The sequence below is a fragment of the Ursus arctos genome, unplaced genomic scaffold (assembly GCF_023065955.2).
Source record: "Ursus arctos isolate Adak ecotype North America unplaced genomic scaffold, UrsArc2.0 scaffold_1, whole genome shotgun sequence".
In the NCBI taxonomy this organism is placed as follows: domain Eukaryota; kingdom Metazoa; phylum Chordata; class Mammalia; order Carnivora; family Ursidae; genus Ursus; species Ursus arctos.
In genome coordinates, this window is record NW_026622763.1 from 59,114,168 (window position 1) to 59,258,346 (window position 144,179).

At 37.7% G+C, this 144,179-nt stretch overlaps 1 protein-coding gene and 1 pseudogene across 4 annotated transcripts; one reads left to right on the forward strand and one right to left on the reverse strand.

Moving 5' to 3' along the window:
* Positions 1-22,656: 22,656 nt before the first annotated feature.
* Positions 22,657-111,368, forward strand: UBE2E3 (ubiquitin conjugating enzyme E2 E3). 4 transcript variants are annotated; one of them, XM_044381358.3, is made up of 6 exons: positions 22,657-22,814; positions 24,279-24,497; positions 26,283-26,333; positions 105,518-105,650; positions 109,394-109,541; positions 110,736-111,368. In XM_044381358.3, the coding sequence occupies exons 2-6, from the start codon at positions 24,304-24,306 to the stop codon at positions 110,831-110,833; spliced, it is 624 nt and encodes a 207-aa protein (XP_044237293.1). In that variant the 5' UTR covers positions 22,657-22,814; positions 24,279-24,303; the 3' UTR covers positions 110,834-111,368. The 4 variants fall into 4 exon arrangements, with proteins under 4 accessions (XP_044237293.1, XP_048070153.1, XP_026348188.1 ...); XM_048214196.2 differs by lacking the exon at positions 22,657-22,814 and adding an exon at positions 22,868-23,240; XM_026492403.4 differs by lacking the exon at positions 22,657-22,814 and adding an exon at positions 23,454-23,647.
* A 28,465-nt stretch (positions 111,369-139,833) lies between these two features.
* Positions 139,834-140,231, reverse strand: LOC123000452 (60S ribosomal protein L27a-like; annotated as a pseudogene).
* Positions 140,232-144,179: the final 3,948 nt, after the last annotated feature.

A 144,179-nucleotide genomic window follows, 5' to 3' on the forward strand; every position in this document is an offset into this window, starting at 1 on the left:
GAAAGTCATTCTGGAGTAGGGTGGGCTCCTAATCCAAAAGGACTTGTATTCTTATAAAAGGGAAAATGTGGATTCAGGCATATGCACGCAGAGAGAGCGCCATGTAATTGCAGTTGTGTTGTCACAAGTCAAGGAACTACCAGAGCTATGAGACAGCCCTGCAACAAATCCTCTGCTAGCACTTCCAGAGGTAGCATGTCAGACTTCTGAACTCCATGTAAGGCAATAAATTTCTGTTGTTTAAGTCATTCCGTTTGTGATACTTTGTTACAGCAGTCCTAGCAAACTAGTACCGACTTTTCACTGTAAATTTTTCATTTGAGATAAATCGAACTGTTGTCCCCAGACACACAAGAGGACTACCACTTTTCTTGTTTTCCTTCTTTCCCGACTAAAATGATCTCCACTTCTCTCTGCTTATCTGTATCAGTTCTTCCTTTTAAAACCCACCCATGGGAACCCCCTTCTCTTCTGAAGCCTTATGTAATTATTTGTTAATGTCATATTCATGCAACTTTTGTAAGCTACCTTGAATAATTTAGGGACATGATGAAGTAAAATAAATGGGTAAAAAGATGGTGTGGTGCCGAATAGCAATACTGATCATTGTCTATTATATGATACTCTGTATTTGCCATTTTGTTATGAATTTGTCTCATCTCTCCAACTAGATTGTGTGCTTCATGACCTTTCTGTACTTTGAATCCCCTAAAGTAGTTCACCAAACCCTACTTGATTGCCTGAAAGAGGCATCCCTGACCGACCTCTGGTAAAGAGTGATCTAGTTGATTTCAGGGCAGTAGCCACCATGATGCTAACTTGACTTTGTGTCAGGGGCTCCAATCCTCACTCTCGGTATCCACCTCAACATCCTGGGACCATCACAGCACCTCTCTTCCAAGGGTCTTAGGGCTTTGGAGAACTAAAAATAGACCACTATCAAAACAGATAAGAAAATTTAGGCCTGAGATATACGTATGTTAAAGTGTGTTCAATTTAGAGATGATAATAAAAGAAAGAATACAACAAACAATGGATATGTCCTATTCTAGGGCTAGTTCCATTAAATATGAATGAAGAGCATGGAGCCAATAACATAAAATTGCTTTTAATCATGACTGGAAATTTTTGTTATGATTCAGACATGGGTGTCAGTTTATTTTTTGCTGCTTTTTCAAGGCATATGAAATTCAAAATTTTGTGTTCCTAACTACTTATTTGTTAAAGCGCATCAGAAATATAAGGTGATTAATACCTTATGGTAATATTACCTTAACTGAACTACCCAGAGACATATGTTAGTGTGTAAGTAGAATATGGTTAACCTGATATTTAAAAGAACGTTATTTCCCCTTCAGTTAAGAGAAAAAGTCAAATGATGCTAATGGTAATAGTTAAATACAATATCCATAGCAAATGATTGTTTTCATTTGTGGTAAGGAGCCTTTGGAGTATGTTTGGAACTAAGGCATTTACCTGACTCTAATTCCAAAATAGGCATAAACTCTAACAATTTTAATGACTGTTAGGTAGATTGTGCCCACGATATATTATCTCCAAAGCCACCTCTACATAACATACATCCATCTTAAACATTGAGTTTAGAAAGACAAACACTGTCTTCCTTCTATGTGGAATCTAAAAAAAACCAAACTCATAAAAAACAGAGATCAGATTTGTGATTGCCAGAGGTGGGGGTGGCAGGTGGGGGAATTAGGTGAAGGTGGTCAAAAGGTACAAGCTTCTAGTTATAAGATAAATGAGTTCTGAGGATGTACATCGTGACTATAGTTAACAATATTGTATATTTAAAAATTGTGAAAAGAGTCGATCTCATCACAGGGGAAAAGAAATGTAACTATATGAGGTGATGGTTGTTAACTAATCTTATTGCGGTGACCATTTTGCATGTGTATATATGTGCGTGTGTATATATATGCATACACACACACACACACACACGTATATATCAACTCATTATGTTGTACACCTTAAACTTATACAATGTTTACACTCTATTTTAAGGGTTTTCCTCTTTGCTATTTATTTTCACCACTAAAATTTTTGTGCATTTTAACCTGTAATATGCTGCTATTTCATTCTGTTTAAAATATATCTAAAATATAGAGAATATGCATTAGTTCCCAGCCTGTAAAATGGCCCCCAGTGATCCCCACATCCTGATATTCATACCCTGTATATTACCTCCCTTTGAATGTGCACCAGACTTGGTGACTCACTTCTAATATGTAATACAGTATGACAAAAGTGACATTATACCCCTTTTGATACTAGATTATAAAAAGACTTTGGCTCCTGTTTTGGGTACAAGATCTTGCTCATTCTGTCACTCTCTCTTGAATCTTGTTCTCTTTTGCATCACCTTGGGGAAGCCAACTGCCATAATGTGAGGCTGTCCCGTGAAAAGGTACATGGGAGTGACTTTGGAAATGGATCTTCTGAGGCTTACCAAGAGCCACATGAATGAGCTTAGAGGTGGATGCTCCTTCAGATGAGACTACTGCCCTGGCCGACAGCTGGATTGAAAGCTTAGGAGTGACCTTGAGCCAGAACCATCCAGCTAAGCTACTTCCAGATTCCTGATCCACAGAAACTGCTTGAACTGGTAAATGTTTGCTGTTTCCAAGCGCTGAGTTTTGGGATAATTTGTTACATAGCAATAATAACTAATACAGCATTACATTGTATGCTATGGAGTACATCAGTTTTCTTTCTGTCTTGAAATTTGCCCAGTCAGGTTTTGGGTGTTGGGAATGGGGCTGCTGACTATATTAAATTTGGTCTTCTGTGGATAAATATATCATTATATAGTCTAATTTTCAGTGATTGCCATAATTAACCTTAGTAGACTACAATGCCCTGTTGTGTTCTGTGGGTAAATTTATTTTAAAGATCTTGGTGAAATCTTAAAATGTCAAGAACCTCCATGTTTGGAATATATTATATGACTTGTTCACTCCTGCATTCATTCCCTTTATCATTAATTCAGTTAGAAAGCATCTGTTGAATCCCTGTTATAACCAGGCATTATACTAGGCAATTCAGATACCAAGTGGAATATAACTAATCCTGCCCCCTAGAAACTTAAGGTCTAATAGGGTAGCAAACCAATGGCAATGATAACGAAGAGTGATGATTGACAGAAATAGCAGTTGGTCCTGGGTACCGTTAGCACTGAGGAGGGGCATTAGGGGGATGAGAGAAAGCTTCCTTTAAGAAGTTATGACTGGGGCACCGGGGTTGCTCAATTGGTTAAGCGTCCAACTCTTGGTTTGGCTCAGGTCATGATCTCATGGGTCGTGAGACGGAGCCCTGCATTGGGCTCTGTGCTCAACAGGGTGACTACCTGAAGATTCTCTCCTGATGCCCTTCCCCCAACACATGCATGCACGTGCTCTCTCTCTCCCTAAATAAATCTTTTTAAAAAGTCATGACTGATTTTGAATGATAAATACGATTTAGCCAATTAAAAGAAAGCATAAAGGAAGTATTTCAAGCAGAAGAAAGATGTGTGTCACAGCACAGAGTAGAAACAGAGTTTATGACTTGAAGGGCACTTCAGGTTGTTTATTGTAGCTGTAAGGAAAAAGGTGTGTGGTGACGGTGAGAAGAAGCTAGAGGGGCTGGCAGGGGCAGATATTAATAGGATTTGTGAAACAATTTAAAAATTCAGATAAACCAATATTTTTCCCAGCAGACTAGCTACATTGGAATCACCTGGAACACTCATGAAAGTTATAGGTTCTCACATTCTCCCGAACACCCATTTAATCTGATTCTAGAAACTGAGAATTAAACATGTAGTAAACTCTCCTGGTCAACGTTTCTAAAATTAATGTAACCTGAGAACTGTTTTTATAGGGAAAACAAACTGGACCTGACCACTGGTATTTCCAAATGAAATACAAACAAAAAATTGTGAAACCAATACAATTTAAATCTAGCAACACCCATTTTAGTTGTGGGTTGGAGTTGTTTGTTGAGCTAAATCGGTGCTTCCTCAGTGACTATGACTCTGCCTCCTGTTGCAGCACTAGATCCTCAGGGTTTAGCATGTCGATATGATTATGCATCATGTAATGACGCCATTCATCCCACACTTTTTCCTATTTAAACTTCTATGGATTCTAATTTATACAGCCTACTTTGATGTCATCTGACCTTCCCTTAAGAATGCATTGAAAATTGAATCTATGTAATCATTAGGATTGTGTATTTACGAGTGACCAAAACCCAAATACTTAATTTAAACAGGATAGATGTTTATTACTCTTTCATATATGTCTGGGAAGGTGCTGTAGTTTGGTATAGTCTCTACGGCCTCAGAGACCCAGGCTTCTTTTGCACTATCATGTTGCTTGGCCCTAAATGGTCCTAAATATCTCACCAACTAAGAAGGGTACTCCAGCTTCTGGCATGAGAATATATTCTACTCAGAAGAATAGAGAAAAGTGAAGGAAAAGGACATGCTTTCTCTCTTTAAGGACATTCCCCAGAGGTTACATGTACCACCTTCAATTATAGCCTGTGGTCACACCTAGCTGCGAGGGATACTAGAAAACATAGGCTTTCTTAGAGGCTGCCTTGTGGTTCTGTTACTGAGGAAAGGGAAACAACTGATTATTGACAGATTATTGGTAGGCAACTTGCAATCTCTGATACACGTCATTATTGTTTTTGGCATTAGCCCACAACACAAGTAGTTATGCTATTTTTCATGCGTGCTATCGTAAACATAAAAATAGACAAGGACACTGAGTGAGGGAGTCATTGAAATCATCCAGAATATTTTCCATGTTTAAATTGTCTTAGATCATTATGAAAGTGAAAATACAAATGTAAAAATATTTTCAGTCATGAAATCCATGACAAAATAGGACCCAGCTTAAGCAAAACTACCAGTGTTATGAAAATCATGAATTTAAAAATCAATGCTTGATGATGTAGACCATTAAAGAATTTCAACTAAGTTTATGTTAACAACATTAGTTCTCAAAATGTGAGGTCTATGGAGAGCCAAGCCCAAATCTTGAGGGATTTGTGAGAGAGAAAATGTACCCCTGCGCCAGTGAACGTACACACACACACACACACACACACACACACACACACACACACACATGAGTTGGGAAGGGAGGGGCAGAGGGAGAGTGAGAGACAGAATCTTAAAATCTTAAGCAGGCTCCACGCCCAGCATGGGGCTTGATCTCACAACCCTGAGATCATGACCTGAACCTAAATCAAGAGTCAGTTGCTTAACTGACTGAGCCACCTAGGTGCCCCAGGGGATTTGCTTTTTAAAAAGCATATGAATTTATCTCCTGTTTTGTGATCTAAACAGCAGAAAGTAAAGTTTGATAAGATCTCTGTGGAACTGTATAGAAGGTAAAGGGAGAAAACATTTTAGAAGGCATAGGTTGCAAAAGTTGACAAATACTGCTTTAGAAAGACTACTCTGATATGAGTGTGAAAAATCATTTGAAGATCAAACTGGTAGGAAGGAGTCCAATAAAGAGGCTATCACAGTTATTCGAAGTAAAAAAATGAAGGACCTGAACTGTCACTGGAGTGGAAATGAAGAGCAAGTCTGTGTTGACTTTACATCTTCTGGCTTGGACCATGTGAATGGGGATGGTCTTGATATTTACCAAGTCATTGAACACAGAAGGAGATACAGGTATCCTTTACTCTTGTACCAAATGATTTTTGTTTGTTTCAACTATGAATCACACACTGTTCTACATACTGGGAATATTGTGTGAACAAAATGAATTTGATCCCTGCCCTCTTGGAACTAGCACTCTAGTGATGGAAAAAAACGTATGAGCAAAAAAATTATTGAATTACAAGTTGTGGTAAAAAGAATAAAGGGGAAAACTAGTGTGCTAAGAGATAGTGAGGGGATTTATATATAATAGTGTTACTGGGGAAAATGGTTTTTAGACGTTTATTTTTTAGATGATTATGGAATATCTTCTTAGAAAAGTCCCAATGCAATGTATACAGAGAATGGAACTAGGAAGAGAAGCTTGTCTTAGGGTTAAAGACTTGGGTTTCATCAGTAGACTGACATTAGTTAAAACCATGGATCTCAATTATGACCCAAGAGAAAATGTATAGGGTTATCAAACTGTCAAATACTTAAGAAGAGTGTTTGTTGAGGTAGATTTTCAAGGTATCTGATTAATTTTAATCTGAGAATGTTACTTTTTTCCATCAGATCAGTACAGGTTTAAAAATAATCCCAAAGAATTTTCAGTTAATTATAATATTAGCAACCACAAAAATGGTTACCAATGCAATGTGCTTTCAGAAGTTCCATTTGGTAAGTTTGTAAGACTGAGAGACAGTTAAGTTTAATGCTTAAAAAGTGCAGAATGTTGTGAGGGCTGCCTGGTTTCAAATGTAGGCTTCAGCACTTACTCTGACCAACTTAAAATTTTTCATCTTAGTTTGTCTCTCTGTGAAATGGTGATAAGCCTTGTACATTTATAGTGAGAAAAAAATGAGAAAATGCAGACCAAGTCTGTAGCACACTGTATGTGCTCAATTTAAAAGTGGTGGCAACTCCAAATATTATTTTTTAAAGATTTATTTATTTTAGAGAGATAGCACAAGTGGGAAGGGCAGGGAGAGGGAGAGAGAATCCCAAGCAGACTCCACACTGAGCATGGAGACCGAAGCAGGGCTAGATCTCACGACCCCGAGATCACGACTGAAGCTGAAACCAAGAGTCCAATGCTTAACCAACTGTGTCACCCAGGTGCCCTCAAATATTATTTTTAATGCTACACATATTACTACTTGTGGCAGTAGTAGTAGTTAGTAACAGTAGTAGTAAAAATTGTTCTGTGACAGCTTTCTGAGAATCTGTGGGGTATTTTGGGCTATAGAATTATCAATATTCTGATATTTTCCAGTTACTGCTTTAGTTTTTCATGTGACCACAAAGGAGATATGTGGGTTTTTTTTTCTGTTTGAGATAGGGAAAAGGGAAAAAGAAAGAGGATGGTGAAAACACTAAAAAAACAAGGTCAACCAACCAAACACATGCCTTCTGCCGAACTAAAAATCTTAGGATTTTTCAAGATTCCCTTTTGCTCCTGGAACTTCGGATGTTTGGTATTGCTAAGAAATGTGAAGATTTCTCACCCTGAATAAATGTGGAGATTATTTCTTTACTGCTCTTTCTTTACGGATGTGAGGGCGATCTGGCTGCGATTCTGTCACCCCATGATCACTAGGGTTGATTCGGCTGATCTGGCTGGCTAGGCGGGTGTCCCCTTCCTCCCTCACCGCTCCATGTGCGTCCCTCCTGAAAATTCAGGCTCGGTTGAAGAGGACGACTTTCCCCGATAGAGGAGGACCGTCTTTCAGTCAAGGGTATACGGGTAGCTGCGCTCCCCTGCTAGAACCCCCACACAAGCTCTCAAGGTGCACAACCTCACAACACTTGTCTTTTGTCTTTTGATAATAGCCATTCTAACAGGTGTGAGGTGATATCTCATTGTGGTTTTGATTTGCATTTTGCTGATGAGGAGGAATATTGAGCATCTTTTCATGTACCTGTTGGCCATTTGCATGTCTTCTTTTAAGACATGCCTATTCACATCCTTTTTCCATTTTTTAATTGGGTTATTTTCATACATATTTTATAATTCATATGTTGAAATCCTGACCCCTACTGTGATGTTACCAGGAGGTAAGGCCTTTGAGAGGTGATTCGGTCATGAGTGTGGAGCCCTCATGAACAGGATTTTGTTGTTTGTTGTGATGTCAATCTCTCTCTTCTTAGAGGACTCTAAAATCCTCACACTAAAATCAACAAAATGTAGCTAATACAGAGTTTCCCAGATGTTGGATCATAGAATAGCACTGATACGGGAATATTTTTATTGGAAGTGAGGAAAATAATGTTTTTTCTAAATTTAATTAAGTATTTGCTCCTATATGTTATATTTATCTTATTATTTCTTTTTAAAGTTATGTTGCAATATACTGATGTTATGATATAATTCTAAGCAGTAAGTTTAGAATAAGGCAGCAAAATTAAAAGCTGGCAATTGGCCCTAACATTTTTTTGGAACTTTTACTGGTCTATTAAATTTATAAGTCTAGGAACTATTTACCTAATGCAGATAAACAACCGGAAAAATTTTTCTACCTTATCAATGCTATTAGTTCCTTATTGCTGATGTAATAAATTGCCACAAACTTGGTGGCTTACACCAACAAACATTTATTATCTTGCTGTTCTATAGGTTAGAAGTCTGAGTCTCACTGGGCATCAACGTCAAGGTGTTGTGAGGGCAGCGTCCTCCTCTAGAGGCTCTAGGAGAGAAAAGGTCTCCTTGGCTTTGCTTTTACCTGACTTCCAGAGGTCTCCTGCGTTCTTTGGTTTGTAGCTCCTTCCTCCATCCTCCAAGTCACTAACAGTGGATTGAGTCTCCTGCCACGTCATATTACTACAAGCTCTTCCTTCTTTACATTTCTTTGTCAGACCCATTTCTTCTGCCTTGCTCTTTCACTTTTAATGGTCCTTGTGATTACATTGGGCCACCTAGATAATCCAGGGTAATCTCCCTGCTCTAAGATCCATTGATGAGCTACCTTAATTCATGCACAGCCTTCATTTTACATTGCCATATGACCTTACATATTCATAGGTTCCGAAGATTAAGGTATGGACGTCTTTTGTGTGTGTGTATGTGTGTGTGTGTGTGTGTGTGTGTGTGCAGGGGTTGGGGGCATTATTCTGTCTACCACATTAACGAACTTAGTCTAAACAGCAACTGAGAGAGAAGTATTAATGTGGTTTAATTTTGATTATTTCCCTAGGATGAATTATAAGCATTGAAATTGCTGGATATATGCATATTGTAGAAGTTTTGAAGCATATTTGGCAAATTGCTTTGCAAAAACCATTGCAAATTATTACACAAAATATTATATCAAATTAAATTTAGATTCTAAGAAGCATTATTATTTTATGTGCCATTAAGGAAGAAAAAGCACTGCCAGTTAAACTGTGACACTATTTTTTATCACTTAGAATTTTTTTTTATATTTATTTAAAGAATTTTCTTAAATTGACTTGGCCTTGGGTATTTATTACACATCGCGACAATATGAAAAGCTATGGCCAAGCTCACTCAGTCACAGGTAATGCCAACCCCGTCCGAAATCCTGCCTGCTGAGAGTGATTTAAGACATCATTGATTAGATGGTACATTTTGATTTCAGAGATGTTCAAATGTGCATGTTGGAATCAATGAAATGCAATATATATAGAATCAGGAGATCCTTATAACGTGGTGATTTAACATTCTTGATTCCCACTCTTCAGTACTAGCTGAGACAGTTTGTGATGGCAGGTGATTTCATCTTTGCTGAGACATATATTGCACGTTTCCTGTTTGGTCACAGACCCAGTACCTCAGCTTGTGAATGAGCGTGGTGAGGTATGCACTGAACTCACATAGCCGTGAACGCACCCATGCAGCAACTCACACTCTCCCTGCCACTCTGCACCTAAATTTAAGAATATGCAAAGATTTCCTGTAACCTTCAGAATGTCAAGTGTGTGGTGGGCAGTTAAGAAAAATAGTGTATATTACTTAGGGGGGAAATAGGCCTTCAAAAAACCTGCTTGAATGATTAAAAAATAGCTACCATTTATTTAGGGCTTATTATGTGCCAGGTAGTATGCTAAGGGCTCTGTCAATATTTCCCCATTTAATTTCTCACAACTAACAACCTTGCAGAGAAGATATAAATATGCCCCTTTTAGAGCTGAAAAAAGTGAGTCTTGGACTAGGTAAATGATATGTTCCCGGAAACATGGCCAGAAGGGCAGAGCTGGGCTTTGAACCCTGGTTTATTTGAATCCAATCACTGTACTATTCTACCTTCGATATTAATTATATTGATTGTTTCTAGGCAAATAAATCACTGTTTCCAACTTACTGAAATTACATTAAAGTTGGGGGAATTTTTCTGTCTCTACTGTAATTCATCTTTCTTACAGGATAATGCTTTTAAGATAACTCAGGAAAACATACTTTATGAAAATGAGAGCAAGCTTCAAGGAGTAACATCACAAAATACAGATTTATTGTTTTTTCCCTAAACTGAAAATGGCTAAAATCTACTTCCCAAGGACATCCCTGCTATCTCCAAGTACCATTTGGAAAACATCCATTCTACATCATGACTTACACAATAGTATGTATATTGTAAAGTTTTTTAGTCGATAGAATGTTTTTGCTAAGTATCTGTTCAAAACCACTTCTTTGAAAAAGAACTCCACAAATTAGAAATAGTTATTATATATTGAAATATAGAGGAAACTGATATTGGTGCTGTATTTAATCTTAATAAATAGGTGAACACTTCTAAACTCTAGAAATTTAACTTTCATATAATAAACTGAACTGAAGTTATGATTTTCAAAGAAATCTGAAAAAAACAGCCTGATAATCTCTTCCTACATATCATTGGTATACAGCATTCTGAACAATCACTAACATTTACTCTCTAATTTAGTAGGCAGACCTTCTTTTCTTTTTGTTTCTCCACCTCCCCAATTCTCAGCATCCTTACCACTAAGGAGTTCTCCATCTTGACCGTATATTGGAATCACATGGGGGAACTTTAAAAAAATACTAATGTCTGGGTCTCACCCCTGAAGCTTATGATTTAAGTAATTGGGAGTGTGACCCGTGCAGCAGGATTTTTAAGAGCTCCCCAACCATCAAAAGATGATTCTAATGTGCAGCCCAAGTTAAGAACCACTAACAAAAGGGTTAGATAATAGAAAACACATCTGTGAGTGTGTGAAAGAAGGCTGATTCTAATGGCTTAATAGTGATACTTTTGAATTAGTTACAGATTTTGACATATATATTACATCTGTTCCTAACACCATAGATAATTGAGATTTAGTTATGTTGCTAAATACTGTAGGCAGGTCATGGACCAAGAAATATAACCAGATCATTATCTCATTGTAACTCTGCTCCTAAAATTATCTTATTTGTTTCTGGAATTCTGTAACAAATTTGTGTTTGGATTATAGCACCAGGAAATTCAATGGTACTACTGTCTTGGGGGAGGGGAGTGGGAGTGTATAGTAATAAGATTTAAAATTTATAACTTACCATCTTGGGCAGAAATCACGGCCAATTTCCTTAAAAGGCAATTTGACACACTAATAAAACTTCTGCCAAAATAATCTTTTGCAGGGCCAAAGTAACTTTAGGTATGATAAACTGGCCCCAATACATGAATTTATGAAACAAACAATTGTAATAGGCTATCTGTCCTTCTGATACTGCTGTTTTCTCTAAAAACACACACAGGAGAAAGCAAGATTTTGTATAGCGAGTGGTAGAGATGCAGCGAGGCCCCGATTAATAATAATTTCCATTGATACAGAATTTTATAATTTTTTTAAAGCTTCTTCACAATAAAGTTCTTTATTTGGTTTCTATGGTGATTTAAAGTCACCTCACTTCATGGTAATATTCTTTCTTAAACAAATGTTTTTACAACTCAAGCAGTGTACTAATGAGGTAATTTAAAAGAAAATTCATGATTGGTTGATTAGAAGCTATCATGATGCTGTCGAGAAGCATAAGGTAAGTCACTATGATGTTTATATCTGGTGTTATCGCTGTTTCTAATTAGCATATTTACCTTTGGTTCAGACTCTACATCATTATACATCAATACTCCACTTTACATAGCTCCTTAGTGTTATGTCTTCTAAATAGACAATTGGCAACCGCAATAGCAAACACTCCGTAAGAGGAAAATATGACCTCTTAAGAGGAAAGTGTCATCTACTGGGATTTGATGTCAGCGAATGAATATTCATTCAAATAAACATCTGTTACTTCCACAAGCCACTGCAGTAAATCAGTTTAAAGAAGCTATACAGAGATGAATATCACATCACCTTCCCTCACCCCAAATCAATCTCTTTAAAATGGGATCTCTTTTGTTTGGATTTGACATCACACATACCACGCTAAAACTCATTGTAGCTACTTAGCTTAGGCAATAGCGAGCCTGTGCACGTGCTCCTGATGGCGGCCCCTGATAGTGGTTTTGCTTATTCCCTATCTACTGCACCCAAGTTATGCGGTTTATCGAGTTATGTGGTTGTGGATGCTGCAGTGTTGATCCTTATGTTTAGTCTTTAACAAACAAGTGCTTGCTTTTGTGGCAAATTGTGTGCAATGCTCTCTCTCTACACATATATGCACTGTTTTGCTAATTAGACTAAGTGTGTTCAGATTAAATCATTAATCCACACACTGTACCAGACTAGGCACAAATTGCCTGGTGATGGTGAGAATTTTCTCTAGACAACTCCTATTAATGACTCACTATTATTTTTATACATGTACATGGTTAAATGCACAAATGTAATTTATCAGTGTTTTAGTGTTTTTTTCAGAAACTGAGAAACTTCAGTGTTCTATAAACATTCCCTTTGCTGACATTAGGCACAAGTGAACTCTTTCTTATTCTAAAGTGAAGAGTCTAATTAATGTTAAAATTCTTAAATCTAAATTTGGAATTATTTTTTTTAATTTAAAAGAAAATGTTGAATTTCAACATGAAATGCTTTGTATTTAAGATCTGGCAGTCTCTTCTAATATTGAATTGATGGAGTGCCAAAATTTATTTTCATAATGTCTTACTTTTTAAGAATTAGTCCACTTTGGGAGACTTTGCTTCTATTAAGAGTCATTGTCCTGCATTTACCACACTAATAAAGGACAATTTTGAAATAACTTCAGTTGTTTTCCTTTCATGGAAGTGCAGAGAGAGAGTGGGATGATATATACATTTGCTTAATAAATACAATAATTTATTTTTAAAATATTTTTATTTATTTGAGATAGAGAGAGACACACAGAGGGAAAGAGAGCACGAGTGGGGTGAGGGGCAGAGGGAGAAGTAGACTCCCCACTGAGCAGGGAGCCTGATGCAGGGCTTGATCTAAGATCAATACCTGAGCCGAAGGCAGATGCTTAACCGACTGAGCCACCCAGGTGCCCCTAAATATAATAATTTAAAATTTAGGTCAACATTATAACAGGCTAAAAGGGATAGTAGGAAAAAAGAAAAAGGGACAAAGGAAGAGAATGGCATGAAGAAGGAGGATGAACTAGGGAGAGATTAGCAGAAGAAAAATTGCCCAGAAGGACCACAAATAATTTCTGATTGTTATAGAGCTTCGTACATGTCTCTTTCTCACTGGGCAGTCTTTGTCAACCCCACTATCAAAGCCATCCCCTCGGGATGCCGAAAATCACAGCACTTCCCCCATTCTTTACGGACTGTCAACATCTCCAGCCTGTCCCCAAGGTCCCAATCCTTACCCTTCTGACTGTGGGGCCAGTGACGTTATCGGTTCCTTCTCTCTTCCCTCCCATCTGATCCCTGGAAATGACAGTTATTTAGAAGTAGCATAGCATAGTGGTCAAGAGCATGGGTTTCCTGGCCAGGGTCCATCGTTTAGTAGTCAGATGACCTTGGGTAAGTTACTTTAATCTCTCTTGCCTCAGCTTCCTCATCTGTAACATTAATATATAATCATAGTACCTGCCTTAATGAGGCTATTGAGAATATTAAATGAGTCAGTGTATATAAAATACAGTGTAAAAGAGAATGCTTATTATTCAACAAATATTTTTTTGAGCTTCAAAAGAGTGCTAGGCACTGAGGATACCTTTGTGATGGCAGGAAGAGAAAGAAACCAATATCTTAAGTACCCTAGCTGGAAGATTAAACTCTGAACTCTCTTGTCCTAAAATAAATAGATAGATAGATAGATAGATAGATAGATAGATAGATAGATGATAGATAGATAGATAGATAGATGATAAATAAGAATAACTTGCTGCAATGCTAAAAAATAATTCAATTGCTGTTTTTTTAACCATGTAATTATCCTAAGATAGAACTTGTTTTCCAGCTGCTCGAGCGGTGCCCACTTCTTCAGCACCTGCTTTGTGCGTCTGTATGTGTCTGAAGGACGTCCTATCCACGTTCAGAAATACAGTTTTCTTATTTGTTGAATAGCTACTTAATGTTTGTTTGTGGAGTAAGCCTATAAATCCCTCTCCTACGTCCTCTGGCTTCTCCTCGAATGTTTTTGAAGGCAGTAAAAGCACAATTCTAAGGCATTGCTTATTACATGAAGAATAGGTGAATGAAATTCTGCCATTGTTTTTCAGGCAGGAAACTCCTGTTCTTGGACAGTGAAAGCCTCCCTCTTAAACCATTCTGCTAGATTATAAACCTGACAGCAAAGATGGTTTCATATCTTATTTGGCACATATCTTCTAACACTGTGCTTTGTCCTTTAAAAGTCATTTGTTATATTTGTTAAATGAGTAAATAAATTCTCAGCAATGCAAATAATTGTATTTCCTAAGTTCCATTTTCTGAGGGTTTTGGTGTGGGTGGCAAAATGGCCCTAGGTAAGTTATGGACCTTTTTTTTTTTTTTTTAATTTTTCTAGGGGAAAGAAAAAAGTAAGTTTAGAATTAATCTGACCAGGAAGTGGGAATCTCATCTGGTGTAAACAAACTTATTAAAAATAACATTGATTATTTTCTTCACAAAACTTCGAACAACTAGAATTTCTGGGGTGTATTTTCCCACTTAACTTAGTAGCTGGTTTGGATGCATATATATTCTTATAGCCAAAACAGCTGGGGGTGGGGTGAGGTGGATATGGAGCAGAGTGGCTGGTTACGGTAGCCTTTATTTAAGAAAGACGTTCAGATTTTTAAAAGCCAAATTGCATTTTAGCAGTTAATCAACTTGTGTGGATACATATGGCCTTAAATCATTGCTGGCATAAGTCTTGACATGAAGCACTGTTAGTGTTTTAAAAAGCACTACCAGCCATGTGAGTTTATTCAGTTTGTTCAACAGCATTTACTTATACGATAGCATAAATCATACAGATTCCAGAATTGGAAGGAATCTCTGGACTCTCTCATTTTGCTGATGAGGAAACTGGCATCCAGGCGGCTGAAGCAATGTAATCAGAACGAAAACCCCAAGATGCCAGATTTCTGGGTCAATGACCACAATGTTCTGATTAAGAGCTAGAGAAAGTTGAACCAAATATTTAACAGTTTTATTTTTCCATCAGTCCCTTTAAATATCTCTGCCAATGGGTCTGAGCTTGATTGAGATTGATTGATTTTAATCTTCATTGGTAACATTTAGCTTTATGGAGCACATAACTTGATCTCTTCTTTGTAGACATTGTATAAACAGGGAAAAAATGTTGCTGCCCTACTGTATTTGTAGAAAAGAATATAAGCCAATATTCATTCTCTGACCGTGGTTCTATTAGAAGTTTGGTGAGAAAATGTGGTCATTGTTTTCCTGACATGTATTTCAGAGGTTAGGGTCACATGCCAAACACCCTTGATTTATTTCAATGTATGGTCCTATTGTCCTTTGATTTATCTAAATACTTTTGGACTCCTCTATTGTCGGCATATACTACTTTTCATAAAAATCAGGCCCATAAGAATATTAGGCAGTGTAAAAAGATTGCTTCTTGTTGTTGTTGTTTTTCTATAACTTTCCCTTCAATTGACTTTGAGTGTGAAGGGAACTTGGCCATCCATCTATTCATTCATTTATTCATCCAGGAATTATTTACTGAATATTTTATGCTAGGCACTATATTGGATATAAAAATCAGATATAGTCCCTGTTCTCATTCAGAGAAAATGGAGAGAAAAATATTAAGGAAGTAATCACACAAATAAGTATTTATTTAGAAACTGTGGTATGTTAGAATATATATAGGGTATTAGGAGTGATTCTAATAGTATTACCAAATTTATATCCGTGTATCAGAGATCATTCTCATGCTCTCAAGGGTGAGAAAAGACTATTAAAAGAACTTTCTGATAACTTCCTTTTGACATCTTTACAAGAGCTGGTGATTTGGGAAATTGGACTATATGCCCTGGTGGATATGACAGTATTGTAGAATGGGGACAAAATTCCAACGTTCTGTATATAGTTCTGTCAAGAGCTACCTTTAAGTCTTCAGGGAAGTTATTTAGTATCTCTGAGTCCAAGCTGGTTATGCTATTTACCTCCACCACACAACTGAGTATATATTCTTTTTTTTTTTTTTTAAAGATTTTATTTATTTGACAGAGAGACAGCCAGCGAGAGAGGGAACACAAGCAGGGGGAGTGGGAGAGGAAGAAGCAGGCTCATAGCGGAGGAGCCTGATGTGGGGCTCGATCCCACAATGCCGGTATCATGCCCTGAGCCAAAGGCAGACGCTTAACTGCTGTGCCACCCAGGCGCCCCTGAGTATATATTCTTACTGAAAATTTTTTGTCACCTTTTTAAATCCACTCATATCACTCTGTAATGTTTATCTGAGTTATTTTGGGACATTATAATACAGAGAAGTTAAAATACGCACTCTGACATTTTACTAGGCATACCTTTGAGATCGTTTATAAACTATGACAAACTTCTAGAATTTGAACCTGAAAAAACTGAAGTATAACTCTCAACATATTTAGATAATATCCCCATTTTAAATATATTGTTTTACTTCTTCAGTTATAAAGACATTCAACTAAAATGTAAACTTGCTTATCATGTCAAAATTAAACTACATTCTTTGCAGCCCCACATTAAAGCATAGTGTTTCCTATTAAATCTCTTCCAGGTACGTAACTACTTGTATAATATAAAAGAGGTAGCCAGAATCACAAGTAAACAGGCCTTTAACCTGAAATGATTGTTTGCATATTTCTTCCAAATCTCTTTTATACATTTTCCAGACAATCATATTGCGCATTTTGTTTTCTGAAGCATAAAGCATACACTTAACCTGATTTTACACTTGAGATATACTGTAAAGCATCTCAGAAAAGTTTAAGTGACATAATGTTAAGTAAAAACATCAGTTAAAAAGATGACGCACAACATCTTTTGTTAGTCTTATTAACTAAGCAGGACATGAGCTGATTTCATAGAAAAGGATTACCATGAGAAGGAAATCATGGCCGAAATGATAGTTATAATACTCACTATTTTATATTCATGTATATTCCATCGAGTGAATGGACCATAATTTACTAAAGCATAGCCTTATGTTGGACAGTTTGAGTGGTTTCCATTTTTATATAGTATAAATTACACTGGGATAAACATTGTCAGGCATATGGCATTTTTTAATATTTTGGATTATTTCCTTAGGATAGATTCCCAGAAGTAGAATTACTAGGTTAAAGGGTATGCACATTTTTATGACTCTTGAAACACATTGCCAAATTGCTTTCCAAAAGAAGGTTGTATCAATTTACAATGCCACCAGCAATATAGGAAAGTGCTCTTCTCATAATATTCTCACAGGTATTTGGCATCATAGAATTTCCAGATTTGCAAATTTTGTGGACAAGAACGTAGTACCTCACTTTAATACATTTCTTAGTGCGGTTTTTTTTGTTTACTTTTTGTTTTTTTAAGGCAACGTACTGTTGAATAACTTTGAATTTCTGACATGTTCTTTAACTGTCTATGCTGATTTGATAATTTTATAAGCCTCTACAGAATTACGTGTGATCATATTAAAACTTATTCATAGTACAAACTTCTGTTTTGTTGTTTCGGCTTGGTGCGTGTAGGTTATGTCTGTCAGGAAGCAGCTGAGGGTTCAGTTTCTGTACCTGGTCAAATACTTTCTGGTGATTTTTTTTCCTTTTGGTTTTTAGCATAACATATCATAACTCCTTTTTATCTACATTAAGTATGTAAGTTATTCTAATTTTTCTAAGGAGTGACTTTTAAAAAACATAACTCTTGAATTCATCTGCAATTTATATTGATGTATGGTATAAGGCATGGATTCCAAGTGATCTTTTTTCTGTAGCAGTAACTAGTTATGTCAATATCATTAGTTGAATAAGTCTTCATTTTTCTGTGTTTTAGGTGAAGTCTCATTTGTTGCATATTAATTCATCTAATTCTTATTTACGTCTTCTGTTTCAGTGATCTATCTACCCTTGAGCCGGTGCTTTTTTTTTTTTTTTTTTTTAATGTAGAGTTCCCCCAAATGGCTTTCTAAGGATTTTAAAAAATGGTCTTGCCTTTTTTAAAAATATCAATGGGAAAATCTTGACAAATTCTAAAGCAGTCTGCTTGAATTTTCATTTCTTTTAATTTATAAATAACAATTTAAAAAAACCTGTTCATAAAATTTTTTTGAATTAAAAAAAAAGTTCTCTCAGAATTTTCACCAAATGTACGCCTCTGCAATTATTCACATCTCTTTTTTCATTATAAAATTAGTACCTGCCTATTTAAAAATCATTAGAAAAATACTGAATATAGAATGAAAAAGGTTATTCATAGTTGCTTGAAATATAAGCTTAGTCAACCTTTCGGAGAGTGTTCCTTTCAGATGGTTTTGTCTTGCTGGTTGTAACGATGTGGGGCATCGTGGAGAGATATTTATTGAGCACTTACTCTGTCCCAGATACCTTACCAGGCATTGGGTCAGGCTCTGACCTCACAAAATAGACAACTCCTGCCCTCATTAACATTTTATCATAATCCATTCTTGTATTTTGCATTCTCCTCATATATCTTATTTTAATAACTGCAAATTTCATTGTGTCGTATGAATTACTTTGAGTAATAATTTTCCTAGAATTGGACATTTCCAATTTTTCAATGTTATTTTTTCCACATTTAGAATGTTTCCTTAAGATCCGTTTCTTGAAATGGAGAAAGTTGGTTAAAGGGCGTGAACACATTTAAGGTTTTTGACACAAACTTCCAAATTGCTTTTTAAAAGGCACTTTCACTGCCACTGGAAATGGACAAAAGGAACTTTTTTAATCAATTTGCCTGCAGTGATTATAATCTCTAAAAGTTGTTTCTGTTGTTTTGATTAGTTTTAATTTTCCTTTTTTGATAACTAGCAAGGTTTGAGGTTTTTTTTTTTTTAAATAAGGTTAAACAAATGTAGTTCTTTGAAAATTTTTCTGATCATGTTTTCGCTCTATCTAAGATGCTTATGTTTTATTTTCATGCGTATGAGTTCTTTATGGAATAAAAGACATGAGCCTTTTTAGTCTCCTTCAGAGTTATCTCAAAGGAGAAAAGCAAAACAATCACTGAGTTTGGGGCCCTGAAGTACTTGAAGTCAAACAGAGGCTTACACACCTTTCCATTTCCAGGGCCCAGCCTAGAGTCAGGCAAACAGCAGGCTTTCCATCCATGGCCCAGTGGAGGAACACACAGGTGTCAAGCAGAGCATTGGATTCTGTGGGCCCAGAGACGCTGACAGTGACAATGGCAAACATGGCTTCTTAAACAAGCCTGGGCCAAGAAATGACTTCCTAGTAAACCAATCCATTTTTATGGGCAGAAAGAAAAAAAATTTATAGCCAGAGGGCAAAAGGATACAAGTAACTGGGTAGCATCTGAAACAGTCTGAGAAAAAGAAAGGGGTAAAATGAAGGGATAGTGAGTGGAAAGAAACAAACAAAAGCATTTGGAAATCAACAAAACAAATTAAGTGTTGATTCTATATCTATTATGTTGTGAGGTATGTTGCTATGGTGGGTTATTTAAAAAGACAAGGAGCCTCACCAAAGTTTATGTAATTCACCAATTCAGAAACTTCGTAGGCAGCTCAAATGATATATTCCTGTAAAATTCTTGGTTATATACACATATCCTTGAGGTACATATAGGACACTAAGACTCACTGGAAGGTTCAGGAGAAAGCATCTCCCAAACTAAGGAATTCTGGGGCCTGCCCTCTCTGCCCTTATAGCGACAGGTCCCTTTTGGTCACAAAATCTGGGGGGAAAGGGGAGAGAAGGTAATTATAGCACTATCTGCTGCCATTGGATCTAGAATCTTTCCTCTTACCCCTGCCTCTCTCAGGGTTGTGAGTGAGAAGCTGGCAGGACCCCATACCAACAATAAAATAACAGGAGACCGAGAGGGAACACACTTCTTGTAGCTGGTGTCTGCTTTGTGGTACTCTCTTGAGGGGTCATATAGGAAAATTTTTATTACATACTTTATGGAATAATTTGCATTAGGTCAAATTTTTATGCCTTCAAGAGTGCCTGTTAGACATGATCCCTGATTTCAGGGGTAGACATGGCAAAATGAGAAAGATAAAATAATTACCAAAAAAGGGGTGTCTTGTGAGGAAGAACTTCATGTTAGAAACAATTCATAAATTTACAAGTTGCTGCTGATCAAGATGGTGATGGGACCTTACCTTGGAGATATGTGGGCTGGAAAGAATCATTTGAATGACACCTTTAGTCAGGTGAGTAAAGGCAGCTGGGTACCTAATATTTTGGGGGCAGGCCACTACTCTCCCTAACCTGAAGGAGCCACTCCTTCTCTTTATGGTGACTTTAATATGGTAAGTACTGTTTATTGAACATGTATTACGTCAGGTGCTTTGCCAAGAGCATTATCTATACTACGACCTATTCATTCCTCCAGGCCCAGTTCACTGTTCTTTTACCCCACCCATGACTTATACCCCAAGCTGAATGAATAATGCCATTACTGATTAATTGATGATTAATAATGTTCTACTCATTCTGTTCACTCCTCCAACGCAGCACTTCTTTCCATAGCCAACATTTCTAACTGTCCCACTACCTACTAAGCTTGATAAGACCAGTGCCCGTGTTTTATTCCAATTTCCTAGCATCTGGTAGTTCTTAAGTACCATAGTCTGTTGAATGAATGTTGAGTGGAACTTCATGACTTCAAACTCATTGAAGAATCATGAAATTGTTGAGCAGGAGAGCACTTGGAACCTTTGCTAGTTACAAGCTTCTTCACATGAGAAAAATTAAGTTAGAACAAGTAACTTGCCTGAGGTCACATAAACCTGGTGGAATGAGATTAGAATCCAGTTCCCTTGCTTTTCAGCCCAGGATAGATGCTACCAAAACAACTAAATATCTTTATTTCCCAATCTCCTGGCCCCACCCAAGTCCTATCAGCAATTGGCCTTTGCACCTTCAGGCCATTTCCGTGATACACATTTTCTAAAAGACCCCACTTTTATGTATAGCTTTTCTTTTTTGTAGCTCCCCATTCCAAGCAAAGCCCAAACTCCAAATTGGCTGGCTTGCACTGTAGCATCAGTGTAAAAGTTGGGGTGGGGGGACTTCTGTCTATATTTTTACTAACAAGCTCTTTCCACAAGCACCCTTTGATCCACGCAAATCAAAAATGCTTGTCAACGCACACACCGTGCTCTTTCTTCACCATCTCTTGAGACACGATGTTCATTCTGACTAGAGTATCCTTCCTCCTTACCAACCTGACGAACTTCAATGATCTGTTCCCCCTCTGGACGGGGAGCTTCTGGCAGAGAACTGAGAGAACTGGCTTTAGTCTCACACAGCATTTGAATGAGTGGATTTTGTGACCAGCACCTAGCAGCATAGCCCTCAATAAAGTTCACTGTATAACTCTGTTTGGAAAATTACAGAAACGTAACTTACTCTTCAGGGTTGTAAGCAACCCTTAACCAAAACTTTTCTGTTTGGAGGAAAAACAAGTAAATATCTTGGCTCATTCAGTCTTGTTCTTTTTTTCCTTTTAGTCTGCTTCATCTGTTATGGCTGCCATGCTCACTCCCTCTGTGAACTGTACACTTCTCTCAGTACCCCTGCCCCTGGACACTTGTGGGAGAGGAATCCACAAATTCCTCTGGGGCTCCATCAGTGGAGCAAGTTCTCAGTAGCTGGAGGAGATCTGGGCTGCAAACAGGAAGTTTTTGTACTTCTGGCTACTTTGTGCCTGGGGCAAAAACTGCAGAGTCCACCTGGTCACTGTAAAAGAGAATGATAGAACAAAACTAACCTTCATTATACCCATCTGAAGTTTTTTCTGTGTAGACATTCTGACCCAGTATCACTCAAGGCTTCTTTTACCAGCACTGTTGTCTAGCCTGCACATCAGAATAGCCCCGCAAGAAAGTCCCGTTTGAGCCTCCCTAACACCCTTCCTTCACTTTAAAAAATCTTGAGCAGGACATTTAAATAATGTTTTGGATTTTTAAGTTTTTAAAGCATCTGAAGGACTGTTCCCTTTGGTAGGCTGACGGCCAAAGAGAAGCAGAGATTGGTCCCCTGGTCTCTAAATCCTTTTTTCCTCCTTCAACGCCCTAGACCTCATCTTGCCCCTTTGGCTCCAAGGGGGCAAGAGGCAGCTTTCCTCCGCGGGCGTGCCTGGCCTCGTCCACGACACCCATTAGTTTCTAGCCTTCCAGGGCAGAGGGGGGCTCCCGACCACGCGTCCAGGGCCCTTCCCCAGGCGTAGGTGCCTCGGGGTCCACGCAGGGCCCCAGCGCAGACAGATAGGACGTGGCCAGCCCTGGGGATGACCTCGGCGCGCCCGCCCCCAAAGCACCCCGGCCCCAGCCTGCGGGGCGGGTAGCCCAATGGGCAGCCTCGCTCCGGAGGCGGGCTCAGGCCGGAAGCCACCCCGCGGCACAGCGGCCCCACGAGACGGCGCCCGCGCCCCCGCCCTCTCCGGCACGGGCTCCACGGCCAAGGGCGGCAGGGGCCAGCCCGTTGGGTCCCCGCCGCGCTCTTTGTCCTGGCCGCGCGCGGGCGGACGCGTGCGCCCCCCGGGTGAAGGGAGGCGCGGAGAGAGCGCGCGGGAGCGCGCAGGAAGAGCTCGCGCCCGCCGGGCGCCGGGGGCGCGCGCCCCTCCGCCAGGCAAGCAGCGAGCACGCGCGCTGCCGCCGCGCCCGCCCCTCCCCCCGCGCTCGCCTCGGAACTTGCTGACTGCGCGGCCGGGAGGAGCCGAGCCGGGCGGCGGCGGCGGGAGGCCACAGCGCGCGGGGGTCTCCCGCGTCCCCTCCGCCTCGCCGGGAGCTCGCGCCCTCGCCCAGCCGAGCTCCTATCCCCCCTTTTTTCCGAAGGCGCTGGGCGGCGCCACCCTCCGGCCGGAGCCCGGCACTGCACAACCCCCTCCGACTTTCAATGTTCCACACTCCCCGGCCAGAGCCTCCTCGGCTTCTTTTTTTCCCTCCCCCCCCTTTCCCCCCCCCCAGCTGCCTCCATTTCCTTAAGGAAGGGTTTTTTTCTCTCTCCCTCCCCCACACCGTAGCGGCGCGCGAGCGGGCCGGGCGGGCGGCCGAGGTAAGGCGGCGGGGCCGGGGGGCCGCGTGGGGGGCGGCCGGGGCGGCGGCGGCGGCGGTGGGGGAGGGGGCGGGGGCGGGCAGCTTTGTTCGCGCCGGGCGCCCGCGCCGCCGGTGTCCGCGAGCCGCGGCGGGGCCGGCCGGGCTGCTCGCATCACTTGGCGCCCGGCGCGGTGAGCGCTGCCCGCGGCCCCCGCGCGGCCCTCCCCACAAAGGGCCGCGGAGCTGCGTGGCCGCCGCCGCCGGCCGCGGCTCGCCTCCGCGGGCGCGGAAATTTGTTGCACTTCTTGGGGCTTTGTTTGTTTGTTTTGCCTCTGATTTTTTTTTTTCGTTATTTTGGACAAAATGTCGGTCCGTGATGTAAAAATTGAGCGAGGAACCCTGATGGCATTGGGAGCTTTGCAGAAGGTGCAGTTTGGATTCTGCTTTTCCCAGGGTGGCAGCTCGGTCTTGGCCGGATGAATCTTCGCTGCTGGCCGTGGAAACGGCTAGAGCAGCTTGTTAGTTGATTTTTAAATTCCTAAGTGTTGTATTTAAAGGCTTACGTGCACAGAGGAGGAATCGCCACCTTAAATAAGCATATGGGCGATTAACAGGGTATGTTTTCCTCTCGGAAAGGGAATTTGGTAGCTTTGACCAATGTCAGTGTGTAAATATTTAGACGTTATTAGTGACTTTTTAACATTTTTCAGCGAGATCTGTTATTTACAGTGTGTCATATGTTATTAATGCTCGTTGCCTAAGTTCCCTGGCAAATCTGTTTCATGCCTTCTGAGAAAGTAGACAATTGATAGATTGTCCAAGGGATGGAAAAAAATGTGAGTGGGTTTTCTAACTTGAGTTCGGTAAATCCTTGAACGCTGGCGTTGTGAGACACATCACCTCCCCCTGTAACCTTGATGTGTGATGAGATAAGTGTGAACACTTTGAAGTGTTTTTCATTAAAATACGATTTTAGGTGAATATTGAGAGAAGAAAATGCTATTGGTTTATTTCTTAGACTTAACATTTCCTTTCTCCCCCCTTTTCTCTTTAAAAGTTTTCCAAGAAATAAGTTCACCAAGATGTCCAGTGATAGGCAAAGGTCCGATGATGAGAGCCCCAGCACCAGCAGTGGTAGTTCAGATGCGGACCAACGAGACCCAGCCGCTCCAGAGCCTGAAGAACAGGAAGAAAGAAAACCTTCTGCCACCCAGCAGAAGAAAAACACCAAACTCTCTAGCAAAACCACTGCTAAGTTATCCACTAGTGCTAAAAGGTAATGTGTGGAAGGATTAAGCACATTATCAGGTTGTCTTCCAAATGTTTTTTTTTTTTTTGGTTGTACATAAGTGGCATTGGTTCAAAAATATTTACTTCGTGATCACTTTTATTTGGACTTGAATGAGTTGTCATTCTTTAGGTGGTATATAAGCCACCTCCATAGAATTGTACTTTTAAGTGAACTTACTCTGTACTTTGGTAACTTCAGTAAGAGTGTCCTTGAGTAGAGCTTGGACTAACATTCTGACAGATTGTTTTAGGAGTTGGCAAGGAAAATTTGGTGAGCCCAAATTAGCTGGTACATTGAGGATGTTCCTTTTTATGAGTCATACTCTTCTTCATTGAAATTGACACTTCTAGAGATCAGTGTCTCTCCATGAAACTTAATGATTAGAAATGATTGTTTGCTACAAAATTTGTATAAATTCAAGGCCTTGGCTATATTTGAAAGCAGATTTAAAATTGTGCTCCAAATTTGCTTTCAGTTTTACAAACATGACTTTAAGTCATGCATCCAGGCACTACTTTTTTGTAGTTAATTTATGGTTATGCCTTATATTTCTTGTGAATGCAAATAAAACCTATAAGTAGCCATTTACAATTTTGGGTGGCACTTGGCTATTGAAAACTTTCATTGTGCTTGTGACTCTTCACTCTGAAACTTGTGGATATGCTTGACATGTTAATACTCAACAGCAGAAGAAACATATTTTGTTGGGTATATATGAAAGGTCATTTGTTTCCTGTTGATTTATGTTATCTTTGATGGCAAAAAAAAGATTGTAAAGGGGACTCCATTGGTAGTAGTAGGGGAATATCCATGAATTCTATTAATTATACATCAAATATGTCTATAGCATTAGCCAGTACTGACATTTTGTTGATTTTTACTGATCACAACTGAAGGGAAAAGAAGATATAAAAACTGTTCAAATATTGTGTTCTGTAGTGATTTAGAAGTAATCTTATTTTTCTGTGGACTTTTACCTCTATCAATAACCAAGTAATAATAACTTGGGAATATTTTATTAAATAACATCCTTTTAAATAATTTAGAGTCCTCCTCAATTTGCTGTAATCTTGTTGAGGAACGTGTTAAACACATCTTAAGTTTTGAAAGCATTTTAAATTCGAATAAAATCAGAGAACTGCTTATTTCCCCCTTAACTAGGCTATATATCTTATTATTCCTTTCCTCCCAAATTTATTCAATTTTAGTGCTGTACTTAAAATTAAGGAAAACAGAATTGGTTAAATAAGAATGTCAGAGTCCTTTAGAAGTTTTTCACTGGTAAAGATGTTTGTAAATTTTAAACTTTTTTTGACATAAAATATTGTCAAACTGTTAATGTACTCATGTAATAGCTTGTTAATTCTTACCTCTGTAAAAGTGACTTGAAGTCATTGTCAAATATTATAGTGCTTTCCCTCCTCCCTTCTTGTCTCATTTGCATATAAGCTTGAAAAGAGAATTTCTTTGGTAAAAAGTGTTTTAAAATAGATTTTATATCCTTTATTGAATACTAGTAGAGGACTATTTCTCAAATCAGGTGTGAATGTCATACTTATTTACAGTAGCAAGTGAGAAAAAAAGCTGCAAAGTTTCTGTTAAGGGATTTGGGTTATGCCTCTGAGAACAAAGAGGAAGCAGCCATGTTAGCATTACTGAAGGCAGAGCCAGCCTTGCATTTAACTGCATGGTGGTAGAGGGCAGTGTAATTCCCCGGTTATTCTGTAGACTATCTCAAATCCTTTTTGTCTGTTTTCATTTCACTAACAGAATTCAGAAGGAGCTAGCTGAAATAACTCTTGATCCTCCTCCTAACTGCAGGTAAGAAACAAATTTTGTTGTTTTGATTACAAAATGTGGGAAAATATCCTGAGATTAATGTATCGGCTTTGGATATGTGTGCTGCAGAAGAAGCTACATTTGCTTCTCTTCAGCTTTGCAAGTGGATTAAATAAAAATTGTCTAAGGTGAATTAAACAAGTTTGGGGGAAAATACTTTTAGCATGTATCCTACATTTTAGATTTCTGAATATACTGATTTTGTGCTTCTTACTGAGATTAGTGTGAATGGTGCTGATTTTTGTTCTCTTGTAACATTTCTGTAGAGTGTTTATTCAGAAGTACATTGCAGAAACTTCTAAAATTTTGCTAAGCTTTAAAGTTACTGCTTGTGTGCAATCTGAACTGACCTTCCAAATTTAGAAATTGCTGAATGTGGTGTTACAGAATGTAAATGCGGTAAACAAGAGTATAGTTTCTGTTTGATTTATTCCGTAACGTGCCTTAAGGACAAATTTTATGTGCTAAGCTAATGCTTTTAGTTGTTTTCTAGTGAATGCATTGTTGGAATTATTTACATTTTAATCAAATGTCTTAATTACTTGGGAAGATTCTTAGTAATTTTGGTCCTTGAAATATGTGTATGAAAAGGAGTAAATGAATTTGTAGGAGGAATTCATTTCAGTGAAACTCATGTAGAATAATTTAAAATTGTTGGTTGGTGTAAGGTGCATTAAAAGTAACTGGGTGATAATTTTGTTCATAAACGTTTTTTCAGTTTGTCTTACTTAGTGTTCTGTTTTCAGCAGTGACTGTATGGCTTCCAAAATTCATCAGACTTAGAAAAAACAGTTTTGTAGATAATTTGCGTACAGATATGTGCTCCAGAGTGAGAGTGGTGGCTAGATATAAGGCAGTGTTATGGTTTGTTATGAAAATGTTTTCTCGTCCTACTTGTGTTTTTGCTGTAAGTTGTGTTCACTTGCGATGATCAGACCTATCTCTGAAGTCTACTTGAGACACAATTGGGTTTAATTCAATTGCTTCTTGTGTGTATTAACCAGATTCTTAGATAAGGTGATCTGATCCTGATTTATTCAGTGAATTAACGGTTTTACTCATATTTATAATTCCCTATTTCAGTTCAAAAGGCAAACATGAATGTAACTAATTTTAAACAGGTAGTGGTGTGTCAGATCTCAAAGGATTAAGAGCTGTGCTGTCCAGTACTGCATCCACTAGCCACTTGTGGCTCTTGACCACTTTAGTTGTCCAAAATGTGATGTGCTCTAAGTGTAAAATACATGTCGTATTTTGAAAACTTAGTATGAAGAAAAGAATGTAAGATACCTTATTGATTTTTAAAAGTATCGATTACATGTTTAAATGATAATATGTTGGATATGTTGAGTTATATAAAATGTTTTAAAATTTTACTTTTTTACCATTTTACTGTGGTTATTAGAAAATTTAAAATTACATCTGTGGCTTATATTACATTTCTGTTGAACAGTGCTGCTTTAGAGAATAAATAAATCAGAGTATTCCTTCCAGCCTTCTCATTGGTGTGTCAAATCTGTAGTCAGTTAGTGAGGTCAAGTTAAATTTGCCCTCTGAAAGATCACTTAACTTGCAGAGTATATTCTAATATTTTCCTTTGTAGAAGATATAAAGATCTATCAATTCAAAACTCTTAAATGTTTTAAAATTGCATGTAAGGTCAAACATTTTTAAAGGTTTCTGTTGATCTTTTGCAAATAGCACAAACTAACGTATGTGCCTAAATCTAGAGAGCCCAGTAGATGTGTTGAATGCCCTTGGAGCGGTAGCGTAGCGTTGCAGTTGCTGAAGAAGGATGCTTTACATGTTTAACCCAGTAATGGTTCCACAAGGTCACTGAGGATTCTTGTACAGGAAGTAGAATGTTTCTAGGACGCAGAAAGTTTAACTTGTTTATTTTTCTGTTTATATGCTGTATTTCATTTCAGTCCATGAAGTAATGCTTCACACAGAGTGATCAGTGAAATAGCGACCTGTGGTCTTAGGAACAATATCATGGACTACATCATCTGTACTTTCCCTGGTCACAGCTTGTGATGATTGTAAACTATTGCAAATTACATATTTCAATTCTCTAGTTCTTTTAATATTTGAATTTCTTTGTGGCTGTGTGACTAAAGAAAAAACAAACAGAAAATTAAGTCTTAACAAGGAACTGGGAGAAGTTGTGTCTTACTAGTTTGGGGACCATCTTCTTCATATGCCTGACGTGTAAAATAGCCAGATACTTTTGTGTCTTTTATTTTAAGTGTCTAGTAATTTTTTGGGGTAGAAGATTATCTAGTTCTTGTCCTTGAGCAGGAATTGAGTGTTTAGTGGACGCATTTTAGCATTTTGACACCTAAGTCTGAATTTGTGTTGTATTTTTACTTTCATATCAGATACATGACAGATTGTGGTGTTTTGTAATTCACAGGTGCATGGGTGAGAATTTTAGCTTTACAGTGCTTGTACAGTTTAAATCTGAGGAAGGTGTAGGAGAATGTATGTTATAATTTAAAATGGGATTCTATATTAATAAATTCTAAAATGTGTGAATTCATATTGTTTGAAGTCTATGAAACCTAATACTTTTTTGACTTTGATATTTGACTTTCATGTGTAGCTAATTAATCAGAATTCCATTATGGTTTTGAAAATAATTTTTACAAGCTTGTCAAAGTATGTGACAGATTTAATTCTTCCTCAGGGAAGAAATGTAAAGTATATCTGTGTACATTCAGGAAAAAGTTGATTGAAATACAAGAAGACTCAGCAAAACTAAAATTACTCAGATGAGACTAAGAATTCTCTTAGATCCCTTCCTACTTCCTGTGTTTTATTAATAAAATATCCTTTTTCTTATATATTCCCTTATTATTATATAGAAGTGTCTAACATGTACACCGAGAGTGATCTTAGGATAGACGTAACTGTTGAATTAAGTGTGTCGCTTTAAAAAGGTTTGAATATATTTTGATAGTAATGATACTTCTTTTCCTGATAGTATAAAAGTTTGATAAACTGTTATTTCCAATGATTTGATGGCATTTAAGTTTTTAGGTATTGGAGTTCCTTAATTCTAAACATAGGGATTTAATATTTATGTAGTGGCTTTAATTTATATTGTTTACGTACTGTATTCTAAATTATGGTGTAAATAGTACATACATCAATGAGAATGAAGGGAAGTTGTGTTATGGGCATTTCCCTGTTTTGGGAGAAAGTGATTGACTAGAATTGTTGAGCAATGTGCTATTAAGACATTTATGTTCCCTCTGTTTCCCAAAGGGTGTCCTTGTCCTTTCACGGTAACCACTTATACAAGTGGCAAACATTTAGGAAGTTGCTGGATTTTTAACTTAACCTCTAGTTCTTTCCATATATGAGAAGGCACAAATATACACTGTTAAACTACTCTTCAATATGTTGAGATCGAATCTGTGTTAAAGTTAGATATTCAGGAGTATTTGTAAATAGTTTTTGGATGTGGGAAAGGCCTTTTTGGGAAGGAGATGTAATAGTATCAAGTTATTACAGTATTACTAATATGTGTGCTTGCAGAACTTGAAAGGTATATATAATACTTGTAAATTTTGCTAACATCCTTCTTTTAAAAACAAAATTAATACAAGAAGCAATTAAGTTCTAAACCAGAAGCCGGCAACTCTTCATTTCCTCATAAGCCTCTCATTGTCTAACTGTGGGTGAACTCTACCTCGTGCAGGTTACCACCACTTGCCGCCATTTTCTAGGGTAGACTAGAACTTTGCTGCGCATAGGGTGATCTTCAGATCAGCAGTGTCTGTCTCACAGGTAAGATTGTTAGAAATGCAGAATCTCACTTCCCCTACTGCAGAAGTACTGAATCAGAAACTGAATTTCAGCAAGATTCCCAGGTGAATTGTGTGTATATTAAGGTTTCAAAAACATTGGTCTGAGTTCAAATGCCTAGTCTGCCTCTTATTAGTTGTGTTACTTTACATCAGTTAGGATGTATTTCTGTCTTTTAGTTTTCTTAAATGTAAACTGGAAATTAAAATAATCCCCCCCATAGGGTTATTATGATGATTAAATGAGTTAGTATGTTTTAAAGTTTTGTAATGGTGTAAATTGGGTCAATAATGTGACCACCCATGCCCTCACTCTTGCTGGCATTTTCTCCACTGGGTCAACATCATACTATAGGAGTAATTTAATTTTAAGCAGTTTAGCGCCTATTTATTTGAGAACACATCAAGCAAAATTTTGTGTGTATATATATATACACACACACACATATACACACACATATATATACACACACACACATATATATATGGAAAGGAATTCCTTGGAACTTGACCAAAAAAGAAAATGAATCTAAGGACTTTGGGCAAAGATGAAGAAATAGTATATTCCTTTTTAAAAGAATATGCATAAGGTTAATGATACTTAATTCACTAAAGAATACCCTGATTCTATCTGCAGTAAATTATAATGAAAGATTTTAAAATAAGGGTGATAGTTATGTTTTCCCTTTTAAATACCCTGTTTAGATTCTGAACTGATATAGTTTGTCAGTTACCTAAACATAGCAATTTTTTCCTTGTCTATGATTTTGGAAGCTTTTTGTAATAATCAAAAGGTAATAATCAAAATAACGTGATGTTTACATAACTTAGTTGGTTGCTTATATAGCCCTTTATTTAATTTAATTTAATTTTATTTTGGTGGGGGGCAAAGGGAGATGGAGAGAGAGAATCTTAATAAGCAGGCTTCATGCCCAGGGCAGAGCCCAACTTGGGGCTTGAGCTCAAAACCCTGAGATCATGACCTGAGATGAAATCGCGAATTGGGAGGCTTAACCTACTGAGACACCGCAGTGCCCCTACAGTGCTTGATTTCAAAGCCTTCACATATGTAGATAGATTGCCCTTTTCTTTTCTATACATGTGATTGTTGTTATTGTTGATATTAGCAGTGTGTGCTGTGTGAAGGAGGATACCCTCTTTTGTATAACGAAATTGCATCTCTTTAGTCCTTTTATTTTTCAACTCTTCAAAAAAAAGTTAGAACTCCCTTTTTATGAAAATTAAATCTTAATTGGAAGCTCACTTTCTAAAACAGATAAATGTAGAACTACTCTGATTAAAGGTGTTTTCCATACCACCCCGCTGTGGTCATCTACTGATGGATAGTCCTTATTATTTTATTAATTAAATTTTGGCATCTGCACAGACTGTCAAAAATCATGAGAATTTTTTTTGAGACTTGGGCATTACTGATAATTTTAGGTGATGATTTATGTTTCGTTAAGCTAATATGAGCCTCAACACAGCTGTAATACGTAATACAGTATGTCGATGCGGTATACTGTAATTATTTACTTGTTTGTCTGCCTTCTGCAGTAGAAAGTGTCCCTTTGAAAGGAGGATGGTCTTACGTATTTCTGTAACTCTTGATTTTACACAGTGTTTTACATGTGAAGGATTGTTAAATTAATAGATAAATTTAAGTCTGTCAAATGGACAGGAATAGAAATTCCAGGCAAAACTGACTTTGGATTGGAGAAGATCTATTAAAAATCCCATATAGGGCACCTCGGTGGCTCAGTCAGTTAAGTGTCTGCCTTCGGCTCAGGTCATGATCCCAGGGTCCTGGGATCAAGCCCCACTTTGAGCTCCCTGCTCAGTGGAGAGCCTGCTTCTCCCTTCTCCCTCTGATCTCTCTCTCACATAAATAAATAAAATCTTAAAAAAAACCCTCATATATTCTTTACTTTTTTTCATAGTTATGATTTTTAGTGTGATTGTTCAAAGGCATTTAGCTCCTGTTTCTATTACAAAAGGAAATTGATAATTACAGTAAGTCTAATTATTTGTCTCATATGTGCCAGCGCAGCAGGAGGACCCAGTGCTGTTGTGACTAAAAACTTTTTCCAAACGAGTGACATGATTGTAAACAATATTTTTCCCCCCAAAGGTCACGTTTTTATTAGGGACCTATTATGTTCAAAGCAGATAATATAGTTAGAAAGTAGGTGAAAACTGTGTGTGTTTACTACCAATTGTTTTGTCACTTTCTGTAGTTAACCAATTGGTACCTTATTCCCTCCTTGAAAAGAGTTGCTGTAACAACAGATGGATGTGTTTAGTTACAAGAAAATCAACAAATCTTTCTTGCTTTGAGTGCAGGGGCATTCACATTGAGAATGGAGAGCTTGATCTGCCATTCTCATCTTCCTTACAAAATAAAGATTAAAAACATGATAAAACCACTTGTAGATTTAGAGAAATAGAAGTGATTTTTTTTCTTCCTATACTGCTTTTGACAGGGAAGTATATTTGGCATTTTATTGGAATCTGGAGAAGAAAGTCTCTTTAAACTTTTATTCTTTCTCTAGCCTCTAGATCAGTGGTTCTCAACTGGGGGTGATTTTTGCCTCCCTACTCCTCCCTACCAGCTCCACCTCCCTCAAAAAACAAAAGCCCTAAGGAACAGTTGTCAATGCCTGGAGACTTTTTTGGTTTCTCAACTGGGGGAAGGCGGGTTGCTACTGATGTTTAGTGAGTAGAGGTCCACGATGCTGCTAAATGCCCTGCAGTGTGTAGGATAACCCCTCTGCAACAGAGTCATCTGGACTAAAACGTCAGTAGTGCTCAGGTTGAGAAATCCTGCCGTAGATACTTACTCTGATAGCTTGCCGCCTGAGTTATTGCATAGTTTTCTTTTTACCATTTTCCTATCTTATTAGTGATGACTGCTAGTACATTCTCCTACACCTTCCTCAGAGCTCATGGCTCTACCTCCCACTACTCCCATGCTATGGTTTACATTTACTGTATATTTTTTGACATATGTGTATGTTGTTTTTTATGTCAAACCACAGGAATGGCTACCTTGAATACCTGTTAAATTATGGTCTGTTGAGGCCAGAAATGCTTTCGGCAGTATTTTCATTTCTTTTCTGTCTTCTACCAGTTAATTATACCCCTGAATGATCTACCTTTAGGCTGTTGTATCTGTGTTCTACCAGAAAAATTGAAGTACAATGCATTAAGGGGAAATACCATTGAAAAATCATCAAAATTCAGCTTTACATTGAATTACAAACAGGTTAGAAAGCCATGCTCTTGATTTGGTTTTAAGTTTTCATCATTAAGACAGTACAGAGATTATTCACTTCTGTTATTGTTCTAAGTCCACAATCTTTTATTTCCAACCCTTGGGGCCAGATGTGTTTTAGAGTACAGAAAATTTTAGATTTTAGAAAGGGAATACGATGTGTTTGCTGTATCCCAGTGGGATCTTTAAACACATAAGATTTCTCCACCAAAAATGTATGAATATTTATACTAAATGGATAAGTAGAGACTACAAGTAGTTTCAGGTTAGTTCATGTTTGCTGTTGCTGCCAAATTATTTCTCTCCAAACTTATTTTAAAAACCTTTGGTTTTTAGAGCTTTTGGGATTCCAGAATTGTGGATAAGCAATTGTGGTCCTGCGCTGCCTGTGTTAAAATGACAATGAACTGCAGCCACTTATATGAAAGAGTGGAAGTTGGTCTGCTTTCTTTTTTCTTTTTTTAATATTTTATTTATTTGACAGAGAGAGACACAGTGAGAGAGGAAACACAAGCAGAGGGAGAGGGAGAAGCCTGAACCACCCAGGCGCCCCTTCTTTCCTTTCTTTTACCTATTTCCTAATAGCAGTTTTCAGTTTCTCACTTTTTGTTTTTGGATAATTGCTTTTGTTGTTGTTGTTATATGACTTGTATGTTAATTAGAAAAAAAGTTAACTCTTGATTTTAGAATTCTTTCCGCCTAAGGTGAAACTATATATATCCATTTCTTTTTAAGTTCTGTATATTGGATTACTTTTCCACTTTGTTACTAAATATTGTCTTTTAATCATTCCATTTTTTCTAAATGTACAGAATTACACCGAAAGCAAGACATCCTTTAATACTTAAACACGGGACTTGCCATTTTTATGTATGTGTTTTGTCCTGCAGCCTTTGAGTACAATTGGGCAATAAAAGGATACATTAAATTTTGCTGTGTTGAGTTAACAAACCAACCTAGAAGGCTTATAACCGTAAACATACAAAGGTTTATTTCTCTTGCTCATATGAAGTCCACTGTGGGTCCAGGAGCTCTCCTGGGTAGCTAGCTCTTCCACGTGTGGACTCAGATCTATGCTTCTTGCATCTTGTAGCTCTGCCTTTTGAAACATGTGTCCACGCAAGAGAGTTGGAGGGTCTTCTGCCAGCTTTTAAGTGCTTTGGTCTGGAAGTAAGACCTGAATTAATCACATGGCCTCAGCTAACTGTAACTAACTTCCAACAAGGTGGCTGGAGAATGTGGGGGAGCATATGAGTATTCAGTGAGAAATCAGTTTTTCTGCCACAAAGGATGTATACTTCCATGAATAGATGACTTTCACTCTTACTTCAAAGAGGAAATAATTGAGCATCCAGCCTGACACTGTACTGGATTCCATAGTATAGTACATATTAATACACTAACTTGTTTAATTCCCAAAAGAACCCTCTAAAAAATCATTCTTGTTAAGATTTCAAAACTGAATCTTAGAATAGTTGAGAAAATTGCCAAATGTCACATATGTAGTGCATATATATAACAGATGTGGGGCAAAAATCTAGGTTTACATTTTGACATAAAAGTAAGCACTTCTGCTTTTGTACGCTGCTGCTTGAGAGATCTGGTAAAAACAGTTGATTATGGGTCTGTAGGTACATGCTTAGTGTAAGTATATCTCTTGTTTGTTTAGAGTTTCTTGAAGGGTCCAAAAATACTGTTCTTTGTAGGGTTTTAGGACCTGGCATGTAAGGTCCAGCTGGTGAGTTGGAGAAAGAAAAGAGTTTCTCCTTCTTTGGCTTAGGGGTGCTAAGCTTTCTTACCTTTTTTTTTTTTTCCTTAATAATCATTTAAGCTCCCCCCCCCACACACACACACCGGGAGCATTCCCCGGTTGTCACCTCTCTTGCCTTATTCTCTTCCCCTGTAAGAAAGAAGGTCAGGGACTGAGTATGATCATAACGGAAAAGGCAAATCTTTGTTCTCTGCCTTGTAGTTCTTTGTGTATGGCTTTCCTGTGGGCAAAGGAATATCTTTAAATCTACCTCTGCTTTTTTCTCTGGGGTATTGTGAAGCAGTCCATGTTTATGAATTGCTTTGAAGTTGGAAAAAATCCCTCTGCAGATAAGAATTCCTAGCTTTATGGAAAAATGTCCCAATCACAGGATTTTAGGAGAATTTGAATGTTGATTTCTCAGCAGCATGTGCACTTACTATTTTTTGATACTGGCACCAGCTCTCACTTTTTAACAAATTTGGCTTCATGTTAGAGTCCTCTTAATTTTGTCTTGTTTTTTATAGTTTCATAGTTCATTTAATCACTGTTTTTCCTAAATTTGTGAATTTATACAGAAATTATTCCCAGATAGTAGTATGGGGATTTGCTTTTTTCTTATGAGTGTCTTTGGGAAAGAAGCTGGTCCATGTAGCAAAACAGACCTACGAATGTTCTCAGAGTACCTGCTAGGTTTATATAGTTTGTTTTAGATTAATAAAACTAATGAGTTTAATGAATCAATCTGTGCCTTGCATTTTGTCTAAAGGCAGTCTTAAAGTTAAATTCTAAAGGTTTGACATTTTACTCTTTGTTGACATTTCATTGGTTTTATAAGGGTGTGTATACAGGTAAACAATATAAGCTTATATATAGCACCTGTTTTGGGTGTGATGGTCAGTAGGAAGCGATTAACCTCAAAAAGAATAGCAAGAGGGCAGATTTCTGGGATCATTACATTTAAAAAAAAATTTCAGTCCTTTTCTTGGTCCTGAGTGTATGTTATGATTAATTTAGTGGTTATTTGCGGCAAACAAAACTGAAAGGAATTGTGGCATTTCCATCTTCATTCATTGTCTGTGGTTTAGTCTGCCCGTTTTGGAGGGATTTGGACCAGTTATGCCCTTCCAAAGTTTCTTTGCTGCTTCACTGTCCCAGAGCAAATACACTTTGTCATTCTGTTTAACTTCTAGCTTGTCTGGGGAAAAATAAAGACATCTCTTGTCTGAAATTGCTTTTGGGAGTATAGCTCCACATGTTTCGGTCTGAATGAAAGGCCTAGGGAAACATGAATTTTGTTACCTTTTTATTTTATTTTTCTTTACTTATAAATCATCATGATGATCCTCCCTTTACATCCACGCCTCTCACTTTTTATAAACAACATTCATTCCCTTTCTGAGGGTGGTTATTTGTAGTTCGTTTTGCCATTTACAATCTTACAGGTCCTTTACAAATGGATCATTTTTTCACATTAAATTTTAGTAGGTCAAGAATCCATTTATTCAGGGTCCCCAAGAGACTCGATCTCAGAAGATTGTGGCTACATGTTTTTTTATGGCTTCCTATTGCTTTCTGTAGTCTTCTCAATTTAAACAGTAGCAACAACAAAATATAGGGGGTACCATAAGGCCTTGGCTTTATGGTTTTATTTTTGTTTCACACTTGTTTGTAAGGGTATTGGTAGTATTTGTTGGATTTGTGATATATATGCTTGTGGTAAATTTACCTGCTATTACAGTGAGGAAAAATCTGGCATTCGATGGGTTTGAACACAAACTTAGGTGCATGTGTTCCATGTGGAATTCAATGGCAGTTTTAACAAGTATACCTTTAGATTTTCTTTACTTTATTTACACCATTGTCTGTTTAAAATTTTAAAAGACATTTCTGTTATATCTTCCCAGATGCTTAATATCCCCATATCCATTAGAGGACTATGCCAAGCAGTCATTTTGTTCTTTTTTTAAAACTCTAAAATAAACATGTTGCAAATGATTGCTTTCCTCTCCTGCTGAGGTTTCTTAGTTTTTTTAAATTAACTTTTTATTATGGAAGATTTGAAACATATATGAAAGTAAACAGACTATTATGTTGAATCCCTGTGTAGCCTTCACCCAGTTTCAGTAGTTACCAACACTTGACCAGTCTTGTTTCATCTGTAATTCCATCCATTTCACCCTCTCATATTACACCTAAGCAAATCTCAGACATCATTTCATCTGCATTTTTAAAGAACAGATATTTTGCTGTGTATTTTCAAAAAATAGGGACTCTTTTTAGCTTAACTACAATGTCATTAACCCACCTACATTTTTTAAATCTAAGGTCCTTAATTGTTCAAATTTACAAATGTCTCATGGGTGTCCTAGACAATTTCCCCTCAACCCCCACTCCCCAAATTTATCTGAATCAGTATCCAAATAAAGTAGACACACAGATTGGTTGGTATGTTTTTATCACCAGTAAATTCTCTCTTTTTTTTTCCATTTTTGCAATTTAATGGAAGAACTGCGTGGTGTTTCTGAGAGTCTGGATTTTGCTTTATTGCACTCCTATGGTACAGTTTAATATCTTTCTTTGCGTTCAGTATTTCCTTTAAATTTGGAAGTTAGGTCAAGAGGCTTGATCAGATTCAGGTTTGATTTTCTTTCTTTTTCTTGACACGACTGCCTCATAGGTAGTGTGCTTTTCTATCTGGAGACTTGTAAGATCTGATTTACTTTTTGTGATGTTAGTAACCATTGGAATAGATCTCTAAAGAGAGACTTACTGCATCTTCCATTTGTTTACGCAGTTGGACAGGTTACCTAGTGAAGGCAGAGTAAGTGTTTTAATTCTTTTTCCTGTTTACCAGTTTTATTTTTAGTGCTTTTTCGAAAGAATAGTTGGTTTCCTAGTATCCTTTTTAGAATCATTGATAAGTCGTATCTGTTGTGTTTCAGTCCATTGCAGTACTTCTGTATATTGCCATTATAATCCTTATAGACCTTCTTAATTTTAAATAAACTTCAGCTTAAATTGCTTTGCCTTAGGGAACTTTAGATGTATAAACATTGCATGGACATATTTTGTGGTAAAAAATAATACAAATACATACGTTCAACTTAACCATCATCCTAGATATTGTTTCAAAAACTGAATACTTATTTAAGCTATTGTTTTAAACATGTAACATTCTCCTAGCCACCTCTTCATCACTTGTAAAGGGATAATTAGTAAGTCTTATCATTAGGATGACCGAAATACCTTTATTGGAACTACAGGTCTGTTTTTAAGTTCTGAATTAAAATAGACCAAGGTGAAATGCAAAGACCTTTATCAGAATCAAATTAATTTATCACCAGAAATGAATTAAAAAAAATCAACCCTGTTGTAATGTAAATATACGAGATAAGCAACCTTCCTTATCTATTGTGTTTCTCATTAGGGGCCACCTTCGCATTTTGGGTTGGATTGTTCTTTTCCTTGGAAGACCTTGAGCATCCTTGGATTCTGCTGCCTAAATGCTATTAGGGCGGGTCCCAGTATTATGGGCACCAGAAACTACCTTCTCCTCCCATTTCCAAATGTCTTAAGGAGGGAAAAAGGATTAATCACTTCCAGTTACAAATTACTAGTCTAGAGTCCACATTGTAATGATAGCAGATCATAATGTTGTAATAAAAAAATTGCTGCAAATAATGTATAATAATTTTTAGTAAATTTCTAACATAAAATCTGTCATGACCAAACGTGTGTGATTTTACTGCCCATGAAATTATCTTCTGTGCAAAAAAATAGATGTTTTCTTCCTCCAGCATTTTACTTTTTATACCTCCCGCAAATTCTGAGCTATCATACTAAATTTGAACTTTGTGCATGAGCTTAACATATGTATATACACACTCTCTTGCAAATATGTATCTTTGAATATTCTTTTGATCTTTTTATTTTGTAGTGAATTTTATTTTATTTAGAGGAAAACCTGTGTACCTGGTGGGATTTTTCTTCTGGCCTATTGCCTCAAACTGCATTGTTTCAATTTCTTTTATTTCTAATCTCTGTTAACCCTTCCTGTTTTTCAGAGATTATTTAAAAGCCTGTTTAATTCTGTCATCTTTTCTCTCCTTATCAGCTCGTCTCTGGCTTCTTATTTATTTTTATTGAGCCATGTATACAGTTACTTCTCCACTTTTCTGTCTTGTATTTCTTTCATCTTTTTGTAGTCTGGCTTTTTGTCTTCTATTTTATTTTAAAAATGTCATTTGATAATCTTAGCTGTCAGTGTTTTCTTCATATTACTTATCTGTAATTTCTTTTTTTGTTGTTTTAAGTGCTCACCTTGTTTTGTCTCTTTACTTTTAAACTTCTTTTCTGTTGTTCATGAAATGCTTCTTCTTTCTCCCAATTACTCTTTAGTATTTAGTATTTCTTCCTACACTTGATATCTATTCTTTCTTCACATGTGTGTCTTTTTTTTTAAGATGTATTTATTTATTAGAAAGAGAGAACACGGGCGAAGGGGAGGGGCAGAGACAGAGGGAGAAGCAGGCTCCCCACTGAGCAGGGAGCTCCATAAGGGGCTCGATCCCAGGACCCCGGGATCATGACCTGAGCTGAAGGCAGGCGCTTAACCAGCTGAGCCACCCAGGCGTCCCACATGTGTATCTTTTATCTCTTCCTATCTCTTCTGGGCACTCATGCCAAGCTGTGTCAGAGGGGCCTTTGATTACAGAATCTCCTTAGAAATCTCAGTGATTGTGGGGCACCTGGGTGGCTCAGTAGGTTAAGCATTGGACTTTTGGTTTCAGCTTAGGTCATGATCCTCAGGGTCCTCAGATTGAGCCCTGCCCCCCCCCCACATGGGGCTCCACAGTCAGCAGGGAGTATGCTTTAGATTCTCTCTCCTTCCTCAGCCCCTCCCCTCCCCCTGCTCCCATGCTAGTGTGCTCATTCTCTCTCTCTCTCTTTCTCTCTCTCTCAAATAAAATATTAGCGATCTCAGGGATCAAACTTTTCTGCATTTGGCTCCTGACTTTTTCCCCTCCCGTTAATGTATAAAAGCCCTATGCTGTCGTGAAAATAGGTCTGTTTCCCACCTTCTGGGCATAACATGGGTTTTCTAGGCTCTGCATCTTTGTTTACCTTCTCTCGTTGCCCAGATTGGCTTTCATCCAAGCAGTAGTGATCTTTTAAGGCCCATTTCAAATCCTACATCTTGTGAAGGCTTTCCTGCACATGTCTTTTTTGAGAGTCTTACGTATTATTTATTCTCTGATACTTACTGCCTCTTGTCATTTGCCCTTTCATCCCAACTAGACTGGGTACCAGACTTGGTTATGGGTCTCATGTTTCTTTATATTTTCATCTGTTAGTGTAATGTTCTTGCATTACATTTTAGAATAATTTTAATGAACTTCTTAGTTGAAAGTGCTTCTGAAGCTAGCCGAGTTCTCAGTGTGGAGCACACTAAAGGAACCCTTCTTTGACTATACATCCTGGCTTATAATTATTAATAGCATTTTTTTCACTTTCAGAAATTCCCCAGTCAGTGTGCTAAATCATCTTACCCTGGTGCTGTATGTGGGCAATGTTCTGGTTTGGCTTGGTGAATTATGGTTCTCATAATCAATTATTCAGAGTAGGGATTCTGATTTAGTAGTTGCGAGGGTGGCCTGAGAATGTGCATTTAAAGAAGTATGTCTTAGATTCAGGTCCTAGTGGTCCTCTAATCATTTTTTGAGAACCAGCGCTCTTGAGACTTAAGGTCTTAGTTGGGATGAGGATAGTGGGGACGGGGCAGAGGAGATAATAAAATACCACTTATTTTCAGTAGAGAAGTTAAGCTCATGTTTTTTACTTGATTTTAATGGCTAGCTATGTTCTTAAGTATCACCTATACTTTAAATGCCGGTGTCATAAGACAAAAGTATTGGTAAAAATGTGTGTGGGAGGAGTCTGCTAAACATTAAGGCTTTGTGTGTGTGTATGTAACTAATGACTTGAGGACATGAAATTTTAGTGCAAACAGCTGAAAATAGAAGTAAATCAGAACTTAGTAAGATCCAACTTTGGAGGAAGATGGCTGAGCCAGTAATTCCAGAGACATCTCTAAATCCCATTCATGTGTTTCTATTTAAAAAAGTAAAATAAAAAAAAATCAACAGCAGTCTCTTCAGGTAATAGAAGGTGATTCATTCGAAAACATGAATTAGATTATTTGTAAAATAACTTTAAAAATTTTATACTTTTGTTAAGTAGTTTTCTCTGTAGATTTGTGGATGTTTTAAACTTCTAAGTAATAGATATTTTCTTATCTTTTATTCTAGAGAGTAGATAGTTCCTTATCTTTTATTCTAGAAATGAAAAACTACCTTAAATATGTTTGCAAGTATAATCTAAATCCCCAAGCATGATCCCAGCACTGCCAAAATCACAGTTGTATAATCTCACTGAAGACCAGCAGTATTAAAATTGTAAAAACAAGTAGAATTCATTTATTAGACTATTACCCCGCAATCAAAAGAAATTTGTTGCAAGATTGTGAAGAGCGGCAGTTTCCAGTCCTGTGACATATTACTTACCATAGGTTACAGAAGAAAAATTATGGAGCATTTTGAAATGTAGAATACAAAATAAAAGCATTTGGTATATTTTATCCATTCATCAGTTATGGACATTTGGGTCATTTCCACCATTTGGTCACTGTGAATGGTGCTGCTGTGAACATTTGTGTAAAAGCATTTGTTTGAATACTTGTTTTCAGTTCTTTGGGGTGTATTTCTAGGGGTGAAATTGCTGTGTCATGTGATAGTTCTCCGTTTAACTTTTTGAGAAACTGCCAAAGTGCTTTGCACAATGCTGTGTGTAGTATTTTAGTTTCCCGCCAGCAATGTATGAGAGGTCCCATTTCTTTACATCCTTGTCACACCTGTTTTCTGGTTTTTTGACATAAGCATCCTAGTGGGTGTGAAGTGGCATCTCATTGTGGTTTGGATTTGCATTTCCCTAATCACTTGTGATATTGTGCTTCGTGTGCTATATTTTAACTGACTCCCAATTTAAATATTGAAGTAGAATTTATCCCTTAAAATAATAAAATATGCTTTTCATTGAAAAAGCCAATATTCTGCTTATTGAAAATACTGTTTACAGTTCTTTTAAATTTGAGGGGAGAAAAGCCAGGGATGCCCCCATTGTAGTTATGTAGTAACTGACTATAGTATAAAGCTTGGAAAAGAACAGAAACCAAAAATACAAATATTGGGAAGGCAGAGACAGATAGAACCTCCCCACCATCCCCCAAATGTCTTTTTTAATATATCCAGGAACTCCAACTGACTTAGACCAATACAAGTTCAAGTCCCAGCTCCACAAGGTAACTGTGAGATTTTGAGCAAGTTATTTAATTTCTCTCTCATAAATGGGGATAATAATTCTGTTTCATCTGTTTTTTAGTGTATTAGATATCGCATACCTGGTGTATGTTACACATACTGCTAAATAGCAGTTGTTATATGAAAAAATAAACCAGCATGTTTATGAAAGAGGATTTTGAAAAATGAGGTATTAGAGTCAATTATGTACAAAGAAGAAATATTTCTAATCCACAAATAGCAGTGATGAGTGGGATAGAATTTTTAAAAAATGACACACTGTGGTCATTGACTTCTGTGGTAAGACTGAGAATTTTGTGTTATGGAACCATCTTTTACATTTTTTATTGTCAGCATTTAGCACAGTTTCTGGCACACAGAAGATACATTATACATGTTTTAAAGTTTTGTTGAATAGAGGTTCGGATTGAGACTTAACATATTAAATACTTTTAAAAATACTCCGTTAAAGCAACTTTCCAAAACATGGAGTTAAGATTACTTATTATGTGAACTTGGAATAAACAGTGTTTTAAAAAATTGTTAATCACAACTTTTGTAATATAAGCTCCAGATGGATGAAAATCATAAGTATATTGTAAAAAGTCAAACTGTTGGAAAACTTTGGGAAATGGGCATTGTATTGTTGGTTGTTCCAGAACATCCACATTGTACGACTGCAGGGGGTGTCATTTATACTGTACTCTGTTGAGCACAGCACAGCAGAGTGAAGGAGACGCGGCACCCCTGGAGCTATGCAGTATGGTGGCCGTGATCAGACCCCAAAGACTAACTTTAATTTTTAATCCATAAGCAAAATCATAAAGGAGATGATTGAAATTCTAATATATATGTAAAGTAAGAGCTCTTGTGCTATGAAAGGAACAAAATTTTAAACACAAAGGAAAAATATTTGCAGCAGCATTGCAAAGAATATGTATTATAAGAAGCTAACATCAATAATAAAAATACATGATTCATGTGTGAACAAGCTCTTAAAGAGGCAAAAACTGGAAACAACATGAGAGGCGTTGCACTACTTGGACTGCTTCAAAAACCTATTGAAAGCTATGAACCAACTCTTCAGAAAAATACTTATGCATAATAGTTCAGGAAGTTTAGGAAACTACAAAGTGCTTTATAACTTCTGGAGTTTTATAAATGAATGATTACATTTAATGTCAATTAGTGCAAAGAAACAAAGTAAAATAAGTCTGTCACGTGTTCAAGAAAGATAGGTGGGAGAGAAATAACTAGATAGCCTCCAGAAAATTGAGAGCTTGCATGTTGAAAGTAGAATTTAAAGATCTTCTTAAATAGCTGGGGAAAAGAAAACTAAAATTATATTTTGCCTTGAGTCCTGGAAGTCCACCTGCCAGCTATGAATGTGGAAATAGAAAAAAAGAGATGATTTGGAGACTAGGTGGGTTGAGAGAACACCTCAAGCACAGTGGAAAAAATAGGCAGAGAAGGAGAAAAAAGGCTGGAAGTGTCCCGATGAGACTTCTCACAGCTGAAGGTAAGCATCCTGACATGAAGGGCAGTAGGAAGTCTTTGCAGGGTATTAAAAGAGGAGTTGGGATTGAGAAGTAACGGATTAGCCTGTAACTTGAGTTGTGGTGGTTAAACAGACTTGGGTAACTGACAAATGGATGATTCTGGAGAGAAAATGGTCCAGATGCAATTCAACTTGAAATCTGTTAAAAAATACTGTTTTCAAATAGGGATAAGGAGATTTTGTAATTTTAATTTTTTTTAATCCTCCAGTGAGACAGTGCTCTCCTCACTATGAAATATTTAGTGACTAAAGAAAAAAATGTGATGTTTGTTCATGTCTGTGTATTAATAATGGAAGTTTACAAGGAAGTTGTGCTTTTCTAGTTGTTACACATGGAGATTCAAGGGCCTGAATATCACAAGCAACAGGCAATACAGTGGAAGCCCAGTTGGCATTAGCTGGAAGTGTATGTGGCCTTCCAGCCTTGCTGGCAGATGGAATTCTAGGAATTAGGTTGACTTTATGGTTGGCCTACTAACTACCTCTTGGAATGGATTTGCTTTTATGGATTTGTTTTAATGAAAATGTGTATGTTATTGGCTGCATGATAAAAACACTAGTTCATTAGTAACAGTATAATTTTTTTTCAAGTGTAATCTATATCATATTAATATGTTTATTTCATATTCACTGTTGTTGGCAAGCATGCTAAGAGGTTATATGAAAATGTGTGGGAGGGATACAGGAAATGTAGATTGTGTAAAGTGGCAGATACGAATCTCTTTTTTTGTTGTTAAAAACAAACTTAGGAAGGATTACAAATGAATATTTTCTGAACTCTAAGGTTTAGGTGGCATGATTTAAAATAGTGGTATTTAACAAAAATATAATTCAAGCCACCTATGTAATTTTTTATTTTCTAGTAGCCACATTAAAAATTAAGAAATACGTGACATTAATTTTAATATATTTTTTAACTCAAATATCCAAAATTATTTCAACATGTAATCAACATGAAATTACTGATGAGCTATTTTAATTTTTTTTGGTACAATATCTTTGAAATCTGGTGTATATCTTACACTTACAACATATTTCAGTTCACACCAGCTACTCTGTTAAGTGCTTAATAGGAGGTAACTAGCGGCTACTGTATTGGACAGCATAGATTTAGAATGTTTGCCGTGTCCTTCCACATACTATGGATTAACTTGCTTTTACTCCCTTTTACTCTTTTTATTGTGCATAGATATCAAGAACTGGGGCACACCCCTGTTTGTAAAAGGAAAATTAATAACCCGTTTTGGCTAGAGGTAATTAGACGTGAAAGGTCCAAAAGTTCAAGAGTCAGTACAGAAATGCAGGCTGCTTTCTAAAGGATTTTGTTTTGAAATACATGTCTCTTTGCCCATGGTTCTTCATTATTGGTATCTTATAGTATATGCATAATTGAGAGGGAGTCTCTCTGTTCTTTTTTTTTTTTTTTTTTGGTTTCATTGGTTTTATAAGCTGAAATGTCATTTGTTATGAGTTTGATTTTTTATATTAACACTTTCTAAGCAAATATGAGCTAACATATTTTAAATGTTTTATCTTGTAGATAATCCTGCCGTTAGCAATACTCCTATTTCAGACAAACTTTAATGAGCAAATTTAGTGTTCTCACTCTGGACATTTATAGAAGTACTTTGCAAATAATTTTAATTGAAATTATTTATATCTTTCTAAGAACTTGTAGGAGGGATAACATTGTCTCAGGATTTAAAGTTGACTTAATCTAACTATAGTTTGTTGGACTTTATTTGATACAAACTTTAAATAAGATAGAGTTCCATTTTTTGGATTGTGATTTCTATTCAGTACTCTAATGCCATAAAGCAATTTGCTGTTTTTGAACACTAAATTTTAAAATTAAAAACTTCCTAAAACAAAATTTATTTGTTTGCACATAATACATGGTAGAACCAGACTGTATTTTCCGAAATGTCTAGCCTTATGCATTTTTATTGCCATTTACTTTTTTCATCTGTGTACAGTTATGACAAGTGTCAGTTAATTACAGCTGTGCATGCCCATTTGAAACAATATCTATTACTTATTGACTGTGCTAGGTACTTTGTTATGTAATTTACGTTTATTATTTTTCAATTCTCTCAGGGAGATATTATCATCCTTTTAGAGATAAGAATAAATCTTTGAGGGATTATGTAACTTGTCTCAAGACATACTAATTAATGATGGAAACAAGATTCAAACTCAGAGTCTGTCTGATGCCAGAGGTTGTGCTGTTCATCACACTGCTTGATGTTCTCATGACATCAGGTGTGTGTGGGCAGGGTAGGAAGTGAAGAGTAAGGATAATCAGTTTGGACAGTAGTCTGTGACAAGGAATACTTGTCAGTTTACGTTTATGTTGTATGTGCATGCATAGGGCTTCTTTTTAAAGATGTGAAGGCATTATAGTCTACTGTGAAAAAAAAGTCTATTATATAGTAAGTGATAACCAAGACCACTGTTGCTTCTTGGCCTTTTGCCAAATGTAGTTTTAAAGGCTGTGTTTGTATGTCAAATCTTAAGGTAGATTCTATCTTATATAAAAATGTTTTGAAAGAATTTTAAGTAAAACGCAAGGGCTTATATTTGCATATACTTACTTGCATTTGGCAGCCTATAAGCCAAACTCAGTACTGTTTGTATGTGTGTTATTTTTTAAAATTAACTTTGAATGCCTGTATCAAGACTCATTTGGTTGCATTAGTAGAAAACTCAAACCAAACTGGCTCAAGAAGAACATTTTTGTTGGCATAACTGAATAATGGCACAACTAAATAGGTTGTTTCACATACTGAAAAGTTCAGGGTAGAGTTGGCCATTAGACACGTCATCAGCATCTGACTGACTTCTCCATCTGCTAGCTGTGCTTCCATTTAGTTGACTCCATTTTGAGATGGGTTTTCTGTTGGGTCACAAGATAACTGCTGGTATCACCCAGCTACATCCTTCAGGCTCAGATGCAGTGTGAAATAGTGTGAGAGCCCTGGCTCCAGTATTTTCATCAGAAGTCTAATTGCATCTCATTAACGCTAATTGGATTCATCATTGAATCAGTCACAATGGGGTGAGTGGAGTGGGGTGAAATGTTCTGTACATATGGTTCATGCCTAGGTGACTGCTCTGTCCCTGAGACTGGGGTAGCATTAACTTCACTGGAGGTGTATATAGGTGCTGAGAAGGGCTGCAAATGTGAAAAGAGTTATCCCAAGTCAAGCGCATAGAGCTGAACCGCAAATGCAATATGCTTCTCTTTTGGGGTGGCAGGCATGTTCTGTTTCACCATAGTCCTCACTCTTCCCCGTATGCTGGTTTACATAACTAATTTGCATTATTTCCTTGGCACTTTAGAGCATTTGAGTTTGATTCCCCTGGCTTATAGCTTCCCGTTATAAGGATTATTGAGGAACTTGGGGTTATATAAATGTATATTTTTCTCAATTTAACAGATTTATTTTTATAGTTTTAATCTTTGGATATCTGTGCCTTAGATGTTCTTATATTTGTGTGAGTTGTGGAGCAGCAAAGATGTTTATAGGCATACCTCTGAGATTTGGGGGGGTTCAGGTTCCAGACTATTGCAGTAAAGCAAATATCGCAATAAAGTGGGCCAAATGAATTTTTTGGTTTCCCGGTACATATAAAAGTTCTGTTTGCACTATGCTGCAGGCTTTTAAGTGTGCAGTGTCATATTTAAAATGTCATACCTTAATTTAAAAATGCTTTATTGCTTAAAAACCATCATCTGCGCTTTCAGCAAGTCCTAATCTTTTTGCTGGTAGTGGGTCTTGACTTGATGTTGATAAGTACTGACTCATCAGGGTGATGGTTGATGAGGGTTGGGATAACTGTGGTAGTTTCTTAAAATAAGACAACAATAAAGTCCGCCGCATTGATTGACTCTTTCACACGTGATTTCTCTGTAGCATGTGATGCTGTTTGATAGCATTGTACCCGGAGTAGAACTTCTTTGAAAGTTAGAGTCCGTTTTCTCAAACCTTGCCTCTGCTTTATCAGCTAAGTTTATGTAATACCACAAACCTCTTGTTTTTTTGACAGTCTTCACAGCATCTTTACCAGAAGTAGATTCCATCTCAAGAAACCACTTTCTTTGCCCATCCATAAGAAGCAACTCATCATCCATTACAGTTTTATCATGAGATTGTAGCAACTCAGTCACATCTTCAGGCTCCACATCTAATTCTTATGCTGTTTTTACCACATCTGCAGTTACTTCTTCCATTGAAATCTCGAACCCTTCAGAGTCATCAATGATGGTTGGAATTAACATCCAAACTCCTGTTAATGGTTGATATTTTGATCTCTTCCCTCTGTCACAAATGTTCTTAATGGCATCTAGAATGGTGAATCCTCTGTAGGAGGTTTTCAATTTACTTTTCCTAGATCCATCAGAGGAATCACTATCTATGGCAGCTATAAGCTTACTAAAAATATTTCTTAAATAACAAGACTTGAAAGTTGAAATGACTCCTTGGTCCATGGGTTGCAGAACAGATGTTGAGTTAGCAGGCATGAAAAACATTAATCTCATTGTACATCTCCATCAGAGCTCTTGGGTGACCAGGTGCATTATCAGTGAGCAGTAATATTTTGAGAAGAATCTTTTCTGAGCAATAGGTCCCAACAGTGAGCTTAAAAATATTTAGTAAATCATGTTGTAAACAGATGTGTTGTTATCTAGGCTTTGTTATTTCATTTACAGAGCACAGACACAGTGTATTTAGCAAAATTCTTAAGAGCTCTAGGATTTTCTGAATGATAAATGAGCACTGGCTTCAACTTAAGGCCACCAGCTGCATTAGCCCCTAACAAGAGAATCAGCCTTTGAAGTTTTGAAGCCAGGCATTGACTTCTCTCTAGCTATGAAAGTGCTAGATGGCATCGTTTTCCAATAGAAGGCGGTTTCATCTACCTGAAAATCTGTTCTTTACTATAGCCACTTTCATTAATTATTTTAGCTACATGTTCTCATATTCTTTAATTATCCTAGCTCCATCTTCTGGATAACAGGTTGCAGCTTCTTTATCAGTACTTGGTGACTTGCTTTCTACTTTTATGTTACAGAGACGGCTTCTCTCCTTAAACCTCATGAACCAACTCTGATAACTTCAGACTTTCCTTTTGCAGCTTCCTCACCTCTCTCAGCCTTCCTAGAATTGAGGAGAGTTAGGGCCTTGCTCTTGATTAGGCTTTGACTTTAGGGAATGTTGTGGCTGGTTTGATCTTTTGTCCCTATCACGAAAACTTTCTCCATATCAGCAATAAGACTGTTTCACTTATCATTAGTGTGTTTACTGGAGTAGTGAGAAACCTGTGCCTCTTCCTTTCACTTGAACACTTAAAGGCCATTGTAGGGTTATTAATTGGCCTAATTTCAATATTGTATCTTAGGGAATAGGGAGGCCCGAGGAAAGGGAGAGATGGGAGTGGCTGGTCAGTAGAGCAGTCAGAACATACAACATTTATTAAGTTCCTCATATTACGGATGCTGTTTGTGGTGTCCCCAAACAATTACAGTAGTAACATCAAAGATCTCTGGTTACAGATCACTATAATAAATATAATAATAATGAAAAGGTTGAAATATTGTGAGAGTTACCAAAATGTGGCACAAAGACACGAAGTAAGCAGATGCTATTGGAAAAATGGCCCTGATAGACCTCCTGAGGCAGTGTTGCCACAGACCTTCAATTCGTATCTGTGCAAGTGCAGTAAAGCAAAGCACAGTAAAATGAGGTATGCCTGTACAGAGGATTTGAATTAATTAGTTTTTTAGAATGACTTTACCAAAACAAGTTTACTTGTTGGTAAAACCTCAGCTGGATGTCTTGAACTGTTTCACTGCTTCTGGCAGGTTTTTAGAAGAGCCTGTAGCCAGATTTGGGTTTGTTATGTATAGTACATCTGACCCAGTGATCTAACACCCAGTGGATGGGCTGAGGGTCAGGTGGCTGCCATAGCTGGAATGGAGAGGGTCCAAGCTTAGTTCTTCTGTAGGAACAAAATCAGGAGACATTTCCAGAGTCCTCCAGGAGAGGGTAGAGAGGCACAAGTCTGTGGCACTGTTTGGGATTTGTGTCAACAGGATGAAGTTAACAGAGTGGGAGCTAGAATTGAGCACGACTAATGTAGAAAAAATTTCTCCAGCAAGATTCTCATGACTGGCATTAGATTCAAAGGCTTAGAGTTTGCTTATATGCATGTCTTTAATTGTTTTAAAAGCACACGTCTGTGTAGTATCTGTATTTACTCTATCCATGTTAATTGTGATTTCAGATTTTGTCACCTTCCACTCTTAGCCTTTCCAGATTCTACGAAGACTAATACTCTTGGCTCTAGAGAGGCCAGATAAAATACAGTATACCTCATTTAAGCTGAATTTCAAATAAATAACAAGTAACTTGTTAGTGTAAGTATGTCCCAAATATACACAGGATACACTTATACTAAATATTCTTTGTTTATCTTAAATTTTGAATTTACCTGGTTATTCTGTGTTTTTCTTTAATTAAACTTTTTATCTTGAGATAATTGTAGTTTTGTGTGCATTTGTAAGAAGTAATTCAGAGCGATTATCCTTTATTTTTATTTGCTAAATCGAGCAACCCTCTCTGGGTCTTTTTATCGTAAGGCAGCCCAACCTCAAAACGATTGTGTTTTGCAAAAGATAAATACTAGTTAGAAACCCTTTGGGGGCCCTCTAACACTTCAGAGGAGACTGATACTTGAAAAGAATAATCTTTGAGGAAAGATACTACTAAGAGTACTTAAACATTTATAAATTTCAGAATAAAGCTACTTTAAAAGCCATGCAGGGTGTAGGATGTTCTGTAATTCGATCTCCTTTCTAGCAAGATACAGTGCATTGGAATATATTATGAAACCACGAGGTAACTTAGCTTGTGGCATTCCTGAGCATGTAATATTTTGAGCCAGATAGTCTCAGGTCTCTTTCATCCCTCAGTCTTTCAAAGTTGTTCCAACTCTCTTGACCCAGATTTAAGAGGATTATAATTCTATCTTTTCCTGCAGTTCTTGGTGATTTCAGGCTGGAATTACAGTTTGAATAAATCAGATCCTCTATGCCCACCACTCCTTGGAATAAGATGAGAAAAAGAAAAGAAGTGATCCTTCAGGTTTTCAGAGTTCTTGAGTCAAAGTGGAACAGCTTGCTTCCTTATCCTTTTCGTCATCTGGACAGTGGGTGGTGGGGCCTAGGGAGAAGCATGGCCAGCTTGTTTCCCACACAACTACTTAGTCAATCCCAGCTGTTATTCTCAATTGGTAAACAGACCTGATTAGTACTTTTCTTGTTTTATTAAGCAAATACACTGAACTGGGAAAAGAAGAGGAAGTGGAACTAAGTAAAACTGAACTAAGTAAAAATTGATTATCTCTTTTTTCCTTTATGCTTGGAAATAAGCTGGGTGAATAGTTGTAGAACATTGTTCTCTAATGGGGAGATGGAAATTGGAGCTTCAGTTAGGCCATCAGACCTTCCATTGGATCAGTTTTGGTCTCCAGCTTTACTTCCTCTAGAGGAGTACCGCATCAAGATGTTCTTTCTGCCACTGCTCAGTAGAAGGCAAGACAGTGAATGGAGGCCGGTAGAGCAGATGGTTAGTGCCAGAGGGCTTTGTCTACACCAGTGTTATCCAGAAGAACTTTCTACAGTGGTAGCAAAGTTTGGTATCTGCCATATATGGGAACTGAGCACTTCAGATGTGGCTAGTACCATTAAATAACTGAATTTGTAATTTAGTTTTATTTAAACATGTAAGAGCTACACATAGCTAGTGACTACCATATTGTGAATGGAGTCTTGAACCTTTATCCAAAGTTCTACAGGAATGAAAAAGTCATTTTGCACTTATACCCCAAGCATACACTGAAAATAAAATCATACGAATACAGTATTTTGTATTCTGAATAGTCTGTAGCCTGGCTTTTTAAAGTAGGACTTGACGAATATCAAGATAATCCATTTAAGCTTTGGCCTTAGTGATGAAATAACCAGTTGTGACATCGCGGGGTCTTTACAGTATAAACAAATATGACTGCCGTGGCAGCTAGGCAGTTATTTTGCATAAGGGTTTTATTTTCCTACCTGAGGTTTGGCTGGACACTTTGCAAATAATTCTGCTAACATTTATTGAATAATTACTATGTGCCATGCATTGCTGCAAGCCTATAGCAGCCTTATAAATATTATTTTCACTTTGAGATGAGAAAACTGAGGCACAGGGAGTTAAAGTAATTGCCTAATATCATATAATTGGTAAAAGGGGGAACCGGGATTTGAACTCAGACAGGATTATGAGTTCATGCTCTTAACTGCTACACTGTACTGGTCTAGCAAGTTGTGAAAGTGGCTGTGGACATTTTGTTTGTATGCACAGAAGTTGACTCCTGGTGAAAAATACATTCCTTGTTCCAGCTGAGGTCCAGGGATATATATTACAGCCCTGTTTGTGTCAGGAAAGGTTTCCCAGTTTCGAGCCATTGAGGGCAGTTTTACAGGCAGCTCTGAGTTCTAACAGTGAGAGATTGGACCTGGCTCCGACATAGTGTATAGTGATCAAGGGAGGGTAATGGAGATGGAAGGGAATTCCTCAGTGGCTTTAGCCTGGGAAAAGGGCATACTTTAAGTGGGTCAAAGAGAACTGGGCGTGCTTAAGGCAGGTCAGCTTCTTATTTATTTATTTATTTATTTATTTATTTATTTTTTATTAATGATTTTTTATTATATTATGTTAGTCACCATACAGTACATCCCTGGTTTCCGATGTAAAGCTCGATTATTCGTTAGTTGCATATAACACCCAGTGCACCATGCAATACGTGCCCTCCTTACTACCCATCACCGGTCTATCCCATTCCCCCACCCCCCTCCCCTCTGAGGCCCTCAGTTTGTTTCTCATAGTCCATAGTCTCTCGTGTTTCATTCCCCCTTCTGATTACCTCCCCTTTCTTTATCCTTTTCTTCCCCTACCGATCTTCCTAGTTCTTATGTTCCATAGATGAGAGAAATCATATGATAGTTGTCTTTCTCTGCTTGACTTATTTCACTTAGCATTATCTCCTCCAGTGCCGTCCATGTTGCAGCAAATGTTGAGAATTCGTTCTTTCTGATAGCTGAGTAATATTCCATTGTATATATGGACCACAACTTCTTAATCCAGTCATCTGTTGAAGGGCATCTCGGCACCTTCCACGATTTAGCTATTGTGGACATTGCTGCTATGAACATTGGGGTGCATATGGCCCTTCTCTTCACTACGTCTGTATCTTTGGGGTAAACACCCAGTAGTGCAATGGCTGGATCATAGGGTAGCTCAATTTTTAACTTTTTAAGGGACCTCCACACTGTTTTCCAGAGTGGCTGTACCAGCTTGCATTCCCACCTACAATGTAGGAGGGATCCCCTTTCTCCACATGCTCTCCAACAATTGTTGTTTCTTGCCTTGTCTATTTTTGCCATTCTAACTGGCGTAAGGTGGTATCTCAGTGTGGTTTTGATTTGAATTTCCCTGATGGCTAATGATTTTGAACATTTTTTCATGTGTCTGTTAGCCATTTGTATGTCTTCATTGGAAAAGTGTCTGTTCATATCTTCTGCCCATTTTTTGATTTGTTTATTTGTTTCTCGTGTATTGAGTTTGAGAAGTTCTTTGTAGATCTTGGATACCAGTCCTTTATCTGTAATGTCATTTGCAAGTATATTCTCCCATTCCGTGGGCTTCCTCTTAGTTTTTTTGACTGTTTCCTTGGCTGTGCAGAAGCTTTTTATCTTGATGAAGTCCCATAAGTTCATTTTATCTTTTGTTTCTCTTGCCTTTGGGGATGTGTCATGAAAAAGGTTACTTTGGCCGATGTCATAGAGGTTGCTGCCTATGTTCTCCTCTAGAATTTTGATGGATTCCTGTCTCACATCGAGGTCTTTCATCCATTTGGAGTTTATTTTTGTGTATGGTGTGAGAGAGTGGTCAAGTTTCATTCTTTTGCATGTAGCTGTCCAATTTTCCCAGCACCATTTATTGAAGAGACTGTCTTTTTCCCACCGGATGTTTTTTCCTGCTTTATCAAATATTAGTTGCCCAAAGAGCCGAGGGTCCATTTCTGGGTTCTCTATTCTGTTCCATTGGTCTATGTGTCTGTTTTTGTGCCAGTACCATGCTGTCTTTGTGATCACAGCTTTGTAGTACAGCTCGAAATCCGGCATTGTGATGCCCCCAGCTTTGTTTTTCCTTTTCAACAGTTCCTTGGAGATTCGGGGCCTTTTCTGTTTCCATACAAATTTAAGGACTATTTGTTCCAGTTCTTTGAAAAATGTCCTCGGTATTTTGATCGGGATAGCATTGAAAGTGTAGATTGCTCTGGGTAGCATGGACATTTTAACTATGTTAATTCTTCCGATTCATGAGCATGGAATATTTTTCCATCTTTTTATGTCTTCCTCAATGTCTTTCAAGAGTGATTTATAGTTTCTAGAATATAGGTCCTTTACGTCTCTGGTTAAGTTAATTCCAAGGTAACGTATGGTTTTTGGTGCTATTGTAAATGGGATGGATTCCCTAATTTCTCTTTCTTCAGTCTCGTTATTCGTGTATAGAAATGCAACTGATTTCTGAGTATTGATTTTGTATCCCGCCACATTACTGAATTGCTCTATAACTTCTAATAGTTTGGGAGTGGATTCTTTTGGGTTTTCCATATAGAGTATCATGTCATCTGCGAAGAGAGACATTTTGACTTCTTCTCTGCCGATTTGGATACCTTTGATCCCTTTTTGTTGTCTGATTGCTGTTGCAAGGACATCTAGTACTATGTTGAATAATAGTGGCGAGAGTGGGCATCCTTGTCGTGTTCCTGATCTTAAGGGAAAGGCTTCCAGCTTTTCCCCATTGAGAATAATATTTGCTGTAGGCTTTTCATAGATGGCTTTTATGAGATTGAGAAATGTACCCTCTATTCCTACACTCTGAAGGGTTTTAATCAGGAAAGGATGCTGTATTTTGTCAAATGCTTTTTCTGCATCAATTGAGAGAATCATATGGTTCCTGAGTCTTTTCTTATTGATATGATGTATCACGCTGATCGACTTGCGAATGTTGAACCATGCTTGCATCCCAGGGATGAATCCCACTTGGTCATGATGGACAATCCTTTTAATGTACTGTTGGATTCTATTAGCAAGTATCTTGTTGAAGATTTTGGCATCCATATTCATTAGGGAAATCGGTCTGTAATTCTCCTTTTTGATGGGGTCTTTGCCTGGTTTGGGGATCAAGGTAATATTGGCCTCATAGAATGAGTTTGGTAGCTTTCCTTCTGTTTCTATTTTTTGAAATAGCTTTAGGAGAATAGGTATTATTTCTTCTTTGAATGTTTGGTAGAATTCCCCAGGAAAACCGTCCGGGCCTGGAGTTTTGTTATTTGGAAGGTTGTTTATCACTGACTCAATCTCTTCATAATTAATTGGCCTGTTTAAGAAATCAATTTCTTCCTGTTTCAGTCTTGGTAGTTTATAGGTTTCCAGGAAGGCCTCTATCTCTTCCAGATTGCTCAGTTTTTTGGCATATAGCTGTTGATAATAGTTTCTAATAATCCAATTTCATTGGTGTTGGTCATGACCTCTCCTTTTTCATTCATAATTTTAATAATTTGGGTCCTTTCTCTTTTCTCTTGGATAAGTCTTGCCAGTGGTCTGTCAATTTTATTGATTCTCTCAAAGAACCAGCTTCTAGTCCTGTTGATTTGCTCTACTGTGCTTCTGGTTTCTAATTCATTGATTTCTGCTCTCATCTTGGTCAACCTCTTCCTCGTGAGTGGATTAGGCCTGTCCCTCTGTTGCTGTTCCAGCTTCTTGAGGTGAGAATATAAAAACTGCATTTTAGATTTTTCTATTCTTTTGAGTGAGGCTTGGATGGCTATGTATTTCCCCCTTAGGACTGCCTTTGCAGTATCCCATAGGTTTTGGACCGTTGTGTTTTCATTCTCGTTGGTCTCCATAAATTGTTTAAGTTGATTTTTGATTTCCTCGTTTATCGAGTCATTTCTGAGCAGGATGGTTCTTAGTCTCCAAGTGTTTGAGTTTCTTCCAGATTTTTCCTTGTGGTTGAGTTCCAATTTCAGAGCGTTGTGGTCTGAGAATATGCAGGGGATAATTTCAATCTTTTGGTATCGGTTGAGACCTGTTTTGTGTCCCAGAACATGGTCTATTCTTGAGAATGTCCATGGGCATTAGAATAGAATGAGTATTCTTTGGTTCTGGGGTGTAGTGTTCTATATATATCCATGAGGTCCAACTCGTCAAGTATGGCATTCAAAGCCTTTGATTCTTTGCTTAGTCTTTGCCAGGGTGTTCTATTTCTGATAGTGGGGTGTTGAGGTCCCCTACTATTAATGTATTTTTATCTATATGTCTCTTTATTCTGGTTAAGAGTTGGCTTGTGTATCTTGCTGCTCCCCTGTTGGGGGCATATATATTTATAATTGTCATATCCACTTGTTGAATACTTCCCTTAAGAATAATATAGTGTCCTTCTGCGTCTCTAACTATAGTCTCTAATTTAAAATCCAATCTATCTGATATGAGAATTGCTACCCCACCTTTCTTTTGAGGTCCATTTGCGTGAAAGATGGTACTCCATCCCCTTACTCTCAGTCTGAATGCATCTTTGGGTTCGAAATGAGTCTCTTGTAGATAGCAAATGGATGGGTCATTTCTTTTTATCCAATCTGCAACCCTGTGGTGTTTATGGGAGCATTTAAGCCATTCATATTAAGACTGAGTACTGAGAGATATGATTTTAATGATGCCATGTTGCCAGTAAAGTCTTTGTTTGTATTGGCTGTGACTTTCTGTTCTGTATCACTCTTGGGGCCTTTTTACCTTTATAGAACCCCCCTTAATATCTCCTGTAGGGCTGGTTTCGTGGTTACGAAATTGGTTAATGACTGGCGATTCTGAAATGTCTTTATTTCTCCATCAATTCTGAATGACAGCCTTGCTGGATAAAGGATCCTTGGCTGCATGTTTTTCTCTGAAAGAGCTTGAAAAATGCCCCCCCCCCAATCCTTTCTCTCATTCCAGGTCTGTGTAGACAGGTCTGACGTAATTCTGATGCCTTTGCCTTGGTACGTGAGAAATTTCTTTGCTCTGGCCGCTTTCAATACTGTATCCTTGGCTGTAATATTTGCCAATTGCACTATGACGTGACGTGGTGTAGTGTTGTCGTGGTTGAGCTTGGGAGGGGTCCTCTCTGCCTCTTGGACAGGAATGTTTGTTTCCCTCGCTAGATTAGGGAAGTTTTCAGCTACAATTTGTTCAAATATCTCTTCTAGACCTCTGTTTTTCTCCACCCCCTCGGGGATGCCGATGATTTCGTTTCATTGAGTCAGTAATCTCTTGTAACCTGCAACGTGGGTGTGTTTTTTTTTAAGACCAGCTTCTATTTTCCTTTTTTCCTCTATTAACCCATCCTCCAATTCACTAACCCGTTCCTCTGCTTCTGTGACCCTGGCCGTCAGAGCCTCTAATTTTGCCTGCATTTGGCTCATAGAATTTTTAATTTCTGTCAGATTCGCTCTCATTTCTGTCCTTAGGGATTCTATATTCTCAGTAACCTTTTCGTTAATAGTTTTTTCAATTCTACTCATCATTTTGACCATCGTTACTCTGAATTCCATTTCTGATACTTTGGTTACATCCATATCCATTATTTCTGTGGCAGAGGCCACAGACTCACTGTCTTTTCTTTGCGGGGGGGGGGGGGGCTTCTCCTTCTTGTCATTCTGATAAGGAGAGGTTGCGGGGTTGTCCAGAGCCCAAATTATTGACTGGGTCCCAGGCCATGTCCCTTGTTTTATAGGGATCTTAGGGATGTGGGCTGCTTCTTTAAAGATTTTATTTATTTATGTGGCAGCCAACCAGCGAGAGAGGGAACAGAAGCGGGGGAGTGGGAGAGGAAGAAGCAGGCTCCCAGCAGAGGAGCCCGATGAGGGACTCCTTTCCAGAACGCCGGGATCACGCCCTAAGCCGAAGACAGGCGCTCAGTGACTGCGCCACCCAGGCGCCCGGGTTGTGGACTTCTTGATTTTTCAGCCTGCCTTCTGTGTTCTGGGGGAGGGGCCTGCCGCGCCGATACTCAGGCAGCCCTGTTTGGGTAGAGTCTCCATGTCCCCTGCGAGGGGGGATGGGGATGGGCACTCCCTGAGCCGGTATTTCCAGGCTTTTGTTCTCTGGCGGCTTTCCCTGGCGGTCTGCTGTGCCTCTTCTGAGGGTCAGAGCAGCAGTGGCCGAATCTCAGCCTCTGTCTCAGAACAGAGGGATCGTGGACCATTCTCCACTGCTGTTCTGGCCACTTTAACTCTGTTTCTGTTGGTGCTGCTCAACCCTGCAGCGTCCCGGGATGTGCGCCCCACACCCGGGGTCCCAGCCCTCACTTCCAGGGCCCGCGCGTCTCTGTCCTTTGTGTTCCTAACGCCGCCAGCCGCCCCGCGCGCTCCGGAAGTTCCCGGTCTCAGTCTGGATCCAGTGAGCGCACCGGGATTCCGGGGTTCCGCGAGATGCCTGGTGGCGCGCACTCCTGGCTCACGGTCTCAGTCTGCTGTTTTGCGGGTGCTGTCCGTTAGCCCGCCCGCTCCCCCGTGCAAGTGGCTACCACTTCCCGGCGCCCGAACGTGGCAGCTCCCTCCCCCTTCCGTTTATCTTCCGATATCTGTGCACGGTTTCATGGCTCCCCGCTTCGTACCTCAATACTCAGCGCTGGGGATGTTCATTTGTAGAGATCCAGATGCATCTTCCTGTGTCTCAGGCTGGTTCCGTGGTTGTTTAGGCTGGTCTGGTACCTATCCAGCTCGACTCGGGGGACCGGCTGAAAAAGGGGTCCCCTACTCCTCTGCCATCTTAACTCCTCCAAGGCAGGTCAGCTTCTTAAAAGCAAACATTAAAGAGTTACTGAGAGGTGATACTTTGATTTTTTGAAATCTGAGTTTGAAATAATTGATAGATTATGACCATGATTTTCCCCAGTAGTCTTTGGCAAAGTCAGTCAGTCTCATGTTATTCTTTCCTCATCAGACTAGGCTGTAATTTGTTTTTAACAGAATAACATCGGCTCTTGATGCATTAAATACTATAGGAATGCTGTTATTCTAAAATAGCATATCTTATACTATTTGCATAAAATGGTAACAAGGCAAAGGATGTAGTTATTTTTGTAAGCCAACTGACATTTGTCACCTGCCTGCTCCTTTTGAAAGAATATCCTGACTAATCGCTGATTGTCTTCCGTAATGGTTAATTTAATGCTAGTGTGATGTTTTTCCTGGCCATGTAATATTTTTGATATTGTTAGATTAGCCACATTACAAAACAAAAGTAAATGATCTTTTTTTGTTATCTGTGAATTATTAAATTGTCATATTGTATTTGTTTGTTGTAGTGTATAGACCTGCTTGGAGTCAATGATAATTTTCTTCCTTTCAGTATTTATTTTCTTCTAAAGTGCCGGTTGTGAATATTCCTTATGCCTCCTGTACTGTAAAGTACATGCTAATACTAATTTCTCCAAGAAATGTACAAAGCACTGTTTTAAGATTTTGTTGATACCTAGAATTTCAAGGTGGCATTAAAAGCACATTGGCGCTTAGTTACTTTATACATTTTTTTTATGATAAACGTACGATCTGTTATTATTTTTCTTGATAAACCATTCCAGTTTAATACATTTGCTTACTCTTCCTTAATTGTCCTCTAATGTATGTATATTTTGATATTGTAAATGCTGTTACTATTTCCTATTCTAGCTGGATGCGTAATTGTAATAAGATTCCAATCACATTTTTTTTTTTAAACAAACAAAAAAAACTCTTGCTGGACCATGGTGATTGTTTTACAAACTAGAAACAGAGTAAGATGAAAGTCACCCAAAGTTATTTCTTTTGCTATAGTACTGGTGTAATAATTAGAAGATACATATTTGTGGTAGGTAGACTGTATTCTTTTGTATTATTAATTATGCTTCTCTATATAGTTCTTGTGTTCATTCAAAGAAATCAGTTAAGTAGGGGGTACAGTTTCACTTGTGTTAGTACTGGTTGCTAACATGTTATGTAACTACTGTTTCTGGTTTGTTCTATCCTTTATAATATTGGACGGTTATTTCTTGAGGCGGTTGTTTTTAGCTGATCCTTTTTATTTATTATTTTTTTTTTTTAAAGATTTTTTATGTATGTATGTATGTGACAGAGGGAACACAGCAGGGGGAGTGGGAGAGGAAGAAGCAGGCTCCCAGCGGAGGAGCCCGATGTGGGGCTCGATCCCGGAACGCCAGGATCACGCCCTGAGCCGAAGGCAGACGCTTTAACGACTGCGCTACCCAGGCGCCCCTAGCTGATCCTTTTTAAAATAAGAGTAGTGGTTGGTTTTCCTAGCTGTAGAAGTCAAAGGGTATTCATGTATTTCAGTTTTGCCTATCTGCCTTAATCTTTTTGTGTGCTCTTTGGTAATAGAAAGGGAGATTCATTTTGTAGATACTATGCAGGTTTTTAATATTTCTATAAGATTGAAAATGCAAGCATGGTATAGAAATTCAAGTAGGATTGGCACTGTTTTAGTTAGATTTTGGCAATTGTTTTGTAGCTGCCAAAAATGGATTCAGAAGTTACATGTGAAGTTGGTTTTACAGTTAGATATAAAAGGAAAACAGTAGCTAGTAGAATTTTTCTCAGTATCATATTATACTTTCCCTCTTTTATGTTTGGATAAACAGTGTTTTCTAGTGGGACTTTAGAATAACTAAAACAGCCTTTGACATTAGGGGAAAAAAATCCTTTTTGATAAAAAGAAGTATGATGTTTTAGAGTATTGAAAATATATACCTCCGGCTGGCAGTTTGTGTTATAGCCTCTACTTTTTTTTTTTTTTTTGCCTTTTATTCTTACATGGATGTGCTTATTGGCAATATTCAAATATGTCTCAGACTTTTATGTGTGTTTTGAGTACCTCTGCAAAAATGAACCTACTCATTTTCTTATTAGTGAGCACTGTGCGTTAAAATTTCCTACTGAAGACTTACTAGCTTTAGCTGCACATCATAGGACAGGCAGGGCTGTTATGGACTTAACCCACATAAGCCGCTCACTTTGTTAGTAAAATCAAGGAGTGACTTAGTGACTTGGCCGCAAGATCTTGACTCATTTTTGATCAGAGCCAGAACAAAAGCCCCTATCTCTAGGCTCCAGTCCAGTGTTATTTCTAGTGCTGCTCAAACAAAATTTTCTCTAGAAAGATAACCCAGAGACTGCAAAGGAACCATGATATAGAAGTGTCGTTTCTAACTATATTAGCTGCCAGGTAATGTTCTTCAGTTTTTCAACTTTCATCTTAATGTCAGCATTGTATGAGCTATAACAGTTTAATCACTGAGATCCTCTGACAAGTAGTGTTATAAAAATTGGATCATACCATTATTTATTGTTCTTATTTTAGCTTTTGAAATGAATAAACCATATGCCCTTCTTTTAACTGCTTTTAGGAAGAACAAATGATAAAGATTAACTAACATTTTTTTTCTGATTATTTAATTTGACTTCATGGACACTACTTTTTGTTTATTTGCTTTTAGATTCCCTGAGTAAGGTTTGTTAGGCAAAGTGGACTCCATAGAATATATCATGTTTTCCTGTCACTTCAGTGTTTTCAGAATTAAACTATCATTTCATGTGGAAAGGCAGCTCTTGTTTTGCTTCATTGCAAAGTAGAGGACTCCATTACTAGTTGGGAGGTGGAAAAATTATTTTCTTTTGATAGAAAAAAATTGTGATTGTTCGCTAGCTACACATTTGTTTTGCCGCTTGCCAAGTACGACATTTTTAAATACTATGCATATTCCTTTTTTATGCAGCAGTGCTGTTAGCAACACCAATTAGATTAGTTTTAACAAATCTCTTATATATAAGTGTATGCTGTAAATTTGCAACATAGCCCAGAGAAATTTTATTTTGTTTTATTCAGTTGATAAAAAGTCAAGATGGTTTATCAGTTACAGTTGTCATTTGAAATCAGTATTGTCTTATGATTTACATTATTCCTAGGTAGTTTGCTGTGTATTTTATGTACCTTGCTAGCCCTTAAAAAACAAACATGGTCGGGGGGGGGCGGTGTCTGTCTGTGTGAATGCAAATACACACACATGCATATGTACATGCATTTTCATGGATTCATGTCTGTGTGTGTAATTGATCTTAAGTTATTTATATGACAACCAAACATTGTCAGATAAACACACAGAGATTTAAGTTTTAATGCTGCAGAGTAATCTCTTTGTTATGCCATAAGCCAGTTTGGAAGATCTAATTAGTAAAATGAGTGCAGTATATTTTATGTATACTAATACTTTGATGAACACACATACAACCCACACCCTATTTCTATTTGTCATATATTTATATATATCTATTTATTTGTAATTCTCTGTTTTAAATTGAGGTATTAAGCCATTTGATGGCATCACACATTAAACTAAACTTTTATCATTATCTTATAACACATTTATATTTATGAATTTAGAGATATTGGTAAACACTGACATTTTTCATCGAATATTTCTGGAGTACCTACTATGCATTAGACATTACTTGGTGTCAGGCATCTAACAGTGAAAAAGTGAGGCTTTGTCTTTGTGCATATTCTCTTTTTTTATTTAGGAAGCCACATACATTATTTTTTTTTAATTGTAAAACATGTTAAATATAACAAAGAAAAAATACTAGTGTTATGATAGTGTACCAGAGGGGTTGTGTTAGTTATATATTGGTCCTTAGTAAAAATTGCCTCCAACTTAGTAGGCCAAAGTAGGAAATGTTATTATCTTATACTTTCTATGGGTCAGGCATTTGGAAGAGGATTAACTGAGTGGTTCTGGTTTAGGATCTTCACGAAGTTGCCGTCATGGTATCAGCAGGTTATAGTTATCTGCAGACTTGATTAGATTAGAGGATCCATTTTTCTCCATGGCTCACTCACATAGCTATTGGCAGGAGGTTTCAGTTCCTCACTGTCTGTTGGCAGGAAGCCTTAGTTTTTCGCCACATAGGCCTCTTCGTAGGCTGCATAAATGTCCTCATATAGAGCTAACTGCCTCCAGAGTAAGCACTGGGGCAAGCATTCTGAGAGAAAGACTGAGAGGGAGAGAGAGAGAGAACTAGGTAGAAGCCTCCTTTCCTTTTGTGATCTAGCCTTGGAAGTCATACAGCATCACTTCTGTATTCTGTTCATCAAGTTAGTTCCAAAGTCCCATCTAAATTCAAAAGAGGGGGGATAGACCATGCCTCTTAATAGGGAGTAGCAAGGTTCTAGAAAAGCCTTTGCACCACAAGTATTGCTGTGGTCATTTTTAGAAAATATAATCTGTTGTGGAAGGGAGAACAAGAGGAGATATTAGCAGATCTGGGTTCAAGAGAGGTGATGGTGGTGGCAGTGGAGATGAAAAGAAGTGGATACCTATAAGAGAGATGCCAGAAGATGGAAAGAATCTTGTGATTGGAAAGATATGGATGGTGAAGGAGATGGGATGTGAGGTATGACTTCCATGTTTCTGACAGGAGCAATCAAGTGAAGGTGGTGCTCTATCTTGGATAGGGAAAGCCTGGATAAGGCCAAAGTGGGTATGGAAGTTTGATTTGGTTTTTGTTTTCAGTGGTTGTGGTTGTGGTGGGCTAATAAGTTAGTGGGAAGATTCTAAGTTCATTTCTGAATGAACTGAGTTTGAGTTACATGAGAGACATTCAGTGGAAGTGGAAAGTTGCTAGTCTCACTCAGAGAAGCAGTCTGGGCTGGACATAATTATGTGAGAATTTCAGATATATAGATGGCAATTTTAGGTGGGTAGGTATTGATAAAGTTCACTTAGGTGAATGTAGACTGAGAAGATAAATTTTAAAAAGAGCTCTGAGGAATACCATCTTTTAATGCGTGATTAGAGGCGGCTAATCAGCAAGTAAGGCTGAGAAAGAGTGACCTGAGACGTAGGAGGTAAACCAGAAAGATACATGTCAAGGAAACCTAAGGAACATTGTGTTTCAAGGGCATATCGAAGTCAAGTAAATTGAAGATTGAATGTTTAGTGGATTTGGCTCTTGGAGGTGACTTTATAGCGAAATTGTTTTTGAAGAATATTGGTGGTGAAGACAAATTGGAGTAGCGTGAAAAGTGAGTGGGAAAGAAGGCGATGGAGGTGCTGGGTGAGGCATCTCTTAAGTTCAGTCAATGTGGGGAGGAGAGGGACTGAGGCCAGTAGCTGTAGAGGAAAATGAAGTAAAGAGATTTTTTTATATGAAATTTTTCCCTTTTTAAAATGGAAGGAGCAGGCGTGGTACCTTAAATGTTTAAGGATGAAGAGAGAGAGAAAAATGGGGACAGAACTATATGTATGTTGTCAGCTTAGTTTAAAGGGGCATATAAAAGGATACTTAAAAATGGAAATAAGGTACTTATGGCCCAATATATAAAGCCACTCCTACCTATGGCCACATTTAGCTGTTTTCAAAATCAGATTTTTACTTAGCTTTATTTTATCATATAGCTTGTGTGTGTTCTTCACAAACTAAATTGGGCTGTTTTGGTTACAGTAAATCTGAAACATTTGTCAATAACATCAGTATTTATTGAAACAAATCAGGAATAGATGGTACTTGGTGGGCTTTTGCAATAAAGATGAATAAAGGTAAAGGATTTTATTCTTTAGAAAACCAAGTGGTGAAGTCAATGATAAAGTATAATCTTGTGGAAACAAAGTAGTGGCAGTGTTAAAAGACAATGTCTGCGTTCTTGGAAAAATGAACAGTTTCCTTAAATGATAAACATTTCCAAGACTACTTTTTACTTTGAATTTATCATTTCAACAGATAAGAACTGGTAAAAAGAAGCTAATTGGCTGAGGAAGTCCCCAAGAAATAACAGACATTTAAAAAACAGATGCTACAAATTCCATCAACAGGGAATGGTAACAGAAAATTGGCAAGTACTTAAAAGAATGCAAAGTAGTCTGAAATGGGTAAATAATCACTAAGCAATCACTTGGTTCTTGCCCCATGTAGTAGAGATGAGACTTAGAGATATTACAGCTAACTGTACCGTAAGAGCTCAGGTAGAAATTGGGTCCTCTTCTCACCCTGTTGAGAATGTTATATACTACCATGGATCATGTTAGAGCTATGAAAATGGGATTGGAGTAATTGCCAGTGAAGATTAAAATGTGTCCAGTTAGCCTAGTTTTATCAAGTTATAGGAATTATTAGGAAGGTGAAAAATATCTGCAAGCTGCTGTTGGCGTTCATATGCAGGCTTTGAAATAAGTGGTAGTGAACAGTGTAACAGGTTCAGTGTTAGAGGAACTGAATTTTAATCATAAATTTGCCACCAGTTTAGCTGCACAAACCTAAGTAAGACCTATAACCTTTCTGTTCATCAGTAGAATGGTGGAGTTGGCGACAGGGCTATGAAAAAACTCAAATTATTAAGCAGCAACCATGTGACAGGCATAGTGTCATTTTCTTAAAACTTTCTCATTTAATCCTTACAACCATTCCATGAGACTGCCTGTGTTAGCTCCATTGTACAGATGAGGCTAGGTAACTTGACAAAGTTAGTTACTTGACAAAGTGATAGAGATAGAATACCCACCCAAGTCTGTTGACCCTCGAACTGATGGTTTTTACACAGCATCAGTGTGTCACAAACTTCATTTTTGTACTTTTTTTTTTTTTTTTTTTAAGAGGGAGAGGGTCAGGAGAGGGAGAAAATCTTAAGCAGGCTCCACGCCCAGTGTAGAGCCTGACTCGGGGCTCGATCTCATGACGCTGAGGCATGACCTAAGCCGAAATCAGGAGTCAGATACTTAACTGATTGATCCACCCAGGTGCCCCATTTTTATACCATTTTAAAAACTGTTGCCCTATCACTGTGTCATTACTGCTCTTATTTATTTGATATTTTTCTTTCAATCTGTATTCACATATATTTTTAAAATATATTTGAGAGAGAGAGAGAGAGAGCGAGCGTAGCAGGGGGAGTGGCAGAGGGAGAAGGAGAAGCAGGCTTCCTGCTGAGCAGGGGCTTAATCACAGGACCTTGGGATCCTGACTTGAGCCGAAGGCAGACACTTAACCGACTGAGCTACCCAGGTGCCCCTGTATTCACATATTTTACTCCTATTTATTTCAGAAGGAAATTGCTTGATAAATAAAAACAACACTAAACAAACTGATATGAAAGACTGAAAAGACAAGGAGCTCTCCCTCCTTCTCTAGGGGAGAAATAAGAGAAAGAAAGAAAGAGAGAGAGAGAGAGGGAGGAAAGAAAGAAAGAAAGGAAGGAGGGAGGGAGGGAGGGAGGGAGGAAGGAGAGTGGGAGGGAGGGAGGGAGGAGGAGAGAGAGGAAGGAAGGAAGAAAGAAAAAAGAAAGGAAAAAAGAAAAGAAACATGAAGAACAGGAAGAACCAAGGGCCCAGAGAGAAAGAAGTCTCTTTGGGTTAGAGGCCAAGGCCTGGAAATGCCAGAACGTTTCAGAAAAGTGGGTTTGGGACTGGCAATTTGGATCCCATTTGAGAACTGTATCACACACAAGAAGATGGGAACACTTCAGGAGCACCTGCATTTGATTTAAAAGAGCTGGGGGTTAGGAGACAGAGTTGGGCCAGGAATGGAACCTGGATTATCAGAGGATCTGGAACCCAGAGGTTGGAACACTTCTGGGAGAGGGAAGGAGGGTAGAGCCTGAAGAAGGGGCACAAAGACTGGGAGCTCAGATTAAAGCAGGACAGTGGCCAGAACTCTCTAGAGATTGAAGGAATGCTCAGGTGAAGGCTGAGGCCCTAGTGGAGAGCTCAGGAATGAAAGCTTAAGGGTGGGCACATTGAGGTTGGGACCCTAGAGACTGGATCATGAGTGCTACAGTTCTGGGAAATTTTCTTTACAAGACCGTTTGTATATGGTCTGAAATCATCTTTTGTACATGCAATAGTAGTATGTACACCACCCTTTTGGTAAATATGGTTACTTCGAGATTTGGTCCATCTGTCCCTGCCAGCTCTGGGTTCTCCCTTGACCTATTTTGTCAAGTACTTACTCTCTTCTGTTATGTGTTTATTTAAAAACAGTGCTAAATAAAAAGGCTTAAACATTTTTTTAATTTAAATAATACTTAGATCTAGAATATTCCTACAGCTTGCTTTGTCTTTCAGCTCCCAACTAAAAAGGGGACTGTCATAAGCAGGGGGGTGGGAGGGGAATTAGTCTGCCTTTCTAAAGTGAGGGATTAACCTGAGAGACTGGGTGTCCTACTTCGGGTTTTCTGGGTCACAGGAATCCCATCTTTCCTGTTGTCAACCATCATCTTCCAGTTCCCTCTGAGTTTGGTTTACTTTTTTCTCCATTTTCTTTCAAAAGTATCTTTACTCTCTGCTTTCTCTTTCTACATTTATGTTCACCTTAGTTGATTTTGTTGTTGTTCTTATAGTTTTTACCTAGTTCCAAATAATGAGACTACCCTGTTGACTGTGCTTGGGGTTTATTCATGCCTGTTGGCCTTTCATTTTCTTTGCTCTTGGTATTTTGTCCACCATCTTTTCTAAAATGGGTATTCTTGAACAACTAATAAAAAAGGTTATATTATAGTAGTACTTTATGTCACTAAAATCTAAAGAATACTATTTATATTTTTAAATTCTGCCTGTCAGAGGAATGTATTCTGGTGATGTTCATGTGTACATAAATACACACATATCACATGTAAGCACCCATATTTACACATGTGGTTAATATTTTCATCTGTATAAAATATTTGACCTATAGGAATACATAGTATGTACTATCTATCTACGAGGGTGTTGTGTGTGTGTGTACATATATATATATATATATATACATATACATAAGCACATATTTCAATGCAGAGAGTTCATTCATTATTAGCTTTTGGGCCAGAGGACCCAGGGGAGTGTACATAGTTAAAACTGTGTGACGTTCTTACTGCTGACACCTCTGCATTTTGTTTCAATTTCTAATGTTTGTTCCTTTTACTAGACCTTTTAATAAGCAGATTCTGAAAAGCTTGAAGAAGGAAGTAATTTTAATTGCAGGAGTTAGTTTGGTCTTTCTCATTCTTGTTTTTTGTTCTGCCAGGATTCTTCATCTTTGATTTGATACAATAGTAATATCTCAATAAATGCCCAAAGTGTAGTAGTACAACATATATAATTTTTCTTTTCAGTATCTGGAGGATCTAGAAAAGCTCATGCCTTTTGGGTAGGAGAGAATTATTATCCTGAGAAACATTATCTAGGCTGGGAGCAGAAGAGATCTAAATTTGCTGGTCTCAGATTTTTCATTGTAAAATGAGGAAGTTGGAAACTAAAATTCTGAAGTTCCCTTGCTGCTCTAAAATTGATGAGAGTTTGGGTCTATGAAATTCTTGGTTGACAGACATTAAATCATGGAGCATGTTCAGCCAGTGCTCAAAATTTTCTGCTCATAAATGTCACTCAGAAGCATATTAACTTTACATTAATCTTTTTCCCTCCTACCAACGTAAACTTTCAGACTTTGATAATACAGTGCACAGTGGCATTTTTAACGTACTGTTTCAGGTTGTTACTTCTGAAAACACAGCATAGATTTTGTTTAATTTGCATTTTGAGGGAATAAAGCAACTACAGAACTCTCAGGAATTGGGAGCTTCATCTGTTATTACAGCACACTTTATTTTCATTGTAGGGCATAAGGTACCAGAATTTTTTTTTAAGTCTTTTTACTATTAGTTGTTTTGTTTTGAAGGTTGATGTGTTAGTTTCTTTGGTCTCCAGTAACAACATACCCGAACTGGATGGCTTTAAACATAAATTTATTGTCTCATACTTCTGGGGGCCAACAGTTCTCAAAGGCATGGTATGGGCAGGGTCATGTTCCCTCTGAAACCTGTAGGGAAGACTCTTTCCTTGCCTCTTCTAACTTCTGGTGTTTGCTGGCATTCCTTGGCTTGTATATACATCATTCCTTTCTGCCTCCTTTGTCACATGGCCATCTTCTTTTGAGGGTAACTGTGTCTCTTCTCTTCTTATAAAGACAGAAGCCATATTAGATTAAGGGCCAACCTTACTTATGATCTCAACTTACTTCTGCAGTGATTCTGTTTCTAAACATGGTCACAGTTTGAGGTACTATGAGTTCGGATTTGAACACATCTTTGGCGGGGGGTGGGGCCTGGGACAGGACACATTTCAACCCATAACAACTGTTAAGGTTGTGATCGTAAATAATAATGTACTAAACCAAGATTATTGCCCTTTTACTCCTCATTTCCTAATCTTTCAACACTGCCGCTAGTACCTTTCCACCTGCTGAGCAAATGTTACTGAACTCTTTTTTGTTTCTGGCATCGAAGATCAAATAAAAGCCCTAGTATAGATTCAGAGGAAATGTTCAAACTAGTTTTTACGTAAAGCTGAGAGAAAGAAGGTGAACAGTTAAAAGTGGGTTTCATACATAATACATAAGAAAAAAATATTAGGTAGTCATAGGAACTAGAAAATTTTAAATTCACCTTAATATATCCAGGAATTCCTTGAAGTGGGTATAAAATCTAGTGACATGGTTTTAGCTGACTGGTAGATTAAGGTTTTTATTAAATTTTTAGGTTTAGAGAATGATAGAAGGCAGAAAAAGAAAGGGGTATTTTATTTTTCCTGTTTCATAGTCTTTTACTTGGAAATGTTTCGGTATTTTAATGCATTTGAAATTAATGAAAGGGTTATTGCATACTTTGTCAACAATTTTATAGACTACCGTGCATAAAAAACAGTAATTATGTTGAGAAAGGTGGCTTAACGGGTACAGAAATATGGAGTAGATAATTGCTATACCAATATACCAGTCTTTGTGGACTTGCATATATAATAACATAGTTAAAACTAAAAAACATGAGCTTAGTCAGGATTGTGGTGCTTTTACTGGCAAACAAGATATTAATCCCCGTGGAATGTTTTTTTTTCTCTTGATATTATGTATTCATTTAAATTCTACTTTTCTGTTCTTATCCAGGTTTTAAAAATTAATTATTCAAATAATTGTAAATGGTCCTTACAACTTTTCTTTTAGATGTGTAATAACATCTGTGGTCATGGAACCAAGTAAAGTGATTTAGTGGTATTTTATTTCTGTTGGGTTATACTTCATCTTTTTCAAGAACTGTATGTAGGTCAGAAAATGTTTTTGGATTTTGTTTTCTTAATTTAAATGATTTCCAGGTACATCTTCAGAGTCAGAATAACAGTCCTGAGAATCTGTGAGTTTAGTCTTGCCTATATGTGAAACCACCAATTTTTCTCTTTTGATTGTTGTTTTGTTAAGAATAAAAGTACCTTGCCTCACTCACAACTTTTATGAAGATAAAATAACAATGTGTGTACCATTTTGGAAATTGTAAAATGCAGTACAGATGGAGTAATATAGCATTAAAAATAATACTAGACTGTCAGTGGGAATCTGTGTTGATATCTTCCAATTAGTGTGTGTTAAGGTAAATGTACTGTAAGTCTAGGAATCATGGACCACTTTATTAAAATGACTGTTTAATAGTTATCTGATAGGAAATACAACCTTTTTAATAAGACTCAAAAATATGATTTATTTTGCTAGCTCCATTAATTTCAGGAAGATTTATCAGGTGGTTAGAAAAGGAAATTCATTTGATTTTACTTATTGCAGTGGTTATGTTGTCACAAGCACTGAATTAGTGAACACTGAACCATTGCTCCTAGTAGAAATACAGGTTTAGGTTCCTGTGAGCCTCTGGTTGCATTTCATCAACAAGTCAGTACATGACTTATGTTTCTGTTTAAAGGCACCTTATTTAATAAGTATTGTTAATTCATTAATATTGAATCCATGGCCAGTGACACTATATAACTCATGCCTGAATGAAGCTTATTTATATAACACAAGTATTTTCTCAGAAGGCACACCCAGACTTTCTTGCACTTTTAGGGACACTACATAGCACTACAGTGCTAAGCTTGGGGGCCATTTCAAACAGTGAAAAGCACAAAAATGCAAAAAATGTGGTACTAAGTAGACCATGAAAAGAGCACTTGTTTGGAGTATGAGAGCTGAAACAAGAAGGCAGAGTATTTCCTTGTTCTACCTCAGCCAGGACTCAAATTTTCTGCCACTCTGCATATGCCTCCAATGACTGCAGAAGCACTGCTGGTATTCATTTGGGTTATGTAAATTCATTTGGGGGGGTAGGTGAATTTACAGTTTCAAAATCCAGGAATGAATGAGGATACTGTATATGGAATAGTGAAGAATGAGTTATTAAGTCATTACAGTTGGATTCAGATACTTTCTATCTTAATTTCCTAAATTTATGTTTACTGTAAACAGTACATCCTCTGTCTTTTGTCTTCTGATTTCTCAGTCTGGCCACAAAATCTCTACTATCAATGATATTTGTAACAAATAGTTAATTTAATGCCTTGCCCTTTTGTTTGATGATAAGGAATCTGTGACTTAAAATTACGTCATGAATTGCTGTATGTTATCAGAAGGAAGACAGAGGACTTTGATCATTGTAGTGAGGGTGGAACATCCGTTACAGTACCTGTAAGTAGCCCTGCTCTTTAAGTAACTCCACTCTCTCACCCTCCAGGTATTTCTGGGCAAAAAAATCAGGGACGTTCAGTATAGCAAAGGTTCTAAGAGCATGGGTTCTGTCTTGGTATCATCACTTACTCGATGTGTGTATTTAGGTCTATTAAGTTCTTTGTGCCACAGGTTCTTTTATACAGTGAGGGTAGTAATAGTATCTACCTCATGATTTGGGTGGGAGAATTCAGTGAACTGATTCATAGAACATACTTAAAATAATGCCCACCACTTAAGTTAGTGCTCAGTAAATGTTAGGTATCATCATTATTACTATTATTATTCTAAATTTGGGTAGACCCTTTTTATTCTTCCCTACTCCTTACTGTCAGGGGTGATGGACAATTGAAAAACCTGTTTTATATTTCTCATATTTGCAGCCTCTCCCAGCGCTCATGTTTATCATTGATCTGATTAGTTATGCCCCTCTTCCCCATTTGTACTGTCATTGCAAGAGGTCACATAGGAGAAGAGATTAACATGTATGTTTAGTCCTCCATTATGAGCCACAAGTTGGTATGGGACTTTAGCAATGAGTTGCCAAAGAATTTTTTTTTAAATACTTGTTAATATCTTCTTCTGTGTTCTTCCAAGAATAGTGTTTTGACTGACTTGTTCTCAGAAAATGGTTGACATGTATATGTAAGATCGATTCTTAAAGTGAATTATGGATTATGGTAAGACTTCATTAGGAAAAAGTGAGACTATATCCTTCCATCCTGCCATCCTATCTGCTTACCTTGTGTGAAAAATAATCCAGAGAAGTGTTCAAAAAGGAAGAAGATTTAATAATGTATTTTAGAAACTGAATTTCAGTCATTGTGAAATGAACAAGCAATAACCAGGTTGGGTAAAGCTCCAATAAAATAGAATTATAAAACTATAAATTGCACTTTGAAATTTTTTAAAATTTATTTTCAAACTTTACATTTTGTTTATAATGATTTTGTAAAGAGAGTAATTGCAGTGTGCTGCTGTGTAGATAGAAGTCAGTATAATCTGTTTTTCTCTCAGCATTTTATTATGAAAATGCTTAAATATACAACAAAGGTATAAATTTTACAGTGACTACCTGTATGCCCACCACCTAGATTCTGTCATTGAGTAATTTATTTTTATAAAGGTAATTTGGTGTAGTAGTATTATAAATGAAAAACTGTGCCCTCTAAAAAACAAATATGTGAAGGGCCTCAGGGTGGCGCAGTTGGTGAGCTTCCAACTCTTGGTTTTGGCTTAGGTTGTGATCTCAGGGTCTGAGATTGAGTCCCATGCTGGACCAGTTTGGGTTTCTCTCTTCCTCTCCCTCTGTCCCCCTTCACCCCCCCGCCCCATGCGCTGTCTCTCAAATAATAAATAAATCTATTTATTTATACAAATTAATGAGCCACCCAATAAATAAATATCTACGAAAGAAAGAAAGAAAAAAATATGTGATTACCAAAATCTTTAATAGAAATTTCTGAAATAAAGGTCATTTGATTTTTTATTTAAGTAATTTGCTTGAATTGTAGTAATTTCAAAATAAGTTTTTCTGATATATATTACAGTATTGTTTCACATTAGCTCCATTAATAGAAGTCAAGTAATAGAATAACTCTTATGTTCCCACTGGCAGGTTAGCCAATTAAAAAAAATAAATTGTTGGGGTACCTGGGTGGGTGGCTCAGTTGTTTAAGCCTCTGACTCTTGATCTCAGCTCAGGTCTTAATCTCAGGATCATGAGTTCAAGCCATGTGTTGGGCTCCATGCTGGGTGTGGAGCTTACTTAAAAAAATTTTGTTAATAAAGAGTTTTAGAATCCTGCATAGCCATTTCTTATGCCTTTAGTCACACAGGGGTGGGTTCTGAGACCAAAGTTGGAAGTATTCTTGGAGAATTAAAATTGCAAATAATTTTTAGGGACAGCAGTGTTTAGAGGTGCAGTTTTGGATTTAGGCTGGCTCTGGGCATTTGTCCAGAAACCAAACCATTTTGCCCAACGTACTTGAATTCCTGTTTTCACTAGCCTAGACACTCCTTAATGGAGCAGAAATCCTGCTTTTAATAACATAAAGACAGTGAAGTGAGTTTGCTTTCTGAACGTATTTTCATTTTTGTTACCAGCATTTTATTTACAACTGAATACACTTTCCTAGTGTCATTTTGTTGATTTTCTCAATGAAAATGTTACCTATTTTTTTTCTCTGACGTTTGATGTTAAAATCTGTTCAGATTGTTAGGCAAGATAACATTAATATTTTTCTCCAGTATTTATTGTGAAAACAGGTATAATTGCCTGGAATATGTGCGTTTAAAGGTATTCTTTAGAACAGTTATGTAAGAGATACTTTTAATCATAGTTGTTAGATGCCACATGTCACTTTCTGGATTTAAGCAACTACCATGCCGTCTTATTGAACTTGCCTCAGAAATGATGGAAATATGTGGTCATTATACTAAATTAATTCTGGATTTGAATCATATTATTGGCTATTAATAATCTTCCAGAATCACATCTACATATATTAGCAGGAACGAATCATCTAAGTGACGATCTGTTAGACTTAATAAAAAAGAAAAAAGAAAAACTTGAGTTTACACCGTGTCTTCTGTAAGAGCAGGTCTGATGTCAATGTACAGCCCTTTCTTTTTTGTTTTTAAAACACTCTAAAATAGTTCAGTTTTTTATGGAAACAATTTTCAAAAGAGCAGGAAATGGATTTATGGAAATTGGCACGTAAACTTGCACTCAACATTTTATCTAAAATGTGTACAGTTTATTTTTAGTGTTCAAAAAATGTTAAAATTTGAATAATACCAAGAATCAATTTTATTTCATTTAGGGGGTCCATAGAATAGTTAATAAAATGGTGATAGAACTGAAGAGACTTTCATCATAGGGTCAAGTGTGTTGGGATAATGAATACTTAAATAGTTCTAATTAGAACAGCAGGAAAAACTGAAAAAAGCAAACTCAAACACATTGAAAGATTTAGTAAAAAATTTGAAATATGATTTGAGGTTAATACTTTAGATATTTTCATTGAAACAGAAAAACAGGTTTTCGAATATTACAGATATAGAGTACATACTCTATAGATTGGTTTTGGCGTTTTCTTATAATCTGATTTTTTTTTTTTTTTTTAATTTAAGAAGACATTGAATAAGCCTTAGGGTAACTCCTTCAGTTAAATTCCCTGAAAAGACAATTGCAGTATCTCATGAAGCATTTGGATTCCTTTGGTTTCTATATCTTTTTGTCCGAAGATAGGGAAGAGGTGTGTGTTTTCTGTCAGTCAGTTATTAGATATTTCAGCCATTTTTTTATAATCCTGGGAAAATGTCCTCCAAAAGTTGAGGAGAAAAAGGGGGAAAAGCTGCATGTAATGAGCATTAGATCGAATAATTAGTGTTCTTCAAGTTGCAATAATGCCATTAATTTAAATGTTTGGCTCTGGCCTTTTGGTAAATGAGATACATAGGTCTTTTGTGTCAAGCACTATAGTTGTGTTTAATTAAACCTGTGGCAATGGCAATCCTGGATGTGTAGTACATATATTGTCAGTAAACTTACATTAGTTTGATACTGATTGAAATTCATGTCTAACTTGAGTCTGTGGGCCATATGACATTTAGTATATTTCTGCGGTTATTGTAAAGATAAGGTTGATAACCGTTTACCCAGACAATTGATATTTTAAATGTTTCAATTTGAATTTCACTAATCAGTCAAGTATCTCTGTCCATGAAGCTAATTATTTGTTAGTAAGAAGATTTGCGAACAAGAATTTTGCAGAATATTCAGACTTCTAATTTTATCTCTTCTTACTGATTTACACTACATTTAGGAATGTTATTAATATTTTTGTTAAAAATTTATTTGGAATTTTTTGGTCATCAATACTACTTTAAAATGGTATCTGCAACTTTTAAAATTAAAGGTTATATACTCTAACATGTGAATTTCAAATTTGTAACATACATACATGTATGTATAAATTAAATTTTAGAATGAAAGATGAACTATAACAAAAGGTGTGGGATTATAGTCACGGTATCCTTTTGGCTTTTCTGGGTAAGATATTAGTAACTATATCATGACCAGCCAAACCTCTTGTTTGAAATAAGAGGCATGGTTAACCATAATTAAAAATGCCAAACTTGAAAGGAGAACTGTTTGACCTATTAAATGAAAAGATCTCACCAGGAATTCCTGGATGTCAAGTCATTTAATTCAGAGATCTAACTTAAAAAAATAAAAGAATCTGAAAGATAAGAATTCATTTATGGGTAGACTTTTAAAAAGTTTTGTCACTTGCACATCACTGAGGCTAGAAAGTTTATTTCTTTTATTTGAAGGTCTGAGGAAAAAACCTCATATGTAATTATGAGAAGCAGGAGACCTAGAGCATATTGTATCTTTCAGAGGTCTTTTCCACTGACAGAAAAGCTCAAGTTCTTTCCTAGTATTGTTTTTAAATACTGTTGAAGTTGAATGTAGTTTAGCTAGGTTTTACTTTTTGTCTCCCACTTTAATATCACTGTAGCTCTACACTCCTAGTCATTTCATTCTGCAGAAGAAGTGTACTCTTTTATTTTTTAAGTATACTTTTAAGTATTCATGCAGCACATAATGCATAGGAAAGAATAAGTGTAACATGCTATGAGCATAATTATAAACATTAATGGCCTCTCACTTAAGAGCTGGAGTAAATCATTGACTCTATCTATAAGGTTCATCCTTATCCAGTTCTCTGCTTCCCCTCACCCAGATGAGATTTTTAAAAATTATTTCCTTACTATTTTAAAAATATAGGTTCTGTGTATATTCCTAAACAGTATGTCTTTTATTTTTAAACATTATATACTTGGTATCATAATGTAACTAGATTTCTACAATCTTCTTTTTGTCTATTGTTTTTATTTATTTATTTATTTATTTTTAAAAGATTTTATTTATTTATTTGACAGAGAGAGACAGCCAGCCAGCGAGAGAGGGAACACAAGCAGGGGGAGTGGGAGAGGAAGAAGCAGGCTCCCAGCAGAGGAGCCTGATGTAGGGCTCGATCCCAGAACGCCAGGATCACGCCCTGAGCCGAAGGCAGACGCTTAACCGCTGTGCCACCCAGGCGCCCCTGTCTATTGTTTTTAAAAAAATTTCTGATGAGGCATAATTGATGTGTAACATTATATTAGTTTCAAGTTTATAACATAGGGACTCAGTATATGTATATATTGCAAAATAAACAGCACAGTAAGTCTAGTTGATTAACATTGATAACCACAGATAATTAAAATTTTATGTTTTTCTGATGAGAAACTTTTTCTTTCTTAACAGCTTCCAAATATGAAATTTAATATTGTTAACTATAATCACCATGCTGTATGTTACATGCCCAGGGCTTATCTGTTCTACAACTGGATGTTTGTACCTTTTGACCGCCTTCACCCATTTAACCCACTCTCCATTCCTCTTGCCTCTGGCAACCACCAGTGTGTTCTATCTGTGAGGTTCGGTGTTTTGTCTTTCCATGTCTGACTTATTTTTCTTGGCAGAATGGCCATCCCTGTTGTTGCATATCACAAGATTTAATTCTTTTTTTTTTTTTTTACTAGTAAATAATATTCTACTGCATATATAAGCCACATTTTCTTTCTTCATCCTTCAGTGGACAGTTAACTTGCTTAACATGTTTTGTCTCTTGTAAATAATGCTGTAATGAACATGAGGTTGGATATATCTACTCAAGTTAGTGGTTTCATTTCCTGCAGATAAATACCTAGAAATGGAATTGCTGGATCATATGGTAGTTGTATTTTTAATTTTTTGAGAAACCTCTGTGCTGTTTTTTGTAGTGGCTCTAGTAATTTACATTCCCACAAATGGTGCACAAGGGTTTCCTTTTCTCCACATACCCCCACATCCCCAACACTTGTTATTTTTTGGTCTTTTTGATAATAGCCATTCAAACAGGTGTGAGGTGATACCTCACCGTTGTTTTCATTTGCATTTCCCTGATTAGTATATTGGGCATGTTTTCATGTACCTGTTGACCATTTGTCTGTCTTTGAGAAACTGTGTATTCAGATCCTTTGCCCATTTTTACTTTATTTTTTGATTTATTGATTTATTTTTAAGGATTTATTTATTTATTTTAGAGAGAGAGAACATGAGTGGGAGGAGGGCAGGGAAGGGCAAAGGGAGAGGGGGAGAAACAGACTCCCTGCTGAGCACAGAGCCAGATGTGTGGCTGAGACAATGACCTGAGCTGAAATCAAGAGTCCGACACTTAAGGGACTGAGCCACCCTGGCGCCCCTGCCCATTTTTAGTAAACAACAGCAACAACTTTTGGCTTTTGAGTTGTATGAATTTTTTATACATTTTGGATATTAACCTCTTAATCAGATGAGTGATTTGCAGATATTTTCTCCCATTCAACAGTTTGCCTTTTCATTTTGCTTATGGTTTCCTTTGCTGTGTAGAAGCTTTTAAATTTGATTTAGTCCCACTTGTTTATTTTTCCTTTCGTTGCCTTTGCTATTTGCGCCTGATGTTAAGGAGTTTATTGAGTGTGTTTTCTTTTAGGAGTTTAGTGGTTTCTGGTCTTATCTCAAGTCTTTAATCCACTTTGAGTTGATTTTTGTGTATGGCGTAAGATAATGGTATTTCATTTTTTTTGCATGTGTTTGTCCAGTTTTCCCAACACCATTTATTAAAGAGACTGTCCTTTCCCCCAGTGTATATGCTTGGCTTCTTTGTTGTAGATTGACTAAATACGCATGGGTTCATTTCTGGACTCTTTCTGTTCCAGTCATTTCCAGTGTCTGTTTTTATGCCAGTACTGTACTGTTTTGATTATTATAGCTTTCTAATAAAGTTCAAAATCAGGAAATGTGATGCCTCCAGCTTTGTTCATTTTTCTCAAGATTGCTTTGGCTGTTTGGAATCTTCTGTAGTTACTCCATACAAATTTTAGGATTGTTCTATTTCTGTGAAAAATGTCATTGGAATTTTGATTGAGGTTTCATTGAATCTGTAGATTGCTTTGGGCTGTATGGACATTTTAACAGTTTTGAGTCTCCTACTCCATGAGCATGTATTATGTTTCTATTTATGTTTCTTCTGTTTCTTTCACCATGTCTTAAAGCTTGTATTGTACAGGTCTTTCACCTTGGTTAAATTTATTCCTAGGTATTTAATCTTTTTGGTGCAATTAGGAACAGAATTGTTTTCTTAATTTCTGTTTCTGCTACTTCATTATTGTATAGAAACTCAGCCGATTTTTGTATACTGATTTTGTTCTCTGCAACTGAATTTACTTAGTTCAAACAGTTTTTTGTTGTATGTAGTCTTTAGGATTGTCTGTATATATCATGCCATCTGCACATAGAGACAATTTAACTTCTTTCTTTCTGGTTTGGATCCCTTTTATTTCTTTGTCTTGCCTAATTGTTCCAGCTAAGATTTTCAATACTGTGTTGAATAAAAGTGTGGTGAGGATAGTTATCATTGTCTTGTTTCTGATCATAAAGGAAAAGCTTTTAGCTTTTCTTCCTCAAGATCAAGTATGATGTTAGCTGTGGGCTTGTTATTATTGGCTTTATTCTGAGATACAAGTTCTACCCACTTTGCTGAGAGTTTTTGTCATAAATGGATGTTGAATTTTATCAAATTCTTTATCTATTGAGATGATCATCATTTTTATCCTTCATTTTGTTAGTGTGGTGTATCACATTGAGTGATTTGCATATATTGAACCATCCTTGCATTCCTGCAGTAAATCTAATGTGATCATGTTGTATGATCGTTTTAATGTATTGTTGAATTTGGCTTGTCCGTATCTTGTTGAGGATTTTTGCATCTATATTCATCAGGATTATTGGCTTGTAATTTTCTTTTCTTGTAGTGTCCTTGTCTGGTTTTGATATCAGTAATGCTGGCTTCATAAAATGAGTTTGGAAGTGTTACTTTTTCTTCTGTGTTTTGGAAGAATTTGAGAAAGATTGGTACAAATTCTTATAAATGTTTGGTACAATTCACCAGTGAAGTCATCTGGTCCTGGACTTGTGTTTTTTGGGAGGATTTTGATTACTAATTTGATCTCCTTGCCAGTAATTGGTCTGTTCAGGTTTTTTATTTCTTCATGATTAAATCTTGGATAGATCGTGTGTTTCTAGAAATTTATCTACTTCTTTGTCCAGTTTGTTGGTGCATAATTGTTAATAGTCTCTCATGATCCTTTGTGTTTCTGTAGTATCAGTTGTTATATCTGCTGTTTTATTTCTAATTTTATTTATTTGAGTACTCACTCTTGGTGAGTCTGGCTAAAGGTTTGTCTATTTTATCTTTTCAAAAAACCAGCTCTTCATTTCAGTTACCTTTTTTTTTGTCTTTTTAGCCTCTATGTCATTTATTTTTGCTCTTAATCTTTGTTAATTGTTTTCTGGCTATTTGTAATTCCTTTGTTCCTTTCTTTTTCTCTTACTCTCTTTCTTTGTGATTTATCTCCTGCCGTGATATGCTTACATTCTTTTTCTCTTTTATCTTTTGTGTATATACTATATGATTTTGCTTTATGGTTACCATGAGGTTTATGTTAAACAGCTTCTAACAATCCATTTTAAGTTAATAGCAGCTTAACTTTGAATGAACTCATTCTAAGTGCCTACATTTTTACTCTCCTTTCCCATGTTTTATGTATATGTTACCACCCCTTACATCTTTTTATCTTATGTATCCATTAACGAAGTATTATAGTTAGTTATTTTTAATATTTTTGTGTTTTAACCTTCATACTAGATTCATAAGTGATTAATCCACCATCTTTACAACATTGGAATGTTCTGAATTTTACTACGTATTTACTTTACCAGAGAGATTTGTACTTTCATATGTGTTTCTGTTACTAATTAGCACTCTTTCATTTCAGCTAAAGAAGTCCCTTTAATGTTCTTTGTAAGGTGTCTAGTGATGATGAACTCCTTTAGCTTTTGCTTTTCTGGAGAACTTTCTCATTAAATTCTGAAGGACAACTTTGCTGCTTGAATATTCTCATTTGGCCTTTTTTTTTTCTTTCAGCACTTTAATATATCTTTCCAATCCCTTCTGGCCTACAAAGTGCTAAAAAATCTGTTTATAGTCTTTGGGGTATGTTACAAGTTGGCTTTCTCGTATTGCTTTTAAGATTCTTCCTTGTCTTTTACTTTTGACATTTTAATTATAATGTATCTTAATGTGGGTATCTTTGGAGTCCTCTTATTTAATGCATCTCTCTGGGCTTCCTAGATCTGGATATCTGTTTCCTTCTCCAGGTTAGTGAAATTTTCAGCCATTATTTCTTCAAAAAAGTTTTCTGCTCCTTTATTTCTCCTCTTTCTGGGACCCCTATAATGCAAATGTTAGTCCACTTGATGTTGTCCAATAAGTCCCTTAAGCCTATCTCCACTTTTTCTTTTAGTCTTTTTTTTAATGTGTGTGGCTGCTCTGATTGGAGGAGTCCCACTGCCTTGTCTTTAAGGTCATTGATCCTTTCTTTTACTTCATTAAGTCTGTTGTTGAAGCCCTCTATTGTATTTTTCAGTTACTGTATTCTTCAGCTCTGTGATTTCTCTTTGGTATTTTCTTACATTTTCTATCTGTTGAAAGTCTTACTTTCTTTATGTATTGTTCTCTTGACCTCAGTGAATATTCTTATGACTGCTATTTTGAACTTTTTATCAAGTAAATCACTTCTTTCTGTTTCATTAAGGTCTCTTTCTGAGTTTTAGACTCCTTCATTTGAAATAGATTCCTCTGTTTCTTCATTTTCCTGACTGTGTTGGTTTTCATACATTAGATAAAATGGCATCTCTCCCAGTTTTAAAAGAGTGGCCTAGTTTAGATGAACCTCATTGTTGAACCTTGCCCCAGGTCTTAGCTGTCTTTCAAACCTTGTGATTGTCCATTCAGCCTCCTTTGTTCTTAGGTGCTCCCAGTAGTTCAGGGTGTGTTAACACTTGTCAGTGTTCCAGAGGGGAGGATCTCAGTCAGCACATAGATTCAGGCTGATTAGAAGCTGAGCTTTTAGGTAGTATCTTTGAAAGTATGCACTTATACCTCTTTTAGAGAACAACTGGGAGATGGGTGTTCTCTCTCTTCTCTCTGTACTGAGCCCTAGAGTGATAGCCTATTAAGAACTGTTTCTTTGTTTGCTGCCATCCGTGGAACCTGTCAACACAAGCCCTGCTGGCTATTGGAGCTGGGCTGTCAAGGGGGTGCCAGACATGTTGATAAGCTCCTTTCTAGGAGATACCAGTGACTTTGGGTGAAGTTAAGGGAGACAGTGAAAATGATGCCCGCTGGCGTTTGCAGTTTTTTGAAGGATATTTCAGTAGGCTTCTAGATATGTTTTAAATTAGATGCCTACCCCCTTAGGTAGAAGCTTTCAAAATAAGCACTTAGGCCTCTTTAACGGAAGGACTGGGTGTTTCAATCAGCTGCTTCTACTCTGAGTCATGTGGTATAGCTTCCATGAACGGGGGTGAGTCCCTTAAGACCTGGTTCTCAGTTTGTGGTAGCCTTGTGGATATTGTGGACATATGCACTGTTGGCTTTCACAGATGATGTTTTGTGGGCCCATCTCTAGGTTCAGGTCTTAAATGTTGTGGTGCCAGATGTGGGGTCAAACCTTTGCTCTTTAGAGAGAAGCAACCCTTTGTTTCTCAGGGAGAAACTGAGAGTTGTGAGTTTTCTCTTGATGTGGGTCCCCACACCAGGGCTGTGATGAGATCATGTCTCAGCCTCTTCTGCCCATTTCAGTGTGGGGTTTTTCTTGTTCACACAATGTATAGGAGTAACTCCACTGGTTTTTAGGTTTCTTTCACAGAGAATTGTTCCGTATGTAGCTGTAAATTCAGTGTGTCCATGGGAGGAAGTGAGTTCAGGATCCTCCTCCATTGCCACCTTGAGGTGAAACTCCTTTTTCTCTTAAATCTTGTTTCACGATTTGAGTCATGGCACGTAGCTATAGTTCATTAAATTTTACTGCTGTATACCATTTTATTACGTGAATATACCTTGATATAGTCTACTGCAGTAGGGAATATTGCGTGTTCTATGTTTGTTTTGTCATGTGCAGTGTAGCATGTGTTTTGGTATATGTGAGTAGATTCTTTAGTTATATATCTAGGAATGGAATAGGTTGAGGGTGGGAGGTCACAGGCTATGTACATGTTCATCCATGCAAGATAATGCTAAATTGGTGATGCATCATTGTACAGTCCCATTGGCAGAGTGTAATTCCTTTTGCTCTGTATGCTTTTCAACACTGACAGTTTTCAGAACTTTTGATTTTTTTTCCTAATCTATGTGCGGAAAAATGGTATCCTGTCATGGTTTAGTTTTTCATTTTCCTGAATGATAATGAGGTTGAAAATCTTTTTATGTTTATCTTCCATTCCAACTTTTATTTCTGCACTTTGTTGTATTGGTCTCTAGTATAGTTAGCCCTTTTTTTATGTCATGGTTAAGAACTGTTTACCTGCTATGAAGACTTGAAGATAATACCAGTATTTTATTTTTACAGGTCGCTCCTCATATTTATTTTAAGTCTATCAGGAATTGATTTTTTGGACAGTGTAAGTTAGGGGTCCAGTCGCATTTTCCTCATATGAATGACTTTTTGTTCTAGTACCTTTTATTGCATAGTCTTTCCAGTGCCTGGAGTGCCACCTCTGTCATTTCATGATTGTGTATTTGTGTGTTTCTATGTTGGGTTCTTCTGTTTTATCAATCACGTCTGTCCTGCACAAATATTACATACATTATGCTGTTTTAATTACCATAATTCTAATGAGTCTTGATGTCTGGTAGGGCAAGAATCCACATCTCCCATCAAGAGCTGCTTGACTCATCCATGTAATTTAAAAATCAGTTTATCAAATCCTTGAAAATTTCTTTTTGTAGTTTTGATTAAAATTTTGTTAAATTTGCTTATCAAATTAGCGAGAAGTAAAATTCTTAAAAATGTTGTACATGAACATAGGGCATCACCCCACTAATTTAGGATTTCTTTGATTAGTTATAATTTGTCCATATAAGCATCACATATGTTTTGTTAGATTTATTCCTAGGTGTTTAATATTTTTGATAGTGTTATAAATAACATCAGCTAAAAATTTCAGTTCCCATTATGCTGTGTAGAAATTAAGTTGATTTTTTTCTGTTATCATTGTATCTATATCTAGCACCCTTACCTAAACTCTTATCAGATCTAATAATTTATATTTGAGCTTTTTATATAGACAGTACTGTTATCTGTGAGTGACAGTTTTCTTTATTTTTCTGAAGCCCTTTCATTCTTTCTCTTACTGTAATGTTCAGGTCTGCAAGGTCTCAAGTGCGCTTCCTTTCTTGTTCCAGGTTTTAAACAAGAATGATACACATTTTCATCTTTGACTATGATGTTTCTTGTGGGTCTTTATCAGTTAATGAAAGTCCCTCCACCTTTTTTTCCTAATTTTCTAAGAAAATATTTTGGTGGTTTGTTAGTGGTGCTCTTATGTAAAATATTTATTGGTTATTAAATTTTACCGAATGCTTATCTGCTATCAAGAAATAATCTTGGTTTTCCTTTGTTAATATGAGAAATAACATTTCTATATTTTTCTCTTTTTTTTTTCATTTGTATATTTTCCTAATGTCAAACTAACTTGATAACCATTTGGTTATAGTATACTATCTTTTAAAAATTTATTTTATTTTATTTATTTGAGAGAGATTGAGAGAGAGAGAGAGAACACGAGCAGGGGGAGAGGCAGAGGGAGAAGCAGACTCCCCACTGAACGGGGAGCCCAGTGCCGATGATATGCAGGGCTCAATCCCAGGATCCCAGGATCCTGACCTGAGCCGAAGGCAAACACTTAACCAACTGAGCCACCCAGGCACCCCATATATTATCCTTTTTAATAAAAACACTCTTGGATATGGTTTGTTATCTTAAGAGTTTGCATCTGTGTTCATGAACGAGATTAGCTCTTAACTCTTTTTGAATCGTATTCTTGAATTGTACTTTTAAAGCCTTTTTTAATATCAATTTTTTTTGGCCTCAGAAGAAATTTCCTGGGATTGGAATGATCTATTGCTTAAAATTTGTTAGAACTCTTCTGTAAAATAATATTTAGACCTGGAAGTTTTGCATTTGGGGTGGTTTGCGGTAGGGAAAACATAAAGAATAACTACCAATTCGTTACTTTTTTTGATTATAGCAGTATTCTCATAGTCCTTTCCTTTTGATAACTTATATTTTTCTAAGAACAGGATCATTTGTCTAAGATTTATTCATGTCTGTTTGTGCCTTCTCTCATTCAGTCTTGTCAGAGTTTTATATGTTTTACAAAAAAAAAGGAAAAGAAAATCTTTTTCTTGATTCTGTATTTTGTGTTTGTATTCTGTTTCACTAATTTATACTCTTACCTCTGTAACTTCCTTTCTTATTTATTGTAACTTCATATTGTTTTGCTTTTTGTAGTTTTTTAGGTCGGGCATTTAGCTTGGTGATCTTCAGCTTTTTTACTTGAAGCCTCTAAACTGTAACTTTACCTGTAATTACTGCTTTTGTGGTGATTTTAAATATTTGATGAAATTTGCTTTTTGGCTTAATACATGGTTGGATTTTATAAATATTGTTAGTATGTTTGAGAAAAATGTGTCTTCTCTGTTAGGTGTATAAGGTTGTATATGTCTCTGTTATATAAGGCTCTGTATGTCTCCATTTTATTAACTGTGTGGTTCAAATATTTTACATTTTCATTTTTTTTTTACCCTGCTTGATTTATCAAAAACAAAACAAGAAGTGTAGGGATATATGCATTTGTCTAATCTTTCCTGTTTCTTGATATTTTATTAGGTAAAGCAAATTAAAAATGATATGCCTCAGTAAATTGAAACATTTATCTTCATAGCTTTTGGTTTTTGTCTTTTAAAAACACCATAATATTGTGTGTATATGCGTGTGTGTGTGGGGGTGTGTGTGTGTGTGTGTCTGTGAATTCAGTTTGATAGTCTCTGAACAGTGATCTGTTTATATTTATTGTGGTTGGTGCTTGTTTCTGCCATATACTTAGTACGGTATCTTTTCTGTCTCTATCTTACTACCTCCTCCTCCTTTTCTTGTACTTTTTCTTCCTCCCTTTATAAATTTGAAGACTTTTTACTTGTTTATTAGTTGTTTTTTTTTTTATTTCATATTTTTTCCACATCCATTTTGGAGATAAACACGATTTCAGTTTTCTTATGGTTCTTTTGAAATTTTGCCATACCTACTTAAATCCTAATAGTATCTTCTTCTCATATAACATGGGAACTGTGGGACAGTTTAACTCTGGTCAGCTTCTTCCCTGATTTAAATGGTTCCAGACTAATGACTTTTTAAATGCTGTTGTTTCAACCTAACTCAAAGTTAGCCAGTCCCACAAATGCCAATTTGGAAATGCCATGTAACCTGTTCTTATCATCCAGAAGTTATTTTCTGCAAGGGGGAACCTTTGTCAGGGAGGTACTCCATTAGCCAAACCTGGAAACCAGAAACGTCCAATAATCATTCTTCTGAAGTTTTTATTCTCTGAAGAAGCAGAAGCTTCCATTGCTACATTGGGCAGATTCTATGCCCAGCTTTTGTTGGGAGACATCTCTGACAAAATGAAGCTTTATGTTGAAGTAATATCTTATGAAAGCTAAAGTGAACATCATTATTTCAAAGGTAAAGAAAAATAGAACTGAGCCTTACTTATTCATCTGGTAGCAATTGTATGAAATAACACATATTTAACATTAATATTTAAGTGGTGGCATTTATTTTTCTGGAGAGTCGGCTTCTGCTATCTGATAAAAATATGTATTATTCTTGCATATATAGAGACTACAGAAAAGCCGTTTGGTTAATTTATTCATATGGCCCCTATCAAAGGGAATCTCTGTAGTATAGATAATGTGGGTGAAATAATGAAGTTTCAGAAAATATTAGAGCGAATCATTCTGTGTTTTTTAATATGTTCTTTGTATCTTAGCACTTTCTGGTTTGTATACTTTTTTTTGTTAACTCTAAAGCTTTTCTTTTAAGCTGGTGTTTTTCTAAATAAGAAAAATTCAGTCTGAAAAATAAAAAAATTTTGAGTGTATCATCATAACTTGGACATACAAAGAAAATGAGATTGAAAAGTATAATTTTTCAACCTGCTTCCTTATTCCCAGCTATGGTTCAGAACCACTGAAATTTATGAGCAGACATTTGAAGTAATTTTAGGTTTATCAAACACTATCCAAAATTTGCTGCAGCTATCATGCCGCAGTATTATTTTATGCCCCTCTCAAATTATAGTATGTATATCAATTGTACTTCATTTCTATTTATATTGGTGTTTCAGAAGACTTATTGAAAAGAACAAAATGTGGCTTTCAATAGGTAGAATAGTTTGAGTATTAGAAAAAATGAGAATTTGCATTGAAGCACAACTTTATCATTGTCATGGAAATTTTTCTAAAGTTAACATTTTTAAAAGATATGTGGTAACATATTCAGGAAGAAATTTTGACACTTGTAATTTATGAAAGATAGAGAAAAAAAGGTAAAGCACTAGTATTTAGATTATTTTAGGTAGATAAATTCTACTCAGATAAATGGCAAAATCTCATTTGGGAAAGATACATAGTATCTATAATATAAAAATCATAAACTTCAATACTTAAGTACTTTAGATTTAGTATTCATAATTTTTAATTTGTGTATATTATAGGAGAACAACTGTTTCAGTATTTGTATGCATTCTCTTTAAGGAACAACACCATTTTCAATAGTAAAAAGTGAAATCTTTAAAAAAATTCTGAGGTACCTATTCTGTGATTTGTAAAATATATACGTATAGAAGTGTATGCAGATATGTAAGTATGTAGATAGGTATAGATATATAAGAGTATATAAAGATGGGTATATAGTGATATCGATATTTCTGAGGTACTTTGGGCATTGTAACAGTCCTTACAATGACTTCTTTTTCATATGCAAGAATTATTTTATTGAGTTTTTAAAATGTGTTTTTAAAGAGTATGAATTAGTTTTTAAATAATTACTATTGCTGATGCCAATCTTACTCCATATGTTCCCAGGGTTCTTGCCCTGGGGGCATGGGGGCAGGGGGAGGGTTACATAATAGGCAATATAAGCTTGTAATGCATTCTTTTGCTCTTTCTGTGGTCTGCTGTTTTAGGGTTCAAGATTGATTTTATGTGAAATTGAGCTCTTGGTATATGTTAAAGTAATAAGCCTCCAGTGTGGTAGTTGAAGTCAATACAGTACATTCTTTAAACAGCAGAGAGATTTCTCATCTTGAGTGGTATTTTTGAAATAGCAAAATGTTTTTAGATCTATTTATTAATTTTAGAGAGAGAGGGTGAGCAGGGGTAGAGGGAGAGGGAGAGAAACCCCCAAGCAGACTCCCTGCTAAGCTCAGAGCCTGACATGGGGCTTGAGCCCAGGACCCTGAGATCGTGACCTGAGCCGAAATCAAGAGTCAGATGCTTAACTGACTGAGCCACTCAAGCACCCCTGAAATACCATTTTTTTTTTTTTTTATTGAAATGGACAGGATGGAGGGACTGGATTGTGTCTGGCACCATTTTGGACATTCTGATTTTTGAAAATAAATAGGCAGACTCACACTACCTGATTCTAAGACGTACCATATAAAGCTACAGTAATCAAGGTAGTGTGGTATTGACAGGAGGATAGACATATAGATCAGTGGAACAGAATAGAGAGCCCCAAAATAGTTCGACACATAAATGGTCAGTTGACTTTTGACAGAAGCACCAAAGTAATTCAGTAGGGAAAGGATTTCAACAGATGGTGCTAGAGTAACTGAATTATCTATTTGTAGAATAATGAGCTTTGACCTTTGCCTCTCATCATACACAAAAATTAACTCAGTGGGTCATAGATCTACATGTAGAAGCTAATATGGTAAAACTTCAAGAATAAAACATATGAGACAGTTTTCATGACCTTAGAGCAAAGATTTCTTAGGATACAAAAAGGAAGGAAGGAAGGGAGGGAAGTCTGAAAGGGAGAGGAAAAAAGATGGGTGAATTAACCTCATCAAAATAGAAAACTGTTGAGAAAATGAAAAGTCAAGTTATAGACAGGGAGACAATATTTGCAAAACCTGTCTGATAAAAGACTTGAATCTAGAACGTTGAAAGAATTCTTACATCTTAATTGTGAGAAAAACAAATCCAAAATGAGCAAAAATTGAATAGACCTGTCACCTACAAAGCTTTATAAATTCTAGTGATGCTTAATATCATTAGTCATGAAGGAAATGCAAATTAAAAACCACAATGAGATACAACTACACATGGACTTTAACATTTAAAAAAGAAAACAAAAAACAGATCATACCAAGGCTTAGGGAGGCTGTAGAGTTGCCACACATTGCTTTTGAGAGAGCAAAATGTCATCATTGCTTTGAATAATAGGTTGGCATTTTGTTGCTATAAACATGCACTTACCATATGACCTAGTACAGGGGGTTGAATTGTGTTCCCCCAAAAGGGTATATTTAAGTTCTCTACCCTTCAGTACCTCAGAATATGACCTTATTTGGAAATAGGGTCATTGCAGCTTAAGATAAAGCTGTATTGGAGTAGGGAGTTCTTAGTCCACTACGACTTGAGTTCTTACAAAAAGAGAGAGCCACAGAAGACACAGAAAGGAGAGATGGCCACATAAAGACAGAGACATAAAAGGAGAATTCCATATGAGGCTGGAAGCAGAGGCTGGAGTTATGCAGTTTTTAAACCAAGGGCTGCCAGTACCAGAGAGTACTGTACGAGAGAAGCTGAGAAAAGACATAGAACAGAGTCGTTCCTAGAGGCTTCAAGAGTACATGGCTCTACCTTACATCTTGATCTCACACTTCTGCCTACACACTTGTAAACGAATACATTTCTGCTGTTTTAAGCCACCCATATTGTGGTACTTTGTTGCAGTAGTCTTAGGAAGCTAATACACCCAGTACTATCACTTACAGGCATTAATTGAATAGAAATGAAAACGTACTTTCACAAATATGCGCTTGAATATTCATAGCAGTTGTATAGTCCTAATAGCCAAAAGTTGAAAGCACTCTACCAGTGTCTACTAATTGGGTGGATGATTAAACAAATTGTGACATACCTGTGTGATTGAATGGACTGCTACACACCACAACATGGATGAGTGTAAAGGGATTATGCTAAATGAATGAACTCAGTTACAAAATTCTGCATTCTGCATGCTGCTAGTGATAGGACATTCTAGCCAGAAGAGACAAAACTGTAGTGGCAGAAGTAGATCAGTAGTTCCTAGGTGCCAAGGGTGGAGAGAGGAGATTAACTGCAAAGGAACACCAGGGAGCTCTTGAGATTATAGAAGTGTTCTATATCGTGATTGTGGCAATGCTAGGAGAGTGTATATATTTGTCAGAACTCATCAGATTATTTACTTCAAAAGAGTCAATTTTATCGTAAGTAAATTATACCTCAACAAAGCTGATTAAAACATTTAAAAGAATATAATAACTGGCTATGTTGAGTATATAATGAATGTACTTTTAGGTTGAGTGAAAAAAACATTGATCTTAACATTGTACAGATGATACTTCGGACTGATAAAATTTTTGATAACGGCATCAATTGCACAATCAAAAAGTGCTGCATTTCAATAACTTAGAAGTGAAGATAATGTACTCTGGAAAAGGATTCTAGTGATGATAATGACACTAATCTCAAGGAGTTGAATAAAATTTTAATGAAACAGAGGAGGAAAGCATTATTTGCAAGTTAATTTATTATTATATTGGGTGATTTTAAATATCTGTAGCTGAACTAGTTATTTTGTTTCCTTGGCATTCCAAAAATCCTACACTTAAATTGAGGCGGGGGGGGGGTGATTTTTTTCTTTTTTTACGGGGAAAATGGAGGATTGCCATATATCCTGTTACACCGAGTTAAGCTGAGTTGATACATCCTCCTTCATCCTTCCATGGGACATTGAACTATGCCTAGTTCTGCACCTGTTATACCGTATTGCATTTAACATTTTCATATTTGTAAAGTTAGTTAGGTGGCATCTTATTTATTCCTACCACAGTCTACAGTACCTGGCTGCTGGTATACATAAAGTAAAAAATTGGTGGATAAGACAGAACGATTTTTATAAAGAATCAATCTTGTGCCATCGTGCCTTTTATAATGTTTGACATTTATGCAGCAAGCACTTATTGAGTGCTATGTGGAAAGCATTATACTAGCTGCTTTGGGACATATAAAAATGCTGTAACATCTAAACTTTTAAGGTTAGAATAAAATGTAATCTCTATTTAGTGAAAGGTGTAGCAAAAAGGATGAGGGTAGGTAATCACTAGAGCTTTTAGGTAGATCAGAGGTTAAAAATACTGGAAAAACGGTCTAGTCTGATGACAGAGGAAATCACTTCAGCAGCCATAATATTAAAAATAATCATAGTTTAAATGTCATTTAACAAAACACTTCCTGGGATTTTTATAAAACCATTCTCCTTACTGTCATATTGTTAAGTTGATCAAAAGAGTTGGACTGTGCAGTAAATGAAATACTCTTCACCTTAGAAGAGCAGAAGACTTGAATTTTCATAAGTAGGCTCTTAGAGTTTCCTTCTGATGTTTCAGCATATTTTCTTTTCTCTAAAGAAGTACAAGAAAGAATAGTGCCTCTAAGATTCACTGTTGTTCGTTTTTTTACCCTTTTAAGTAGATCTCAGTCTTCATATAGGGTGTCAAATAGCTATGAGACAAAACCTTTACCTCTCCTCGTAGGAGCATTGAACAGGAAATAGAAGCTTAGTATGAAGTATTTTTTATATAAATGGTATAGCTCCAAACTAATTGTTAAAATGGATGTCAGAGTTTTTTTTTGTGAATGTTGTGAAACCTAAGGTTTCTTAATACTGCAAATTGTGATAAGGTGTTGTCAAATAGAATTAATCATGGCGGATGTGTTCACTCAGTGAACTGAATGAAAACCAAGCCTTGACATGAGGCGTGTCATCCAGGAGAGCACTGGAGTGTGAGGCAGAAGACCTCCTCCATACCATCACAAAGTGGAGGGTCATCTCAGTATTCCTTAGTACTATTGACTTAGTACTATACTGATGCCTATCCCTTAGGCAATAGAAAGCAGTTGTAAATGAGAAAGCCTTTTTGAAGCCTTTTGCTACATTTGTGAAAACTAATTAATATTAGATGATTAGAAATTAAAATTGGAAAGTTAGTATTCGGTTAACTCTAAGCTTTATTCGTATATTACCAGTTTTTCACTAATACCCTTTTTTGATTCCAGGACCTATTCAAGGATACCACATTGAATTTGGTTGTCCTATCTCCTTGGTCTAACACATTAATTTTCAAGTGCTTTTTAAGTTTTACAGATGTTTGAAAATTAATGTTTGCCTGTATTAGGAAACAGAATATGTGCTGAACAGCACTCAGTCTTTTCTTGTTAACTCAAGGCTGTTATTTTGAAACATGTTTTACTATTCTCTGCCTTCAGGGGTTGTTTACATGTTTCATGGTTTTTGCCTTGACCACAAGCCACCTTCTAGTTGGCCTTCGTCAGTGTGTCCTAACCAAAAAGCCAAACAGCAGTTGTACTAGAGAAGTTGAAAAAGAGGGAAGAGTCTTGGAGCATTAATAGAATGCCTTCTGTTTATTAGTGAATTCAGATAAAGAGTATTGAAAGAAGCAAGAGTGATTAGGGGGGTAGTAGAAATGACATGAACAGAGACTTGAGGAATTTTTGCAAGGATTCTGAAGGACTTCCATGCCTTTCCAGTACAGTTAGTTTGCTACTGGCATCCTAGGGCTATAAGAAAGATTGCACGAAAGGACTTCCTGAATGATTGGATATGGGGCCTGGTGAGGAAGGAGGCTTAAAACTAAAGTTTTGTGTCTGCACAACTGGAACGATAAATGAAAGTACCATTAAAAAAAAAAAAAACACTTTTTTTTTCTAGTTATAAAAGTGTAATTATTGTAAACATTTGGTAAGACACAAAGGCAAAAAAATACATAATAAAATCAACTGAGTTTACTCTAGCTATAACCACTGTTGTTTTTATCCATATACATATTTTATGCATTTCAATTACTACTGGTATGCAGTTTCGTGACCTTTCTCACCTTAATCCATCATATTTTTCCACAGCATTAAATAGCCTTCAAAAACTTGATTTTTCATGGCTGCGTCATAGTTCGTTGAAAACCAGAAATGACTTAACTATTACCTTTTTGTTGGACACTGAAGTTATTTTGAATCTCATTACTGATATATTGCTTTCGGCCTCCTTATAGAAAAATCTTTATTCACATCTGTATTTATTCTCTTAGGACATTTTCCTAGGGGTGGGATTACTTATCAAATAGGTTTTACACATGTGGCTAAGGAGCCTTTAAAATGTTGTGCTCCTTTCTCCTCCTACCGGTAGTATATAAGTGGGATGTCCGTCTCACAGTTTTGCCATCAAGGACTAGAACTGTTGGACTGTAGAAGGGCCAGGAGGGCCGGGTTTTTTTGAAGATTATTTTGACTTTGTGGAGTTTCAGGTGACAATTGAACAGACAAGTACAGTGCTTAGTAAGTAGTACTAGAAGAAGCAGAGTGATAAATGCAAATATATAATGCTATAACTGAAGATTTAGAAACTATGTGTAGTTTATATGACATAGGATATTTCTAAGCAATAAAGATACAACGTATGTGTAACGTTGTATATCTGTGGCATTACATACAGCAAAAAGTGGGGCGCTTTAGCTGAACTTCAGGGAAAGCCCAGGTAATACGGGATGGAAGTGGAGAAAACGATCTTTCAAGGTGAAAGACAATGCCGGCGATGATACAGAATGTGGGTTTATGTTAGTAGCAGGTTATATTTTCTCTAAGGTCTATCCTAAGGAGTATTTGGTTTTAGTTTACTGTATAGCAACTGCTTTTGTAATTTCAAATTTCTGACCCAATCTCAATAGTCTGTTCCACTGTTATACCAATAAACCTGTTTTGTGTCACATATATTCTTGATCTTCTTAGTGAATCTTTCTTTTTTATGTTCTTTTAGACAGTAAGGTATTACTAAAGTCCTTGAATGGCAGTTATAGGCCTCAAATTGTTCAATTCTATTTAAAAGTATTTTATAGCACGACGGTCAGATAGTAACTAGTGATGTTACTAGTGCGTTTCCTAGAGTTAATAATTATATATAATTAATATATTTTGCCATTATGAAGAATTTTCTAAGTGCTGAATATGAAGTGAGAGAATTTAATAAATATGTAAGTAGGATTTTAAAATAAGGTTTTACCTGTTTCTGATAGCTCTACTTTGTGTTTATGCTTTTGAATCTGTTTCTGCTTTGTACCAGAAAGGGAGGGAAGTGGCAAGAAAGCATAGAGCAGAAAGAGCAAGGATCTTAAACTGTGATAACAGCATTTTAATTTGTAATGACAAACATTATAGGCAAAACTGTTTGCGCATTATGTGAGTAAGAATATTTTTGAGACCTTTCCTCATTTGACCAGTGTTTTGAAAAAAGTACTTGTATTCTGCTGGTTATCATCACAGCTTTTTGAGCTGGTGATAGGGAAGCTGTCCAGGAAGGCTGGCATACACCTGGCTGAGCCCAGCAGAGCAGCGTTGCCTTAGTAAATTCACTATAATCCAAAGATGGTAATGAGTTTTGGCAAGAAGTTGTTATAGTCTCTTACATCTGTCTACCCAGTAGGAGTAACAGTTACAGAGCCCAGGTAGTTGTGTCAAATCTGAGAACTGGAATATTCTCTCTTGTTTCCATTCTGTCATACCCCCATTCTTCTTGCATGTCAGATCTCTTCTTTCCCCCAGTTGTTTTGAATCTCAATTGCACCTAAGAGTTTTTAAACCTAAGCTTGGATCACACCTGTGCTGAGTAAGTTAGAATCTCCTAGGTAGGGCCTAGGAATCCATAATTTTTAAAGCTCCATGTGCAGCCAGGGTTTTAAATGTAGTGGTTTAGATCTGTGGTTTTAGATGTAGTAATGCCATCAGTGAACTTAGTTCTTAAGGGGGTGGCTTATTAAAAGTACCTGGAAGATTTCTCCACAGTATTCCGTTCCTCCCTTTCCCCTTACTACTTGAGTGAACCAATGTTAACTGATGGGAGTATAGCCCATGCCTTCGGTCAGTTAGGACAAAAAAACCCAAAGGATCAGTATGTTAAGTACTGTTTTCTTGTACTCTTTTTGATAGATATTTTGCTTATGTAAGTGACTTTGCATTTATCCACTGTTATTTCATATTAATAATTTTGTGTTGTTTGTTCACTATTTGGATATTCTCTATGAGGGCAGACGTCATATCTGTTATGTTTGTCACTCTATTTTCGGTATCTAACAGTGCCCAGTGTGTAGTGGGTACTCAGTAAATGTTACAAGAATGAATCATTAACGCTGAGTTTTGGGAGTACCTCATTGTTTTATGTCTATAAGCACTACTTATATTATAATTAAACTTTATAATTGCATTATCCACTGAGGGAAAAGATCTTTTGTAAAGCAGAACATAAGCAGGAAATAGATTTATTGAATTTTGAAAGTCCTTTTCAGGTCAGGGATTCTGTGTGGACATTATTAAGGTTTGAACAAAATTGCAGCTCACCATACAAACATTTCCTGGTAGAAGTATGTGTTTGCATACTTGGCCCTCATATCAAGTGTCAAACCAATACGTATAGAAAAACTAGTAAACAAGCAGGTACTTTTAGAGTCTGCTTAGTTTAAACTTCACAATAAACTAGAATCTAGGCACATATATCAGCTTGTTAGTTGTATTTTACCCAGTCATAGTCTGTCTTAAAGTATAAGGTGGAAACTAAAAAATGAGGTGATCCTGTCAAATGTGTTTGATTTGTGATACAAATTTACAGTATATTGGCAAAAAGGTTAAATTTTGGTTGAGCCCTTAATTTTACAGTGTGTAAAGAATGAGGTGAAGGGAGGTACCTAAGAAATTCCAGATAGTTCTAGCCAACATATCTAAAAACTCTTCTTAAATCGATGTTAATTTCAGAATTAGGGACTCTCAGGCGCCAGAATTCTCCAGTTCTAGGATTGAGGATGACAAAATATATCATATAAATTCACTCTGCATATTTAAAATCCTCTATAGTTTAGATTTTCTTCTATAATCTTAGTGCTTCAGTGATATAAACTCACTGGAATTTTTCCCCCTTATTTTTTTAAAAAGAAGCTAAAACAAAAACAAACCTTTTTGGACAAGTAAATAATTCAGAATAGAAAAGAATATACAGGGAAAAGTAGGCTCCTTTCTATCCCAAAGCATCAGATCCTTCTTAGAGAAACCACTATTAGCATTTTCCATTATTTGTCTCGTCCGTTCTTATTGCCAGCATACACATGCAGATAGCGTTTGTAGTTTATACTATAATAGAAGTATTGATATCCACTGCTCTGTGCCTTCCTTTTTTTTTTTTTAATTTAACATATGTTTTGGAGATCTTTCTAGATTACTTTTTTATTTTCCTCATTGCAAGTTGGTATGATCCCTGTATCTTTACCAGGCGAAGTCTTCCCTACTTTTTCTAATATCCTTTTCAAACCCAGCTTCTTCCTGTATCTCTTCGTGTAATTGATCTCTCCTCTGCTTTGCTTCCATATACTTTCTTCGTCCTTCTCTTAGACACTTGTTGCAGGTCTGCCTTTTCATGGCTTCTGTATGATTCTCTCATCCCAGGTGTCCCTTATGTCAGTGTGGCTCATCCCATCTGCAGGACCTTCATTCCCATCTAAGTACCAAGGTTTCACAAATATATATGTACAGCCCAGGCCCCAACTCCTGAGTTGTTGATATATGTCTCCTTGACATACCTATTTCTTGTATATCTCTAAGACATCTTAATCCCAATATGTCCAAAATCATCTCCTTTTACACTGTCCCTATCTTAGTAAATGGCATCTATATCTATCTCAGTTGTATATTCCAGAAAACTATGAGCTATTCTTGTTAGCCCCTTCTCATGTCCCATATTGCAAAAACATAACTTTGGTTGATTTTTACCTCCTAAATCCCTCTCAAATCCATCCTCTTCTGTTTGTCTCTAATACTGCCTTAGTCTAGCCTACCATCTTCACCTGGATTACCACAGTAGTCCACCCACAGCCCCTCTGGTCCTCTTCCAGACCATTCTTCAGACAGCAATCCAAGGAAGCTTTCCAAATGTTAATATTGTATGACATCCCCCTCCCCTTAAATTATTTACTGACTTTCTATTGCTTTTAGGATGAAGCCAAATACCTCTAATATAGCCTGACAAGGTCCTGCATGGACATTTATTACTATTTCCCTTATCTCCCCCTTATTCTCTGTTCCTGCCACATTGGCCTTATTTCTAGTCCTTGCTACTCCACCTTGGTCCTTACTGCCTCAGGGCATTTGCGTAGGCTATTCAGTCTTCCCCAGCTCTTGCCTTTTACTTTTTCGTAGTTAACTCCCATTGGGTGTTTCAAATACCATCTCAAGCATTGCTTCCTTTGTGAAACTTTCCGAATCTTCCTAACTAGGTCACATTCCCCTGGCACTGAGCAAGGTATAACCCTCCTTTGTGGCAAATTTTCTGTTTTACTTTTTTTGTGTAAGCATTTTATATTTGATATTTATATCTCCCACTAGATGGTAATCTCCCTGAAGGCAATGGCCATTATATCTTTAGTTTCCAGCGTAGGTTCCCAGCACAAAATAGTAGACACTTAAATCTTTAGTGAATGAATGAATTTATTTCTGTTTTTCCATTGAACCTACTGTGGAAAGTATGCAAAGTACTGTACTTTGCATATTGTAAAAGCTCAGCTACTTTTTTCAGATTCAGTGAATTCATATTCCCCACAAGGTACAGTATGGATTAATAAGCAATATATACAATCATTTTTCACCAGACCTCACAGGTCTTATATTTACTGGAAAGAGGTCATTCTGGGGGAGGGGAACAGGAAGATAAGATAATTGTGATCTGCTAGCAGATAGCTAGGTCTGTCTTTTTAGTTTAGTAGAATTATTTTCTTGTATTGTTTCCTAAGCCATCTCCCCTCTCACATGGTCTTGTATCTCTCCCTAATAAGTCGTGAACTTCTAATTACAACCAACCTAGAGAAATAGGACTGTTTCCAAAACACTCAGGAATAGCACCTGTTTACTTAAAACAAATTGCCTAAAGTTTGGAAAGAAATACAGAGATGTGGTTAAGCTTTTATTCTGTCTAGATAGACTCAGTGCGTCTGCCTTCCTACGACTAGCCAGAAGACTTGGGGGAAGCTTAGCTGCTGTGAGCCTTGGTTTTCTCATCTGTGAAGCTGGGATAGTTACAGTGACCTCTCTTTTGTTCTCTTGACATTGTCTTTTACAGAGTAGAAGATTTTAATTTTAATGAAGTCCAGCTTATCAGTTTTTTTTCATGGATTGTGTCTTTGCTGTTTTATCTAAAAAGTTACTGCCATACCCAAAGTCACATAGGTTTTTTCCTATGCTCTTTCTAGGAGTTTTATAATTTCGCATTTTTTAGTAGTTCCGTGATCCATTTTGAGTTAATGTTTGTGAAAGGTATAAGATCTGTGTCTAAATTTTATTTTTTTACACAAGGATGTCCAGTTGTTCCAGCACCATTTTGTGAGAAGACTGTCTTTATCTTTGCTCCATTCTGTATCCTTTGCTCCTTTATCAAAGGTCACTTGACTATGTGGGTCTATATATCTGGGCTCTCTCTTCTGTTCCACTGATCTGTTTTTCTGTTCTTTTGTCAATACCACAATGATTTGATTACTGTTGCTTTTATACTAAGTCTTGAAGTTGGGTAGTGTCTGACTTGGTTCTCCTTCAGTATTGTGTCAGCTATTCTTTTGCCTCTCTATATAAACTTTATAATCAGATTGCTCATATCCACAAAATAACTTGGTGGGGTTTTGACTAGGATTGTATTGAACCTATAGATGAAGTTGGGAGGAACTGGCATCTCGACACTTGAGTCGTCTTACCCATGAACATAGAGTATCTCTCCGTGTATATAGTTCTTTTTTGGGTTTTATTTGTATTTTTGATAGATTTTGTATTATTACACAGTGAGTTAGAATTCAGGGAGGGGTTAAATCAAAATGGCATCTTCGTTCAAGCTCTTCCATTATGTAACCTATGCTTCAATAAGAACTTTGTGTTAGTTCTTTTTTTCATTTCAGATGCATCCTATACAGTATACATAGGAATATTCATTTTAACACTGTAATGATTTAAAATGGAACACTTACCATTATACCGTAGTTTTGACAGTTCTGTCAAGTCTTAAGTCGTTATTATGTCCTTTTCTCTTTGAACTTAGTTCAGCTCATTTTAAGATAAGACTTTTTGCCATAGGGATAAAAAAGCATAGAATTTTAGTATAAATCTTTACATTTAGCTTGGTATAGGACTAAAAAGTTGTGTGTATAAAAGCATTGTTTAAAAAAATGCTTATTTGTAAAGCGAATCCATTATTAAATTGAGCATTTGGAACCTTGTATTGGGAAACGTTCCAGTGCTGGAAAAGGATAGTGTTAATGACCCTTGCAGTAATCGTAATTGTTGAATTACTATTCAAGCAATGAGAAAATGGATTTTGCTAAGATAGGAGTCCTCATGCTGCTAATGTTTAAAGTTATGTCACTGGTTAACAATAAGAGCAGCTAGTAACAGAAAATTTTTAGATTAAGTTTGTCACTCTAGCTAAACTTTCTACCTGCCTTTTACTTTTGTTGTTTTGTGTAGAACAGATAATAACTTATAGGAAGCATGGTATTTAAAAGGAGGGATGAATGTTTGTAGGGCAAAAAAACAATAGAATAAAAGTACTTCTCATCTTCTTAATAGCATTTAAACCAAAAATTGCCTCCTCAATTATGGAATGTAATAAATTTGATTTTTTTTGGCATTTATGCATATTGAGGTTTCAGTAAACAAAGTTCCTGTTAATTTTGTCTGTACTTTCTCATAACTTGACTCAGACCTGGAATAAATTTTACTTTCGCTGTATTGGTGAAGTAAATTCAGTAAATGAACCCTTATGAAGGTAAGAAAAGAAAATGTTCCGGTGCGCTTGGGTGGCTCAGTGGTTAAGCGTCTGCCTTTGGCTCAGGGCGTGATCCCGGCGTTATGGGATCGAGCCCCACATCAGGCTCCTCGGCTGGAGCCTGCTTCTTCCTCTCCCACTCCCCCTGCTTGTGTTCCCTCTCTCGCTGGCTGTCTCTCTTTGTCAAATAAATAAATAAAATCTTTTAAAAAAGAGAGAAAAGAAAAGAAAACGTTCCCTTCCCCTTCCATCCCCCCCCCCCCCCCCATGAAACTGGCTCTGAGATCTCCATTTCTTCTCACCTTGGGCAAGTCCCGCACCTCTTCAGTCACTTTGAGTGACTAAAATACTTCTAACCTTCCGGGCATAAAAAGCACAATCCACTGTAAGTCAAAGAGCCCAGTCTATATGTTATAACCTCTTTGAGCTTACATTCTACTGAGACAGATGATAAGTAAGATAAATAGGTTAGTATGTTAGAGAGTGATAAATACTTTGGAGAAAAAAATAGAAAGAAATACATAAAATGTGTGGAGATCCTGTGTGACATTTTTAGATAGAGTGGCCAGGAAGGGCCTCACTGAAAAGGTAACTCAGTCAAGAGCTGCAGAAGATGAGGAACCTGAACCATGTTGCCATTGTGAAGAACAGCCTTCTAGGCAGAGCTACGTCTGTGCGGAAGCCTTGAAGTGAAGGTGTACATTGGGTGTGGGAGAAACAGGTTGCTACAGCCAGTTGAACAAGGAAGAGAGGAACAGACAAGAAGGATGGTGGTAGTGTTGGTGGCAGCAAATCATACAGTGTGTTGCAGGTCTCCTAAGGTTTTGACTTTAACACAGAATAGGAGCGCAAGGCTTTGGAAAGTTTTGACCAGAATTGCATGATCTGATTTACTTTCTAACTTTCGCTTTGCTTAATTGTCATTTGCAGATAGACTGCCGTGGTGGGAGTGGGCCAAAGGTGGAAGCAGAGAGAGTATTGTAACTAACCAGGAGAGGTTTTGGTGTTTTGAATCAAGGTCGAGATGGTAGGAATAGGAAGAAGTAGTAGAATTTTGAGTTTGTTTTGGAGAGAGGTAATCGGCAGAATTTGCCAGTGTACTGGATGTGGGATAGTGTTGTCACAGATGAGGTCTTTGCTTTTGCCCTGAGGATCTAGAATAATGGAGTTGGCGTTAGCTGAAATAGGGAAGATTGTAGGAGGAGTTCAGGAACTTACTTTGGGACATGTTATATATGAGGCACTTTTCAAAATTATTAGGTTCAAAATATTAGATTTCAAAATAAAGACTGTTTAGTAAGCATTTAGATGTATAGCTCTGGAACTCAGAATACAAAATCTGGGCTGGAGATAGGGTTTTGGGAATTAAGAGCCTACTGGTGCTGTTGGAAGTCTTGAAACTGCATGAGATCAGCAAAAGAGTGGCTGTGAGTAGAAAAGAGAAGAGGTCCAAGCACTGAGTTCTGAACGACTGGCTAAATTGATAGGTTAGGGAGATAAGGAACAGCGCTTAGTGGTTGAGAAGGAAGGACCAGAAAAGTTAGGAGGAAAACCAGTACGTATGTTACTCTAGGAGCAAAACAGATGAGTTATATCAAGGAGGAAGAGGTGATCAACTGTGACCAGTGTTGCTGGGCCAGTCAGAGAAAATTTTGAAGATTGAATCTAGTGGTGAGGTCACTGGTGACCTTTGATGACTGCTGTTTCAGTGTAGTGATGAGGAGTAGAAGCCTGCTAAGAGATCGTTGAGATGGGACGTGGAAGGGGTAGAGTAATAGAGGCTTGTTTTTTAATAAAGATTGGGGAAATGATATTGTGATATTCTTGTGAACATGATTCACCAAGAGAGGGAAAAACAAATGATCTAGGATGGCACCTGGAACTGCTTGTGTAAAAGAAAGAGAATTGCAAAATAGTGCAAAAGTATGAATAGCACCTGTCCTGAGATTGTTAACATTTATCACTCATTTTCTACTCAGCTGTGAAGCCTCAGTGGCAGGTCCGGTGCTAGTGGGTAAAATGCTTTGCTTGAATTTGAGTGGAGTCGTCTCTTGCATCCAACATCTCACCCCCCACCCCCCACCACCAAGAATGTCTTGATTTGCAGATGGCACCTTTGTGAGAAGGAAAAGGGCTCCCTATTCCAAACAAGGCACCAAAACAAGGGCTGGATTTTAGCCCTCACTCACTTTAGCCTCAGTATTCTTGGAACAGTAAAGGAATCATACTACCATAAGCTTTGGCCTTGCTCAGTCACCCCTAAGACAACAAGGAAAGTCACATTTAATATTTGCTATAATAAACATATCCTTTGTCCTGTGGCAAAACAGCATAAGTGAGAAGAAAGCAAACTTAAAAACCAGTACGAATTTGGTGTAGGAATCCCGGTTCTGCCAACTGGCAGAGGGGATTTAAGATGCATCATTTACTTTCTGTGCCTTGGTTTTTTCAAGTGTAAAGGGGGGGCAGGTGGCTTCAACCAGATTCTTTTCAGTCTGAAATTCTGTGATTCATTACAATACAGTAATCCCCAACTTAACTTCTGTGTATCCTCTGAAGCATAGCATAGTTCTGCTAAGAACTGAAAAACATCACTGAGGAAGTTTGGTTTTGGGTTTTTATTTTGTTTTGTTTGGATAACGGCACCCCCTAGGTTCTTATATGAATAAGTATTAACAGAATTTGGAGATTAAATTAGATGTAACAGCACTGAAATTAATAGGAGGAAATATAGCAAACCATTGAGGGCAATACCGATTAGTTCATAGACTTTGTCCAAGTTCTGTCTGAGTCATTTTGTGGCTATGAGACATACGGAAAGTTATTTAACTCTCTGAACCTTTGTTTCCTCATCTAAAAATAGGAATGTACTAATAGTACCTACTTCATAGATTCGTAAGGAGAATTAAATGAGTTACGCACTATGATGCTTTGAACAATGCCTGGCTTGTAATAAGGATGGAATAAACCTTAACTAAGGTTATTATTATTACCACCACCACCACAGTGTGACATGTATAGTTTAGAAATATTTTAGTAAAACAGCCATACCATAGAAGTCTTTGACACTGTCATTTAATTGTATCATGATTACCTTAACTCACCAAGGGAAAAATTAACTTGGAAAAGAAAATGCTCTTGAATCAGGTTAAACCTTTTTTGTTTGTTTACCAAATTAGTACTAATTTTATGTTTTTAATTACAATAAAAATTCACTTAGGAAATATACCAGATTCTCAAATGATGACAGAGCAGTGAGCCAGTATTATGATGAGTTTCAGTTGCTACGTATATTTGAAACATATAAAACAGTATTTATTTTAAAAAATGTTTTTCCCTAAATAGGTCAAAATAGTAAGATTTTTTTGTTCATGTACCTGCCTTAAAAAGGTATTTAAAACATGCTGCAAACATTTTGATTATACCTTCAAGTTTTCTGTACCCTTTCCTATTTTCTCAGAGCACACATTTGATTATTGAAAGCATTACTTACCTGATGTTTATAATTCACAGTTTGTTTTACAGAATTAATAAGATACAGTTAAATTATTTTAACTATACTTGAAAATCCTATTGTGATTAATGTGGGTGATTTATCAATGCTGGTTTACCCTTATTTTATTTTATTTTTTATTTTTTTAAAGATTTTATTTATTTATTAGACAGAGATAGAGACAGCCAGCGAGAGAGGGAACACAAGCAGGGGGAGTGGGAGAGGAAGAAGCAGGCTCATAGCGGAGGAGCCTGACGTGGGGCTCAATCCCACAACGCGGGGATCACGCCCTGAGCCGAAGGCAGACGCTTAACCGCTGTGCCACCCAGGCGTCCCTGGTTTACCCTTATTTTAAAACAAACATGCAGATCATTTCTATACTAGTGGTCACTTTTAAAGAAGAAATGCTATATATGTATTATACATTAGTTCAGAAAGTCAAGATAATTTATGATGGTAAAGGTTAGGGAAAATGGAAGTCTGTAGATAAATTGGAAGAGAATTTAAGGAGTATTGGATGTGCCTTACCAGCAAATAATTGTGAGGCTAGATTTTATCTGAATTATCTCTCTCTTGTTTCAAATTTTATAAATGAAACGATGTATTGTTGAGCACAATGCAATGTGCCTGGGACTTAATAGCACCTAGCATTCAGACTTTGTTTCTAACATTCCCTAAATGTGAGACTAAAAGGAACCAGGGCTCCTTGAGGAAATGGCTGATTCCAAAGATGGGATCCTGGAACATCTGGTTATGTCAGAAAGTAAGGAAGTACTCATAAAATTACAGCAGCCTATCCCAAGAATAGAGGGGCCATTGTGAAGGGGCTCCTACTGGCCAAATTAGGCATCAAAACAATTAAAGGCAGTAGTGAATTATATAAATCATTTAAAAAAAAACAATCCATGAGACCACACCAGTAATACACAGATTCATACAAATGGGGAAAGAGAAGGATCAAGGGCTAGCTGGTAAATGTGGAGGAAATGCTGAAGTTGGAAAATCAGGATTTTATCACCATCACAATACAGTTCATTTAATTTAGCCAAGAATCACAATTGGGTGTTAAATCTAGGGGAGAAATTTTGATGAAGCGCAGAATATTTGCATGGTGTTAAAAGTGTCTATCCAAAGGTTATTTATTGGATGCAGGGAAATGATAATAAGTAAACAGTAGGAAAATCAGACAGCACTTGATCTAGGTGATGAAAATTAACATGACCAATTAGGGATAGGTGAATGAATACCTTGGTACCTGAGAACACATCCCTTATGTACTATTTTGGTCGGAATGCACTGTCTGCATCTAATTATGAGGAAACATCAGATAACTCTAAAAAGATGAGCATTCTATTAAAAGGAGGAGGTGATGGGGAGGAAGATGACTGTATTCTTCAAAAAAAGTCAAAGGTGGAAAGATTCGTATTAAAGGAAATGAACGACATGGAACATACAGATGATCACAAGAGTAGGTTCTGTATCTGGATGAAAATTGAATTTTTAAAAAGGCATTACTGGGTCAGTTGACAACATTATTTTGCAGATTATAGGTTAAAGTGTTTTATTGATATATTTACTGAAATTGTAGCTGTATTGTGAGTGTATCGGAGGTTAATTTAGGAAATGTGCACACTTAAGTATTTATGGGGAAAGGGCCAGATGTATTCCGCTTACTCTCACATGGCTCAAAAAAAAGCACCGTGGGTGTCGGGGTGTGTGTGTGTGTGTATACATACAGACATACATAGAGAGAATGTGTGGGAGGGAGGGAGAAGATGAAAAAGTTAATGGGTCAAAATGCTAACAGGGAGTCTGGGTAAGATTATACTGGTGTTCTTTGTTCTTGCAGTTTTTCTGTAAATTTGAAATACTTGCAGAAAATTTTATACGTATATGTATGCACAGATTGGGGGTTATTTCTTTTTATTTATCTCATTGCTCTCGGTTGCTAATTTACCCATAATACTTAATTGGTTTAAGATGTTAACATTCATTGCTTACAGATATACACATTGATTTTTAATTTCTTTTAAATAGTGCTGGGCCTAAAGGAGATAACATTTATGAATGGAGATCGACTATACTTGGTCCACCAGGTTCTGTATATGAAGGTGGTGTGTTTTTTCTGGATATCACTTTTTCATCTGATTATCCATTTAAGCCACCAAAGGTAAGAACCTAGAAGTCCATTCTTTAATATTTATCCTTCTCCAGAATTCTAGAGGTTAAATGTGTATTGATGTAATCATTTTATTTCATTGTTTTTCATGAATTGATACGGAAGCTCTCATGTAACCAAGAATTTTAAAGCTGAAAGAAATTGATTTCTGCCTTATACAAATAACTTTGTAATCATCAGAAAGGATTTGTTGATTGTAAATAAAAGTATGCCACTTTGCATACCAGTAAAGCAGATACATTTTAGATTTATGTTATAAGAGAAAATATCCTATGGACCTTCCTTGAGAAACATATTGGGGTAAAAAGTAAACCCTGACAACTTACAGAAATAAGAATTAAATAACTTGAATTTTGTGCTCAATACCTTACCTTTATAGATCAGCAAAACTAGAAACCCATAGCAAAGAAGAGGGAAGCTACTGATAATATTTAATTAGCTTACTTTGTGCCCTCTGTAGATATGATGTAGTAATGGGAATGAGGGTGGCTGGGTGGTTTATGCCTCATTTGGCTCTCAGTATGAACTAGATGGATTAACAGAAGGGTTGAGTTGTACCTTGTAATGATTGGCTATTATTTTTCAAGTCTTAAACATAACAATTACCTGGATAGTTTCTTCCTCTCACTTCTCATTATAAAGTGGTCAGGCCAACAGGTAAAAACCACCAGTATTAAGCTTGAATATAATTATGGTGTAGTTACAGAGACTTCTGACATGTCAGGGGAAAAGTATGTTGTTATCAAGTCTTTAACTGTGATGAAATGTTTCTCCTTTCAACATAGTTCCTTATGTTCCCTACGCTATTTAAAATACATGTAGCAGTTTAATGCCTGCGTGGCAGTTTAATGCCTGCGTTCACTTGCATGCTTGGGTTGAGGGGTGGTGGGGAGAGTAAAAATTAAGGGGTTTTTGTTTGTTTGTTTCTTTTGTTTTAGACCTAGGATTATTTCTCCCATTATCTAGTAAGACAACAACAGTTCCACCTAGTGGTATCTACCTCAAAGTACAGACACCAAGGTTCCCCATCATCTAGAGGTATTTTGCTATCAACTAGAGTTCTCAGTGTTTTGAGTACTATACTATGTGATCCCATCAGAATTTAAGATCTTTAAACGATTGTCTCATTGAATACTTTCATGTATGTAGAATATATCTTGCTAGTTCAAATAAAGAAACAAAGCCCTCATGTTAATAATACTACAAATTGTATTCACATTCAAAATGACACATGTTAAGTGCTGGTATATCACTAACTGCTCAGTTTGCAGTCATTGGTTAAGTTTCCGGTATTATAGAAAACAAAATCATAGGAAAATAGTTCATGGCTGTCTTTGATAAATGGTGATACTTATTTCTAGATGCCTCATTTTTCTTGAAATTGGTTTTAATGTGGTAGCAAAATTTGAAAAAGTTTGCAAGATTTATTTTTTACAAAATTATTTTTGTGAGGGAAGATTTGTTAAAGAAAAAGGCTTCTATTTCTCTTGGCATCTTTTAATGTAAAATAGAAATTGACTAACAAAGGTTTCAAACTATAGTTCTGTATATGATTTATCAGTTGTTTTGGTTAATATAGTGGTTATGTTTTAATTTAGCATTTAATTTTTTTGCTGAAGTCTCGGTATTTTAATTTTCTAACGCTTCCATATTGAATCATTCCTCTTGCCTAAGATGTCTGACACAGTATTAAGACGCACTATCCAGATCTGTGGTTGAACAAGTAAAAAAGAAAAAATACTTCTGTTCTTGTCTTGGTGTTAGGTACAATTATTTCTATACAGTTCTGCTTATTTTTGAAGTTCAGATAAGGTGTTGAACTTCTTGAGGAATAATAAAAATTAAATTCTCTTCTTCACCAATTATTAATAGCTGAAAGGATTCAAAGTATTTTTTAAAAATGTATTTATTTGAGAGAGAGAGTGTACGCATGTGCCAAGAGTGAGCAGGAGGAGAGGGAGAAGATGACTCCCCCGCTAAGCAGGGAGCCTGCTGTGGGGCTTGATCCCAGGACCCTGGGATCATGACCTGAGCCAAAGGCAGACGCTTAACCAACAGAGCCACCTAGGCTCCCCAGAAGTGTTCAAATTATTGATTGTGTTGTGTTTATAAACCACACGTCTGTTGAGTATGTCAGCTATCGGTGATCTAAACATATATTAATGCCATATTCTAGAGCAGAAGTGTCCGAGAGAAATCTAATGCAAGCTACATGTGTAATTTTAAATTTTCTATGAGCTACATTAAAAGGGGTAGAAAAAGACAGTAAAATTAATTTTAATAACATCTAGTACATCCAAAATATTGTCCTTTGAACATGAAATCAATGTAAGAGTATTATTAATGTGATGTTTTACATTCTCTTTTTGGTACTGTGTCTTTGAAATCTGGTATGTATGTACACTTTTAGCTGATCTCACTTCAACTATAACCATATTTTAAGAGCTGTAAAGCTAGTGTGTGTACTGTATCACACAGAGGTCCTGGAGGTGCAGTCCTTCCTTTTTCCTCCCCTGCTAGACCACTGGTTTCTTTCTTGTTTTTAATTATGCATCCTTATCAGAAATATACTTTGGGGGCATTTTAATGTTTTCTTTCTAGATCCCACCTGGGAGATTCTATAGTACACTGCTAGTTCCAAGAGATCAGAAGCTGTTTTGTTTCTTTTTTTCTCTCCTACTCCAGATTAAGAATTAGCCACCCAGTTAGTAGTTGTGATTGTTTTGCAACTTGCCAGTGTTTGTTCGCCTGATTTATCCTCTTTTATTTCATATATCTCGGAGATATATTAGCTTCCTTTATTCATTACCTTAAGACCTTGCTTATTTCATTTTGCTGTCTTAGTCTAACAAGACACTGAACTAGTAGCAGAAATGAAAGTCGGAGAAATAGACTAGTGATTTCATCAGCCTTCCTCTAAATCTTGTCCACTATTTTCTGATACATGACAGGACATTAGCTGAGTTGATACTGATCTTTTCTACTAAGAAACTAATGTACCTTTTGTTTTATGGTAAAAAGTTCCTTCTTGCCTTTGGCACTAAAACACTTCTCTCTCACCTGTTTTAAACAGAGCTGTATGTGCACGTCTATATGGTATATGTGGTCATACGTACATAGAATTATTGTATCGTTCAGTTAGAGCAAACCAGCCAAATCAGCTGCTTGGTGTAAAATGAATGTAGTTCCTAATCTGCTGGTTAAAAAAATTTCAGCCGAATTGAATAAAACCATTTACTTTCGTTTTTTTTTTTTTTTTTTTTTTTTTTTTTTTTAAACTGGGCTCCACACTCAATATGGGGCTTGAACTCACTACTCTGAGATCAAGACCTGAGCTGAGATCGAGCTGGATACTTAACCCACTGAGCCACCCAGGCGCCCCAAATAAAATCATTTACTTTTTTTTTCTTTAAGATTTTATTTATTAAAGAGAGTGAGAGAGAGTGAAAGAGAGCACACGAGGAAAGAGGGTCAGAAGGAGAAGCAGACTCCCTGCTGAGCAGGGAGCCCGATGACTCGATCCTGGACTCCAGGATCATGACCTGAGCCAAAGGCAGTTGCTCAAATCAACTGAGCCACCCAGGCGCCCAAATCATTTACTTTTGATATTACTTAAACCTAGTATTTAATTAGCTCGTCAGTTAAATTATTTTCTATTTAGTATCTATGATGTGTTACCCTTCACTTTTGCTGGTGAGAGTTTTAGTTGGTAATAAAGCATTCATTTTCCTTAGGTTACTTTCCGCACCAGAATCTATCACTGCAACATCAACAGTCAGGGAGTCATCTGTCTGGACATCCTTAAAGACAACTGGAGTCCTGCTTTGACTATTTCAAAGGTTTTGCTGTCGATTTGTTCTCTTTTGACAGATTGCAACCCTGGTAAGCAAGCCTTTATTATCACACACAGTGGGGCTACAGAAAGCAGTGTGTTCTTGGTTGCCTTGACTGTGGATTTGAGAAAGTAAATGTTATTGGTGGAAAGATGAGCATAAATCATTTTGCAAGGAAATTATCAAAGCCATTTCATTTAGAATAGACCAAAAGTTTCACAGTAACTTTCTTTAGTTTATTAAGGGCATGCTACCTATAATTATTTTCTTTCTGTCGTTGATGGACTTTTTTCTGAATTATGTAGCGGTGCAAACCATGTCTGACAGGAAAGCCATTACGGGCACCAGTGCCTCCTTTTCTTGTTCCTTCCATGCCGCCCTGTGCTCTAAAGCAACCGCTTAGCAATGACGGGCTTCTTGTTCTCCCTTCTTTCTTGGATTATAGTTAGGTATTTTAGAAGTAGTAATGGTGGATATTAAAGTGATAGTTGATGAGTTGGACTAGATTATGATTATATTAGCTCAGATATAAAGTCAGTAATAACATAGTTCCTAACATTTTTAAGAAATGCTTAATTGCTACATATTAACACGTGTAGTTGACTTGAAAAAGTGATGTGTAGGCCTGGGATTTTGCATTATCTTACTAAGTGGTCATTTTTTAAAGAAGTTGAATTATTTTTTCTACGTATTGGACTAATCACCAAAGGCTTTTACTTCTGTCGTAAGCCTAGCAGCTATACCTATGCCCAAGAGAATTAAAAAGGGCGAGGCAGCTCTAAATGAACTGATAGGGAAAGCTCTCTGAGAGAGCTTTGTGAAAGAACAAGGCACTGAAGGAAAGTAGATATGCATAATAATATTTTAAATGCTTCTGAATGTGCATAATATCTAGATAGAAATGCTGTAAACTGTGTTGTAAGATTTGAGTTTTTTAAACATCCAGAAGGAGGTAGAAATACAGTCACCAAGCACACTTCCATTGCTGAATAAAATGCCAAGAGTAATAGTATTAAAAAATCAAATTTATTAACTCAACATGTATTTTTTAGTTAAAAGGGCTTTTTAAATTTGAATATTAAAATACACAGATGATTATATTATTCGAAGCATTTTAATCTTGAAAATTTAGCCATTATATATCGAGGTGCTGCTGAAAAATTAGTGTTTCAATTTAATAGACTATTAAAACTAACTTTAAGACACAGTATAATATCTCTTAATGTTCTTTCTACTTTTCCAGCGGATCCTCTGGTTGGAAGCATAGCCACTCAGTATTTGACCAACAGAGCAGAACATGACAGGATAGCCAGACAGTGGACCAAGAGATACGCCACATAATTCACAGAATTTGTATGCGGTGTGAAGGAGCAGAAGGCCCCTTCCCACTGTGCTGCAAATCTTTATAGCCTTTACAATACGGACTTCTGTGTATATGTTATACTGATTCTACTCTCTGCTTTTATCCTTTGGAGACTGGGAGACTCCCCAAAAAGGTAAATGCTATCAGGAGTAGAACTTTGTAGCTGTAGATTAGTTATGTTTAAAACGCCTACTTGCAAGTCTTGCTTCTTTGGGATATCAAAATGTATTTTGTGATGTACTAAGGATACTGGTCCTGAAGTCTACCAAATATTATAGTGCATTTTAGCCTAATTCATTATCTGTATGAAGTTATAAAAGTAGCTGTAGATGACTAGGAATTATGTCATTTGTATTAAACCCAGATCTATTTCTGAGTATGTGGTTCATGCTGTTGTGAAAAATGTTTTACCTTTTACCTTTGTCAGTTTGTAATGAGAGGATTTCCTTTTACCCTTTGTAGCTCGGAGAGCACCTGATGTATCATCTCAAACACAATAAACATGCTCCTGAAGCCATAGTTTCCTGTCGTAATATTTTAAGTCAGTCTTGTTAGAAGGTGTGTCTGAGATGATTGTTGATGAAATAAAAATGCGGATATGAAGATTGACTACTAAGGACCAGTACAAATAAATGAATTGTTAAATTGAAAACATTTGAAATCTTGTTAAATGTGTAGAGTTTTTTTTTCCTTGAAGTACTAATGAGAGAATATAATGAGCTTAAATATGTAAAACTGAATTTTAAATCATTGATCTCAAAACACATAAAGCTCTACTTCGAAAAGGTGATATTTGAGCTAAAGATAATATGAAATTTTGACTCGCTCAGGAATCTGGTATTAACTTATGGAACATTTTGTTTCCCAGCTGGTGATTTCCATCCACCATTGGACAGCGCTGTCAAATATCGGGTAGTGCTTCTGTGTTGTTGGTACACTTTTTACTTTACTCCTAATCCTGGTTGTGAATTTTCACGGTGTATGGTGTGTATTACCATTCTTATCATGGCACTTGGCCAGCAGATAAGCTAGAGGCAGAGTTGAACACAAACCATTGTCTGGCCTGAAAGCGGAATGGAACTCTGAACTGGTGTGTAGATGTGGCATTTATATCTCATCTGAAAAAATAACTAAATTGTAAGGGTTTTACAGTTTATATAAATTCCTTCTTTTTGATTACGATGATTAAATATTAGATTTCTTATAGGAGTTAGAATTACTTTGCAATATTCAAGTTTGGTAAACACTATAAATGTGTTTAATTTTTTTCTATGACTATGATAATTATTCAGGTAATTCTCCGGTCCTGTAGCAGAGGTTGTGCAATGTGGGGCAAATGTCTTCTCCAGTCCTAAATGTGGAGCTTAGGGTACCATCTTAAAATTTATAGAGTGGAGTTATTAGCATAAAAATACATAGCTTCAAGCTAATAAAAGTAAGACATTTATAGTTGCATATACCCTCACTAAGAGTAGTGGGTCTCTTACTTGAGGTTTTGTCAACAGAAGTCTTAAATCAGGGTAAAAATAAAGTTATATCTATATGTGTATTTTTCACTAACTCCCTCCACCGCACCCCATCTCTCCATATTACAAACGAACACTAAGCAAGTAGATACTGTTTTGAAGAATTCAGGCTTAGGTCTGTGAAAGCCTCTGAGCCATGACTATTTTAGGTGGTAATAATCGATAATGGAGTTCAAGTCAGTGTGATGAGAGTGGGGACCTTTTATGTAAACTGTAAGGATTTCTCCGGTGGTGAGCTGCAGAAGGTTGTTTTTTCCCCACTTCCAGTATCGTATATTCTGCATCCTAGAGTAATGAACCTCTCTCCTGATGCCAGGAGAGCTTTCATCATAATGAATATTAGGATGTTTGGGATGCTATCGTTAGACTTCCTTCGTTTGTTAGCCCTCTAGTTACTACCACCAGCCCTTTTGGTACTTACAGGCCATACCCCATACTCACTTGGGACAGAGAAGAGGGAACTGGTTACTTAAAAATGTTTGTGGCTCTTTCACAAACTACCTTTGTGGCCTTGAATAAGACACTGTAACTTCTTTGAGTTTTAGTTTATTCATATATGAAACAAAAGTTGAATTTGATTATCTCCCTATTCTCTGTTAGCCCTCAAACTCAGTAGTTTGTATTCTGTAACATTATTGTTATCCTTGTTCTGCTTTCTCTTTCAGGAAACAGGCTAAAATTTCAAATTGACTGAAAAATAACAGTTGTCATTTGTTTTACTATTAGGTTTTCTTAAAATCCTGGATTTTTTTTTTTTACCTTGTTTCCTATTTCTGAAAAACTGTAGGTCCGCTTTTCAGTTGCATAGCTATTTATGTATACTACCAATAGGGTGGGTTTTTTCCCCACCATGAAACTTGGCTTTGGATGTAAATTATGATATTTCAGAACCCAGATTTTTTTCTTATCCATTAAGAAGTTTTACAAGTGAAAGTCCAAATGTAACTTTGTAAGTGTTCAAGAGTAGTCATGGCCTTGTGCATTGCATTGAGCCTGCGTGCTAGAATTCTGGTCACGTGCCCTCAGAGGAGCCCTGCGGTGTGCCGCTGCGTGCCAGCCACTGCTTAGCTACTGAATATCCCCTGCAGAGCTTTAGGAGAGGAGACACTCTAACCATCTTTGGTTGACAGAGTGAAACTGATGCATAGACAGGTTCAGTAACTTGCCCAGATTACACAGCCAGTATGATGGGGAAGTACAGTCTCCATTCTTCACCTAGTCGTGGTTTGTAACATCACAGTTAATATTGACTGTATCTATGTAACAGCAGATATGCATAGATTGATAACTTCTGATAATGAGTCGCTAGGATAAAGTACAATTTGCATTTTAGTAAATTCTTATTTTAAGTTCTGCTTTAAAGTCTCAAATGTAACTTTACAAAATAAGGCTTTATTAATTAATTCCAATGAATATGAGATATGTTTATCTTCTGTCTTAGATATTTGTCATAGGAATACTTTTAACATCACTAATTTCCCCTTATTAATTGAGAAAGTGACATAAATGATATTATCTTAAATTTTTTTAGTTATACATCACATAAGTGCATCAGGAAATTCATATTGATAAATAGGTATCAAACATGTAATGATTACCTTTTCCAAGCTATCTAGACGTTGCTTTTTTTTAAGCAGGAAATCTTAAATAATCACATGGATAAAATTGTGTAGGCATTTGCGGTTTGGGTTGACCCTAAAAGTTCTAATAAGAACTTTGAGGTGTTCGACTTAGAGTCAGCCCACCGATTTGTCCAAACGTATTATAACAATATAAGAATGACTGTACTGTAAAATTTAAGTCAGTTTCAGTCCTGTGACTTCATATATTAACTTGTGTTGTAGTTATGTTAATGCAGTGCATTAACACATTTTCACTTGACATTTATATTGTGGTCTTTGGACAGAATTATGGCATGATATGAAAACATTATTTTTATAAAACCAACGCAGATTATTTTAAGAGGCTGAGATAATGAGTCTATAATGATTACATTACCCACATATTTCAGTTAGTGTTCTTTTTTTTGGTTGAGTAGAATATATGAATAAGTAGATTTGTTTCATGTCTAAATAAATTACTAGGTTTTTTCCAAGTAATTCCCAAATAATAAAAAATAATTCATAAATACATTTTGATATATAGGCATTATTTGAAACATCAATTTTTTGTAACTAATTTGTCAACTTTTTTTTGGTAAAGTTCTTCAGTGATCTACATAGGCCTTTCAAGCTGGTTGTAAAATGAATTTCTAAAAAACAGGATTTCTGAGACTGGTTTGTAAACCAGATTGCCAGCAGTGATGGGTAGTGTTAAAGCCTTGTCGGACAGAACCAACCTTGTTAATTAGAGATGAGAAGTGATCCTCGAAGGTGGATGCGTATTACCACCTAACTCACTTTCCTCTTTCTCTCCCTGATGCTCTCCGTAAACTCACGAGCACTTCTCTGAAGGGGATGGCCTCTGTTTTGAGCAGGGTCTCTTGTTTCAGTTTGCCCTCTGCTGGGCTCGCAGTTGCTGGTGGCTCCAGGCGCGCATGTGACGGGAAGCCCCAGGTGATTTTTAAGTGGTATAAGACGAAACATTCTGAAGCGAAGTTTGAAAATTAAAAAAAATTAGCAAGAGACTACCCAGATTTAGGCACCTGGACAGTGTAAACATCCTTGGACAGTATTTATGGTTAATTTAGTTGTATATGAGAAAGAGTGATTTAACTCTGATTAGGCAGAATTAAAAAAAATTAGCAAGAGACTACCCAGATTTAGGCGCCCGGACAGTGTAAACATCCTTGGACAGTATTTATGGTTAATTTAGTTGTATATGAGAAAGAGTGATTTAACTCTGATTAGGCAGCAGAGCTCTGGGTCCTAACCCTGGATATATTCGGAAGTAAACAGAACTGTGGCATAGCAAAGGAATTGGTCAACAAATCTAGGTATTACCAATGAGTATATTTGGAGGTATTTAAATTTACTTTAAGTCTTCCACAGCTATAGGTTACCTTGTTGAAATCCAGTAAGGCTAAAGCCGATTATACCAGTCTACCCAAGACACAACATTAAAAGCAGTTTTTCCCCTAAATCCTCCAATCCCTCAAGTTTATCTCAAGTCCAGATCCTTCCGTGGAAACTTTCCATTTTACTATCATGTACTTTTTGTCTGTCTCTCTGAGACACCATGTGCACAAACATCAGATATAATAAAAAGAATTTAAGCATGGGCATATATCCCAAGTGCCAGCAACAAGCCAGGTGCCTTCCTCGGCAAGAATCCCTTTTTCTCTTCTTTCTTTTTTTTTTTTTTCTGTTGGAGGGGGTGGAGGTTGGTTAGGCTCTAGAATGCCTTAACCGACCTCCACTTCGTTCTGCACATTTTAGGTGCTTGTTAATCGAAGATCCTTTCGGGCACTGTGATGCATACAGAGATGCATACATTGTCACACCCTTAAATGGTTTATCATTTTCCTGTGCAGCTAAGATTTTTCCCTCATCTTAGCAGAGGAGAACACATCTTTGCTAATGTGTATCCATTTTCTGTTGAATGAGAAATTGAACAGATGTCCCTGCTGATTTAGTTATAAAAATATTAGTATAATAATTTGGTTAAGTTTTACCCAATCTATGTGATATTAAACATACTTAATACTATTTGATGCTTTTAAAATAATTACTGTCTTTCAAACTACTGTTAGGTACCTAGTGTCTGTAGCATGCATTTTGGCATTTTATTACCTTCAGTTTAATACCTTACACATATTTCTGGATAGTGTATGTACACATATTTAGAGGATTGTATCTCTACTTGTCTCTGTATCACAGTGTAATATATAACATGATATATGTTTGCTGAATGAATTGATATTATGTCATAGGTGTAAGTTTTCCAGCAGGTTATCCAGAGACCATGTGAAGCAAATCAGTCATGTCTTCTTTAATTCCTTATCATACTGATTCAGTGCTTAATATGTAGTAAGTGTTGGATATAGTCCTGTTAACTTGAAATATCTGAAGTAGCAATGGGTTGTTCCCCTAACCTTCTCGATGTCTACTTGTTTAAAATGGAGAATAACTTAATCTTGTAATTTTTAAAGTCCTTAAATATACCAAAATGCATTTTGTCCTACAGAGTTTACATAATTTTCCTTTGTCATTACTCTCTTCTTGAACTGATATATTTCTCCTATTTTATTTTGTAAAAAGAAAAAAACACAAAGGAATACACGTATCTGCTTACAGTAGTCTTTTAGGAAAATCTAATAGGAAAATGAAAAGTTATGGCCTTTGAAAAAATTTCTGTTCAGAGAACTATTTCAGGGAAAAGTGTAGTAAGGAACTACTGTACTATATAGTAGTATGAAGGGGCATTCCTTGAGGAGTGTTGAAAGTTGGTTATTGAAATATTATTTGTCTTCTCATTTATCTTGCTTCCCCACGACTAGCTTCTGTGAGAAAAGGGATAAGGTAAAGAATCAAAGAGGCTATTTGTTTTCTTTATTGCCCCATGTTATTGAGTGACATGTAACATCAGTAGGTATAATTGAAAGGTGAGTGGGTATAAGCTCCCCAATTCCAGAAATGTAATTCCAGCAATTTCTCACTCACTGTAACGTGTAACATCCACCTCAGACCAAGAGGGGAGAAAGGTAAACCTGTGGAGAAAAGGGTTACTGAGAGGCTTTGGCACCAAGAGAAGTCCTGACAATTATGAGGCCACAGGTATAAGGAAAATTAGATTCCTTAGTAGCTGAAATTCAGTGTTTTTGACAAGTCTTCATATGAACGTTTCATGTTTTCGTCTACAAAGTGACGAAGAAAAGTAGTGAGGAACACGAGGGAATAAAGCGCTACGTCAGGTTATCACTGGCATCCCTTACCTGATTCCTTTATCATGTTTTTAGAGCACTTTCCCTCTCTGCTAAACTCTGGCCACTCAACTCCCAAATGGTAAAAGTCACTTAAAATATACATGTGAGATAATAATATTTTTTTTATGATTTATTTATTTATTTTCGGGAGAGGGGGGTTGAGAGAGAGTGGGGGAAGGGACAGAAGGAGAGGGAGTCTTAATCAGACTCCACATTGAGCCCGGAGCCCGACGTGGGGCTTGATCCCAGGACCCTGAGATCACGACCTGAGCCGAAACCAAGTCAGATGCTCAACCAGCTGAGCCACCCAGGTGCCCCAAGATGATGTTCTTTTTAATGACACATTTTATTTGTGTTTGTGTGTCATCTTTCTTGATCATGAGCCCCTAGAAATCAAGGATCTGATTCATTTCACTTAGTCAATAAGTTATTAGTTATGCCCTCTCCTAAATATTGTCGTAGGTGCTTAGGAATAGCAGTGAACAAAGCACTTGAAAATCCTTGTCTTTATGGTGTTTACTTGCCATTGCAAGGAAACAGACAAAATTTTTAAAAAGTAAAAAAAAAAAAAAAATTGTGTGTATTAGATGGTAACTGCTGTGGGGAAAACTAAAGCAGGGAAGGAAAAGAGGCACGGTGTGCTGAGCAGGAGAAAGGGAGGGGAGGTTGCATTGTGGTTATAAAATGGGTGGTCGGAGAAGATCTGACCAAAAGAGGTGAGTCAGGAGCTGAAGATGGGGAGAGTGAAGCCACACGGGGAAAGAGTAGTCCAGGCAAAGGGAATAGCAAATGAAAAACCCGGTGGTGAGAGCGTGCCCAGTGCATGCAAAAACCAGCAAGGGCTGGGGCCGGTGGAGAAGAGAGCAAGTAGGCAGAGTGGAAGCAAGGTCAGGACTGGCACAGCTGGATAGATCCCGTTGGGCCTAGTCGTCCATTGTAGGGAGCTGGGTAGGAATCTGAGTAAGACAGGAAGCCACTGGCAGGTTTTTTAGCCAGAGTGATAGGATATGATGTGTTTTATTAGAATCTCTGATTACTGTTAGGGAAGAGAATTGGTGGAGGGGAAGTTGGGGGAGGGAGCAGGGTAAGAGATCGTGATGACTTCTACCTGGGTAACAGTAGTAGGTGCTAGTAATAGTAGGTATGAGAAATGATCAGATGCTGGTTGAAGGTGGGGCTAACAAGACTGATGATGCATTTAACTATGTGGTGTGGGAGAGGAATCGGTTTGGCACTGGCGCAAATTAGAAGGCTGGAGTTGCAGTTAACTAAAATGAGGAACTTGGAGGTGGAGCAGGGTTGGGGAGAATTGAGAGCTCAGTTTTTGACAGGTGAAGTTTGAAATGCCTATTGAGTATGCAAATAGAGGTGTCAGAGCCGTAGATATGCAAATCCGGAATTCAGGAGTAGTTCTGGGCCAGGCGTGTATATGTGGGACTCCTGCGTGCAGAGGCGATACAGCTATGAGACTGTATGAGGTCATCGAGGAAATGAGGGCTGCTAGAGAAGAAAGAAGTGTGGGCACTCCAACATTAAGCCAGGAACCCAGGAGGGAGCAGGAACCTGAGAAATAAGAGGAAAACCCCAGGAGCCTATGAGTTCCTGGAAAGGAAGTGAGGAGTTTCGTGGAGGAGGTGAGAGTGATCTGGATCCAGTGCAGCCGATAAGTCAAATAAGAGAAGGACTGAAGTGTCCACTGACGGCTGGTAGACATTAGTGACTTTTATTAGCAGTTCTGTTGGAGTGGTGAGAACAAAAGCTCCATTGGAGTGGTGCCAAAGATAATGGAAAGAGAAACGGGGGACACCTGACAATTCTGCAGTAAAGTAGAGAGATAGGGAATAGTTGGAATTTTGTGGGGTTTTGTTGTTTTAGATAAAAGAAAACTGTTTGTGGAGGGGAAGGAAGAAATGAATGAGTGGGGCAGAGAGGCAGTGTCCTGGAGAACATCATCTGCTCCACTGTTGACTGAGGGTGTTTGCAAAGTTCCCTGCACTTGCCTTGGACATTTATCTCTTTCTGACTAGACTTAACTGTTTGGGAAGCAGTATCCCCACGTCTATTCCCAGTCTAGGCCTTCACTGAATTCTTGAATTCTAGGTAGGCGGGAGGGGATGGGATCTCAGACACCAGTGAAGCTGTTGTCCTTCGCTGGGACCTCAGACATCTCATCTTCCGCAGTCAGCGGGAAAGCAGGCCGAGGACAAGAGGACAGGTCCAGGCTGGAGGGAGACGCAGCCGGAAGCTTTCCCGTTGCATTTCTGCCTCCATGAGATGGTGGTTAGTGACTGAAACAGGATGGCGGGACCAGCGCTCGTGTGTGTTTGTGACCCCTCGGTGCCCTGGAGAATCAGTGTGCGATGAAGTGATTTTTTATCTAGATGGGCCTTTGATTTCATAATTAGCATGTTAATAATGAAGTAATTAAAATTCCAGTACCATTTGGAATGGCTCTTTTTATCCATCAAGTATGGTCAGCAACTGTTAAGCACCTTAATATTTTCTTTCCTTCGAATGATTTTCCTTTTGTCGTTGAAGAATCTATCTTGACCCCACATTTAACTAGAGTGTTTACTGAAAGCTAATACTGCTCTACATGCTGGAAACAGAAAACATACGTCTCTTAAAGGGCTCATCATAGTCTAGTCAGGAAAAGGGATGTCCTAGGTGAGTACAGAGAACTTTGGAGAGATGATGTGGCACAAGACTTTTCTTTCCCCCTTTTTTTTTTTTTTTAAAGATTTTATTTTTGAGAGAGAGCAAGCATGAGTGGGGAGAAGGGGCAGAGGGAGAAGCAGGCTTCCCGGTGAGCAGGGAGCCGGATGCAGGACTCGATCCCAGGACCCTGGGGTCATGACCTGAGCCAAAGGCAGATGCTTAACCAACTGAGCCACCCTGGTGACCCCCCCCCACTTTTTAAAAGATTTTATTTATTTTGCAGAAGACTTTTCTTAATTGAGTACAGCAAAATGGTTTATCAAAGATCGCTTCTTGCCTATTCAGATGATTCTAGGAAATTGAGCATTCTTTACCCTGGGTCTGCTTTGTGGATGTGATGGTCAGAGAAAGACATAGTAACACCAACTCCTATTACCCTGACTTCTTCTCTGTCTTCTCTAGTCCCATGGTAAGACACTCCCAGTTCCAGCCTGCATCCCTTTGGGTGAAGCCTTTCCTTACCCAGGAAGTAGAGAAGTTGAAGAGCAGGTTTCATTTCCAGAGAAGCAAAGGGTCAGTGGACTTAACGACCAGGGCTCCCACCTTCCTGCTGCTGTCCTGACTTCTGCTTCTCAAGGATCCATACATAGAAAGGGGGCATAGCTTAGCTTATTTGCTCTGAAAACCTAGTCAGACAGGCCTGATTCATCATTGGTTCAACCACTTAATTTTGCTTAGAGTCAAGAGTTAACGAATTGTTACAAGTTAAATTTTCTTTCGTGATTGAGTCTTGCTGGGACAGTACCTTTGCTGTGATTATTGTACATTTAAACCCAGCTGTGCTTAGGATCCGAAATTAAATAGGGCATGACTCTTCTAAAGTTAATAATGTCCTGTAGAATATTTCACATATCCTATACAGGCTAACCGTTGCTGTCTTTTTTCCTTATTTCTGAAGGACATGTTTTCATGTTCTGTTCTCCTTTCCAGTTCTAATCTCTTTATTTGTTTAAAGAAGGCTCCACACCCAGTGTGGAGCCCAATGTGAGGCTGGAACTCACAATCCTGAGAGCAAAATCTGAGCCGAGAATAAGAGTCAGATGCTTAACCGACTGCGCCACCCAGGCGCCCCTATTATCTTCATTTATTGTTTAAAATTAGGTAGCCGTATGTTCCAGTCCTTGTTGTATTCACACCCCCCAAGTTATTCCTTATCTCTAGGAGCCTTTTAAGTTCTTGTCCATACAAAGGACCATGCTCTCTCCTTCACACCCCCATCACCATAATCTTCCCAGAGTAAGCACTTTATCAGCACACACCTTGCTCCTAAAACTTGCTTGAGTGGTTGCCCATTGTTTTCAGAGTCAAGGGCAAACTGCTGAGAAGGCCTCACTTTCTGTCCGGGCAGCAGTGCGCTCCCAAGATGAAGCCCCATCCATTTCAGTGCCAGCTTCGGATGCGCGCCTTCCATCCTGAAGTCCCAGAGCCACTCTTGCCAATGGCCACAGTGCTATCTATCACTTAAAAATATTTTCTCAGAGAAGTAGCAGTAGTGACTCATTGAGAACTCTTCCTTAATCCTCTTACTCTTCAAGGCTTTCTGGCCCTGATGCTCTGACATTTTTATAATTTCTTTTACAACTAGCAGCTCAAAGTCCTGATGCATGTAACCTTGTTCCTGGCCATGTTAAGTTTCAAGCCTCAGAAAATGGATTGCTTAAGAGACATTGCTAGGCACACCAGTATTTTAAATCGGAATTGATATACTTGGTGCTTCAAGACAGATGGTGCATTGCTTCTGTGCCTAAGAGCATTTGGCAGTGCTGAAATTGAACCTTCTGTTCAGTCCAGAATAATTCAGTGATGAGTGGGCAACTTTGTACATTTTTTTCTTTTGCTGGATTTGAATATTTGGAAGTGTTTTAGCTTATGTATTAACGGTAAGCGCCTTCCTAAGATGACATTACAGGTGTAGGTAAGTACATAATCAGTGGGTAAGCGCTGTGTATCAGTTTGGCATATGGCACCCCTTGTTTTTATTTTCATTACAGTGATTTGTTTCCAGTAAGATTAACAAGTATTTGGCCACATTTAAACACAGGCATATCAAACTTTGCAGATTTAAAGTTAACTGTTAGCTAGGCTAACGTTAGTTAAGATCAAAAGGGAAGCTTTGCAAATGATACTGACGCAAGTTTAAAGGAGCAGAGGTCTTTAAGTCTCATGTTGGTCGTCGTCTCCGGTTTCATTTTATTCCCGTGGCTAACACCTCTTCTCAGGCACCTTGCAAAGACAGCATTTCCTTACTCAAGGCCTGGCTGGAAGACTGCAACGGGAAACCTCTCTAAAGCCCTATATTTTGTTACTTAAAATTAGAAATCGCTTTGTATTCCTTTTGATGTGCAGCTTGTTAGAGCCATCTTGGTGATTAGCTAGAAATGTACTTTTCCTTCTTCATGTGTTTTCAAAGTAGGATTTATGTAACTCTGTGGTTATCCTTTGGGGAACACTGGGTGTTAAATACAGGATGCCAACAGCCCGCAGGAAAACACACCAGTGGGGATCTCTGAAGAAAAAGAGCAAAAGCACCCCTATTCTGCACTCGGTTGTGGGTTATGATGTTGATGGAGGACAATGATAGTTGATTTAGGGGAGGGTACTGTACTGTGAAGAAAACGTCCAGACCACTTCAGTTTTGGGAAAAGGTACACTCTTTTGAGCTTGGATTAAAAATACTGTATTGCCTGCTCTCATAATGCTGGAAGGATAAAGAGATCAATAAAAAGTTTCTTCAGATTCTGTAAATCAGACGTGTCTCTGTTTTCTCTACCTTTCCTGGGAAGCCACTCCCGCAAAGACTGGTGGATTCTCATGGTGAGAATATTAGTATTGGTTCTATAATGTTACTGTAAGATCTTTTCCTAACATTAAATGTATTGTGCACACATACTCCTCTAGACTCGTGTCACGTTACCTACCCATGGACTGATCTCTTGGTAAATCACCTCTTCTTGAGCAGCTACAGCTCTGCACATGCCTGGAAGACTCCGTTCCTGTCTATTACATAGTGGCATATGCGTGCGTCGGAAGCATGGAACTAGAAGAATGACTTAGGAGGACACCGCCCCCCCCAAATGACCTATGACTTCTCTGAAAATCACCGCACTCTGCTTATTCAACACAGTAGGGTTAGTAACCTTAGCTCCAAAGTTGGGATCCTGCCCAGGTATCTTTAAAATCATGTCCAAAATAAGGCTCTATCTTCAAATGAAATCTGTATTATACATATATGAGAACGAATTACCAAGGGTTGGAGCCTGACATATTTTGACAGTTTCTCTTGAAAGACATGAATATGGAGATCACAACTTTTAAATTTTAGTTGAATTATCACTTAAAGTAAATAGAAGTCATTGATTTTTCACAACAGTTTGCATGTGAGTAAAACGCCCAATAATAATTTCAGTTCCAACTTGTGGGTCTTGAGGATACTGAACTCTAGAGCCCAAAGCCCTAAGTGTAATTAACCACCAGCCTGTAGCAGAGTAACTACGCTTTCAAATTTCTTTCTTACTGTCTTGTTCTCTACGGAGGGTTTTGTTGTTTTTTTTTTTTAACTTCTCTGGCCCTGAATTTTCTCAATTATATAATTGAACAAAAAAATAATGAACAACACTGCAGAAACATTGTAGTGATGGAAAAAAAATGGTAAAATACTGGGCCTTATAAAGAATCTGGAAAGACTTTTTTAAGCAGTAAAACAAGACAATTGCAAATTGTATGGATAATTACATGTTTGAGTGCGGCACGACGCTTCACTATTAGAACATTGTTTTTGCTTGTGCTAATACATTGTGTCGCATCTTTTTTGTTGTTGTTGTGTTTTGTTTGTTTTTGTCTCTGGGCTCTGAAGATTGCAGTATACTATTAATTGCCAAGAAGGACATAAGTGAGTATATTTCTTCTTTTAAATTTAACAACACCAGTAATGGATACATATTTACCCAAGGGTGTTTGGTTATGATTAGGCAATGTAGCTGCCTTAAGATTCTTCTGGGATTTTACATTTGGGAGCTGGTTTAGTCTAATCATTTCTAGATGATTCTTCTGATTCCCAGACATAAATGAAAAAGTGAAAGAATTGAGAAGCATTCTGGGTGTGGTGGGAACAAACTCATGCACATTCTTCTCAGGAGAAAAATCACACATTTCCTAATCCTTGAGGTTTCTTTTAGTTCCATACTATTTCCTCTGGTCCGAAAGTAAGATGTTTTCACTTTTTTCCCTTTCTTTTTCTTTCTTTCTTGTCTTTTTCTTTTTCTTTCTTTCTTTCTTTCTTTCCTTTCTTTCCTTTCTTTTTCTCTCTCTCTCTCTTTCTCTCTCTCTCTCTTTCTTTCTTTTTTTTTTTTTTCCAGAAGAGCTGTGGCGGTGGTGGAAGGGTCTGCCAGCACCAGAGGCTAAGCACACATCAGTTAAAAAAAAAAAATATATATATATATATATATACACATATATATATATAAAATAATAATTTATTCCAGCTTCCAGAATTCTTCCTCTGTTAAGTGAAATAATGAAGCCATTAAGCAGTGATGTACAGAAGTCCCATCCAGTGGCTGAAGCTTGGTAGAAAACAAGGATGTAGGCTGGTGTAGATTGAGCTGGTGTAGATGGAGCACTTCTCACATTCATTAAAGGGGGAGGAGGGGACAACATTAAATTTAACTTGTCCTGTAGCAGATATAATGAGATTGTGACAATCTTCAATGATTATTTGTGATCTTAATTTAAATAATCACAAGTTAAAGTTTGCAGGTGTCAAACTGACTTTCTCCTAAAGCCACTCAACATTTATTTCCTTAGCCTTTGGAAAGGACAGAGATGAAACACAGAGCCACACTTTACTGGTGGTGCTAGGCATTTGTGAAAGCTCAGGGCAATAGAAACATTTTATTTTCTATTTTTATTGCAGAGTAAATGCAATATATTTAGATGAGCATGTTTAGGTAAATTCTTAGTGATATGCCAAATATCACTTATATTTGCTTAAAGGAACTTTACCTCTGGATTTAATAAAATTCTCACCACAAAGAAATTAATTGAAGGGATGTAATGAAAACCCTGGAAAAGTTAACTTCCTCCACAATTCCCTTCCCCTCATTTCTCTTCTCCCCTTTCTCGATAACCCTTCCCTGCATTCACTGTAGAAAGAAAAAGAGCAGGTGAACACACGCTTGCTCTTTTAAACTGAGAGGGTTTTGAGGATATCTCATGACTGCAACACTAACCAGCTCCTTGCCATCCCCTCATATCATGCCCTAACTTTTCAGAATCTTGGGAATTGGAGAGTGTTTTTAATTTGGTAACAAGCAAAATATAAATATACAAGAAGTGTATCTTTCTAATTCATTTATATTTTTTCCTGATGCTTTGCACAAAGACCACAAAGAGCTTTTGCTTCTGTCTGGCCCCACCAGGACTGTGAAGTTAGTTTGGGGTGTGCAAGTATCCCATAGTGCACCATAAATCTCCACTAGATGTCAGTGTGTCACTAAGTGAAACTGGTTCGGCATGCTTTCCAGATCCCTTCTTGAAACACATTGGGAAGGTGAACTCATTTATAATTTTTAATCAGAATAACACGGAGAACTTTTAGTATACGGGTTAGTAATAAGTTATATTTGTCCTAATCAATATTAATAAAAAATGAATTATTTAAAAAATCCAGTACCTTTTATCTGAGTATTTCTTCCCTTGTATTCTGGTTTTGCCATCATATCCTCAAAGCGATAGAATGCAAATATTCGTTTCGCATTTTCCAGTAGCGTCAGCTGAAGTGCACGAGGACAGAATGATTGGCCCACGATCGATCGCAGTGCCGTCGTCTCATGGCCCCGGGCCGGTGTTTCCGCGATCACACAGCCGGCTCTACCCAAGCAGTGCTGCTTAGGTGTGGACGTGTAGTTAGCTGCAGATGTCCTTTGCGGGTTGTATTCACCACCTTGCCTCTCAAACAAGTTCAAAAAGAGTGGAATAATAATCATGGTGGTTATTGGTTACGTTAGTGTGGGGCTATCAGAGATGTAATTTTAAGATTGTAGCAGGATTGTACAAAGGCAATGTGCTAACAACCAAAACCAGCTGTATTTTACACATCCTGCTTTAGAGGCTGAACTCGCATGAATGTGAGCCTCATCTACGTTCATGGACTCAAGTGGAGAAGGAAAGAAAGGCAGTTGTAATTTGGTCATCGAGTTTTAAGCTCTCAGGTATTTGAGGATTATCAGGCATAGTGTAGGTTTCACACTGTATAATTCCCTTGAGTCTACATACAATCCTGTATATTAGTATTTAAATAGTGATTTTCCCCAAATTGTGTAAATACGCAGGTTATAGCTATGTAAAAATTATGTTTGTGGATAAAGATGTAAAGAATCCACAGAGAAGATGTTAGGGTGGTGGATTTGTGGGTAAATTTAATCTTTCCCTTTATGTGGTAATATTGTTTTTATAATAAATAAAAACAGAGAAACAACGATTTCTCCTTTATTATCCATCTTGTAAAGATTTGCCACGATCTCAGTTCCAGAAAGGCTTGTTCTGTATCGATGAGGTACATTGTAAACAATCGAAATTCAAGAAGATTTGGTTTGGTTTGTTTACTTCAAATGTGTCCATTAAATCAGAAATCAAGCTTAAACTGGCAGAAGTACAGGGTCATATTTTCAAACTTTACTGTGAATTTTAATGGAAAATAAATGATTGTCCGAATCTCAGCAGGCTGTTTGCTGTTGCTAAATACTTTTAGTGCTCCGTCAATGTTAACGAAATATCGACGAAGAAGTGTTTAATAAATGTAGCTCTTCTCAGGCTGTGTTTTCGTTTCCAAAGGTGCAAGATTAAAAGAGTTACAGTAAAATTAGAGAAATTTTCAAAATTAAAAAGCATAATAGCTGTTGATTTTGCATGCTTAGACCTATGATTTTTTTTTTTTTAAGATTCTATTTATTTATTCGACAGAGACAGAGAGAGCCAGCGAGAGAGGGAACACAAGCAGAGGGAGTGGGAGAGAAAGAAGCAGGCTCATAGCAGAGGAGCCCGATGTGGGGCTCGATCCCATAACGCCGGGATCACGCCCTGAGCCGAAGGCAGACGCTTAACCGCTGTGCCACCCAGGCGCCCCTAGACCTATGTTTTGATTCAGAATTTATATATATCAAATCACGCATGGATTTCAGATTGAGATATAAAGTAACTTGACATATGTGAAAGAAAACTTGTACTTTTATGATATGTCTCATTTCAAGTAATAACAGTAGCCACCATTGAATTATGTATAAAAACTTCATGGACAGTAATAAAACTTACACAAATGATCAGTGATTATCAGTTGGAGAAGTTGGGCATGTGTATCGGAATCACCTAGAAAATTTAAACTATGTAGTTCCCTGCCACCAGCCCCATCCCATAACCATGACATTTGGAAACCTGGATTTCCAGATTTGGCAATGGGGCAGGTGGATGGAGGAAGCAAGAATGTGCAATTCCAGGACTTCTCAGGGTACTGCAAAGTACTGGTGCATGTAGTCTGCATTCAGTGGTGCGAAATCACCCCACCCCAGGTATACGCTCAGTTTAAGTTAATTCGTGGGCTCTGGGAGCCACTAGAATGTTACTAGCCTAACACAACGTGAGTGTGGGCCTCACAGTGGTCTGGGGTTAGGAGATAGTTGAAATATATCTAGGTTGATAAGTTAGTAGAGGTGATTGGATTCCCATTTGGGGGTGAATTCTTTGTTTAACATAAAGGAAAGGAATCCAAGGAAGACCAAGACCAGCTCAGCCTACCTCCAGTCTGATCTGTGGCATACAAAAACTACAACTTCTCCAAAACCTTTATTTTCTCTACCTGTCTCTCACTGTGCCTAGAATCCCACCATTAGAGGTTCATTCTTTGGCTTAAAATATACTCATCTCCAGAATTTTTTTTTTTTTTTTTTTTTTTTACTACTGATATTACAGGAGTCAGGCACACTGAGTTTATCAGTGACTATACACTAGAGCTCATTAGCTCGGAAGAATCGCTCTGCATCCCCGACCACACTGGCAAAGCAAGCTGGGAAAATGGAGATTTTGAGAGAGGAGAAAAAGAAACAAGCCCAGAGCGCTCTAGCTGGTGCTTAAGAGCCAGCTGGGCAGACTGGAACCTCCAGAAGGACAGAGGAGATGGATGGTCAACGAAAACGGGGATTCGGATTCTGTAGGGCGGGGGCTGGAGATCCTGCCTTTCTAACACGCTCCCAGACGATGTCCATGCTGCTGCGGGGGGAGGAACTTAAACTCCTTCACCTGTCAGTCTGTAGCGAGTCCTATCACGTGGCACGCAGCGGTCCGTTAGACCAGAAGTTCTTGCCTTGAGCGAGACCAAGAATCACGTGGGGAGGCTGCTGGGCCCTCCCACAGAGACTCTGAGCGAGCACCGGAAATGAGCCTTTCTAACTTCCGGTGCCTGAACAGACTTGGAGCAGCAGTGCTCGAGGCCACACGCTCTCAAGCCGTGTCTGCGACTGGCCGGGTACCCGATACCCCACCGTGTGCTGGCCTTCTGAATTGCGGGCGCTTCCTGACGTGCTGCCAAGGTGAGCCCCGCATTCTTATTTTTGCCAAAAAAATACCAGCTGGGAGAGCTCCTCGTTCAAATCTCATGATGGTTTTTGTTTGTTTTTTGTCTTTGTAAGCTTAGCCACACACAGTAGGATCACGGTTTTGTATTAATGCCTTGCATACTAAGTTACAGGAGCATAAAGAATAGAATTTTGGTAGGCACAGGACCTCAAAGTTATGTATGTCACAGTTGCCCGGCCGTGGTGGGTCGGATTGTTTAAAGTCCGCAACTTGCTTAAGGATATTCAGCGGGAGTTAGGAATGATACTGTTTTAAGTATTTCGGGCCTTTCTTGGCAAAATCTCTTTAAAACTTAGATAGAAATATTTTAAGAATTCAACATTTTGAAAGTATTGATAAAACACATCCAGAGGCAATTGGGAGAAACTGCTGAAAGTTTGTATCTCCTTAGAACATTGCTTATTCTTAAGTTAAAGGATAAAGATGAAGCTAAATATAAAAATATTATAACTTAAGTTACCTTGAAAGTAATTTCAGTCTTAATCATTATTGCAACAACTTGAGACACAAAACTGTTACTCAAATTTTTATTTGCCAGCCAGCAGTTCCCTTTCCATTTTAATCAGCTCTCTTTTCTTCAGTATCTTTGAATGTGCTATCACCATCATTACGAGAAATACGGTTACAGTTCCTTAAACTTTACATATCAGTATTTGATAATAATTGCTTTAGCTTAAGGGTTATCAAAATTTAATTTGTTTCAAAGATTAAATATGGTAAATATAATGTTCAAAAATACATTTTAAAACATGTTAAGGGAAATTTACTCCTTTCATTAATACATAGCCATTCTGTTTGAACTACAGTGTGCTGTGATTTGTGAAATCTCTCTCAGTGGGCATGAATTTCAGAACATTAGCTTTCCTCTTTGGCAATTTGTGAGACAACTGATACATAATAAAGTATCCCGTGCCACAGCTGGGTATTGCAATTGGAAATAGCTAAGAAACCCTGGTTTCATAACAGCTACTCTATGAAACTATAATATGATTCATCAAATATTACTTGTTACAGGCTGGTCTACTTAGCAGTGCTAATCAGAACAAGTCCAAATCACGTGTCTTTTCCTTCGTTCCTTACAGAAACCTATAGGTCATCGACTCTAGTGGATGGATTTCTTAAATAACTTTCAATGCTAATAGTTCAGTTACGTACTGTTCTATTACTAGAAAAGATTTTCACGTGGGAACCCTTCTCCACCACACCAGCCCACTTAGGCCAGTTGCCTTTGTTATTTTCTCTCTGATAACCAGACTCAGTAGAAATCACTTCAGTCTGGAATTAGGGTATTTTCTCATTTGTGTATCTCGTTGGCTGTAGCTCTTGCCACCTGAGCACCTGGAGCCATGAGCACAAGGACCTGCCTTCTTACCCTTCACCGCGTGCCCGGGGCCTAGCGTGGCGATAGAGCTCAAGAAATACTAATTAGCAGTTATTCGCTCTTCAAGATGCCTCTCCACTTCTGTGTAACAGATGTTCTTTCCCGAGGTCATCGGCATTGGGGGCCAATCAAAATGTGTCACTAGTTATTTTGTTCCTTGGTCCCTCAAATTTCTCTCTAGTTAATAAAGGAGAGGTGATTGCTTGGAAGTGTCCCAACAGACTTCTTCTGTTGAAATGTGGCTACTTAGGCTTTCTCTGACTTCCCAGCATCAGCCCGAGAACCCGCCGGCCTTGGCTGTGGCTGCTGCCCCCGCCCCTGTGCCCTGGGGCCAGCCCTCCACACAAAGGCTGCCTCCTCCAAGGAGGTGGGAGCCCTCAAGGCGTGCAGAGCCAGCTTTCTCCTGCATCTCAGGAAACCAGACTTTTCCGTTTCCATTCCCAGTGAACTCAGCAGGCCCCTGTCCCCGGGGGCTGTTGAAACTCTCCTTTGTCTCATCCCAGATCATAAATAGGCTCCTCGGAAACAGACTTGTCATTTTTCTCTATTCAATGTCTAACTTGATGACTGTCACATTTTTGTGCCTTTAATAAATTCTTGTGGATGAAGCCTAATTGAGGGGGTATATTTTCTACTTCAGTGCTAGGAACTGGAGGCTTTGTTCCTTCTCCTGGTAAAACGGAATCCCCTCCCCCACCCCCGAGCCTATCATCAGAGGGCCTAGCTAATGAGGCACACTGTTCCCGATGCTTCTGAAGAAGCTGTTTTAGGAGTTGTTTCTTACCATTCTCAACCCAACCCAGCCTGAGCGTTTTCTTCTTCCTCTTCCAGGGAGGTGTGTGTTCATCAGCCCGGCTGTGTCCCAAATCCCCTGCCCGGCCAGCCACATGTCTCTCACTCCCTGGCATAGTTTCCCGTGGGACAGGGGGTGGGCATTTTTGACTACAAAGGCGCTCATTCATATCTTAAAATGCAACATTAAGGAAATAGATAAAAGCAAACGTTTTGCATCAAATTTATTTCTGCATTTAGCATTGTTGCTATTTGGGAAGGGGTTGTAGATCTAAAGTGTTCTAAGAGTTTTATGAGTTAAAAATACAAAGATGTTAACCAGTCTCACATTCATACTATCCTGGGCCATTTGCTCAGGATTAATTTCTTCTTCTTCTTCTTTTTTTTTTTTTTTAAAGATTTTATTTATTTATTTAACACAGATAGAGACAGCCAGCGAGAGAGGGAACACAAGCAGGGGGAGTGGGAGAGGAAGAAGCAGGCTCATAGTGGAGGAGCCTGATGTGGGGCTCGATCCCATAACGCCAGGATCACGCCCTGAGCCGAAGGCAGACGCTTAACCGTTGTGCCACCCAGGCGCCCCTGGGATTAATTTCTTCTTGTTTTTAGTAGAACAACTTTGTTTTAGACCTTAGAACCTTAGAACGTTGTTGGCTCTTCCGCACCCTCTTTTTCATCAAGACAGCACCTTCCCTTTTTCTAATCCTCTGGTATCTTTTTCACAGTATAATTCACTTATCTGGACTGAATACATCCTTAGTTTTATGCTCAGGAGAAAGAATGAGTTGATAGTTAGCTTAGAGCTTTTAACAAGATCTTATCTCATTTTTCTACTTTATGAGAAGTAGACAAATATAATTAGTTAAGAGGAATTTCAGTATTACCTAGTAAGACTGGCCATATAGTGTGGCAGTTAACAACATGGGCTCACTGCCTCATGCTAGCTATTTAACCTTAGGTAAATGACTTAACCTCTCTGTGGTTTCAATATTTCATCTGTGAAATGTATATAACAGTAGTACTTACTTCATAAAGATCAGATGAGCTAAGGGGCTTAAAGGGCGTCCGATAACTGTACCTTTGCCTGGCACATGGTAGGTGCTCCATCAATGTCGTTCCGGTGTTTGGGCGTGCACAATATCAAACAGCTCCTGAGAGTCTTTATTTCCAGAAAAGGAACCTTATTTCCCAGACATTCTGACTAGCCTTGCTCTTTCTCTGGCTCAAATCTCATGATTAACTGTCCCTACTTCTCCCCCTTACAGGGGGCTCATTTCTTTAGTTGGCATAAGCATTTCCAACCATAAATGAACTTTAAAAAACCACTACTGAAGAATAATAAAGCAGCAGTAACTCGTGTCCTAGAAAGGCCTCCTGATCGTGCTACTGCAGAAGCATCAGGCCTTCCACCGGCCCGGAGCGCATTCTTGTAGTAACCTCACCGCGCTTTTATTTGGCAAATGTTTGACTAAATCTCTTGCTTGTTATTAAGTCTTAAATGTGTTTAACCCAGTTGAGGACTGCTCTTCTGGACCACACAGGATGGACCAGTCCCTGGGGCTCACACAGGCTGCTTTATCTTTCCCTGCTAGTTTTAAGTTGGCCGCTGCTGGGTGTGTAACTGTGCTCTCCATCATGGGCATTCGAGCCTTCAGAACTTGGTTCCCAGAACAGGCAACAGCAAGAACAAGGCAACAAAATTCTTCTTGGCTTTTGTTTCTTTTGATCATCACTTTATATTTTGTGTAATTATACTCTCTAATACCTAGATCTATCATCTACATATTGATTTCTGAACATTACTTATTTAACAAATGTTTATGGATTTATTGGCTTCCTAACAATAGTTCTTGGTGTTCAGCTTTGAGAAACTATTTGGAGAAACCCAGGTCGCGTGGTAGAGTACCTGTGCTTCAAGATAAAGCATTTGAAATGTTTTTCATTCTTAAATACTTAATTCAGGTGTTGGAAAGAAATCTTTTATCTCTAGAAATGTCTCTTGATTTCTTGTTGTCTGGACCTCTCCATTTCTGATTGGCATAGATTATCTTTATATCTTAATTCCTTTTGTTGACATACTCAAGGGAAATGCCCTTTACTCAAATTGAAACGATGGCATCGTTTTATCTGACCTAAGAGATCTGTGCAAGGGCAGATTCGTGTGTCTTTCCCAAGAGGTGAGCCCCAGCTAAGCGGGCAGTAGGCGTTGTTTTGCACCGGCAGCCCTAGGGGTGTCAAGAGGGCAGAGGCAGGTGCTGGTGACAGACATGAAGGATGACAACCATCTTTGGTGCTCCACCAGAGCTTGTGTTAAAGGGCAGTCTATAACCCCTCTGGAAGGGGTCCAGGTGAGGAAAGAGCGCCATCATAGAGAGGAATCCACGTGCAGAGCGTCACAGTTTCGACTGTAGCACTGCGTGGCACTCACACTAAGTGTGACCCTTGAGAAGCCCGTGCAGCACTGAATGATCAAAGGCTTTGTGACATTCTGAGAGCATGGGACACCCTTGCCCTACAGAAGAATAGAAGGGGAAGAACATTCCAGATAAAGGGGGGCATCAAGTATAAAGTCCTGATAGAGCAGGTGGCAGTCGGCGAGGTTTTCAGGAGCAGAGCTGAGAGAGTTGGTGACTAATTGGATAAGAAACATGAGGAAGGGGTAAATTTTTAAAAATGACCCTGAACCTGCTAGTTTGGAAGACTTACTACATAGTCATACTGTCAATCAGGAAAGGAAATGCTACTAAGAAAGGGAGTGAAAGAAGGTGAGAGCTCACTACTTCTGTGCCTTGTCCTTGCCATATGAGATTTCTCTGATTCCTTAAAAAACTGCCGTGCAAGAGATTTTATTGAGACGAATTTGCTCAAAGTTGCAAAGCTAAAGTGGCAGAATCAGGATTCAAACTCAGCGCCCCATAACTGCTAAGCCAGTGGCCTTTTGTTACGCCATAATGAATAGGAACCCAAGCTACCCTATCTTAGGTCTCCTTAAGCTTCTACTACTGAGCCCCAATTCTAAAAACGATCATATGTACTGAAATGCCAGGAAACCAGTCATACTTTCTCAGTTTGCATCAAATGCTAACTATTTAATTGAAGAGAAACTTAACCACACAAGCAAATCACTAAAAATACAGCACTGACGTCCTTCCTTACCTAGTGCAACATGCTGTCTCCGACCTGATGAACTGCCTCAGAGCCTAGATTGGCTCAGGTCCAGAATGATATTGGGCTAGAGGGGGGAGATCCAGCAACATTATTTCCATTTCTCATTATAGAGGGCACAGGACCTATGTTGTCCAAGATCCAAAGCGGTGTTTCTTAAAGTGTGGTCCCACAACTCCTCTGTCCTGCGAGCTGACCCATGGGTGCTTGGGCCCCACTCCAAATGTACTCTAACAGAAGTTACTGCCAAGTGCTCCAAGAATGTGCATTTTAATAATGTCCGATATGATTTTCATGTACACATGTTTAAAACCACTGGTCCAGAAGTTTATAGATAGGCCAGTGTTGGAATATAGTGTCATTGACAGCAGAGGCATTCCTCCCAGGGTAAAAGCCAAGAACATTTCTTTAGAAATGTTTTTTCTACAACCATCTATCATTCATTTTTTTAAAAGATTTATTTATTTGACAGAGAGCACGAGAGTGGGGGATGGGGTAGAGGAAGAGAGAGAAGCAGACTCCCCGCTGAGCAGGGAGCCTGATGCGGGACCCAATCCCAGGACCCCGGGATCATGACCTGAGCTGAAGGCAGATGCTTAACTGAGCCACCCAGGCACCCCTCATTCATTTCCTTATAGACATTCTGAGATAGACAGGAGCACAAAAGGTCATTGCTGCAGTCAAGATACCTGTAGTATAGCAACAGTTTCTAAAAAGATGTCCTGGGGCACCTGGGTGGCTCCCTCAGTTAAGCATCTGCCTGGGGTCAAGCCCCAGGTCTGGCTCCCTGCTCAGCAGGGAGCCTGCTTCTCTCTCTCCCTCTGCCTCTCCACCCTGCTTGTGCTCTTTCACTCACTCACTCTCAAATAAATGTTTTTAAAAAATTTTAAAAATAAAAAGATGTCTCTTGCTGGTTAAAAGGTTATGTACTTTAGTGAGACGGGTATATCATATTGTTTTGAATTTTCATGGCATCATTCTTGAATTTCTGTAGTTGTAATCTGCAGTGGTTTTTGTTGGAGTTGTCCAAGAATATTTGCCCTCCAACGAATGCACTGTTACAGTGCTGTGCAGTGCTTCCCCAATACAATGCTGTCAGTGAGAGCGGAAGCAGAAACATGTCCCTAGGGAGCACAGCATGACACCATCACTGTGATTTCTTGAACGATATCATAAGTCACCAAAAGTAACCAAGAAAAAGCAAAGTGTTTCTGAGAATAGCTTTGTGGCTCCAAAATTCCATTATTTCTGTATTTATAGAGTGATCAATAAAACAATTTGATGCTCCTATTCATGTTACTAATGGTGTGAGATGTTGATTGAAGACCCTCAGCCAAAAACGTGTTGTGCCCGGAGAACTGTACTTAGTACTAATGGGGAGTCCTTTTCAAGAGATTCTTCACTGAGCATCTGATCAATTCGCACAGTACATCTGCTCTACTCACCAGGGGAGCCCAAGTCCCACATTTTGTTCTTCGTGATTATGATGGTTAATTTGGAAGTATTAGCCAAAGCATTGTGACATGGAATTGGTATAAAATCTCAAAGAAATGAGAACTAACCTGATTTTATGTTTTATGAATAGTTTCTGCTTAAAACATACAGCTGGGAATTTGAAAAACTTGGACAACTTGGCATTTGTCTCTGTAACATTAAACAATTATAGGTTACCCTGTTATAGGTAATTTTTACTGAATTTACTGCCCTGTCTCTGAAGTGGTCTAGAGACTAAGTATATGCTATGAAAAGATAAGGATTGATCGTCAAATTAATGACACGCACAGAAGTGCTGAAGACAGTAAAGTGAGGGTGGGGTTGGGGGGAATGGCTCTGCTGGAGTAATCCAGAAGGCTGACGGGAAGAAGGGGCTATTGAGCTGAAACTTGCATAAAAATTAAATAGGGAGCCAAGGATGGTAGAAGACAGCGGAAATATTTCTAACAATAAAAAAAATGCATTTCATAGGTGATGTGTTGAGAAATAGTTGTAGGAGAACAGTTGCATTGAGAAGGAGTGAGAAATAAGTCTGGAAAAGTGAATTCTTTTTTTTTTAATGGGGGGGCACATGAGTTGGGGGGAAGAACAGGGAGAGGGAGTGAGAGAATCTAAAGCAGGCTCCACACCCAGCACAGAGCCCAGCGCAGAGCTCGATCTCAGGACCCTGAGATCATGACCTGAGCCGAAATCAAGAGTCAGACGCTTAACGGACTGAGCCACCCAGGCGCCCCAGGAAAAGTGAATTCTTGAAAACGAGTAGGTTCCTTGAGACAGGGTACATCCAGCACCTTCTGCCCTGGGGTCTTCAAAATATATGCTCCTGAGAAGAACAGCACCGCTGTACAGATGAAAGCCCTCTTAACATTCATGAGCTCACGCACCTCGCACAAAGGCCGAGTGGGGACACGGTGCAGGTCGGGATTTGCACGACCGCGGTCTCCAGCATGCTATGCAGGCGCTCCCGTGGGTCGTGTCTTTTTACAGTATCAACTTTATTCCCTCACAAAGCGAGGTTAACATTGAAAAGCAGGTTCAGGATTTCAAACTCAAAGACATGTCACTGTGCTTATTTATTTAGTACATAAGTAATCTGTACACCCCTTGTGGGGTCAAACTCACAAACCCGAGATCCAGTCGCGTGCTCTTCCGACCGAGCCCTCCAGGCGCCCCTCACTATGCCTCTAAATTGGCTTCCTACCCTTCACTCAAAGAGAAGCTCCGTACAAAGTCACAGAACAAACAAGATAGAACAAGGGATAGGAAGTTGACAAACCAAACATGAAGTGGGTCCGCGAGCACACAGTTGAAATGAGGCCTCGGTTCTGTCCTGTCTGGGTCGGCTCTCGGCACTTCTGCTTCTGTTCAAGCCGTGGAAGATCTGTTCTGTTCGGAGGTCACTCAGGCAGAGCCGTCAGCGGCAGTTGCCTTTCTGATGTGGTCAGAAGTGAAAGGATCCGCATCTGGAGAGTCTGACAGTGCTGCAAAAGTTCTCCCTCTTTAAAGGAGTTTAATCAGTCCTGGGCCTTTGCAGGCCTCTTGTGGTTCTGCGGGTTATCAGTTCGGGGTGTCTTCAGCCTGGGCTGGTTTTGGAGATATCTGGTCTTAGCCACAACGCCCTTGGTGGCTTGCATTGCTGCTTGACATGAGTGCCTCCATCTTGCTGGCTACAACAGCAAAGCAAATCCTCTAAGTAGCACAGTTCTGTCAGGCATTCCCTCTCTGGCCTCTCTACCACCAGAGGGGTTCACTGATTCCTCTCACCTCCTCCCAGGATTTTCCCCATCTTGCTGGCTTCCCATCTTCCTCCTTCACTCTGACCTTATTCCACCCAGAGGGGAAAAAACAAGAAATCTCTCCCTTCGCCCTATGCAGAGCAGCTTCCCCATTCTCACGTAGTGTTGTCGTGTTGTCTGCTAACACCATGCTCTGCGCCTTGGTGGGAAGGAACACACGAGCACGACTTTTTCCTGAACGAAGACAGTCTCTGCCGAGGAGAAATTCTGGTGCCAGCTATTAAAGTCCTACTAAAAAATCGACCTCATTATACCTACAGTGGTAAACATGGAATATAACAAAAAATATTTTCTCCTGTTCCTCCCCGTCTGCTCCTGTACCTCCAGCTCTCCGCCTCCACTGACTTGGACACTCTTTCCACCCTCTCTTTCTAGATGGCAGTCATTTTGGGTAATCGGGGTCCTCTCTATTTCTGTCTCCTTCCTTCCTTCTCTCTCTCCTCTTCCCCTTTCCTTTCTGCCTTCTCTCCTGCTGCTGAGAAGAGAGCTATGAAATTCCCCCTTGCTGGGAAGAGTCACTTAAGACTCGGTGTCCTTTAAAGTGCTCCCTGGAAGCAACTAATATTCATTACTTGTTAATGACTTCTTGCCCAACACGATGTGGGTTTTATATTCACATGCATCCTCTTATTTAATCATCTCTATAATCATGCAAGAGAGGAATAATTATCCCCACTTGTATATATGTGAGAACACAAGATGAAACCCAAATGGAAAAATGGTTCTAAGACTGTACAGCAAATTCAAGACAAAATAAGGACTCGAAACCTACTCTGTCTCCAGGGATTTGAAATTAAGTTCATTTGATTCCTAACAACTTTTTACTATTTCAGCTTCTCTTCCAATTTTTTCCTCGGTCTTTGTCTTGAGTGAAAGAAGGATTGCAGCTGTGTGAATGTGAGCATAACCACCAGCATGTCGTCTCTGAAATTACTATTAAAATTTAAATCCTTGAACAAACATGCTTCATATTAATGATCCTTTTTATGCATTTCTCTGTACTGAAATCACACACAGCACCTAACCAGTTTATCTTTGCTTTTCCATTTTCTAAGGCTTTTTTGGAGCATATCTTTTATTACTCAGTTCAGACTCATTCCTCTAAGCTTTCACATCCATTCTCAATATACCCTTAAAACACTACACTGTTAGGTCCTCCAGAGAAACAGAACCAACAGGATGTAGGGAAACACACAGATCAAAAAGGAGAGGGGTTTATTTTAAGGAATCAGCTCACATGACTTTAGGGAGGCTGGCAAAGGCAAAAGCTGCAAAGGAGCCTGGAGACCCAGGGAAGAATTGCCTTTTCTGGGCGTCTCAGTCTGTTTTCTCTTAAAATCTTCAACTGATTGAATGAGGCCAACCCACATTATGGAGAGTTTTTTGCTTGACTCAGAGTCTACTGATTTAAATATTAGGCCCGTCCAACAAATTCCTTCACAGGAGCATCTAGAATAGTGTTGAACCAAATATCTGGGTACAGTGACCTAACCTAGTTGACACATAATATTAACCACGACAACCACTTACCCCTGAGCTGCTGCTTTTACTTTGGTATACATTTGTGTGTGTAGGAAAACAACAAAAACCATCCTGAAGCATACACCCTAGATTCTTTGCAACTAGAGGGGATTTGTCACTCTGGGCAGTGGGGAAGGAGGAGACACTTACTTTTTGGTGGCACTGTTCCATATTGCTCAATTTTTTTTTTTTTTTCAGAATGCATTGGGATTACTGTTACTTGTATTTTCAAATTAGTTTTTAGTCAAAATAATGCATACTTATTGTTAAAGTGAAATAATACTACAAAGCTAATGGGGAATTTCAGAGGCCTCTGTTCCACCCCTCCCTACCCCTTGATTCCCTGTTCCCACAGACATTGACTTTAATTCTTTTGTTCTGGTTTTAAACTCTGTTTCCAATAGCACATTTATACTGCTAATTCTCGGCTTTCCAGTTTGAGACATGATCTACTGACAGGACGTTCTATCTTGGGACATGGAGTTTACAGCCACCCTTTCCCTGGGCTCTCTCCTGGTTTCCCTCATTTCACTCTCCCCAGACCACATCACAATTGGCTGAAGTATCTATTCAGTGTTACATTATCATGGCAGCCTAGAAGTTTTCCACAGCAAAGCAATATAGTATTGTATGATTACATTTCCTTTCTTACAACTTTTCTCCCCTGAGAATTCCCTAATTTTATATGGTTTCCTTTTCTATGTTCTACTGTTAACTCGTTTTCAAACTGTTCGGTAGATCTCTAAAGCTCTTTCTAGAATTTAGCACATAGCTAACAGATCAGTTTACATTTTCCCCTCGAAATTTGCACGCTTGGACTCTGTCTTCCATTCCAGTCTGAATCATATACTATTTAATAATTTCTTCCCCGTTCATTTTATCTGTATTAGTTTTCTGGAACTCTTATTAATGGATACGGCAACTCCTCTCTTGATTCTATTGTTTTCTTATTTCTTCTCTGTTAATTTCAGGTTTTTCTGTTTTGTTTTTTTTTTTCTTTTCTTTTTTTAGAAACTCACTTGTTACCATTTAATGAAGCTCCCTCCTGGGGGCTTCAAGCTACCAGGACATAGCCCCCGCCCCCAAACACACACCCCTAATCTTTCTCAGCTCTTCTGAAGATTGTGGCCTTCATGACGACAGGCTGTTTGGGGAGCCGTCCATTCCCTAAAACTCTCCAGTAGCCGGATGGCACCACATCGACGACAGGAGCAGCCCCAGTCTTGTTTTTGGCGGCATTTGCCTGTGTCTGCTCGCTGCGGTCCATGGTCTATCAGGGTTGACAGCTGAGCAGAAGCTCTGGTTCTTCTTTCAGTGGTAATGACGCACACTGACTTTTCCAGAGTAACCCGGGCGGTGTTTGTCGAAGTTGACCTGGCGGTGATGCACGCCACCAGCATGACCCCGGCCTCCCGGGTGCTTCCCGGGTTTGCCTTTGAGGCTGCGGCTCACGTGTCCCCGAAGTGTCCAGGTCTTCCTCAGTCGGGATGGCATGTCGGCAGCCCAGATGAAAACGCTGTTTTTCTTTTCTAGGAGACCTCTTCAACATTACCTCCTGACGTGCTGTTGAATCTTTTGTATGTTATCTTTTTTAGTTTTCAAGAGCTCCTTCTCATTCTCTGTATGTTCCTTTTTCTGGTTTCGTGTTCACGAAGGTACTGTCTTCTCTCTCTCCTCTCGTTCTACTGCCGTGCTTACTGCATTGTCCTGACTGTTCCTGCTTATTTGCTCTGCTTTCTGGGTTTCACATCAGAAGATTCCCTTAAATGCCGCGTGATTCTTGACTGTTCCTGTTTAAGAGTCGGTCACTAAAAAAGCCGACGGGAAGTTTTATGTGCGTGGTTGTGCTTCTGGATGGTGTGGGTTTCACCTGAGGATGAAAAGGATTTTCAGTGGTAAAAACTGGCTAAAGGGCCAGTATAGGTAGGGTTTTTCTTTTGGGTTTAGTTGACCAACCAAAGGAATCTTCAAGTTTTCAGTGCGGGAGTTAAAATCTTGCTTGGCAACATCTGAGTACAGAGTGGGGTGGGGGTGGGGAAGGGACAATATTACTACTGTTGTTATGCAGACATTTTCTTTAATATCCCTATTTTCCACAGATGTCTCACCCTTTCTTTAGCTGTCTGTTGTCCTGGAAGCACTTATAGTAGAATGGTGGAAGGTTTGTACAGTGTGGGGGTGGGAGTCTAGGTGTCTAATTGCCAATTGGACAAAATTAACTTTCAGTGCTCCGTGCCCAGGCTTCTGCCTTCAGACATACCAGATGGTTCCAGTTCTGAGGCCTTCCCATAGGCCAAAAAAAAAAAAAAAAAGAAAGGAAATAGAACTTAGTTTTCCTCTTAAGTTTTCTAATTTATGTTTGATGGTTAATGCAAAAATTATAACACCATTTGGTGTGGTTTTAAATGTGTGCAGAGAAAAAATTTAAAGCGATTATAACCAGAGGAAGAGAAAGTGATGTTATAGGGAGGTGAGTTTTCTGTATTTCACTGAAACTGGTGAAAGGTTGACGCTGGTAAACTGTGGTGTTATGTGTAGCTGACATATACCTAAAACAGTAAAATATGTGCAGAGACACCCAAAACACAATAGATGAAATAAAATTCTAAAAAAATGTTCAAGTAACTCATAGGAAGGCAAGAAAAGGAAAAGTAAGAAACTGAAAACAGAACAAAAAATAAAATGACAGACTTACACTTTGTCATATCAATAAATACACTAAATAAAAGCTCTATACCAATTAAAAGACAAAGATTGGCAGAGTAGATTAAAAAACATGACCCAAGGGGTGCCTGCATGGCTCAGTTGTCTAAGCGACCTCCTCTTGATTTCGGCTCAGGTCATGATCTCAGGGTCATGAGATGGAGCCCAATGTTGGGCTCCACACTTAAGATTCTTTCTCTCTCCCTCTCCCCCTTCCGCTCTGCTCTCGCACTCTCTCTCTCTAACAAAACAAAACAAACAAACAAAAAAAACCACATGACCCAACTATTCAGCTTGTAAGAAAGTTATTTAAAAGGTAATTGTATAGGCAGGTTGAAAGTGAAAGGATGGAAATATCTACATTATGCTAACATTAATCAAAGGAAAATAGGAGTGGCTATATTAGACTTCAGAGCAAAGAACAATACAAGATATAGAGAGGACATTCTATGATGATGTAATTGTCAGACTACCCAGAAGACACAGTAATCCTAAATATGTATGCACTAAGCAGTGGAGATGCAAAATGTGTGAAGCAAAAGCTGATAGAACTGAAAGGAAAAATAGAAAAATCCACAATTATAGTTGAAGACTTCAATCCCCCTTCCTTACCAATTGTTAGAGCTAAAAGAAGATCAACAAGTATATAAGAAAAACTCAACACCATCAACGAATAATGTCTAATTGACATTTATAGAACACTCTAACAATAACAATACATATTTTTAAGTACCCATAGAGCATACACCAAGATGAACCAAACCCTGAGCCATAAAACAAAATCAACTTTTAAAGAATTGAAATCATGTAGCGTGTGTTCTCTGACCACAAAAGTATCAAAATAGAAGTGAATAAAAGAGAGATAGGAACCTTTCCAAATACTCAGAAACTAAACAATACACCTCTAAATAATCCATGCATCAAAGAGGAAGTCTTAGAAGAAATTTTTTAAAAATTCACTAAACCATGTGAAAATAAACATGTAACATATCAGAACTTCTGGAACACAGCTGAAGCAATGCTGAAAGGAAAGTTTATAACATTAAATATTTATATTTGAATTTATTAGAAAAAAGGAAAAGTATTAAATCAATGATAGAAGCACCCACCTCAAGAAACAAAAGCAGAATAAAACCAAAGCAAGAAAAAGGAAATAATAAAGATAAGAGCAGAAATCAATAGTATTGAAAAGAGAAAATCAATGCAAATAAAATAGCTGGTTCCTTGGAAAGTTCAATAACATTTAAACCTCTAGCAAGACCAAAAAGAAAAAAAAGAAAAGACACAAATGATCAATATGAGATGGAATGAACGAGAGATATCACTGCCCAACCTGCAGATCTCAAAAGTACAATAAGAGAACACTGTCGGTAACACTACAGACGTAAATTTGCCAAGTTAGATGAAATGGACAAATTTTTCAAACCAATCTACTACACCTCACCCAATGAGAAATAGCTGACTTGAGTAGCCCTATGACTATTAAGAAAATTTAATTCATAATTAAAATACTCCCAAAAAAGAAATCTCCAGGCCCAGACACCTTCACAAGCAAATTCTATTGAACGTTTAAAGGAAGAATTCATGCTAATTCTATACAATGTCTTCCAGAAAAGAGAAGATGAGGGAATAATTCCAACTTATTTATATAAAGCTAGTAATAACCTGATACTAAAACTAGTGACAGCAACAACAAAAAACTACAGATGACTATCCCTCATGAATATAAACACAAAAATGCTTAACAATAAATAGTAAATGAAATTGAGAAATCTCTAAAGAGGATTTGTGACCAAATGGATTTCATTCCAGGTATGCAAGCCTGCTTCAATATATGAAAATCAATCAATATAGTCCACTATATTGACAGACTAAAGAAGAAAAAAAAATCACATCAAATCAATTGATGCAGAAAAAGCACTGGACAAAATGTAACAACCATTCATGATTAAAAATCTCGGAAAAAGAGAAATAGAGAACTTCCTTAGCTTGATAAAGATAATCCATGAAATACCTATGCTTAACATCATTCTTAATGGTGAAAGATTGATTGCTTTCCCTCCAAGAGGAAAGCAAGGATGTCCACACTCACCATCCTTCTTCCATATGATGCTGGAACTTCCAGCCTGTGCATTAAGGCAAGAAAAGGAAATAAAAAAAGGAATACAAGTTGGAAAGGAATAAAGCTGTCCATATTGCAGATGGCATGGTTGTTTGTGTAGAAAATCCCAAGGAATCTATAGAAAACCTCTAGAACTAATAAGTGAGTTCAGTAAGGTCACAAGCTTTAAGACAAACATACAGAAATAGATTCCTGTGTACTAGCAAACAAGACTAAACATTGAAATAAAAATACAGTACTTAAAATCACTCACAGGAGCACCTGGGTGGCTCAGTTGGTTAAGTGTCTGCCTTCAGCTTAGGTTATGATCCCAGGATCCTGGGATCAGGCCCCATGTTGGGCTCCCTGCTCATCGGGGAGTCTGCTTCTCCCTCTCCCTCTGCTGCTCCCCCTGCTTGTGCTCTCTCTCTGGTTCTCTCTCTCAAATAAATAAAATCTTTTTTAAAAAAATTAATCACTCACAAAAGGAGAGAAACACTTAAATCTAACAAAACACTAGGGACCTGTATGCTGAAAACTACACAAGACTGATGGAAGAAATCAAAGGTCTATATAAATGCAGAGACACACCATATTAACGGATTGGCAGACTTAACGAGCAAAGGTCCAGTCTCTCC

What these genes read in the sequence shown, in the direction of transcription:
- UBE2E3 (XM_044381358.3), top strand. Translation starts at nt 24,304, where the DNA reads ATGTCCAGTGATAGGCAAAGGTCCGATGATGAGAGCCCCAGCACCAGC. An exon ending in TTATCCACTAGTGCTAAAAG is followed by an intron (nt 24,498 to 26,282) that starts GTAATGTGTGGA and finishes TTTCACTAACAG; the next exon opens with AATTCAGAAGGAGCTAGCTG. An exon ending in GATCCTCCTCCTAACTGCAG is followed by an intron (nt 26,334 to 105,517) that starts GTAAGAAACAAA and finishes TCTTTTAAATAG; the next exon opens with TGCTGGGCCTAAAGGAGATA.